Source organism: Octopus bimaculoides, chromosome 4, assembly GCF_046866305.1.
Source record: "Octopus bimaculoides isolate indiv1 chromosome 4, ASM4686630v1, whole genome shotgun sequence".
Classification (NCBI taxonomy): Eukaryota; Metazoa; Mollusca; class Cephalopoda; order Octopoda; family Octopodidae; genus Octopus; species Octopus bimaculoides.
The window spans coordinates 84,508,611-84,646,358 of NC_142931.1; the positions used below are offsets into that span (position 1 = coordinate 84,508,611).

Here is a 137,748-nt window from a genome sequence, read left to right on the forward strand (position 1 = left end):
CAAACACACACACACATATATATATATATTACTTCGTATTTTTTTGTTGTATACGTTTCATGACGTCCTGTACCCACATTTGCATGTATATATACATATAGACGTATGTACATATACGTATGTATATATGCACATATATATATATATATATATATATATATATATATATATATATATATATATATGGGTAAATTGTCGCCATTTCATAACTTTAATTTCATGCATGCACATTGTTTTTTGCTTTTTGTCGACTATACAATATAATAGGGTCAGTTGAGCACCGTCTGTGAGAAAAACAGCCCCATGATGCCATTCACTCTGCCAGAAATTTGGAAACGACATTCTGTACTGCTTGGCATTCGCGCCGGAAGCTCCAACACGAACATTTCAGAGTGTTTGGGTGTCAATCTGAAGACAGTGCAATCTGAGGACATGTACCGTGAGTGATAAAATTCAAACATCCAGTCAACATCATGGTGTTGGGAGTGATCACCAGTTATGCCAGCTCATACAAACCATGCCAGCTCATACTACGACCAAACGAAACCACCACATACGGAATCAGATCTAGGAGGTACTCACCCAGGATCAAGGAACTTGCGGTATTCGACACAGACCTGCTGGGCATCATTCTCAGGCTAAAATTCCTAAAGTCCACTTGCTCCTTTCAATGTAAGCTCCGTGCCGACATGTGACAACTAAAAAATTCTGACAGCCCCCTAATCTTCTCAAACAAGACAAAAAAATTTATATAAGATAGACACCCATACTTATAACAGACTATTAGAAGACAACACTACACAGACCTTTAAGCGCGCTTCTCACCATGCATATAACGACATCAACAATGAAGCCAAACAGTTAGCCAACGACTTAGATATAGCAGACATGGTAGAAATTTTAGCCAAAAGGAATGCCTTCATCACTATTAAAGACAATAAACCGAACTTTGCCGCTAACCCCAAGTGCCGTCTGATCAACCCGGCTAAACCTAAGATCGGTCTTTAATAATGTAAGATTTAGGGTCTGAGGAGATGCATGTAAATCCAAGCGCTTTATGGACGCGAAACCCTAGGTAACTAGGTAAACCTATGAATCGGCCGTAACTATCTTTATCTAATATATGTGTGTGTGTGTGTGTGTGTGTGTGTGTGTGTGTGTGTGTGTGTGTGTGTGTGTGTGTGTGTGTGTGTGTGTGCGTGCGCGCGCGTGCGTGCGTGCGTGTGTGTGTGTGTGTGTGTGTGTGTGTGTGTGTGTGTGTGTGTGTGTGTGTGTGTGTGTGTAAAGAAAGAAATAAATAACAATCGATGACAGTTCATTACAACTGTTTCTAACGCATTTTTTAATAGATGAATGAATACATTACATCATAGCAAAAAATGTTTTCATCAGATGATACATAGAGTTTCAAATAATACACAACGTCCCCGTAACTTAGCAGTTCGACAAAAGAGACCGATGGAATAAGTACTAGGCTTATAAAGAATAAGTCCTGGGATCAATTTGCTCGAGTAAAGGCGGTGCTCCAGCATGGCCGCAGTCAAATGACTGAAACAAGTAAAAGAGTAAAAGAGTAAAATGTGGTGTTTACAACTTAATGGGACCCAACCTGGTGCCCATCATTTAAGTACCTGATTCTCTCCCGAATCCTTAATATTGTGTGTGTATATATATATATATATATATATATATATATATATATATATATATATATATATATATATATATATATATAAACAAATAATAAATGAGTATATGCATATATACGTACAGGTATGTGCATACCTACGTTTACCTGTATATATAGGTGCATATCAGGGTACAGGACGTTGCAAACAAAACGTAGACAAGAAAATAATAATAAGCAGAGTACAGAAAACACACAAGCCACATAGAGAACATTTTCCTTCATCAGCTACCCCCGTTTTAACACCGGCGTTTCGAAGAGTTGATATATATATATATATATATATATATATATATATATCATACACACACATACGCACACACACGCACACATACACACGCACACATACACACACAGATAGATAGAGAGAGAGAAAGAGTGAGAGAGAGAGAGAGAGAGAGAGAGAGAGAGAGAGAGAGAGGTAGATACACATGCATAAAAATATATACATATACGAGCGACACATACATATTCATATATATATATATATATATATATATATACATATACAGTTATTATTATTTATCTCGTCTATGGTATCAAGTACTCTTTTCCTCGACAGTAAACACAAAATGAGTACACACACACACACACATCATACTTAATACATATAGGCATCCACAGGCAAGATACTGCGGTTGTCTTATAGACGTGCTGCGTTAAAAAGAATATATATAACGGAAGAAGACGAAAAAGCACTCCGTTGGCGACAAATAAGAACGCCAGATACCATTTGGCTCCTTGGGCTTTGTCAATGGCATTTACTCGTACCCGTATGCCTTAAGCAAATTTGCCGTCACTGATATATAGAAAATAGTGAAAAATACATTTATTGATATTGCGAATAGCCTTTCGGACTAAGTAGCTACTCATGTATTTTACTTAATGTATATACTCCTTAACAAGCAAGATACTGCGGTTTTCATCTGAGATAAAAATTACTTATAGCCGTCCTGTGCAAAAAAAAATAAACAATAGAAATCGAAAGAGGACGAAAAATCGTACCGTCAGTGGCTAACTAGAACGCCAGGTGCATTCCTTTATGTGTATACCTTTCTAGTTGGTCAGTGTGTTTGATAGTTCGTCGGGGAGTAGTCGTTTACAATCTTGCTGTCATCCCCCACAACTATGTTATCTTCGGATATTTATCCTGTTTGTAACTTTGACTAGCTATTCAATACGAATCTACTTTTAACGTCAACACTGAGTTCATATCCCCCAATGAATAGGGATTCTTTATTGTGGTGATATTGAATTTTTCTACGATGTATAGTCGACACATCTTGAAACTATATACGCAGATGATAGAACTGTTTTAGCGAAAACAGGGATATTGTTTTCAGTCGTATTTGTTTGTTTGTTAGTTTGTTTATCCGAGAACAAGATATCTCAAGAACCGCAGGATGGATTCGGATGAAACTTTCAGGGATGTTTGACCTCGTGACTGGCACAAACTGATTAGATTTTGGGGTCGGTCTGGTATCTGAGAAGGATTCTGGATTATTTGTTATATTTACTTTACATGATTACGATCTTATATTGACTTTCAAATCTTTCTCAATTATCTCCCTTTAGGCTGTTTTATTTTCGTTTCTCTTGTAGTACTCGCGTCTCTATCTTAGTAGAAACTGATGGATAAAGAAATCAAACTACATAGACAAACGGCAGCAAAACCGTTCAGAAATTAAATAATACTAACATATTTTTATAATATATATATTATATATTACAAATACATATTAACACTTTACAGTATACTTATATACATACATCTATACATCGATCTAAAACAACAGGAAAACAAAAAGAAGGCTGGAATTTAAGAGAAGAGAAAACCATGCTATTCATTTAAAAATTCCTGATTAGAATTTATTATTATTACTTCCACCTTTGAAATTAATTTGGATGGTGAATTTGTTAACTTTGGTTTGTATTAGATAAAGATAAACTATTTATTACTGTTACTAAATTTTCTATAGCCACCTTCACATTCCGTGACTACCATTGGGATCGATAAGGTACCGGACATGGATTCTGGATTATTTTTCCGATTTTTTTTTTTTTTTTACTTAATTTTTAAGAGCGGTCGGGTTCATTTTTAGTATTCTCGTTCGTGAGAGCAGTCGACTTTATTTCAAATATTCTCAAATTAAAATTCATCTCTGGCTAATCGTCGAGAGGTCGTTGGTGTTGCCTTGGCGGAGGTTTACGCTCTATTATTATTATTATTATTATTATTATTATTATTATTGTTCAGTATTTTTATTTTTATAACGTGCTTTCACTTCACTACCGAGCGCAGCTCTGTGCGCCTTGGGTATGTGCTGTGGTTTGCTGTGGTGCTCTTATGGTTACTGTATTGAAAGTGTTTTGCGTAGGATGTGTGCAGTGCCCAGTAGTGCAATTTTCTGTATGTTATATATATTTGTAAGTCCTGGTGTTTTTGTTATGTATTTGTCTGAATATTTTTTTATTATACCTAAGGCACCTACCATGATAGGAATTGTTTCTATTTTTAGATTCCACATTCGAGTTACCTCTATTTCCAGGTCTTTGTATTTTGAAAGTTTTTCCATTTCTTTTAGAGAAACGTTGTCATCTGCTGGTATTGATACATCAATTAGAAAGCATTTTTATTCTTCGTGATCTTTGACAACTATATCTGGTCTATTTGCCTTAATTTCTCTATCTGTGTGTATTGGCATATCCCAGAGTATGGTTGCTTTCTCGTTTTCTGTGACCTTTTCTGGCGTGTGTTTATACCATCTTTTTTCTGTTGTTATTCCATAGTGTTGGCATAGCTTCCAGTGTATATAGTTCCCAGCTCTGTCGTGTCTGTGAATATATTCCGTCTTAGCCAGGACTGGGCAGCCAGAGATAATATGATTTATTGTTTCTTGTCCATCTCCACATATTCTACAGTTACTTGTTATGTTTCTTTTCATTATATGTTTTTGGTAATTTCTGGTGGGGAGGCTTTGGTCTTGTGCAGCAATTAAAAATCCTTCAGTCTCTGCTTTGAGTCCTGAGCTTCTCAACCATTGCTGGGATTTTTCTGTCTATTTCTTTTGCATTTAGTTTAGCCCAGTATTTACCATGTAGGGGGCTTTTCTTGCCATCGTTTTATCATGGTCCGTTGCTGTTCTAGTTTTAGTTTGGATTTCATTTGTTTTATAGCTTTTGTTATTTCTTCTTCTTCTTCTTCTTCGTATTTGTTAGGTAGATTGATTTCTTGTTTGTATTTGTCAGCTTCCTTAAATACTGAAAACAGTTTTTTGTTTTGCTCGTGTTTTGTGGCTATTTGTATTAGTTTTCCTTGCTTCTGGAGTAGGTATTTTTGCAGTCCTATGGTGGTTATTTTATAATAGTTTTCTAGCTGTATAAGACCCCTGCCACCTTCTGTGCGTTGTATATACAGCCTTTCTATGTCAGATTTTGGGTGGTGCATCCTAGATCCTGTCATTATTGTTCTTGTTTTCCTGTCTATTTTAGATAGTTCGTTTAGTGTCCAGTTAAGGATGTTGTAGCTGTAGCTTATAACTGGGACAGCTAAAGTGTTGATACCCATTATCTTGTTTTTAGCATTGAGCTCTGTTTTTAGTATTGATCTAACTCGTCTATAGTACTCTTTCTTTATTTTTTCTTTCATTTGTATATGTTGTATCCTATCTAGTTCATTGACTCCTAAATACTTGTATGGTTGGCTTTCGTCTAGTTCTCTTATTTCATTGGCTTTATCTAGTGTTATATTGCTACTTTTAACTAATTTAGGGTTGCTTTGGCACATTTTTCTAATCCGAATTTCATATCTATTTCCTTGGTAAAGCCGTGTACTGTCTGTAGTAGTGTTTCTAGCTCTTTGTCATTTTTAGCATATAATTTAAGGTCATCCATATATAGAAGGTGGCTGACTGTTTTCCCGTAGCATTTGTAACCGCATCCAGTTCTATTTAGCAATTCAGTTAAAGGTGTGAGTGCCAGGCAGAACAGGAGTGGAGAGAGCGTGTCTCCCTGGAATATTCCTCTTCTAATGGGGATGGCTTTCGTTTTCACAAGTCCCTCTTTTGTTTGGAGCTGTAGCACTGTCTGCCATTTGTTCATTGAGTGCCTTATGTATTTTATAATAATTGGTGCCACCTTGTTTATGGCTAGTGTTTCCAGAATCCACGTGTGGGGAACACTGTCGAAAGCCTTTTGGTAGTCCACCCAGGCCATACTGAGGCCTTTCTTCTTTCTGCAGCTGTCTTCAGTTATGGCTTTATTGATCAATAATTGATCTTTACAGCCGTATGAGCCCTTGCAGCACTCCTTCTGCTCTTCTGGAAACAAGTTGTTATTTTCCAGATGCTTACTCAATCTCTGCGATATTATTGCAGTAAAGGCTTTGTAGATCGTAGGGAGACAGGTTATAGGTCTATAGTTTTGTGGTTTCTCCGTTTCCGTGGATTTGGGGATTAAGATGGTTTTCCCTTTCGTGAGCCATTCAGGCATTGTCTCTGGCTCTGCTAGTATGTTGTTAAAGTTTTCTGCCAGCTTTTTATGCGTTCCTGGCAGGTGTTTTAACCAGAAGTTGGGGATCTTGTCGTGTCCAGGTGCTTTCCAGTTACTTAGTCTTTGCAGTGTCTGGGTGACCTCTTCAGTTGTTATAGGGGCCCAGAGTTGCTCAGGTGCTAAGTTCGTTGTTTTAATGGTTCTTTTCTGGGGTTGTTGCTTCACCGACCATATTTGTTTCCAGAATTCTTCCAGTTATTCTGCTGTTGGTGCTGCAGTAATGTCTATTTTATTTTTACCCAGTTCTTGGTAGAGTTTTTTGGGGTTGGATTTGAACTGTCTGTTTTGTTCAAAGAAACGTTGGCGTTTCTCATACCAGCGGATCCTTTGTGCTTTGGCAAGGATGTCTTGCTTTAGTTTTTCTTTTGCCTCGGGTAAGTCTTTTTCTGTAATGCTGTATTTGTACAGTATTTTTGTTTTCTTCTTGTTACTTAGTTGTGTTGATTATTATTATTATATTATTATTGTTGTTATTATGATGATGATGATGATGATGATGATGATGATGATGATGATGATGATGATGATGATGATGATGGCGGCGAGCTGGTAGAATCGTTAGCAACGGGCGAAATGCTTAGCGTTAATTTGCCTATTGCTACGTTCTGAGTTCAAATTCCGCCAAGGTTGACTTTATCTTTCATCCTTCGGGAGTCGATAAAATAAGTGCCAGCTGACTCATCCCCTCCCCCAAAATTGCTGCCCTTGTAACAAAATTTGAAACCGTTATTATTATTACAAGGCGGCGAGCTGAAAGAATCGTTAGCACGCCGGTTGAAATGCTTAGCAGTATTTCGTCTGCCGTAACGTTCTGAGTTCAAATTCCGCCGAGGTCGACTTTGCCTTTCATCCTTTCGAGGTCGATAAATTAAGTACCAGTTACGCACTGGGGTCGATGTAATCGACTTAATCCCTTTGTCTGTCCTTGTTTGTCCCCTCTATGTGGGCAATAAAGAAATAAACGGAACATATGCATCTTCATCCAGACTTGCCAAGTAAAAAGAAAAAAAAACATCCTACTACACAATTTCTCTGCTTTAGTGTGATTCTTTCCACCATTTGTGTGTAAGTTAATTTGTAATATGTAGATGAGGTATGTGGATTACTTGGAGTAATTTTGTTTCGTGCTGAGGTGGAAGTTTTCTCGAGATTAAGGGCTTATGTTTGGCTGAGAGTGTTTGGATATGTGATAATTGTTTGATGACTGTGTAGATTCTCATTCCGAATAGTGTGTACAGTTTTACATTTATTTTGATATATTTATATATTTTAAGTGTCACACGTAAGCATATATATTCTTTGTATACTTTAGAGAATCTTTTTTAGTAAAAGTATTGACTGAACGTAGGTACTTCAGTATTATATACAACGATGTCTGTGCTGTTAGTTATGTAGCCAATGTGTGCTTGAATACTTGTGAATAATTTTGTTGAATGAGAGTGGATTTGAGTGACACACATGGACATGTACTCTTTTACTCTTTTGTTTCAGTCATTTGACTGTGGCCATGCTGGAGCACCGCCTTTAGTCGAGCAAATCGACCCCAGGACTTATTTTTTGTAAGCCTAGTACTTATTCTATCGGTTTCTTTTGCCGAACCGCTAAGTTACGGGGACGTAAACACACCAGCATCCGTTGTCAAGCGATGTTGTGGGAACAACCACAGACACACTAACATACACACACACACACACATATATATATATATATATACACATACAGGATCTTTAGGGTTTGACGGCCAACATTTTTTTATGTAGTGTTTTTGGTACCGAAACACTTTCAAACTTCGTATACTTGTATATTTTGTGGTATAGAACAGATAAAAATTTTTGTATCCGAAATTATTTCACGTTAAAAATTGGGATCTATTTCAAAACGGGGTTAGGGTTAGGGTTAGGGGATTAATACGATATACACCGTTACAGCGCTAACTGTTTTCAACTGGATAGACGTCAGTGCTTAGTAGAAATTATCGCGATAATTTCAACTAATCGCTGACGTCTATTCAGTTGAATACAGTTAGTGCTGTGACGGTGTATATGGTATTAATCCCCGTTAGTTCTGACATTTCCGATTAACTAGACTGTTCGTAAACAAAGGGGAAAAAGCCATCAAAATACTTGAATATTGCCTGCACTTGTTATTGGAGCTGGCAGAATTATTAATGCACCTCCACCAAGTGCTTCATTTCCTAGAAATAGCAACCAAATCTTCTTCGAATCAAACTCTAGTTTAGGGTTAGGGTTCGGATTTTAGAGTTAGGGTTAGGGTTTTGGTTATGGTTATGAGTTATAGGGTTATGGTTATGGTTATGAGTTATAGGGTTTTAGGGTTAGGGTTAGGGTTATAGGGTTTTAGGGTTAGGGTTATGAGTGAAGTTATGGCAACCCTAACCGTAACCCTAAAACTGACCCTAAAACTAACCCTAACTCTAGAACCCGAACTTATTATATAAACAATATATGCGTATAAATTACGATTACACCGGATGAAATATGTCACAGGGAATAACATTTTTATGACCGGGAAAAAATTATTGTTTCAGCTGAATAGACGTCAGTGATTGGTTGAAATTACAGAAATACGACAACTTTAACATGAAATAACTTGCGATGTACAATTTTTTGTTAACAAAGCTAAGAGAAAAAGTTGTTTTGTATGACACATTCTACCAGTGTCCCAAGTTTAAAAGTGTTTCGTTAAGAAAACAAGTGTTGGCCGTCAAATCATAAAGATCCCACATACATACGACGGGCTTCTTTCAGTTTCCGTCTACCAAATCCACTCACAGGGCTTTGGTCGGCCCGAGGCTATAGTAGAAGACACTTGCCCAAGCTGCCACGCAGTGGGACTTAACCCGGAACCATGCGGTTCGTAAACAAGCTACTTACCACACAGCCACTCCTACGCCTATTGTTATAAGTTTGTAAAAGATAAATACGTCTCTACAAGTTTCAATTTGATTTTATATTTTTTAATATTTTAGCATTAGCATCCTACACTTTTATTATTCATCTTACAGTTACTCTACAAATGTTTAACTTTCCATGAAGTTCCACAAATGCTTTTCAGTTCTCCTCTACTCAGAACTCTTTCTCTTCATTTTTCCCATGAAACACTACAGCATATCTAATGTCTACCTCTACGCTTAATACGTACAGCTCATCTATAAAGTTTCCCCGTCTTCCCTGAATCGTATACATATATATATATATATATATATATATATATATATATATATATATATATATAAGTTCAAAAAAGGAAAAAGGCAAAAAAACAACAACAAAAAACGTGAGGACGTGATACAGATTGTGTTACTAGACGCTCGGGAACGCTATTTACTTTCTAGAACCCTTTCTTAATACCTAAAGCGTCCAACCTCAATGTCGTTAGAACATTGGTTCGATAATAATTAAACAGTACACCACTTAATTTATCCTGCTTTAATAATATTTCTCTAACCCTCTGAACTTTAACATTCCATCGTCTATTGCAAGCGTCTATTCCAAATTTCGATTCTATCCCTTCCTTTTTCCAAGTTCTTACAAACTATAACGGAGAAAGAAGAAGCAAACGATAAGATTTGGATTAGATGAATAAGCGACGATTTATTCCTCTCGTTATAAAAATAAGATTGCCAAAAGAGAATGATGATTATATTACAGTCTGGAACAAGGATTTAAATGACTTCAGTTCTGCTGGGTCTGTTGATGTGGCTGTGGTTTGCTGTCTGTTGCAGTAATGATGAAGACCGGAGAAGACTGGTTGAAGAAAGCTGTGAGACAGGCTGGATTTCTGATTCATCGACGCTGGTCCAAAGAGATGTGGTGTGTGGCCAACGGCTGCTGCTAAAGACCAAGCGAAGCAGAATGCAAGGGTTTTTATAACCTTGGGTAGGCTCCAGAGACAAAGCTATCTTTCTCGCGTTGAAAACAAACTGTTGCAAACACGCGATTGGACAGTTAGTAACCGACCAACAGATGCAACTAATTTGGCAAGTAATACCATTTGAAAAAAAATTCACACGATCCGGGTGCTTTCCTGAACTCAAAAAGGGGAATATTTGGATACTACATTTGTGAGCGGAAATTCGTTTTGGCAACGTGGCTGTCTCCATTTTGGCAACACACAAGGTTCAACCGCGGCTAATATCAATCCATGGAAAGTAACTTTTCTTTCCTTCCATGGAAACTACCCACAACATTCTGATCAGTTATATGCCACAATCAGTAATTATTACAGCCCGACGATATGGTACCTTTTCTGAACCTAATCACATAAGTAAAATTTTACACTTTTTAAATTTTATGTACTCAAATGAAATTCATATATAAAAAAATAAGCTTAAAAAGAATTTATTATATCAAATAAATAAAAAATGAAACATAGATGTTTGAATAAAAAATATAAAGTAAATTTGTCTTTTAGAACTTTCCAAATGTATTATATCTCGCATCATTGCTGTCAATAAATAACTAATCTTTTTCAAAACATCTCTACGAATATGGCATATTAGAATATGATTCAACCTTTGCTGAGTCGTGGTCGATCACAATCAAGTTTTGAGTCTCCGCAGAGCGCTAAAAGATCTTTCAGCTTCACAAGAACTGGTTGGAAACACTAGAAGTAACCTGAGCAATAGCTCAACATTTGGAAACATGCGACGGACTTCTGATTGCATTTCACCGAATATTTTCGATGATCCTTGAGAGATTATCCACTATGATGATTTCTATAAAAAAGCATTTCATTCCTTAAAAAATATTCCTCAAACTCTGGATACTGCATGATCACTTCAGCACAAAAATTTCCATTGAGGAAAATATTGCTCAGTTTTTCATAATCTGCTAAATCCTATGAAAAAAAACAATCTTACAAATTTGCTATTGCAGTATCCACTACCTGCAAACACTGCACTCTGTAATGATACAAAACAGTGCAGTGTTGATATTTTAACGCATTTCCTTCCTGGTATCTTCTGGGAACTTTTCGTTGCCCTGGAAAAATATCGAGTTGATAAATCATTTTTTCTGCTGTATTAAAAAGCTCCTGAAATTTTTCTTCACTGCGTAGATTTCTTTTTAGCTCCTCCTGCACCAGTTTGACATTCTGCAAGATACCATCTAGATTGACGGTGGGACTTATTCTTTTAATTGGGAAAAAATACTGGAGACAAAAGATGGTTTGTCTCCCGTTCCTGAAAAAGTTGGTGGATACTTGTCCCCTGAAATAAGGCCCTTGTATATATATTATGTAGGGGAGAGGGTGAAACAAGAAGTTGCCTTCCTTAGGTTATTCACAGACACTCCAATGGACTCAGGGCAGATAAGGTCCTTCAGCTCTTTAGCTGCTCATCAAAGAGAAAATGCCTCCTTACACATCCAGCATCCTGATAACAACTGGGCTCATGGCCCTTGCTGAACCTGACCAATAGAAGTTTGAAAGATGAGAGAGTGGGACTGAATCTGTACAAACCAAGCCCACGATGATAATAATCATCGTGAAAAGTTTTCAGCAAGCCAAGGCACGAACACCACATTTTCTCCAAAACTAAGAACACTGTGCAACTGTGTTTTGCTGAAATCTCATTCATTGAATGATCGAAATGATCCACCATGCATGCATGCATGTATGTATGTATGTTTGTATGTATGTATCAGTTGAATAAAGTTAAAACATGGTCTAGTTTCCACGTTCTTTATTATGGTATTTTAGCATTAAAAAAATATTTTGTAATGTTCATAAAATTCAATTAGCGCTTTCATACGTTCGTAGTAATCAACAGATTTCAAAATGTATTTAACTGACAGAGAATGTTTCTAATTTTTCCTTTCCACAAACTACATGACATAAGTGAGGTTGGAAGAAAGATGAAAGAAAAACGGTTTATAAAAATGTTCAAACCTGTTCTGAACGGAAATAACAACAATAATATAACAACCAGTTAATGATGTGAATTAAAAAATATCTTTAACATATAAATATAAACAAATTACAGAAGACGCCCACCAATTGAAATAAAAACGATCGAAACCAACTGAGCTTGTTCACTCATGAAACCATTACATGTAAATCGTAAGCTAATTGGTTAAAATAAAGATGGGATGTATGCCAGTAATATCGGTACGCCCGGCAAACTGTGACGCTTAAACTGCAAGCGGATTGGTCAAAACCGTAAACCAAAAATTCAGATTGTTGGAGCGTTCTAAGAGGTACTACCAGTTGTCAAGAACTCAACTGTCAGTTAAATACATTTTGAAATCTGATGATTACTACGAAAGCTCTAATTGAAGTTTATAAACATTACAAATTCTTTTTTTCATGTTGAAATACCATAAAAAACGTGAAAACCAGTTGAACTTTATGAACATAAACTATTTTTAACGTTAAAATACCATAATAAAAACCGTGAAAACCAGACCATGTTTTAACTTTATTCAACTGATATATTTATTCAATACACATTCACACAAATTCGGGGAAAAAATTATATATATATATATATATATATATATATATATATATATACACACACACACACCTACATATACTAATGTAAACATATACACATATACCAAATAGACACAGGTGTACTTGTGTTGTTAGCTTTGCCACCAGGTTTCAGATTCAATCCCAGTCTCACTGCATGGCATCTTGGGCAAGAGTTGGCTACTATAGCCATGAATTAACCAATACCTTCTGAATGAATTTGGTACACGTGCACGTGAATACAGATACTGCACGGCTTGTCACTACTCAATCAAAATGATGTTAATATTTACATTCCTGGGTGACCGTTTGCTCAACGATTTCAACGACCTGTAAAATAAAATATGCTTTACATGCAAAGCAGGTATGGTTTTGTTTTTAAAAATGCATTCAGTCGTCAAATTTTGTCCCAAATAAGTCCCATGAAACCGAATTTACCTGTTTTTTTCTTCTTTTCTTTTCACAGTAAGCTTGCATTGGAAACAGACGTCGTATACTTTTATAATTTCTTTTTCTTACCTCTTTGAAGCATTAGATCCCGTTTTTTTCCTTGTATTCTCACTGTACAGTATTTCATTATTGTTGTTTCGCTTCGTATTTCCACCTTTCTTCAACCATGTTTTGTCTGCCTTCAGATATTTTCTCTTTACCTGAAAATCTTCCCACCTTTTGTGTGTGTATATATATATATATATATATATATATATATATATATATATATATATATAGTACTATTCCGTGATAGTAAGATCAACGAAAAAAGTACACCGTCTGATGAGATGTTATTTAATAAACACTATATTTTCTTATGTGCTACTATTAGTTTCATGTGCTGAGGGCATGTCTTTTAACACATCTGGTGTCCGAGCACAATCATCAGACTTTGTGGGCAGTGTCTGATGATTGCACATCAAACTAATAGTAGCACATAAAAACATGTGTTTATTAAATTAAATTAAATTATATATAAGCAGTGCTAATGTTGTAAACATTATCGACCGCACATAATATATGCAAACATACATATATATGTACATATACTCATATATGCACATAACTCACAGACATACATGTCCGGTTCCAACAATGATTATCCGGTCGATCAACTGAACGGTTTGCATTAACATGTAAAATGGCCGACGATTTCGCAGACGTATACTCTCAATGCAATTCTCGGGTCAAATCAGTTTAACAACCTCGACCTTTTGAATTCTAAGTATAGTCTCCTAGCGTATTTCTTTATCAAGTAAAGTTTTATTCATAAGGCTCAGACACTTGCCCAAAATGTCACACGGCAGGATTGAACGCAAGAACTCCTGAAAGCAACTACTTAACCACTCAGTTATGTCCATTTCCACCTTATGCATAGACATAACGAAAGCGCGTAGTTTAGTGGTTAGGGTAATCGGCTCACGATTGTAAGGTCGTGAGTTCGATTCCCGGTGGCGCGTTGTGTCCTTGAACAAGATACTTTCTTTCACATTGTTCCAGTCTATACAGTTGGCAAAAGGGAGCTGTACCTGCAATTCAAAGAGCCAGTCTTGTCACAGTGCATCATGTTGAATCTCCCTAAGAATTACGCTAAGGGTACACGTCTGTAGAATGCTCAACTATTTGCACGTTAACTTCACGAGTAGTCTGTTCATTGATCGGATCAACTGGGAACCTCGTCGTCGTAACCAACAGAGTACCAGTTGTGCACACACACAGATACGTGGGCGCGAGTACATCCCAGATTAATTGCAGAAGCATAATTTGCCAACAATAGCAGTAATTCTGTATAATCTCAGAATCCTCCTCACTTATACCATAATAAAAAAAAATTATCATCTGTATTACAGGCGTGGCTGTGGGATTAAGAATCTTGCTTTCTATCCACGTGGTCTATGGTTCAGTTGCACTATACAGCACTTTAGGTGTCTTGTACTAGACCCGACCGACCACAGCCTTGTGAGTGGATTTAGAAAAAAGAAACTGGAAGAAGCACATCGTGTATATACGTGTGCATGCTGACGGCTTTAAACGAGTATCACCATCACACAAGCAATGCTGTTTGTTTCCAGTCCTCTGTGAAAAATATCTGACTATGAGGAAATATGATCTTGCTTGGGAATAGGTGAAGATTGCCAACAGGAAGGGCATCTGGCCGTAGAAAATTTCCCTCGTCAAATTCCGCCCGACCTATGCACACATAGAAAAATGGATGTTGAATAATAATGATGACGATGATGGATGATGATGACTTTGAAAGAAAACTTGTGAAATGTAACTATTAGAAGATAATCTCATTTGAGATGATAATTTATATGATCGTGTTGATTAATTATACAATAGAAATCCTCAAATACAGGTTGATAAATATTATGTAAGTAAATTGAGGAAAGAGCACTTGAAAAGGTAGGCAGACACATCGCCACCACATTGATTCCATAGATGTTCCTGTTGCTACTGAAGTTTCATGTCTAGTGTGCCCACAATGTGAGAAATCTTGAGTCATTCAGTTGAGTCTTTAAAGTAAGCCATAGCCGGTGGTAAATTACCTTAAACATAAGCACATTCTACACACTCTCAATCACACAATCTCTCTCTCTCACACACACACTTCTGTGTTCCTTTTTTTAACAATTATCAAGGAGACAAGCAACATAATCACATACAAGTCTCTGTATCACATACAAGCATATACATGGGTGGGGAGGTGAATTAATGATAGCCAAAAAGAAGAGTAAGGGTGTGAATAATAGCAGTGGTAGGAGAGATGGAGGCATTAGTGGAAGGTGCTGTATCCCATATTAATGATAGCAGAGGTGGGAAAAAGTTATTTTGAAGAGGAAAGGGTATTCAAAAGTGGCTTGTTATGGATGGCAACTTAGAAAACAGTAACAGTATTAGCAGTAGTAATGTTTGCCTATAGAAGCAGCAAATAGCATAACAGACTTGTGTGTGTGTGTGTGTGTGTGTGTGTGTGTGTGTGTGTGTGTGTGTGTTTGTGTGTGTGTGTGTGTTTGTGGGTGTGTTGCTTCTGGATGTTGAACAAAAAAGAAAAGGAAAGCAGCTAGCCATGGCCAATCCACACAAAAAAAATTACATTAGCCAAAATGATCTGGTAAATACTTAGAAAATTTCTAGGCAGGTGACTAAAAATGATAGCATAATTATCATGGCCCTGAACATAAAGCAATTCAACTTTAACAGATGACAAATGTATTCATCTCCAATTTATGATATACTTGAAAAATAAAACAGATTGAACTAAGTAATAGATCTAGTCCTCTCTACCTCTCTATAAACAATGTAATTGCATAGAACATTTACTAACTGAATCTGAAATGAATAAAGAAAACTGGGAGGTCCTTGTCTATGTCAAAATTTGAACATCATTTCTAAATTTTAAAAAATGATTAGACAAGATTTTTTACAGACACACAACTCTACTGTTTATCTGATATATACTTGTTGAGAATTAAAAACAAAACACAACAGATCCATTGTGTGATTGGTTATAAAGAGCAGCCAAATTTCCCTCAAATTACACTCTAAGTTTTCAATAGAAAAAAAATTAATAAAAATACAATAACTTGCAGAGTTAGGACTGATCTGAAGGGCTAAACAGCAGCAACCACTCACATGACAAAGGTTTTCAAATATGACACCTGAATAAACATGTAACGAAATATTGAGGTACAAAAAACTAAAGTTGTACATGAGTTTATGTTAATTTCATTGACTAAAATTATAAAAAGTTTTAACAAAAAAAAAAAACCCTTAGAAGTGATTTTAAATCAATCAAAGAATCTATATGACAAAGATCTTTTGACCTTTGTACACAGGATGTTGAAGCAAAATAGCTTAGCTCATGCAACAATGTAAAAATAAGCAAATAAGTAGTACTATTCAAGTGATCTTTCCTAAAGCATGATACAGCATTATAAAGCAGAAAATGTTTGTGTAGAAGCAAGTAAATTCCATAATGAAATTTGGCCAATCTTCATAATCCATAAGTATGTGAAACCTAAATTTAACAAATCAAGTTAAGAAGGCCCAGACAGGCTGAATATCTCAAAGCAGATCAAATTTAGCAAACAGTAATGAAAGCTCTTGTCTTAGACATAAAAATTTTTGCAGCTTATAAAATACATTGCTATAGTATTCTATTTGCCATATTAAAACTAAATAGATACCCAAAGCCTCTTTGAAAACACATTTCTAAATCATTTCCTGGGAATAGTAAGGAATAGTTAATAAAATTAGCTTAAATGAAAGAAAGAAAAAATTCTATTAATAACAGAGATTCTTTAATTGGAAGGCAAGATGGGTACAAAGTTAAAGTACTGAACTACTGACTACATAGTTTCAAGTTCAAAACTTGATACTGTAGACAAAGCCTATATTTGTCTGCCTCAGTTAACCTGAATAACAATAGGTTCCTCAGTCTCTGTTCACAGTAACAAAAGTCATTGGCTGCAGAAATTACAACCATAAACACTCCATCAAAGTTATGTTAATACTAAAACCATGTAGAACAGCAGTAGAACTACAAGACTAGTGATTAGCTGTCAAAACTGGAAAAAATAGCATATTAGGAAGAAGGTCATAGTTGAGCAGTAGTTGAAGAATTAAGTAGAGGTGGTAGCTTTACTATTCCAGAACTACCACTTCAGTTCCTCAGTGACTGACAGTGGAAACAGTTAATAGGAAGAAAGCCACACCTTCATAATACAGAAGCAAAAAATCTTGAGTAGAGCTTACCCTTTTGTAAAGTGGCAATATTAGAAATACTTTTAAAATATCAACAAAAAACAATAATAATAATAATAATAATAATAATAGTAATAATAATAATAATGATAACAGTTGAAAAATGCAGTTAAAAGTTTTCAGAAGGCACATTTTGGGGTTTTTTGTTTTGTCAAGCACCAGCAAGTAACACAAAATACTTGAAAATGTGAGAAATTGTTAGGCCTTCAACATAAGTATGGCCTTTATCTCAAGGAAACACAACTTGTGGAATCTCTCAGGCAAAAGAAACAAGTTCAATAATTTTCATATTGTTTGCCATTCTCACTAATCAGTTCCACAGTGCCATGTGGATGAAAGTTCTTTTCAATCAAAACTCTCTGAAAGCATGAACAATTTAAAATTTGAGATTTTATTCACAAGTACTGAATATAAAAATAAAAAATATACAGACCTTGGACACCGAGCTTATGTAGTATCTACATAGAAACTAACAGCATCTGGGGCTAAGAGTTGAGCTCAATGTACAGACAAGTAGAGAGGGACTGGAGCAGAGGTAAGAACCCTCATAAGGTGACACCATTGCAGCCTGCCTACTAGCAAAGCAAACCACACTGGCACACAAACAACACCAATGTGCTGCAAAAATCTTTTAGAACCTCAATTTTTCAACTGAAAATAACCAAACCAGGAGATAAAAAAAAAGAGAGAAAAAAAAAAAAAAAGAGAAGCCCAAAACTTGATGTGCCTAATTCTTCAGATCCTAGCAAAATGCCTGCAATTTCCAACAGCAGACAAGGCCTTTTCTCTTCCTTTTTATTATTATCATTATTATTTTTTTTAAATTTATTTCATGTTTTTCTTTTTTTCCGAGATTTAAAAAATAAAAGCAATGAACACCACAGCAAATAATTTAAATTTTGTCATATAAAAAATTTTCCAATGAGAAGGATTCATTATCCCTTTTTACTTCCTTTTTCTTTTTGTTTTTGAAATGACAAATAGTTTGTAATGTAAGAGGTGAGGCAACAATGTGTCAAAATTATGGGTTGGTTGCTTGAATTGATGCATCTAAGATTAGGAAAGTTAAAAAAGAAGACAGATGGTGCCCAAATACTGATGAAGATACGAAATTATTTTTGTTGTTTGCTAATGACTGTTTGCAGAACAGAGAGCAACAAGGTACTGGCTTAGGAAAATACGAGAAATAGATGAAACAGATGTGGGTGGAAGAGATGAAATGTAATGGCTGGAAAAGAAGTGTAGAACTAAGAGCAGAAACGAAGGAAGTAGGGGGGGGGGCCTCAGAAAAATTTCAGAGAAGAGGGAAAAATCTAATCCACAGATCAGTTATAAATTAATTTTGTCACTTAACTCTTTAGCAGCTACATCACTGTTTTGTTAGTTGATTGGATCAATCACTACCAATCAAGTAGTCCCATTGGTTGACACAAACAAGATATCCTGTTAGTCAGATTCTTTTGGTCAATCTCTTAACCATAGGCCTTACTATAAACAATGAAACAAACAAAAACGGTTTAAAAAAAAAAAGATAGAAAAGAGGATTGAAGAAAGAAAGCAAAACAGCAAAAAGAATTGGAATAATCACTTCTAACAAAGGTAAGAAAAAGACAGTAACTTGGAGGAGAACAGTCCATCATAACAAACCCAGTACTTGACTGGCATTTTATTAGCTCTGGAAAGATGACCACAGCAGGATTAAAACTCAGAGCATAAAGAGTAAGAACAAATTCCACATATTTTAACCAACAAAGAGACAAGGCCAGAAATTTAACAATTAGTTAAATCTATCCTAGTACTTAATTGATACATCCTGCACCCCGCACAGGAAGAAAGAGTAAGTTGACCTTGATAGGATGTGTACTCAGAACATAAAACAAAGTTGTAATTAAATACTTTCTAACATAGATGCAAGACCCACAATTTTGGACAATGAGTATAGTCACTTAGATCAACCCTAGTATTTAATGGATACTTCTTTTATCAAACCCAGATGATTGAAAGGACATGTAACTAAATAACTACAAGGTACATAAATCTGTCACTTCATTTCTCATTAACTTCCCTATTTAATAATAATTGGTTCAAATTTTGGCACAAGGCCAGCAATTTCAGAGGTAATGGGTACCGACCCCAAAAGGATTAAAAGACAAAGTTGACCTTGGCATAGAAAGTAAAGAGTTGAAATAAATACTGTGAGGCATTTTGTCTGGTGCACTAATGATTCTGAGAATATGCTTCAAGATTTAAGATAAGGAGATACAAGAAATTGTGATAGTCATGCTGCTCAAAGAGTATAAAATCAACATCTTTTGAGTAGCTTGGAGGAGAAATGAAAATTGGGACACTGAAAAGAATTTTATAAATTTAACCTCATGGAACATCATAAATTGAAACAACCAATACCAATAGTTGATCCTAGTCAGAGATTTGAACTAAGAACAGTGTGTTGCCAATCTAGACAATGCAAAGCATTTTATAGTCAATTTTCTTCTATCTTTGACATTCATCCATCTTCTCTGCTTTAATAATACTGATACTTTAATAATATTAACCATTTCTAACATGATGATAATGATAATAATAATAATAATTAATAATAATAATTTAGCACAAGGCCAGACCTTTCTAAGGGGAAAAGAAATAGAAAAAGTGAAATGTTCATGCCATCATCACCCCATCTTGTAAAGAATATTAAATTCAGAATTTAGACCAAGTGGACTTAATTCATCAAAATTTAATTATATAATTGATAACCCCACCCACCAAAAAAAAAAAGGCAAATGAAAATAAATATGATTTCATTATAATAACAATAATAATTATTTCAAATTTTAGTACAAGGGCAACATTTTTAGAGGGAGGGGGTTAGTCAATTACATTAGACCAGTACTCAACTGGTACATATTTTATCAACCCTGAAGAGACAAAATCAACCTCAGTAGAATTTGAACTCATTAGTGTGGTTGGACAAAATACTTAGTGACATTTCTTGCAGTTCTGTATGATCTTAGTTCAAATCCCACTGAAATCAACTTTGGTTTCATCTTTCCATGGGTCAATAAAGTAAGGTACCAGTTAGGTGCTGGGGTCAGTGTAATCAACTAACATCCTCCCACTAAAATTACTAGCCAAAATTTGAAACAATATTACTAAAAGTGGCACAAAATTGCATCTGGGAAAAGATCTGGTTGATCAGAGAGAAAGGAACAGTTGATTAAACTGACCTAAGTACTTGATAAATGCTTATTTTATCAATTGCTGATGGATGAAAGCCAAACTTAACCAACTCTAACATAGGGACATGACCACAAATTCCAGGAGGAGGTAGTCAAATCGACCCCAGGACTTGGTTGGTACTGCATTTTATTGGTCAAATGCTCAGATTGATTTAAATGACTAATACCTCCTCATCTACTATGTAGACTGGTATCAATCATAGAAACTATTAAGTATGCCTTCCATCCATCAGTGGTCAATAAAATAAGATGTAAATAATAACTGTTTTGTCACACTTGGTGTGCAAATCTACAAATGGAGTGATGTAATAGTAGTTGTGGTAATGGTGGTAATAGTATTAAAATAGTTTTAGCGAGAGAGATTGTTATGTCTGTAGTGAGGAGAGAGAAAGAGAAAGGAAGATGTTGGAATAACTATAGCAACTGGCAGAGCTGACGAGGCCCAGAAAGGCAAACAGTCTTGTTTTGAGCTGAAAACTATCACAAAAGATCCTATTTAAATGCAGTCTGAGAGCTAAGTGTATGTATGTATATTATATATTATACATGTGTATTTATATATACACAAACACACAAATGTACATTCACACTCATGTATAAGTATATACATTCACACATCATATACAAATAAAAATGCATGTGTATAGATGTATACACACCAACACACTCATTCACAAACACACATACACATATTACACACCTTTTTTTCTTTCTTTTTTTTTCTTTGACGGTGTGCAGAGTTAAAAAATTAAAAAAACGGGCCCGAAAAAAAGCTGGGAGCAGAATCAAGGGTAAGGCTACTATAAATTGGTATGAGAGTCTTTATTGGTTTTTTTTTTTTTAAATTAGACAAGTTCTTTTTTTTTTGTGTTGGTTTTTTTATACACTGTCCAGACGAGAGCAACTTTTTTTTATACACAAGTCTGCTGCTGTTGCTGCACCACCATCACTATCATTATTATTATTATTATTATTATAATTATTATCATCATCATCAACATCACCATTACTAGCAGCTGTGCCAGTACTACCACTACCATCACCTACCACTTTCTGTAGTCATTGCTATTTCCCTTTGTTCAAGTTGCTGCCATCACCAAGACTTCAAACTTCAATGTGAAAAGGGGGAAGGGAGAGAGAAAGAGAGAGAGAGAGGAGAAAGCTGTGTTTCAGTTGGGAGGAAAAGGCCTTTTTTTTTTTTTTTAAATCTTTTATTACACCCTCAACTTTCATTCTATCCCCACCTCCTCAATAATAATAATAATAATAATAGTAATAATAATATAATAATAATAATAATAATAATTTTTAAAAATTTTTTAATCAAGCAACTTACATTCTCATTCCCACCCCGCTTCTTCACACACATCTTTTTAAGTTTGGTATCTGAAATTTTTTTTTTCAATTTTGTCTTTTTTTTTTAAATTTTTTTTTTTTTTTTACATTTCCACACTGGCCATCCAGGGTTTATCAATTGACACTTACATGCACACACAATCATACTAAAACACACCACATACACCATCCATACAAACATGCACACGCAAGCACACACATCACATCACATACGCACTAGCACATGCACACAGACGGGTTAATGTAATGGTTTCATTCCATTCCACAGACACTTTCAGAAGAAGTTAACTCGGCATTGCTTTAGTCCATAGTTTAAATACTCCGGTAGTGCTACATATTTACAGATAACTTGTTGCTATTTACATGTCAGAGAGATTTTTGTTTGTGTATGAAATACAATGGCATGATGCTGGGGAGAAATCCAAGGGAGTGTTGTTGAGGTGGTTGGTGGTGGTGGTGGTGGTGGTGGTGTTGGTAACTGTGACAGTTGTGGTGATGTTTGTGGTAGTAATGGTGATGCTGATGCTTAGTGGTAGTTGTGGTAGTGGAGGTGGAAGGGTAGTGGTGGTGGTTGTGAAGGCTTAATGAAGGTCAACGGCAGCTAGAACACAGGCCAGCAACAAGAGGAGGAGAGGAGTGGATAATGACGTGTAGCTATGTACAATGAACTGACAACAACAGCTGCAAACACACAAGCAGCACTGCACCACTACAGCCAACTCCAGTTTTCATCTGTGGTCACGAGATGAACGGCGCCGCTTGTGCCAGACTTGATCTGGTAAATCTGCAAAATAAGAAACAATCATTATATTTAAGCCATCTATATATACGATAACAGAAACAAAATATATAATAAATAAAAATTAGAATCCAAAGATGTTAGTGATGGTTTGAACTGGAAAAAAATCCTTTCAAATTTGCAAATGATAACATCATCATCATTTAGCGTCTGTTTTCCATCCTGACATGGGTTGGACAGTTTCACTGAAAATTGGTAAGCTGGGGAACTGCACCAGGTTCCAATCTGATTTGGCATGGTTTCTACAGGTGGATGCCATCCTAACGCCAACCACTCCAAGAGTGTAGTGAATGTTCTTTACCTTCTATAAAACACTACTTGAAATTTCAGTTCAGTCATCTTCCTACAACATGTAAGCTTATCTAAATTAACAAACTTTAAAAAAATATTAATTTCTCTTTCAACTGAAAAACTTTCAATAAGCTGCAAGTAGATTTTTGTTGTGTAACTCAAGTAAGCTCTGACGAAGCAGACCAAACTCTATAAAAATAGAATAATTAGGTGTAATCCACAGTCCCACTAGGTGACTATTACACTACACATTTGACTTTTAGTTGATAAAATGACACCAGTAATAGTGTCAATTTCAATCACTCTACCTAAAGAATGTGCAACTTTGTGCAGCATTACCTTCATTATTATTTGGCTGAATCTCTAAGAGTATGGATAGAAATGCCTTACAATATTTAGTCGAGATGTTGTGTGTTCAAATTCCATCAGTCAACTTTGCTTTTCATTTCCTCAGGGACTGATACAATAAAACTACCAGTAAAGTACAGGGGTCAGTGGTATCAACAAACCCCTTGCATCAAAACTGCTGGCCAATTATTATTATTAAGGCGGCAAGCTGGCAGAATTATTCTGAGTTCAAATTCCAACGAGGTCGACTTTGCCTTTCATCCTTTCAGAGTCGATAAATTGAGTGCCAGTTGCATACTGGGGTCAATTTAATCGACTGGCCCCTTCTCCCAAAATTTCAGGCCTTTATTGACAGGAAGGTGAAAGTTTGCAAAAATGGCAAGAGTGGATGGTACCTCTCTAAGTGTAGCCCAGTGGGCCAGAGAGAAGGAACTGGAGAGGGCACTTGCTTTTGTGATATCAGGGATAACTTGGATAGTGCGTCCCTTGATTATCCCTAGAGACCTTCCCGTATCAGGAGGGTCATATCTCTATCATCCTCCCCACCACTTTCTTTCTTTTTTTTAACCTTTGTATGCTATGCATATGTCCCTTCTTTTTCGATGTATACTGTGTATACTTAATTTCTTTCCTTTTTTTTTATCATTTCATTATGTGTAAACCCTCACACTTTGTCTTTGTATTGTCTCCCTCGTCCTTCACCCTTGTGGCAAATAAATGAAATCATCATCATCATCATTATTATTATTATTATTATTATTATTATTATTATTATTATTAATATAGAAAGGATTGAGGTAACTCCTCCTGAAGATATAGAGTCAAAATTAAAAGAAGAGTGCCATTTGCTATCTTGTGAACAATATTTCGACATCTCGCGTGTCTTCCACTGGTTCAAAAAATAAATTTGTCAATCTACTTCATTTTGGTTAATATAGAAAGGATTGGCACTCTTCTTTTAATTTTGACTCTATATCTTCAGGAGGAGTTACCTCAATCCTTTCTATATTAACCAAAATGAAGTAGATTGACAAATTTATTTTTTGAACCAGTGGAAGACACGCGAGATGTCAAAATATTGTTCACAAGATAGCAAATGGCACTCTTCTTTTAATTTTGACTCTATATCTTCAGGAGGAGTTACCTCAATCCTTTCTATATTAACCAAAATGAAGTAGATTGACAAATTTATTTTTTGAACCAGTGGAAGACACGCGAGATGTCAAAATATTGTTCACAAGATAGCAAATGGCACTCTTCTTTTAATTTTGACTCTATATCTTCAGGAGGAGTTACCTCAATCCTTTCTATATTAACCAAAATGAAGTAGATTGACAAATTTATTTTTTGAACCAGTGGAAGACACGCGAGATGTCAAAATATTGTTCACAAGATAGCAAATGGCACTCTTCTTTTAATTTTGACTCTATTATTATTATTATTATTATTATTATTATTATTATTATTATTATTATTATTATTATTATTATTATTATTATTATTAAGGTGGCAAGCTGGCAGAATTGTTAGCACACCAGGCAAAATGCTTGGCGATTTTTCACCTGTCACCACATACTGAGTTCAAATTCTGCCAAGGTCAACTTTGCCTTTCATTCTTTCAAGGTCAATAAATTAAGTACCAGTGAAACACTGGGGTCAATGTAATTGACTAGTCCCCTCCCCCAAAATTTCAGACCTTGTGCCTTCAGTAGAAAGGATTATTACTATTGAGTGAGTGAGTGAGTGAGTGAGAGCAATGCATGCCAAAGTGGCACTGGGATATAAATATACAAAGCCCAATATACCCATCTTGACTACTAATCTGATAAGGACACATCAAACATATGCATCACAACTGTGTGCATGGTATGGTGATCTCATATCAGGATAAACAGCATATGACCTTTTATACCAAGACAAACATGTACATTATAACACTTCCAATCAGTTAAGATCAGAAGCTATGAGAGCCAGTGCCTGGTATTGCATCAGGGCATATTATTATTATTATTATTTATGAGGGGTGGCAAGCTGGCAGAATCATTAGCACGCCAGGTGAAATGCTTAGCAGAATTTAGCCCATTGCTACATTCTGAGTTCAAATTCCACTAAGGTCGACTTTGCCTTTAATCCTTTCAGGGTCAATTAAGTACTAGTGAAACACTGAGATTGATGTAATCGACTCATCCCCACCCCCAAAATTTTAGGCCTTGTGTCAATATTAGAAAGGATTACTAGTTTTATTATTATTGAGGTAAAGGCAGTGATACAGCAGAACCATTAGCATGCTGGACAAAGAGCTTAGCTGCATTTCTTCTGGCTTCACATTCCGAGTTCAAATTCTGCCAAGGCCAACTTTACATTCCATCTTTTTGGTGTCGATAAAATACTAGCTGAGCACTGGGGTCAACGCCATCAGTTTGGACCCTCCAAAAAGATTCGAGCTTTGTGTCTATAGTGCAGTGGTTCCCAACCTTTTCACAGTGGCTCCCAATCCTTTTATTTAAATAAATTTTCCCACGGATCCCGTCTAATAGGCTTATCTTACCTTTGTGGACTACCAGGGGTTCGCAGACCCCAAGTTGGGAACCACTACTATAGTGGAAAGAATTATTATTTCCTTCCATGCATATGCAGGACTTATATGGCTGATAATTGGCTTCAGCTTACATAAGTATGAAGCTGAGTGAGGCAAATTTGTCTCTGGTCTTGATATCAGTCTCCTGCAGATATCTTTTCCTTTGAGAAGGACTGAATTTCACAGAAATTCATTTATTACTGCTCTCAGCAATAAATTATACAACACACTGAGATTAGCCCAGACAAACACAAAAAAATAGCAGTACCATAAATGCTCTATTTAACACTGCCATAGACAAGCGAGAGAAAAATAGTGCTGATATATTAATTGCAAATAACTTCTAAAGGATTTTCTTTTTAGTGAACAGCAAACATTTATCTGTAAACAATCATTTTCGATTCTTTGCTTCAATCCATGCAATCAAGATTTTAATAAAGCAAAACCTGACAGTAATCCCAAATGCAAAGCTTCTTACTTAATTAGAGTGCCAAAAGATTTGAAAATATCAAGTTGTTAGCCAAAGCAAAGCAAAGATGGCCATATGGTGGAGGTTAAAACAAAAATATTACCTTTTGGTCGAGTTGAACCACGCGTTGAACGTTTCACTGGTTCGGCAGGCAATTCCTCCTTGTGTTCAGCTGTGGATGAGGCAGCAGCATCAGACAGCTTATTGCGGACTTTCACAGGAGAACGATCACGAACACCTGCAGAAAACATCAACAATTTGATTAGGTCACCTAAGTTGTGGAGTCAGTCAGCTAGTGATACAGGTAATTTAAGAGATGATGATAGGAGATAGAGAAAATTATTCAACACTAAGAACATTTTTATTCCAACAAATAGCACACAAACAGTAAATTTTAGTACAAGAAAAAGTGAAACTTCCCAGTAAATTTTAATTTTTCTTATAATATGGTGACAGTGTACAATAGAAAAACGTATTTACACATAGGCACAAGCATGGCGGTATGCTTATGAGGTTGGCTTTGTAACCATGTGGTTTCAGAGTTGATCCCATTGGGTGGCATCTTCCACTATAACCTTGGGTTGATCAGTTTCTTGTGAGTAAATTTTGGAAGACAGAAACTACATGCAAACCCATTTTGCTTGGTTGTAGGGTTATATTTATCAGTCCTATAACTCTATGGCTTGACAAACCAAGAGTGTAACAAACTAAAATATAGTACTGAATTTGATATGATAAATTAAGCCATTAAATGTATTTTTTCAAACATGGCTCCAATTCAATGACTGATATATTTTGCCCTTCCATACAAATCGCCATCATTATTATTTGCGCTGTCAATTTACATGTGTTAATCAGTATTTCTTTTATCTTTCTTTTTATGTTTATATGTTTTGTTAAATGTATGTAAAACATAATACACCAATTAGAGTTATAGCTACATTGTAGGCCTTCAATAAAAACATTAGAAATTAGTCTTAAAAAAATACAATTCTTTAGAAGAAGGTAATATATTGGTTTCAAATTTTGGCACATGGCCAACGATTTTTTTTTTTTTAGGGGGGGGGGGGGCAATGTAATTGACCCCATCAAAGGGATGAAAGGCAAAATTGACCTTGACGGAATTTGAACCCAGAAAGTAAAGATTGAGCAAAAAGGTGCTAAGCATTTCACCCAGCACGCTAATGATTCTGCCAGTTCACCACCTTCAAGAAGGTAATATATTGACTGAATATATATTTTAGCAAGAAACACACAAGACGAGAATAATAATTTGTTCAATACAGACTAATAGCATGCAAATTAGAAGTATGCAGATGTAGCATGCTTACTTTTTAGTAGTAACCTACTCGGAAATGTAAACATGTGTGGAAATGAAGATTTGTGCTTGCCACAGATTTAAGTTAGATTTTCACATCAATACAATTCTCGTTTATTCATTCACAAAGTGAGGCCCAGTGAACCAGGTCCACAATTTTCAAGTGCAGCTGTTACACTTCACTAACACCATTGCTAGAGTCTTCAATGCCACAATGCCAAAAAAACTAAAAACATAGACACTGGAGTGTTTTCAACAAATCAACTTCATGACTCAGTGTTAATTTATGACTGGAACCGTTTCACATCAATTACATCACTAAAGATCTTAATGAGAAGCACTACAGCTACAACTTACTATTTCTTCTTTAAAAATTTTCAGCATCAAAACTACATTAGAAATACTTACTTATTCATAGAGCATAACTATACCATCAGAACCTTATCTTAGCAATAAGTATTTGGTGCCCTTCAACTGAAGGTCACATCCTTTTAGCTCAACTTGAACTCAATCAGGTCTTCCCATTTTAACATTTAGACAAGAGTTATCTATATTGCTTCTTCAATAGTTACAGCACTATGTTGTTGCTGTAACTACAGTAAATCCTGAGATCCAACTTTTGACAAGTCTAATAGGGTTGGCTAATAAATCATCATAAGGGATATAACTCTTTGTTGATAGCCAACCCTGAGACAGCAATGTTCAGGTGGTGATCCATAGAACGTTCATATTTCAGACACAGTTACCCAGAAACACTCCCCACTATTACATCAAATATACAAAGACCTCTAATGTGAACTTCCAGACTATTAGGTCAAACATACTAGTAGAATTTCAGCTGAAATTTACAATCTACAATCAAACCAAAGTAACAGCTATTTCCTCATTATCAGTGTTAACAAAACTACAAGAGATTCCATTGGAGAGTCTAGTTGTTGCTGTTCAAAAGTTCTCGAAAATAATCTGAGGAAAGACATGGTGGTCAGTAATGACAAAATTCATTTAATAATGTTTGAAAATTTAGATAGTTATACACTAAGGAGATTTTGTGAGTAGTGATGTTTCAAGCAAATCTCTTTAAACAGAGAAATTGAAATATCCCAAGATTTGCTTGAAATATCAGTAATCACATCTCTTGAGAGCTTTATATTTCATATTATTTCTCTTTGTGAGTGAGTATTCTATCATTACTCACAAAGAGGATTCAATGCTAATTTTGTTTTCCATATTGTTAATCTGTTCTTTATCTACTCTGATGTCTTCAAATTCAAGCCAACATCTACGCTAACACCATTATCATTAAGGTCATATAATCAAAAAGCATTTCAGCTGGTTAAGTAGGTAAAAAGCTAGACTACTAGCTGAAGGGTGAACAGATCCCACCCTTGTAAGGGTGCTACATTGTATCCTTAGTAAAAACAATTCTCCCTTTCCATGTCCAGCTAGTTATAAATATGTATCTAGATGAGATAGAGTTCAATGAAGTATGTTAAAATAATTAACAAATATTTAATTACATTGCAGTATTGATCAGTAAGATTCTCGTGGATAAAGAAAAAAATGTATTCACCTTTGAATTACTGCATAAAAATGAAATCATCAGTAGTATTCCTACAACCCTATAATAATGGAGCATTCACTTCGTTATCTACATCAGTAGACCTGCTAGTTATACTGTGATACAAAACCAACATCTTGTTATACATTTGTCTTAATATTCTTCTCTGAACTATCTATACAAACCATAGCTACACTACAGGAAGTTTTCTCTTACCCTGTATATTCCTATTTTTTACAAACTACTATCACTTTAGAATATCAAATTTTCTCCACTCTCAACCTCATCTTCAATGTGTTGGGTAATACTACCTCTTAAGTTCTCATTTCCTTTACCCTATCCAAGCTTTTTATTTAAAAATCCCATGTTTCTACATTATGCCACCTTATTACAATTCATGTTCTATTGCTACACTAAACACTTATTACTCTAACCACCTACAAAAAAAACAGCAGTAGAATGTGATTTCCCAGTCTAAGAGCTTATAGTCCTCTCAGTTCACCCACTCAACTATTTTACCTCAATAAATTTGAGCCAAGGAAACCGTTGCAAAATCAACCAGCTAGAAATAGTGAACAAAGCATTCCAGATACACCATCTAGAATGCTTTTGCCCATAGATCTGCTTGATGAGGGTTGACTAGGGCTAAACAATAACCTCAGCAATTTCACAAGCACACATATATATATATGATGGGCAACTATCTCTTTTGTTTGGAGATTTTAAAATAAATTAGAGCCATAAACATAGCATTATGTAAATAGCTGAGATGGAAAATGGAAGTTAAGGAAGAATACTGACAAAAAGAAAATCAAAACTGAGAATTAATTAGAGAAGCTGAAATGTCATAGATGCAACTGAGAATATTAATAAATAATCAATGATAATCAATGACTTACTGCTAGCAACTGACCGCTCCTGGGCACCAGGCCTTCCACGCCGGATAAGTGGAGGTTTGACATCAGACGATTCTTTACAATCACTTCCATCCACTTTCTCACCACCATCGCTCTGTTTTGTAACATTGCTTTCCATCACTTCCTTATTAGGAAGCCAGTCATGAGACTGGATACAGTTCTCCACCAATTCCACCTGTTTCTCTTTTTCTAGGTGTTGCCCATCAGTTATAGCTGAAGCAGCTGAATCCTGATGAGATTCAGAATTGTTGCTGGCTTCCTGTATAGCATCTTGTTCTGCAGATCTGCAGTCATTGACAGATTCATGAGACACTACAGTTGCACTCTGGCTGTCAATATTGTTGCACAAAACCGCATCAGCTTCTGAGGTTCGATGCGAGTCTTCTGTTGGCACAGCCAACGTGGACTGATCAGGACTGACCCCATGGGAGAGTTTACTGGGCAGCGTGTTACCAAGATTAGCACCTGAACTTTGAGAACTAGAACTGGTTCCTTCACTGAGCTGGTCAGCTGCAGTGCCAGAAGAATTACTAGAATCATGTTCCCTGAGAGAATGTTCCGATCGCTGGTGATGCTGCTCTCCATTGCCCATGTTAGCTAACTCAGCTTTATGACACACACGATTCACAGGAGACGATGTTGTATTGGCAGGCTCAAGGGGTTTAATAGCATCAGTGTGATTCTGTGTGTCACCCTCCACATTTCCGCCTGTTTCTTCAGCATGCAAACTACCTACAGATGTCTTCTGCTCTGATGTGACAGCTGGGACTTGAGCTGCTTCATCTGGGCATGTAATGGCACTATCTGAATCCTGTGGATTTGTAACAGTGGTCAAACAGTTCCCTTCTGCTGAACTAAGCGATGGTGTACTTTCATAATCTGTGCTCTGCAAATGCTTCTCACTTTTCTCAGCTAAGCTTCCTGCCGGCCTCTTGCTACCATTGTGCATGTTGAGATTAGAGCTCACAGCTTCAGTGAGGTGGGTTTGCAAGGCAGCCTGCTGACCAGCAACAGGCAGTGGAACAGAAACTGCTGCAGACACCCTTTGCATTGACAATTGTTCAGATGTTGCTTCTGCACTCAAACCTGGTAGGCTCTGCTGATTGGTGAAGCTAGTTAAGCTTTCACTTGAGGGCACAGCGGTAGTTGGCTGTGTCAACAGTTTACTACTAGACTCATAGTTCATAGCACCAGACTGAAGCTGAAACCGTTCCAATGCTAATTGGGACGCATTTTGGTTAACACTCCTAGGATTAGTTTGTTGCTGATGATGATGATTTTGCTGTTGCTGTTGTTGATGGTGTGAGTCAACCAACGTCACATTAGATGACGACTGACTTGCTTGGAGAGCAGATGCCAATGTCATCGGATTTGCATGGGTAGCAATGTTCAAAGATGAGAGGATATTAGGAGCCCCTAAACTGTCAACATAGGAGACAGAAGTCCCATGAGATATTTCAGCAGTGTGTGAAATGGATGTGGAGAAGGATGTGGAAAATGAAGAGCGTAAGGGAGAGGACGAAGCTGTGTTGGTGATGGGTAAAGTGGTGGAGGTGATCGTGTTAGTAGGGGTGCTGCCTTTTCTAGCAGTTGATGCCAGAAAATTAACCACATGCTCTTCAACTTGACAGTCTAGATTTCTATTTAAGTCCCGCTGTTTGGTTCCAGACAATGCTGCAGGCAGTGTAGTGATACTACTCGCTGTCGTCAAGAACTGCTGCTGTTGAGATGGTGGAATAACCGACGAGTGAAGACTTACAGGCACATCAAAAGAATTTAGAATCCGTTCAGAAGAATCTAAGGTTTTATCCTCTGGAGAATCTATCAGCATCTGCTGGTGTTCTAAATGTTGCAAGCCAAGTCTCTGGGATACATTACCCAGGGCAGAAGTAGAAGCAGTTGCATGAGTTGATAGGTTTTCTCCAGGATAAACCTGAGAGAAAGATTGGTGATCTAATGAGGCCACTTGAGCCAGAGTTGATGGAGTGTAACTAACCAGAGGAGCTGGTAGACTCTGGACCATATTATGCATAGTTGAAAGTTGAGGTGTGCTTGTGTGGCTTGAGAGAACCCAAGAGTTCTGACTAGAAGAAAGTGATGATGAGTTGAGAGGAGAAACTGGAGCTTGGGATGAAGTGTGTATGTGATCTACAAGAGTCTGTGCTCGTGGTGAGCCAATTGGGGGGTGTTTGCCATGGTGTGGACTAGAACGAGGAGATGTAGACGTACTAACTGCCTGCTGTCGGATGGAGCTACTGACAGGAGACTTACGAATGCGAGGTAGAGAGTGGTCACTTGATGGAAGGGGCTTTACTAGGCGCTGAACTGATTCAGTGAGTCTCTTTGGTAAGGGCAAGTCAGGGGCATATAAGTGCGGTAAGCAATTTACTGTGTTTACAGATGTTGAGCCTGACCGTTTCGTATAAATGCTCGTGATGTTGGACCCTTTGGCTGAATCTTGACAGCTAGCTGCTCCAAGTGACACTTTCAGGGAGTTTGCAGAACAAACATTCGTACTCCCTGTAGTTGTACTAGCAAGCCCAGCACTACTGCCACTATTACTGTGACTACTACTCATGGTAGATTCAGCAAGAGTGCTGTTAGAAGATAAAATCGCCGATAGGCCACTACCAAGGATGTTACTCAAGTCGGCCACTGTCACCTGCAGGGTAGTTTTCTCCATCATTGTACATTTGTCCAAAACACCTGATGAAGAGTCTTTTAGAGAACTGCACACTGATATCTCAATTTCTTTTGATTGGCCTGGTTGAGAAAGAAAAATGCCACCATTCAGTCCATTGTTGCAATCAACTTGTACCTTAGGTTGTTGGAATTCTTCTGTTGTAATAGACTTGTTAAAAAGTTCAACATCAGATGACATTAGATGTGATAATGATGCAAATGATCTACTAGAAGGACATAGTATTGCTGTGGTGACATCTGTGTTTATTAGAGTGTTCAGTTTGTCCTTTCCTAAACTTGAAATATCCGTGTTCTTACTTTCAGCTAATTTGGAGATTTCCTGAGTCAGTCCTTTGTCCAGCTCACTGGACAGTGTTGCAAGGGCCAGAGAAGACAGCATTTGGTGAGAAAGCTGCTGAGAGGCATCTGATTGTTCGGTGGTGCCTGATCCACGACTCGTGATGTTGGACAACGAGCAAGTACTGCTGACAGGGGCTCTACTGTGGGACACGGCCACCCCACTGCCACTAACAGCCGATGGATTATTTAGCTGTTCCTTGGTTGTACCAGTATCTCCACCAGATAGCATAGCTGCCATTTTGGCACTAGCTGGGAATATAGGGTTACACCATGTTGTAGATGCTGCCAAACTTCCTTGCTGACTTGCCATTGTTGTCAAGTGCTCAGGAGCTACTAGATAAGAAAAGAAAAGAAACATATTAAAATATATTAACAATTGGATAATAAAAAAAATCATTTTTAAAGCATAAAGTATAAAAATAAGTTATCTCCCTTATGTTCTAGTCTAAAATACATTTTTATTCACATTAAATCAAAAATCTAGTTGCTAAATTTAACAGAAGCCAGCTTCTATAAAAGAAGGATACCATATCTAAAACAAAGGAACCTTGGAATAACATTGTTTTTATTATGTAACAGGAGTTATATTTGATACTTCCTGACATGATGCAAGGAGAGGCAAGCAATGAATTAAAAGAGAAACAAGCCAGGAAAGATGAGAAAAAAAAGGTTCCTCAAATCCAGCTCAAATCAGCACTGACTGAAGTTAACCTGTTTCAAAAATATTTCTTTAAATAAAAACAAATCACAAAACATATTCTTTTGTGAGACTCAATTATTCACCAACATATAAAAACACATCAATCAATGAAAATATTATCAGAAGTGGGGTTTCTTTCATAAAATATTGCCAATGGTGGATTTCCACTATTGCCAATAGTGGATTTCTTCCAGTTGCAGAATAGAAGAGTGACATAAAAATAGAGTAGTAGTTTGATATTTTAGATAAATATAGCTCTACTGTGAAGACTGTTCAACATATTTTCAAGAAATATCTATTGTAGTATGTTAAATATATTGAAGAATTCAAAAATATTACAATCTACCAACACTGATGCTTATCATAGTCATCTGCTCTTAGATAATCCATTTACAGAGCAATCTTCTAAACTAGGCATATTAACCTGTAAATTTATTGGTATATGGGACTTATGAGAGAAACACAGTTGACGTGCTGAAGAAGCAAGAGTCTTGAGGTCTTGAAGGGGGAGAAAATTTGAAAATAATGGTAATATCGATCTTTTCTTCAAAGTGCTGATGATAGGAATCAAAACTGGTTCTTGGTATCAACTTCCAAGAATAATAACTAGCAGTGCCCATAGAGATTCCATGATAATTTTGATAACTGTGAGATAAATGGAAGTTTAAAGAGACCCTCATTATTTCTTCTGAAATTGTATTTTTGCTGAAACAAATGATTCTTGAGATAGTGTAAAAGTTCACATAGGTTGTACTGAAGTATAGTCATAAGAGAGAACATCTTTGAAAGCTATATTCTTTGTTATACAATTGTCACTCTTCCACCTTGAGAGTTTTTGCCTGACTAGACTTGAACCCATAATCCCAATGAACAACATATAGTTATTCCACAACTACAATTTCTACATATAAAAAAAAATAAATAAAACGTAATAGTAATATAGGCACAAGCATAACTGTATGGTTGAAATGTGTGCTTAGAAACCATGCAGTTCTGGGTTCAGTCCCACTACTTCCATAGCCTCAAGTTAATAATGCCTTGAGTAGAAGCCAGTCGTGTGTGCACATGCTTAAATTCAAGCTACTTAAAACCAACATTTATGCATAGCAATTCAACAAATGCACATCTGCAAAATTATCAGACTTTAAAATATGTAGTGGAGTCAATATGCTAGACTAAACCTTTGAAGGTAGTTCCCCAGCAGCATTGCAATCCAGTAAGTAAAATACGAAATGAATAAAAGAATGCATATACCATACTTATACTAATAACATTTATTTATTTAACAATCATCTTTAAATATTGTAATATAAATTGGTTACAGCTTCAATTTTCTTCGGTAAGTTATCAGTCTTATGAATAATGCAAACTTTATGCCAGTGATTTCATTTCATAATTAGAACATTACTATATATAGACAGGAGCAGAATAATATAATTGGTTAACAGATGTAAAAGGTTTGATTTAGCAGATGACAGATAATTGTATTAAAGTGAATGAACTCACCAAGATACTTTTTATAATTTACCATACCTCATTTTTTTTACACCCTCTCATATTTGCTACTATTATCAAATCACTCATATTTGCTGTCAATGGCCCTCTCTCACTTATGTACCTTTGACGTCCATCTTTGTCACTATACATATATCTCTCTCCTTATTTTCTGATCTATCTACAGGTTTTTATCATACTGCTGTTCTCCACTCTTCTTGTACTACCACTCATCTCCTCCTTTCTGAGTCACTCCTGCTTCTTTCACCTTCCTCTCCATATGGATATTTACCATTTCTACTTTTATTCATTATTCACTATATTCAAATTCTACCACTATCTCTAACTATCTGTCACTCTTCCCTCACACTCTTAGGAATTTATCTACCTACTCTGTATTCTTTCTTATACTCACCTTCTTCTATCTTAAGAACACACTCTTCTTTCCAGCTACTCACACCCACTCTTAATGCAGGGTAGCTATGTATCTACTCTATAACTAGACACTTGTTCTTCCCCTCTTTCATATCTTAGTCTCTCAATTCTTTGCATAGACACCTTCCTCTCTACTACAGTCCCAGTTAGTGGGGGGAGGTCTTTTTCTTTCGTCTTGCAAATTACTTGACAACCTCATTAGTGCCAGTGTCAAAAAGAAAAAAAAAACACCCCGTACATTCTCTTAATTAGTTGGTATTTGTAAGAGCACCCAGCCAAATCAGACATTGGAGCTTAATGCAGTCCTCTGGCTTGTTAGATCCTGTCAAACTATCCAACCTATTCCAGCATGGAAGATAGATGAAGATGAGTTCAATAATAAAAAAACTCTACTTTATGTCATTCCCATCTTCATAAACCAATATCTCTACCAATGGCACCACTACCAGCTTAACAGCATCCTTATTTTCATTATAACATGTATGATGTGCATGTAATATGCCAATAAGTCTTCCCTTTCCTCTATTTGCCTTCTGCTATGTTCCCTCTGGTAGTAATCCTAGACATGCAATCTCCAAACAAATGATAGGATAGAATGCCTGTGATTATACATTTGCTTAATTAGATCTAGAACTAATTTATTTGTATGCGTGCATGTGCATGCATGTGTGTGTGTGAGTCTACTCAATTTGAAATTATTTCAGTTGATATGTTTAATGCTGGACAATTTGAATGATCATGACTCTTTTAAACTATGATGGAATTTTCAATTCAGATCATTCAAGTCAGCGAAACAAAGTAATGTCAATTGTCATAAACATGCACAACACAATGACTAGCAAAAAGTTACTGAAAACGTTCCCCAAGTCTTTCATAAACAAATGATTTCTTTTTGACAAAAAATGGGAGAGGGACATTTATTTTTCTCCTTTTTCCAGGTGAGAGAAGAGATGTGGTTATAACATGTTAATAATTTGAAAAATTATAACCTGTTATTTCCTAAGATAAAAAAATGTTCAATATGCAATTCCACAATTTGCACAATCTGGTCTCCAATCAACATCATGTTTTACTGGATGTATTCAGACAATTTTAAATCTAGTCTAGTACTATTTTATCTTTTGCTTATTTCAGCCACAAGACTGCAACCATGCTAGGATATCGCTTGGGAGAATTTTAGCTAAACAAATTAACCCCAGCTGACAGGTGGGGGAGGGGGAAAAAAATCCACACACTTCTTTTAGTTTTGGTCTACCAAATCAACTCACAAGGCTTTGGTAGTCCCGAGTCTATTGAAGGTGCACCACAGTGGGACTGAACCCAGAACCATGTGGTTGTGAAGCAAACTTCTTACCACAAAGCTGTGCATATCTTACACATATAGACAGAGAGAGTATAATTTACATTTTTAATTGCGATTCCTATGAGATAGAGTTCATGCTGACAGGATTTCAATTTAAGCAAGGTGAATTTAAATACTGTAATGCTTTTCAACTTGTGTTCAACTCTAAGCAAATTCCACAACTTTTGAATAATAAAATAAAATAAGTGAAAATCACCAAAACTGATTGCATTTCTTAGTTAATCATGCTGCTGTAAAATAAAAGTTCTGGAAACTTATAATATGGTTTGCAGATTGGCAGAGTGAATACAGCAACAGAGAAAATGTTTTGCAGTATTTAGCTGCAACATTTTTATGTTCTGAATTCAAATTCTGCCAATGCTAATGTTGACTTAGCCTTTCACCCTTTGCTTTTGAAGAGATAAAATTAAATTCCTTGCTGTGAAAAATTTATGGCTTTGGATTTGCTAAATACTTTTAACGTTAATTTTCTGAAATATTCTGATTTGAGGAAAATAAATATGGGATACACATTTAATAACTAATTCAATAATTTACACATACATATTTCTCTTTATAATTTTATTTTGAAAGCTTTCCGATTCTGGAGGAAGGGGCAATGGATGCTGTCAATGTCTTGTTTTGACTGCACAGGTCAACATTTGCAAGAAAGACACAGAGAAAAAAATTGTAGACGGTTGATATTCTGGAAAGAACTGGCCATGGGGATTATTGCAGGCTGGTGGTAGATGCAATAAGAATGATGAGGTAGAGAAACTAGCAGATTGACAGTGCCTGAGTACAAGACCAGCCAACTCTGAGAAGCAGAAGCTATTATTGTAGCAAGAGAAAAAAATAAAGGAAACAGCACACTTGTGGACTAGAGAGTGGAATGTGTCCATGCCAATCATTCAGGTGTGACCTAACATGACTACGGAGGAAACAGCAGCACCTTCCAAGATAGCAGTACAGTACTCCACTGTAGGCTCTTTTGAGCCTTCCAAAAGTAAGAGCAACTGTTAAGGGTTGAAGTATCTTCTGGCCCCAAAGAGAAGTGCTAGTTTTTGGGATGTGATCCTAACCAAGCTAAAAATACATTTTCACCATAAGAGATCCTCAGCAAATATGACATCTAGCATCTGGAGCATCTGTGAAGGTTCTGAGTGCCACATATTTAAAGGGTGTGTAGTGTAGTGGTGCTTTCTTAACATGAGTAGTGCTTGAGGCTTTTACTTCTTTTTCTATCAAAAAAGACAAAGTTGACATGGCTCCACTGAGAAAACTCAGTAGAGGTTTGGTTTGTGGTGTGTAACTTGCATGTGGATGATGTATAGTCAGGGAAAATGTGAATGATGCATAGTCAAAAGGCAATGGTTATCCCAGAGTTATAGTAAGACATATTTGCTTACGGTATCACAGTGGACTGTAGCTGAAACTACAAGCAAGCTTATAATGCATACTACTTTACATTGAAAGAGCATGTATGTGAGTATGCAACAATTTTAGACTAAAAGAAAAAAAAACATATTAAACCATCCAGGGATATGTACATGGAAATACTTTCACTTGTTAAATGATGCATTATACGTGCCGAAGCATTCAGCAGGTTGACACTTTTCCAGTCTTACTGTCATAATGTTTAATATTATATATATACCAAAATAAAATTTATCGTTTCTATTTTTAAACATTCATTTATTCCATTTTCCCTAGCTAGCAAAAATTAAATGAATACATATACATCTTACTGAAACATTATTTTACAGCCAGATAACAATCATGTCACTAACCCTTGTCTACTTTTTGGGGGAAGTAATTTTTCATTCTACATGTCTTCAACAGCATGGAGCTAGCACATGATTAGTTGATAGGAAAATAATGACGAACTTCACCAATTGTAGTCCAGTGCAAAATGTAAACATTCACACATACATATCATCAATCTAACATTCACATTTTCCATTCTTGCATGGGTCAAATGGAAATTGTTGAGGTAGTTTTCCAGATACCCTTCTGGCCACCAACTCTCTCTTGCTTCCAAACAAAATATTTCGTCATGACCAGACATTTTTACGGATGATAGGAAATAAATGAAACCACATGTTTAGCAGTAACACTCATTTACGTTTATCATCTAACTTCAAGAGGAGGAAGCACAAACTTACACATATACACATGTATGTGTGTGCATACATGCACGCGCACACACACACACACACACGCATGCCATGAAACCTCAAGTGGAGTCATAGAAGCACCATCATAATAGATGGTAAGCCTTAGGCATTTTAAACTAGATTAATTGCACTCTATTTTTTCCATAAAGAGAAGTAATGATCTTAGTACAGGAAAGGTACTTTCTATATTGGCCCCAAAAGGAAAATATTTTAACCCTGAGTATAGAGAATTGGAATTAATACCAAAAATCTATCTGATGCTCTAATAGCTGGGCCAATTTGCCTTATATATACATTTTATTAGTGACAGAAGTAGTACTGGTTCAGGATAGCATTCTATGCCTTACTTAACATGGATATACCACAAAAAACCACTAAACTGCAGTGTCTTGAGAAAGCATCTGAAATAGATGTATAGTGCTGGTTTTCTATAGTATACCCACATTGAGTAAGATATACAGAATAATATCATCATCTTTAACACCCATTTTTCATGCCGGCTAAAGTTGGGCACACACATACACGGTGTGATGGGTAAATTGTCACAATTTTTTTTTTTTTCCCACATGCACATTGTTTGTTTTTGATTTTGTTGACTACACAGTATAGTAGGGTCAACTGAGCACCATCTGTGAGAAAAACAGCAGCATGACATAATTCACTCTGTCAAAAATTTGGAAACAACATCCTACACTGCTTGGTATTCATGCCAGAAGTTCCAATTTTGAGTGTCAACGTGAGGACAGTATATAGGATTTGGAAAGATTTGGATGAGTCTAATGGTAATTACGAAGGTGTTTGGAGTTATCATTAGTGATGGTGACGTTATGCTACCATTCATCTTCCCACACGGGCTCAGACTCAACACGGAGGCCTACCTCAAGTGCCTGGAGGAGGTAGTGCTGCCCTGGGTCAAGAGGGTGGCTGCTGGAAGACCCTATGTCTTGCAACAGGACTCAGCACCATGCCACACACAAGCAGGAGAACCCAGTCATGGCTGTCAGACAATTTCTGTAACCACATCGCCCTTAACATCTGGTCACCTAACTCCCCAGACTGCAACCCCCTTGATTATTATGTGTGGGGCACAGTTGAGCGAGAGACCAACAAAACTCCTTGTAATACCAAAGATGAACTGAAGGCAAGGATTATGGCAACATTCACCAACTTAAACAAGGAGACTGTCCAGAAGAGTTGCAGGAGATTCCAAAGTCGTATGGAGGCCATGGTTGATGCCAATGGCGACTTTATTGAATAAATTTACTCTTTAGCATTTCAAGATATTTTTATGTAATTTTGGTAAATATATCTGTTAAAATGAGATGTCAGTGTTATTTTCATTTTGTGTAATTTAGACAACAATTTATTCACTGCACCCTGTACACACACACATACACAGTGAGAGAGGGAAAGTTCATGCTGTAAAGTTGTTGGTCATATGAAGGGCACTTATTTATAATTGTCCATTCCCCACCAAAAAAAAAAATAATAATAATAATAATAATATACACAGTTGATTAAATCATGGAAAAACAACAGATGAAGATCTATGACATATGATGAGACACTGTGAAACTCATCCAATCCATTATCAGAGCGGGAAAAAAGAGGCAAATGTAAAATGACTGGAATTTTATATTTTTAATATACCCAGTTATAAACTCATTTCTTCACTGGGAATTTGTTTCTGCTCTATATAATTTCCTACTCTATAATTTACCTCTATATAGTACTTATTCCATACAAGGAAAATTAGTAACTTACTATGATGCATATTTTAGTTTTAATAAAGCGGTTACTGATTGAGTATTTCAGAAAGGCATTCAGTTGTGTGTTAATTCACGATGTGTCATGACATAACCTAAGATGTGAGTGAGCAACAAATTTTTAAGTTTGACAGAGTGCCCTAATGACTGACCAATTTAAAATGAAAAAGATTTATGGATAAGAGAAAAAATTTTTGATAAAGCAAATTTATCATATAAAAGAAGTAATCATTCATTGAAAATCATTCTTTCATTATCATCATCATTTTCCGTCTGCTTTCCACACTGGCATGGGTTGGATGGGTTGTCAGAGTCCAAGTCGGTTCCTATTCAGAGTTATCATCCTACTAGAAGAATTAGGAGACTATGTTTAACTTGGATGTTAAGTTTGGCATAGTTTCTACCTTCCTTATCACCAACTAGTTTAGAAAATGTACTGGATGCATTTTATCATGACACCAGCACTAAAAAGGTTATGTCCTTAACAAAGTATAGCAAGGATCCACTCAAGCCTACAATGTTTCCACTTGTTTCTCAATAACTTTATGGGTGTATTTTATCACGAAACCAGCACTAGTGTAGTTTCCTTGTACTCCACAATACTAAATTTTGAAATAATTGATTCATGACACTAGAAAATTATTTCCAATAATACCGGTAGGATAGGAACTATTAGCACTGTTGTGCTGCTATAAAAAACCTTTTTCTCAAAACTTCTAATAGCTCAATCCATCAGGAATTTTTTAAAGATATTTTGAATATTGGTTGTATCTTAAGGGAAAATTACACAGAAAGAAAGCAGTGAAAAAGCCACAAGGAAGAAATGTAAAAGAAACAAGAGTACAAAACAATAAGTTAGAAGAGAAAGCGAAAACAACAAAAGAATAAACAGGATAACAGTGAAGCATATGATAATGTTGACAGTGAAGAAAACGATAGATATTATGACAATAAAGCCAAATGTCATATTAAAAAGATGACAACAGATAATGACAGTGAAGGATTGGATATAACAACATAGGATATAATGGGATAAGAATAACGGAGAACATCATAATGAGGATAATAACATGTAGTAATTAGATGTTATGTGAAGATACTATGTGAGGGTTGTTCAGTGAAGACGCTAAGTAAAGGTTATTGAGTGGGGATACTAATGGAAGATTGTTGGGTAAAGATGCCAGATAAAAGTTGGTGGGTAAAGTTAATGAGTGAAGTCTGTTAAGGAAAACCTCAAGGTGAATGTTTTTAGAGAATGCTGCTAAAGGTTTTTAGGTGATAATACTCAGTAAAGTTGTAAGGTAGTCATGCTAAATAAAGGCTGTTAGGTGAAGTTGCTAGGTTAAGGCTGTTAAGTAAAGATTACTAAGTGAAAGTCATTAGGTGAAGGCTGTTGGGAAAATGCTGTGAGGTGAAGGTTGTTAGATGAAGTTTAGCCAATGAAAGTTGCAGAGTGAATGTTCTTGGATGAAGGTTGTTGGGTAGAGGATGCTAGGTGAAGGCCGTTGATGCTAAGGTTGTCATTACAGTATAACCATAGGTTAGCCTTCATCAAGCAGTTCAAAGACACACAAATCCTTCTCAGTCCTACTATACTTCTGTCAAATTGACGATCATGCTGCATACTATCAGATTCAGTGATGAATCATATTGTACTCTCAACACTGTCAAGTCTATTCTTACACTCACACATTCTGATGATGGTGACAGTGGAGACAGGGAAGATGGACTTGGCACAGTGTAACAGCTGTTCAGCATTTATTGTTGGTGATATGTATCTCAACAATGAGTTTGGGCTATAGAGGCTATTGATGTTGCAGCTATTTCTGTGTGTAAGTGTTCTTTATGCTTGTCCAGACCAAGTGAATGTGTTTTAGGATTTTCTGGGGTTAAGGTGCCGGGATGTGGCTTTTCATGTAGTGACAGGGGACTGAAACCTCCAGCAGTAACAAACTGTAGCTCTTGCATATTCAGATGGCCTTTCATTTATAGTACTTTAGTTGTAATATGCCAGTGGTCTACAGGTATGGTTTATGTACAAACTTATATTACACAGCAGTCTGTTTTGTGTTCTTTATAGCTATTGTGCTTTGTTGGAGAGACTGGCATAGCCCACGATGGATCTGATGTGTGTACATCATTGTGGTTTCTTTCTGTTAGTCATATACGGTACCTAAGTGTGTTCTAAGTATGTTTACATGTTATTTTGCTTTCTTTACTATCTGCTAATACAATATAGTGGAGTTGTTATGTAAACTCCAATGTTTTAGTCTTTTGTGAACCAGATATATTTATGTTGCTAGTATAAGTGTTGGTAGTATTTGATGTTTTCTGATGTCTTTAATAAGAAGGGAAACAAGGGATTTGGTAGGTGCTACTTCAAAGTAGTTATGAAACCAAATTCCTAGAGGATTTAAATAGAATAGTAGTTGTGCAGCAGTGTCTGGAGAATGGTGAGAGTATATGTATGTGTGACATCATATATCTACAAAGTTTGTATGTTTTATGGTGGTGTACTAAAGTTGTGTACATATAGGCTGAAAAGAGTCAGTAACATTGCAGTACTCCATTTGGGAAATTGCAAGTTCTGAAAGTGTTGTTTGGCCCCAAAATATTCAACATTTAAAATTTCCCTCTTGCACTTTGTGCACCTGAAAGAAAGGAGGGATAAAAATTGTGGAACAGACATATTTTTCATTTTGTATTCTTATAATTTAGTGTAGCTTTTGATGGCTGACATTTAAGAAATATCTGTTAGGTGTTATTTGAGGTTGTTATTGTAACACAGAGTGGGGCATGATGTAACTGTTGTTGTATTAATTATTCTTTTTTTTTTTTTTTTTTTTAGTTTTTTAAACCTTTTACTCACATATGTTTGCTAGTTTAATTGCTTATTTTTTGTTTTGTTTGTTTGTTTGTTTTGCTGGGGGGGGGGGGGGGGGGGGGCTCCTTTATTTATTTGGTGCTAAGTTTTATTTCAGTTGCGAATGAATTTGGTTCATTGTTTGAGGTTGTCTGTGGTTTTAATGACGCTGACTATTTCTGGTGTAAATGGGGTTATATTTTCTTTGCTCTTTGTTGAATATGGTTTTTAATGTGAATCGATAATTATTTTGTTGTGTGAGTGCCTATAATGTTAATTATGGTGTTGCTGAACTCTAAAAACTTTGAATATTTCTTGGCAGAACTTGTTCCACTGTGCTTTTTAGAAGTTTATAAAAGTCCTTTTTTTTTTTTCTTTCTTTCTTTCTTTATTGACAGGCAAGTGTGTTGTGATGATAACTTGTAGGTAGTTAGAGGAAATTTGGAGAACTGTTTGCTAATTAGTTGTGTAACTAACAGTGGGAGAAGACAGTAATGTCTGAGAAAGAGTTGTTGTAATTATAGTGATTTCAGGGGAATTTTACTGCTTTCTCTAAGCTCCCTGCTCTGGCAGTCCATCTGAATATGAGTTGCAGATTTTTTTTTCAGCCACCCTATCCAGATTAAACATCCTGATACTCAGACTATCCATTATGTTGCTGTTCCTGACATCATGCATATGGTCAATCCATTTTAAACAGACCTATAAACAAAGACATTCCTGTCACAATCATTCTATCTTCATTCTTTGTGCAAGGAACCCAGAACCACATTATCCTATATGCACTTTTATAAGATAAGGTGTGATTTGAGAGAGATTTCAGTGCTACCGCTAGGCTTCCTGCTTTGGCAATCCATCTGAACATTGATTGCTGACTATTGCAGCTACTCTGTCTGGATTAGTTCCTAATGTCATCATGCACACAATCAAACACACTCGTCTATATCAAAGGATTAAGTTATTACAAGATATGGCTTGTCACACTAGTGTAATTGTCGTAGTTGAGTTGGTAAATTGCACGTGTTGGTGTGAATTATTTAGGATATCAAGGGAGTCTAGTTGCAATGATATTATGCTAACTCTCATTACTTATACTTTCAAAATCATGAGTACATTAAAATCTTCCCTAATGATGGTATTTGTGAGAGTATTAACCCTTTAGCATTCAGATTACTGCCAAATGTAACACATATTTATTCATATTGCTTTGAACTAATCATGCATTATCTCTTAGCTTTGAGATTTCGATAATGTGAATGTTTATTTTTAGAATGACATAGTAGGGTAGGTGTGAAAGGCTAGATTTAGCTGGTTTGAATATAAAACAGGTAAAATATTTGGGCCAAATATTGCTGGTTTGAATACTAAAGAGTTAAAGTATTTAGCTAGGGTCTGAAACCTTGTGGGACAGCTGATAGTGGCACATATGCTTTGTTTTGAAAAACTGTATTTCTAAGTGTTGAGTTTTTCCCTATTAGTTTATGAATATCACTTATGATATCTATGTAACAAATGCAAGTTTCTATCTAATTTGATTATGGTACAATTTGAAATGGTGGACGTTCAGTGTTCATGCAGTGCTGCAAATCATAAAATTTTTTTTAGTTTCAGCAAGGTGTTTGCAATGTTGTATTGCACAATTTTAGATTGTCAGATGTTGATGCTTGGTGGAGGGTGTTTGGTGCAGACTACTGGATAAGATGAAGATTATTAAGTGCAAGCATTTCAGTAAAGGACGTTAGATGAAAGTGAAGGTTATTTGAAGAAAACTGGTTCTTTGAATTTATAACTCAGGAATTTATTTGGAAACTACCATATTACATATCTGAGTTGCTAATAACAATGTGGACCACTGAGTTAAAGACAATGTCAAGTAATCATCTAAGTGAAACATTTGCGGCTTTCCACTAACTCTCTCAATAGATAAAAATATTTCATAACAATCTACTAGGTATTACCCACAAGTAGATGAGCTAGACATAGAACTATGTACTCTTATCGGAAATACAATAAATTTGAACCTACAATACATGCTTACCAACATGCTAAAAATGTGGAGAGTTTTTTTTAATCTAAAATTATTAACAGTCAAACAAATGTCAGACTCACAAACTGCTACTTCCTTCATAAATAAAAAGATTGAGTAGGTGATGGTGCAACTAAGGAAAACGATTTAATAATGCATCAAAACTACTTAATGCTTTGACTGGCCTTAGGTTTCAACATACCTAGTAACAATTCAAAACTCTACTGAGAAAACATTTTTAAGCAAAGCAACTTTACATAAATAATGTTTAGAGAATGAATTTGTTTTTAAACAATTTCTCCAAGTCACAGTTTATATAATGCTCAATAACTTAAACTGAGTATCAGATAACTATGATGAAACAAATGTCTGGCCAAAGTCTAATGGATAAATTTTTTCAGTAAACAAATCTTAATATAAAAAATGCCACTGACATAACCTTTACAAAACAAACTGTCCAATGACTGGACATGTTATATCAGGAACAAAACAAATCACAAAGCAACCTTGCTTCAATTCTTTCCAAACATTACTTGTGCAATATAGATTAAAATGGCAGAAGTCAAAAAAAAAAAAATTATTTTTTTAAAAAACATTAAAAATATAAACAATTCAAAGGCAGACACTTATACATACCTTGAGATGTTGTCAGGTGGGCACAAAATGGTTTGGAATCAAAGACACTTGATGCAGTTGCTGAAGAGAGCACAGAATTTGAGGTGGTGAAGTAACTGTGCAGACTAGTAGGTAACAAGTGCGATAGAGAAGAGGAAGAAGAAGGAGAAGAAGAAGTGGTGGAGGAGGAAGAGGAAGAACAAGGGTTGTGTGTAGAGAGGACATTAGGAGCAAGAACTTTACTGCCAGGTGAGGCAAACTGGGACAGAGCTGTGCTGACAACTGCATTAGCAGCCGATACAGAACTACCACTACTGTCTATGCTTGTCGTCCAAGTGGGCAGCCCCAGATGGCTATTGGCCACTGCAGAAGTGCACAGCTCTGCAGCAGTTGTTGCAGTAGTCTGTAGCTGAGCAGCTGAAGACTGGTGTGTTTGTGGAACACTAATCAAACCTGTTGCTAGACTACTGCTGCTGCTACTGCTGTTCTTGACTGCATGTAATGTAGCAGCTAATTTGGAATTAACAGCTTGCTGATGCAAGACATTACTACTAGGAAAGCTATAGTTTGTAGGTATCTCTTGCATTACATACAGATTATTGTCAAAAAGCTTGCCACTTTCATCCTTACAGTTTGATTTCTGACTAATCTGATTTGACTTCAAAACTTCACTATCTCCTGATTCTGAAGGAGAATCAGATGGTTCTGATACACTTCCCAAACCAGAATCATTATTCAAAGACATCACATTTTTAACATTAGTGTCCTTATCCGAGAAAGGAGTAGAAGTGATGGCTACGGAACCTGTGAGGCTGCTCTGGTTAGAACTCTCAGATTCAGCATCCGAGAGAGAGGCTACTTTACTGCTGTCAGGACTCTCTTGAATTTGATTTAGCTCCACTGTGGTAGTATCACGCGTGGTCGTGGTGGTAGTAGTGGTGGCTGTAGTGGTGGTAGTGGTGGTGGTAGTGGTAGTGGTGGTGCTGAAGGTGGTATTACTGCTGCTGTCACTGGTAGAAGACCGATCCGTTTTCTCACTTGCTGGAATCTTAACCTGATGTGCTTTCAACGTGTTCTGATGCAACCCACTTGACAGTGATGAGACAGCTGAATTATTGCTGGCAACACTGCCACCCGACGTACTGCTTTTGTCAGAACAACTTTTATAGAATGGAACATTGTGCTTATCAGAAGCCCAGTGGATATTCACAGAGCCACAAGCTCGGTCAGCTTTACTAGTCCGTGGAGCATTGTTAGCACATTTTTTCTGTTTGCGTGCACTTCCAGTCTGCCCTGCTGAAGTTTTCCTGAGTGGAGAAAACAAACTTGGCTCTGTTTTGCTTTGCTCTGAAACATCAACACCACAGTGAGCAAACCTTTTATCAACATGCTCTGCTGAAGGATTGTGTAAAGTTGACTTGCTCCCGTCTTTGCTATGACTAGACTGAAAGGCCGCCACAGCTGAGTTTGATGCATTCTGGCTGTTTTTTGAATGACCTAGTAAATTTTGACCATTGAGTCCAACGCATTGATTGGTTTGTTCTTTAATGTTACCCAGCTGTATATGACCATGGCTTATGGGTTTTGATAGAGTTGTGTTTGTGTGATGTCCAAGACTATCACAGATATACGTATTCTTATTAGGGAGAGAGTTCGAACAGGTGTACGGTGTCTTGGGACTACCACTTTCAGATTCTTTACTATTTACAGGTAACTTAGACTTTAGACCAGCCATCAATTCTCCTCTAACTAATTGGGTATCCAATGCTGGGATTAGGTCTTGCAGGCTGTCAGATCTTGAAGGGCTATTTTCATTCACTGACTCTAAATGGCCAGTATGTGGATTGATTAGCTGACCCCCTGTAGTGGAGTCTTTTGACAAAAGATTTGAGATCTGCCCAGATTTTCCTGCAGAATAATGTTGGACATTTGCAGGCAGTGTATTAGCATCACTTCTCTTGTGATCAACAGAAAGTTTCTCATTTATTAACATATCTGAACTTTGAGATTTTGCAGAAACGGGACTATAGTCTTTTGGGTTGAATGTAGGGCTCGGGCAGGTAACATTGGGGGCAGATAATATGCCTTGGCTAGCCACAGCTGTTGACAATGTATTGGTGCTACTAGTTAGCGAAGAGGAAACATTATATGACATTAGAGGAGAATTAGATGTGATCTGAAGAGATCCATCCCCGGCAACAGAAACCTGGGTGTTTGGGTTCTTCGGCTCTTTTATTTTTCTCTGCCGACGTTTGCGCTTAGGTGGACTGGCATCTGGAGGGGGGAGCATTTTACTAGAGGCCAGATTATTAAAGGGACCTGATAGAGCGTCTGTCTGGAGCAAGTTAACCAGTAAGGGACTGGAGGAAGTGACTGGCTTCGACATGCGAGGCACATTGTTCACAGTTGTTGTAGTGTGTGGATAGGGAGGGGGTGGAGGCAAGCCTGTTGGTGTCATACTTGCCCTGGTTGTGGTGGATGCATGGGATAAACTCTGTGTGGAGGGGTATTTGATACCAGGCTGACCAATTGGACTGCGACTGGTGCTTGGAGAGGACAATAAACCTTGACTCTGCGAAGCAGGGTATCCAGTGGGGCTGCGACCTGGCGGTAAAGCTGAACTAGTTGTCGACGTCGAACAACGCGAGAATGACACGGTATTGATCACACTGTTTGGTCTAAAGGGTATTGGTTCACACGATGATGCCACCACATTGGGAGACCTAAAGACTTCACTAGCCGGAGATGAGCAGTTCAATATCGAGTCCACCAAAGAAGTTCCAGGGCTAATAAATTTATTAACATCTTTCTTGCTGCTTGGTAAGGTAGACAGACTACCAGTGTCCTGGTTTGGTGCAATCTGGTCATGTAAGGGATTAGCCATACTCGCAGCAGGAGATGAGCTCTTGAATACCAACTCTGTTCGTTCATTGTTGTGACCAGCAATAGTCAGTGATATCAACTGATCACCTTCAATTTGCACAGCCAGTACTCCAAGTTCCTTTAATGCAGCATGACCTTGTTGAGCCAACTGTTTCAAACGTACAGCTGCCTCACGAGGGATATTGAATGTAACTCGAACACTATTCCATGGTTCCACTTTCTTCAACACTAGCTTTCGCTTATCTGCAAGAAACAAAGAAATGGTACAGAGTTAATATTTCAGCTCACTAAGATTTAAATCTCTCTCTCTCTCTCTCTCTCTCTCTCTCTCTCTCACACACACACACACACACACACACACTTCACATTTGTTTTTAAAAATTTTGGTTACTGTAACTTACTTTATCAAAAAATACATCAACACATTCTTTGGAAACACATTTTCAATTAGTAATAAAGCAGAGAAATGATGACACAAGGAGATAATACAACTATCTGTCTCTCAATTATACTCTAATCTCTCATCTGGCTCACAGTCACTTCACTTGGTTCCACTCCCTCTCTCCAATGAGAAGTCTGTCTTCCAAGCTACTTGGTGACCCTGCTAGTGCCACATAAAAAGCACCCAGTACACTTTGTAAAGTGATTAGCATTAGGAAGGGCATCTAGTCATAGATGCAAATGAAGCCTGCTATAGCTCTCCAACTTGTCAGCTCCTATCAAAACATTCAACCCATGCCAGCATGGAAAACAAATGCATAATGATATATATATATATGTATATATATATATATATATAAAATCATCACCATCATCTTTTAACGTCTGCCTTCCATGCTGGCATATATATATATATATATATATATATATATATATATATACACATGAAAAATAGGATTGCTTTGACTTTGTTGTTCTTAGGAATATCCATTTACCAATTCACTTTCTCTATAAATTTGATTGTTCTTTTTTAAAATATCACTTGTTCAACATGATAGTTGGTCATCATCTGGTTTTACCTTGCCTATTTACATGTTTAAAATTTACCTGATGATAGTTATAAATTTTAAACCTCACTTGTGTTCTTTTAAATGTATGCCACACCTGGAACCACCCCTGGATTGGCTCTATGATTTATATAGAATTAGCTGCCTCTGTATGTGCGCACACACAAAGATGGAGGTGAATTTCCATTATATCCAAATAGAATTAATTTTTCAGTTCAGTGGGGTTTGTTTCAATAACTGGTCATAATTCTTACTGCAACAACTTTAAAACAGTTTTGTTTTAGGAGTTTGTATTTGTGTCAACTCCTAGTAACTAAAATTTCTCACTACAATGGGGGAAAAAAACCTTTTTTTTTTTTTTCTGAGACAGAAGACCTATACAGTCAGACATGCATATTATATAGAATATTGATTCAAGTATGGACAATGTGACATCAAGAAGTCTGGTTATATTAACCATTAGTGAGACACCGTATTGAGAACATGCAGCTGTATCAAAGAGACTAAATATAAAGTTGTCTGTGTTGCCATATGTTAGTATCCTTTATGTTACAGTCCAAGACAGTAATTCTGCAAAACCAAAACACAGATAGTCCAATTCACATTGTTCTTTAAATATATGTTGAAAGCATACTAATATGCTAATTTTGACAAGCAGTACTCATGGAAATTCTATATTTATTTAAAAAACTTTAACATGAGTAGATGCTACGAGAGAACCATGAAATATGTATTTACATATGCACACACATACTGACATTATATATACACACACACACACACACACAAAAAAGATATATGTATATGGAAGATATCTGTAATAGTTCACTACATGAACATAATGCTTCCATCTAATCATATCATTATTTTATATACTAAGTTACACTTAAAAAATATTTCAAATACATGTGAGAATAAGATGACTACAGACACAGTGATGTTACAATCTTAACAACATATTCATAGTCTTCCTTCTCTCTCTCAATTTCCATATCACTTTCACCATCCCAACTATCTACTTTCTGCTTTTCCTCCAGACATTTACTTCCACTCTTACTCAACTTCTCACTTTTAGAGTTTTCTGCTTCTGTCACAATCTATCATTCACTATTCACCATTATCTATACCAATGCCACAACTATAACCAACTATTTCTTACTCTTTCATTACACGACACAAAAAGTAGGTAGATAGGAACATACTGTTGTATCAATATACAATCCCTGCATTTTTGTGAATAATGATTTTTTTTTGTAGCAATAATGACCATTTCATCATCTTTTTATGGATTCAGATTAGTAAGTACAAAAATATACCATCCATGATTCTTTCCAAATTTTAATTTCAAATCCAAGAGACAATACCAGTTAAAATTAATAAAATCTAGTATAATTTATCATGAAACAATTTTAATGTTATTACAAAGTAATAATTCAAAATAATACAATTTTTGAAGGATTACAATAGATACTTCCATCCCTTGATGTATGAATGCAGAGAAGCATACAAATTTATGCACACTACATGAATAATAATCTCTAGAATGTATTTTGGGTAATGCACTCACAACTAGACACCCACCACACAAACACACTATACATATACATGTCAATGATGTTTATCCAAAAGAAAGAGCACCAACTTGGACCAGTATAGCTTCATCAACGTCATTGCAAGTGTTGGAATCAGCATGCAAAGAGTCGGAACAAAAGTTTCTACAGCTGGATGCCCTTCCTAACGCCAACCACTCAGAGAGTGTAGTGGGTGCTTTTACGTGTCACCCGCACGAAAACGGCCACGCTCGAAATGGTGTCTTTTATGTGCCACCCGCACAAGCCAGTCCAGGGGCACTGGCAACGATCTCACTCGAAAATCCTACGGGAGCCAGTCAGGCGGTACTGGCAACGGCCACGCTCAAAATGGTGCATCTCATGTGCCACCCGCACAAGAGCCAGTCCAGGGGCACTGGCAACGATCTTACTTGGCTTGCCGGGTCTTCTCACGCACAGCACATTTCCAAAGGTCTCGGTCAGTAGTCATCGCCTCGGTGAGACCCAATGTACGAAGGTCTTGCCTCACCACCTCAGCCCAGGTCTTCCTGGGCCTACCTCTTCCACGGGTTCCCTCAACTGTTAGGGTGTGGCACTTTTTCACGCAGCTATCCTCATCCATTCTCATCACATGTCCATACCAGCGCAATCGTCTCTCTTGCACACCACAACTGATGCTTCTAATGTTCAGCTTTTCTCTCAAGATACTTACACTCTGACGGGTATTCACATTGACATTACACATCCAACGGAGCATACTGGCTTCATTCCTTGCGAGCTTACGTATGTCCTCAGCAGTTACAGCCCATGTTTCACTGCCATGTAGCATGGCTGTTCGTACGCATGCGTCATACAGTCTGCCTTTTACTCTGAGTGAGAGTCCCTTTGTCGCCAGCAGGGGTAAGAGCTCTCTAAACTTTGCCCAGGCTATTCTTATTCTAGCAGCTACACTTTCAGCGCACCCACCCCCACTACTAACTTGGTCGCCCAGATAGCGGAAGCTATCGACTACCTCTAGTTTTTCACCCTGGAATGAGATAGAAGTTGTTTCCTGTTTGTTTACAGTCTTTATTGCACCTGAACATCTGCCACAAACAAAAACTAACTTGCTAGTTAACCTGCCTTTGATGTTGCTGCACCTCTTATGTGTCCATAGCTTGCACCGGGTACATCTTATAGAGTTACTACCTACTCCTTTTCTACATACTGAGCAGGGCCATCTACCTGAAGGGGTTTGTGTTTTATCTACCTTCCTACTTATTAGGATTTTGGTTTTAGCTAGGTTGACTCTAAGGCCCTTCAATTCTAGACCTTGCTTCCACACCTGAAACTTCTCCTCTAGTTCTGATATTGACTCCGCAATTAGGGCAAGGTCATCAGCATAGAGGAGCTCCCAGGGGCAACCTGTCTTGAACTCCTCTGTGATTGCCTGGAGGACTATGATAAATAAGAGGGGGCTGAGGACGGAACCTTAGTGGACCCCTACCTCTACCCGGAATTCATTGCTGTACTCATTTCCAACCCTCACCTTACTGGCAGCATCTCTGTACATAGCTCGCACAGCTCTCACTAACCATTCTTCTATCCCAAGTTTCCTCATTGACCACCAGATAAAGGATCGGGGGACCCTGTCAAAGGCTTTCTCCATGTCAACGAAAGCCAGGTACAGAGGTTTATCCTTAGCTAGGTATTTCTCCTGCAGCTGTCTCACTAGAAATAAGGCATCAGTAGTGCTTTTACCTGGCACGAACCCAAACTGCATCTCATCTAAATTGATTCGCTCCCTAATTAGTTGGGCTATGACCCTCTCTGTAACTTTCATAACCTGATCTAACAGCTTGATGCCTCTGTAATTATTTGTATCTAAAGCGTCACCTTTACCTTTGTAGCAGTTGACTATGATGTTGCTACACCAGTCATTGGGTATGACTCCTTCGTGTATCACCTGGTTCGTAATACGGGTGACTAGGCTATAGCCAACACTGCCAGATATTTTGAGCATCTCTGCAGTGATTCCTGATGGGCCGGGGGCTTTCCCGGTCTTCATACTCTTAATTGCTTTATCTACCCTGGTACTATCAACTCGGATAGCTGGTCCCTCTATTGGGTCGACATACGGCAGGCTCTCTTTTTCCCATTCATTCTCTTTATTAAGCAATCTATCGTAGTGGCATCTCCAGACCTCTTTCTTTGCATCCTCATTTAGTGCAAGCGTACCATCATCCATGCGAACACATTTCTCTCCTACAACATCACTATTCTCTCTCCTACACTGTCTTGCAACACGAAATACCTCGAGTCTTTGGTCCACATATATATTATATATACTACATATGTGGAAAATCGGTGTGTGTTTATTTGTGGTGTTAGATAACTCCTCTTACATCGTTTTGTTGATTTTGATGAAGCTTGACACATGAGTAGAACTTATGTCTGGAAACCTTGTGACATACTTAGATTGTTGAAAAACAATGATATTACAGCCCCAGGAAGGGACCTTTATATCTACCTCATATAACTTTTTTTTTTTTAAACCCAAGGGAAATAAGCCATATCACCTGCACAATATTCTTTTTAAAACACTCGAGGGAAATAGCCCATTTCATTGTTTGTGTTCGATTACTTTGAATATTGATTTTTTTTGTGTCCAATTTCTAATTTTTGCAAACAATATCACTTTTTTACTTTATTTGACACGTGAGTAGAACTCATGTCTGGAAACCTCATGACATACTTCAATTGTTGAAAAAAATTGATAATAGGGCCCATCCAATGGATCCTTCTATCTACTACATATTACTAATATTTTATTTAAATAACCCAAGGAAAATAACCCATACTACTTGCAGTTTTTAGCGATGCGATCAATATTTGATTCTCACAATCAGCCAAACTACTTACAGTTTTGAACTGCTAAACATTATTATTGCACTTCCTTAATTTGAATTTCTTCATTCATACATTTCTATACATACATACTCTTTTTGAATGCCCATTACTTTGATAATTCTGCATTTTTACAATTACACTTTTTCAATGACAGTAGATAATTTTTTTTTTCCACAACATATTTGTAGTGGCTTCATGCAGGCATAGCATGGATTCAATCCTCGATTGCCAAATTTCACTTAACACTTCAGCAGCACTTTTCTCACAGTAAAACAATAGTTTTCTCTCTTGCCAACCTCCAACAATCTCTGCCTCCTCCAGCTGACAGATTTTGTACTTTTTCATGACGGAAAATACACCTTTTGTGGCAGTTATAACAAAATTTCTTTCTTATATCAGAGTAATAAGGCGTTTCAATAGAACATCTTTACCCCCCAGGTATTACCAGGTACACCAGCTAGTATATATATATATATATATATATATATATATATATATATATATATATATATATATATATATATATATATATGGGAGAATATACAAATAATAACAACAGACGAGGACAGGTGGTGTAAATAACAAAAGTATATATTAGTATGACGCTCGGGAATACGGAAAGACTTTGACGTTTCGAGCTACGCTCTTCAACAGAAAGAATACGGAGACAAGGAGAAAAACACGGAGAAAAAAAATTGGATAGTGTTCAGTCAACGGTCAATCATAATATATATATATATATGAGGGTGCTGAAAAGTTCCTGACTTTGTGTAAAAGAAAATACAGGAAGATCAGTTAATCATGATTTTATTTAATATATTCCCCTCTCAGATTCACACACTAACTGTAGTGGTCCTTCAGTTTTCCTAAGCCCTTGTAACAGAACTTAGAAGGAACTTTTCTGCACCCACTCATATATGTACACATACCCCCCCCCCCCCCCCCCCCTCACTGTCTGTCTCCTTAGAGTTATTGCTAATTCATTCTTACTCTCTCCTAAATGTGAGTACCCATGTAGATTGTCTGCAAGAAACTGCTCTATCCTAACCTCTTCCTTCATACCTTAACCCCCATCTAACATAGATGCAGCATCCTCCCTCACTAGGTTTGTTCATTTGCAAGCTACATAGTGAGCTCAATAGGGTTGATAGCATGAAAAAAGCAACCAGTACACACTGTAAAGTGGTTGGTGTTAAGAAGAGCATCCATCTTTAGAAACCATGCCAAAACAGACAATGGAATACAATGCAGTCCTTTGACTCGTTGGATCCTTATCAAACCATCAAACCCATGCCAGCATGGAACATGGACATTAAATGATGATATACACACACACACACACACACAGAGTAAATTCTTAATATATTTCCCAAAGTACTTAAAACCTACTTCTACTAACATCAACAAAGTATAAAAATATTTCTATGCTTTACATATTATTTCTTCTCTATGTATAAATTCATATTTATTTACCTTTCAGCATGTGTAAACTATTCCAACTATATACAAAATTACATAAATGCAGTTTCATTCGAAAGTTTTCATTTTTTTTCATTGAAAAGTACTTACACACATGCTTCCTATTTGCCATCCTCCCTCCCCCTCTCTCTAACTGGCAGGAACTAGCCATCACTTTATCTGTCTGTCTATTTTTAAGTTTCTCTCTTTCTCATTCATTTGAAACTTCCTCCCATTACTTTGTCATGATATAGCTTCACTAAATTTAATGAATTTATTTCACAGTTTCATGCTACATAAATGGAGCTTTTCCACAATCCTTATAAGGGACTTTAATTGTTACCTATTTTAAACTAACTCAGTTCTAGTTTCATTTTACTATACCTTCTTTAACACTTATAGACCTACTATTGCTAAGGATCTTAAGTAAACTGGATAGACCAATTTACATGTATAATGCACTTTTGACAACTAGTTTAGTTACTAAATTACTGGTGCAGCAAATTTAATCATCTATGTGGAAAGGTTCTCAAAATGTGCAACGTTGAGTTTGACAAACAGGGCCAATAGGTGAGTTGTCATAATCCTTCAAAAGAACACCATGCGAATGTGAATCCAGATCACAAATTTGTTAGGACACAAATATTCAAAGCTGATACCAAGTAAAGGGCTAAATATTTCTGGAGTACCTAAATTTAAAACTTCAACAGACTGGTTTAGCCTTACCAGATAAAAAAAATATGAACCAAGAAAATCCAACATTAATCTTCTCTCTCTCTCTCTCTAATCATATATATCTCTATCTCCTTCCTTTTAAGCACTCTCTCTTTCTCTACCTGATTTAGAACAAAAACCATACAGCTTGAATATAACAATGAACTGACTAACTGTTACTACATACTAATAACACAAAGATGCAGAAACAGTGTATATGAATATAAAAGAATTAGGAAATAAATTTAATTGTGTCAATGTAATATTTTTAGTCTTTTATCTTTTACTTGTTTGAGTCATTTAACTGCAGCCATGCTGGGACACCACCTTGAAGAATTTTTAGTCAGTACTTTTTTTCTTTCTTTAAGCCTGGCAAATTTCATCGGTCTCTTTTGCTGAACTGCTAAGTTATGGGGACAAACACTCACACATATATATACAATGGGCTTCTTTCAGTCTCTGTCTACCAAATCAACTAACAAGACTTTGGTTGATCTAAGGTTATAGTAGCAGACATTTAACCAAAGTGCTGCGCAGTGAGTCTGAACCTAGAGCGATGTGGTTGGGAAGCAAACTTCTTACCACACAGTCACACCTCAAATATCATTTTTTTTTTCTACCCGTTTCCTTGTGTATTTACTTGGCTTCAAATTACAATTACTGCTGATTAAGCTCCCTAAGTAAGAAGGTTGTTCATTATATATGTGCCTGTGTCTATGTAAATATAATTATGGGTATGGTATGGATGCAAAGATCACTTTGTAGCCATATAGTTTCAAGTTTGATCCCATTATCCGATTGCATGACACCTTGAGCATGTATTTCTATGACAGCTTTGGCCTGATTAATACCTTTCAATCCAACTTGGTAAATGGAAACTGCTTGTTTTTTTTGTATATGTATATGTATGTCTGTGTGTGCGTGCGTGCATGTATGCATAAAGACAGGTACATGTATTTGTTGCCACAGGCCTTTCAGCAATGTTGCATTTGTTTATACCTCCCATAAACAATATGTCCTGTCGTGTGAAGACTGGTGAAATAAAAATACCTTACTTAATGGGTGACAACAGGAACAGTAGCAAACTGCAGAATAAGACTTGTTTAACTCAAACCAGCATGAAGAAAATCAGCCGTAAAATAGTGTATCTATGTGTGCACACACATGCATGAGTGCACCTCAGTACACTGGCTTTTTTCTTATTGGCTTAGGCATGTTTAGTTAGTTCACTACCCAAAAATTTCCAGTTTTGGCATCAATGCTGGTACTGATTTTACCTGTCACATACTGGAATTGAAATGAGTACAGTAAACTATTGAAACCTAACCAGCAAAAAGAAAGCTGTGTGCCTACAATTTTTGCAGGTCCTCTCAGATTGAGTAAACTACAATCAATCGATAACTTGTTCCAATTGGTTTTTACTTTGAGGGCCAAATTTCTGCCAAGTCTATTGTTTAGAATTCAGTTTTATACAAATAGAAAAACAATGTATAATGCCCCAAGAGTATACTTTTAGTCAGTAGTGTGTTATAATTTGCCATGTAGTCCTTAACTAGACAACATGGAACATTGAGTATTGTAATATCATGGTTGTACTAACACACTACCTCAACCAACTAAACATTGTGTTGTAGATCAGTCTAGTTGGTTAGCTTACTGGCTATAATAGGTCATCTACTGATCTATCAAGGCCAGCAATCAACTGTCATCTTTTATTACATATTTCCAAGCATTAACTGTGATGTAAAAAAAAACTACTGAGTCAATAAAATAGAGGATGACCAAGTCCTAATTCCTGAGTTTAAACCTGCTGCAAGTAATTCCTTGCATTTTTAGCAGATTTTTGTTTTAGTTCTTCTGGGTATTATGATCAAATGAGAGGGAATCATCTTACTCCAAATCAAATAGCTTTGCAAACACACACACACGTAAATGTGCTGTGCAACATGGTTGTCATAACAAGAGTAACATTTGTCATAACAAAATAAACAGTAGGTGACAATTCAAGATTCAAGAACGTCTTCCATAACTGTAAATTCATAACAGTGTTCTCTATATATGTGTAGAGGTAAAGTATCCCAACAAGTAGCATGATCATTAGTCTTTGTGTTTAAATACACAATGATAATTTTCTTACGTTTCTAAATTACCTCAGTTCAACTAAATAGAGAAAAAGTAGCAAGTCTGGGGCTCTATTCACAATAGGGCTCTCATTTGCTTAATGCCATTGGAAACAGAATTTAAGAACCAAAAGAAAGGCTAAATTTTTGACAGAATTAACATACATCCTATGTGTTGTTAGAAAGAAAATATGAAAAATGATTAACAGAGATAGAAGAGAAAGAAATATTCTACAAACAAAAATTTCTTAAATTGCAAAGATTTAGCTTTTTCATTATGACCAAAATACTTTTCTTAAATCCTAGTGTATACTTAGTTATGCTCGTTTTCTTTTTTATTTTGAGATTTCAGTTTTAAAACTTTCGTATTGTCAACATATAAAACCAGGATGATAATATCTCTAAAGTAAAGTGTGAGACAAATCTTCACTGGAAAGTAAATGATTCTGCTACTGAGATTTTACTAATTCCTCCTTAAGATCTTGTATTAAACCTTTCTCCTAAAACTTATCACTCCAGAACATCATCTCCATACTTACCATTGTTTTGACTAATAACTGTAGCAATTTGAATTAAATATATTAACCATATAACTTCCATCACCAAAACCTAATATTCTAGTTTAAGAGGATTTAAGATGGCTATAAAACCGGTATCCTCCAACAGAATCTTACAGAAATCTCTTTAAAATATTTCTAAAACAAAGATGTCGCAGTTATCCATTTCATAAGAATTTCAGCCTATCCGTGAAGATGTCAACTGTCAAAATCATGGCATAAAATCATTTTATAAAATAAGTTTGTGTACCATGAAGAGTTTTGAAAGGCTTCAATCAAAGCTTTGCAATGCATTTTGCATTGCTTTTCTTCTCACAGCATACAAGCATATCTCATTTTACAAATTTTATTAACAATATCTTGTCAATACAAACCATCACTAGTTACTTCAGAATCTAACCTCCCTACTAAAAAAATATTTCCACTAAGTTGCACAAATCTTTCCATGGCTAATCATCCATGAAAAGAGATGACATCAGATAGAGTAATGAGGCAATGATTTCTGATAATTACAGAAGAAATGAGACGTTAGCCTCATTTCTTCTATTTGTAAAATCTGCCAAAACTACATTTACTTAAAAAAAAGACTGTGAAAAAGTGTCTTGAGAGAAAAACACCAACCTGTTAAAAGTAAATCCTTAAGTCCCCGATGAAACTGTTCTAATCGCGCATGCAAATCTGGGTCAGAGAAATTCCCTTCACAGGTGAAGACAGTTTCAATGTACTCCTCCTGGGGACTCATGTTCACCTTTCAGACATCAGACCACCTGGAAAACAAATAAAGAAAATCAATACATGTTTCTAAATACAAAATTTACAATGTCACAAAGTTTTTAATAAACATAGTTATTTATATGGAATAACCTATTGAAGGTGATAGACCAAAGTTTCTACCAGACCAAGAGTAGCATGGTGATGGAACAGTGAGGTTGACAGGGGTATAAAAGAAACGGATTTGGAATGAGTGGGAAAGTGGAGGTAGCACAAAATTATATCAGGTAGCTAAAAAGGAAGCTAGGCAATAGGTCTACCTAGCAAGAGAAGAAGCAGAAAGAGGTTTGCCAATGTTTTACAGTATGAAGAACACAGACCTGAAGTGTTTTGGATTGTTAGACAGTGTGTCAGAAAGAATTGAATGTTGTGAGAAAGAAGTGTGTATGGATGGCTAATGGTATGCTTGCACTTAGTGACACTAAAAAAATAGGTGTGAAAGTGCAACTATGAAAAGCTACTTCAGGTAAATGGTCTTGCTCAATGTGTAAGAAAGGTGTAGGCAGAAATTTCATTTGGTGTAGCTTGTACAAGCTGTGGACACACAAGAGGCACAGTGGAATCACAGGAAGATTAACAGAAGAAGTAGTGCTTATGTCTGGAAGATGCAGAGAAGCCATCAAGTCTATAGATACAGGGAAATTGATTTTCTCAAATGCTTTGGAAGCTCTCTAAAGGTAGTAGATATCTTGTTTCTTAGGTGACCTCATTAGCAGTGGAAGAGGATGCTCCAAAAGTGCAATTGTTAGAATAAGTATAGGATGGAGAAAATTCAGCGAGTTTTTACCTCTGATGGCAACAAAAGATCTAAATGTAGAGGATACATGAAAACTAGAGAGGAATGAAGTTAGCATGATCCACTGGATGTATAATGTCAGTGCACATGTATGACAGAGTGCTCATGCTTTGAAAGAAAAATTAGGCATAAGGGGAATTAAATATAATGTGCAAGAGAGAAGACTGCACTGGTTTGGATATGTGATGCATGTGGATGCAGACAGTTGCATAAACAAGTACCGATCACTAAAAGTGGATGGAAGTTGTGGAAGAGGGAGACCAAGGAAGATATGGAATGAAGTATTGAAGGCCAATCACAAATCACCAAGCCTCATGGAGGAGATGACAAAGGATCAAGACGTCTGGCACATTGCTGCGCTCAAGAAGATCAGTCCACCACAGTAGAACTGATAAACTAAAACTACCAGAGCAGAATAGGCAGGTATTAAATCCTCACCTTTTGGTTTTCCTCATACCCACTCCTGAACCACTTCCATTTCTCATTATCTTCCCTGCCCGCTGTTTCCAATCACCTCTTTTCTGTGCCTTCAGGCATGTTCTCTCCTCTCTACTAAACTCAATCCTTATCTTTTATCTGCAATCACTCCCAATTTCCTTACATATACCCCACCATCACTTGCTGCAATCACCTCAATCTCATCTCTAACCATCTCTCCTCATATTCTTACAACCCCCTCCGTCTCCCAGTCCAATCCTCTATCACTTCACCTACATTCACAGCTTGCCCCACATCTAAGAATATATGGTGAAAACCTTGCAAACCTATCTCAACATACAACTGTGGAAAGATGGAGTGCAGTAACAGATTCTCGGATAATTGGAGGTATGTGTATATCTGGAAGAAAAGATCTTGTTGGTGAAACAATTACCTATATGTCATAGGTTATCTGATCCAAGCTAACCTGAAGCTACACAATGTCAGTATAACCGGTATGCAGTAAAGCTTAGAAAGCAGTAAAACGTAAGTGATTTTCTCAAATGAAATGCTGGATCCATAAACTATAATTAGTATTGACCACAAGACTAACAAATAAGAGAGGGTAAGATTAATGCAGTTTCCACCCAACTCCCAAAGCCATAGATGATAGACAAGCATACTAAATATTTTGAGGTTTTTCGAGCGAGATCGTTGCCGGTGCCCCTGGGCTGGCTCGTGTGCGGGCGACACATGGAATTTTTCAGGCGGGATCGTTGCCGGTGCCCCTGGGCTGGCTCTTGTGCGGGTGACACATGAAATGTTTTGAGCGGGACGGGATCGTTGCCAGTGCCCCTGGACTGGCTCATGTGCGGGCAACACATGAAGTCTTTCGAGCGGGATCATTGCTAGTGCCCCTGGATTGGCTCATATGCAGGCGACACATGAAATCTTCCAAGCGGGATCGTTGCCGGTGCCCCTGGGCTGGCTCTTGTGCGGGTGACACATGTGGTTTTTCGAGCGAGATCGTTGCCCTGGACTGGCTCTTGTGCTGGTGACACATGAAATTTCTTCGAGCGAGATCGTTGCCGGTGCCCCTGAACTGGCTCTTGTGTGGGGTTGTTGTGGGATTTTCGAGCTGGATCGTTGCTGGTGCCCCTGGGCTGGTTCTTGTGCGGGTGACACATGAGGTTTCTCGAGCGAGATGAGCATGGCCGTTGCCAGTACCGCCTGACTGGCCTTCGTGCGGGTGACACGTAAAAGCACCCACTACACTCTCTGAGTGGTTGGCGTTAGGAAGAGCATCCAGCTCATCCAGCTGTAGAAACACTGCCAAATTAGATTGGAGCCTGGTGTAGCCATCTGGTTTCACCAGTCCTCAGTCAAATCGTCCAACCCATGCTAGCATGGAAAGCGGACGTTAAATGACGACGACGATACGTACAGACATATATATATATATATACACACACACACATATATATACCACCTGACTGGCCTTTGTGGGATTTTCGAGCGAGATCGTTGCCCGTGCCCCTGGACTGGCTCTTGTGCAGGTGGCACATAAAAGACACCATTTCGAGCGTGGCTGTTTTCGTGCGGGTGACACGTAAAAGCACCCACTACACTCTCTGAGTGGTTGGCGTTAGGAAGGGCATCCAGCTGTAGAAACTCTGCCAAATTGGATTGGAGCCTGGTGATGCCATCCGGTTTCACCAGTCCTCAGTCAAATCGTCCAATCCATGCTAGCATGGAAAGCGGACGTTAAACGACGACGATGATGATGATGATGATGTTCAGATTTCAGTTAAACTTCCAAGTAAGTTGGCTATATTTAATACATTCTTAAGGTGGAGCCAATAAAATAAGTATCTATTTTTAACAAGAGTACAAGGTCACCAATTTGGAGGACAGTAACATTCAATTAAATCAATCTAGTACTTTGCTGGCACTTATTTAATGAATCTGAAAGAAAGACAAAATTGATTCCAGTGTCATTGGAACTCAGAATGTAAAGTGATGTAACTAAATACTATAAAGTTCTATTAACCTACCATATCCAATAAGTAAATGTTAATGTGATAACAGTGTTTGATTCAGTCAATCCTTTCTTGTATGTTGTTAAAATAATTCTTTTATCACTCAGGTTTCCAGGTTTCACACCCAATCATAAAATTGTTAGAAATGACAGACCACTAGGCTAAATGATTTTTAATATCTAGTTTCACACCACTATATTCAAAGGTAAACTTTCAGCTCACAACCCACAAAAGACAAGAAAATAAAAACTAGACATGTGCAAGTGAGAATTCAATTGACAATATTCTTTATTACATTTCTGTTACCTCAGGGCAACATAAAAAATCATAATTATTATATAACATAATACTAAGAATGTTGGGAAAAAAATTTGTATACTATTTAGTCACATCTCTTTATATTCCAAATTCAAATCCCACTGTTGTCAACTTCACCTTTCATTCTACTTGAGTTTGAAAAAATACTTAAGTGAAATACTAAGGTTAGCTACAGTAACTATATTCCTCCCTAAATCATCATTTTGTGGTTTCATAATGAAGAAAAAGACATTGATAGAAATCTTTAAAACAGTATGATTTTTTCTTTAACCCTTTCAATACTAACCCAGCCGTAGCTGGCCCAAAAACTTTTTGGTTCATAAGACCAACCCGGCTATAGCCAGCCAAGAGTACCCATTGTTATTTAAATGTGAATTTAAGCACAAATCTCATTAGTACATTTGTGAAAATACGTGATTTCACTTTGTAAATAGTTGAGTTATAGTATCCAACATTGCTTGACGTGATATCTGAACTCAGTGAATTTTGGGAGATTTCTTTTTACATTTTTTCGGTGTCGATTTCTTTTTCAATTTTGAAATTGGATAGGAGTTTCATGCTATCAAGCAGTGATTCTGAATTTAAAGGTTTTTCAACGGAAAATATGGAGATATCGAAAAAAAGAATGAATGAGGTACAAAAGCATGTGGTGTACAAGAATTAACAGGATATTTCTGTATCCAAAACCGAAAGCAACGATTCTGAAGAAACTGAAAGTGGCAATAGCAACAGCAAAGACAATTTTACATCGGAATGAAGTAAAAAATTTTAAATGTTTTTTTATTAGCAATTTTTCTGAGGAGATGTCTTTCTTAGGAAACAAAACCGTTAGACTTTTATTTTTTTCAGTATGCTTGTTTGAAGTGATCACTGCAGAAACAAACTGTTACGCAGAATGTAAACAAACAGTATATGCCAGAAAGCCCACGAAATGGGGGATCAAAGTTTGGAAAATTTGTGAAGCAAATACTGGGTACTGCTGTGGATTTAGTTTTTATACAGGGAAAATAATGTTAGTCAGCATGGCCTAGGGTACGATGTGGTCTGGAATTTATCACTTCCATACCATAACCAGGGCTGTATATTAATTTTTGACCGATTTTTTTAGTTCGGTCAAACTTGAAGTGGATTTAGGTGTATTCCAGTATTTCAGTTTATTTCACCTTTATGGTACACCTGTTCTGTTGTGCGTTAACCCTTTTGTTACTAACCCGGCCATAGCCAGCTGAAAATATTTTGGTTCATTAGACCAACCCGGCCATAGCCGGCCAAGAGTACCCATTGTTATTTAAATGTAAATTTGAACCTAAATCTCATTAGTACATTCGTTAAAACACGTGATTTCACTTTGCAAACAGTTGAGTTATTGTATCCAACATTGTTTGGCGTGATATTTGAACTCAGTGAGTTTTGGAAGATTTTTTTTCTACATTTTTTTCAGCATTAATTTCTTTCAACTTTGAAAATGGAGAGGAGTTTCATGTTATCAAGCAGTGATTCCAAATTTGAAGGCTTTTCAACAGACGGAAGATATGGAGATATTGAGGAAAAGAACGAATGAGGAGCAAAAGTATGTGGTGGACAAAAATGAATCGGATATTTCTGTATCCGAAACCGAAAGCAGCGATTCTGAAGAAACTGAAACCAGTGACATAAACAGTGAGGATGATTTTACACCAGAATGGAGTACAAAGTTTAAAAAGTTTTTATTAACAATTTTTCTGAGGAGACAGGGTCTTCCCATAGTCTTTCTCAGGAAGCGAAACCATTAGACTTTTTATTTTTTTATTTTTTCCAGCATGCTTGTTTGAAGCAATCACTGCGGAAACAAACCGTTACGCAGAATGTAAACAAGCTGGAAAAAAGGTAGATGAAATACGGACACTTTTTTGCCATAAATATTATTATGAGTATAAGACAGTTAACCAGAATTACAAATTACTGGAGCAATCAGGAACCCTTTGGCAATCAGTATGTTTCCAGTATAGGCGTAAGAGTGGCTGTGTGGTAAGTAGCTATAGGCGTAGGAGTGGCTGTGGTAAGTAGCTTGCTTACCAACCACATGGTTCCGAGTTCAGTCCCACTGTGAGGCACTTTGGGCAAGCGTCTTCTACTATAGCCTCGGGCTGACCAAAGCCTTGCGAGTGGATTTCGTAGACGGAAACTGAAAGAAGCCGGTCATCTATATATATGTGTGTGTGTGTGTGTGCATGCGTGCGTGCGTATGGTTGTGTGTCTATGTTTGTCTCCCCAACATCACTTTACGTCCCCATAACTTAGCAATTCGGCAAAGTGACCGACAGAATAAGTACTAAGCTTACAAAGAATAAGTCTTGGGGTCAATTTGCTCTACTAAAGGCAGTGCTCCAGCATGGCCACAGTCAAATGATTGAAACGAGTAAAAGAGTATTATGACCCAAATACGATTTGTGAAACTGAGCCAATATTTACATGTGAGAGATGTAAATACTGGGTACTGCTATGGGTTCAATTTTTTATATAGGGAAAAGGGGACAATGATGTAAGCCAGCATAGCCTAGGGATCAATGTGGTCTGAAATTTCTCACTCCCACACTATAACCAGGGCCATATAGTATTTCTTCAGATCGGTCAAACTTGCAGTGGATTTAGAAGCTATGGCAACATAAACATGTGCTACAGTAGTTGCATGTAGGGAAGGGATATCATTGGATATAAAAAAGCAAAATTTAAAAAAAAAAAGAGGCGAAATAATCCAACAGCAGAACGGAAATTTGCTAGCAACTACATAGTGATAAAAGGCACATCAATTTTCTATCTACCTGTATGCAACTAAGTGGATGAAAATGGCATCCCATTTGTGAACCTCGATTTAATAAGTACACGGGTGGTTTAGATCAGCAGAATCTACCACCTGGGTAATAAATGGTAGAGATATAGGGTTTGGTATATAGTAAATATGAGTATTGTTAATGCATTTATACTATATACCATATCGGGAGAGCTCGAAAGCAATGCAATTCCAAGCACATGTAGCAACACAGTTGAGGGCTGATTTTGCATCCAAAATAATAACTACTGAGAGAAAAACTAAAACCTACCAGAGGAATATCCCACCGAATTCAATCAATCTTCATAAATTACAGAAAAATCAAGGGTTACAAAAGGTAGAGCTGCAAATGTTTTCAATGAATGCTCCAAGTAGACCAGCAGTTAAAACAACTTTCCCATGTGCATTCTGCAAGGTTACATTATGTAGAGTGGGATGCTTTACAAGTTTCCATGATAAAAGTAGAGAGAGTGTGTGTGCACGTGTGTACTTGATTTTATAAATATTCTTTTTTAACTATTCATAATTTTAATTTACTTGCAAGGTGGGTGACAAATTTTGATCAATCTGTATTGTGAACATTATTATGTTTCTGTATATTTACATATGTGTGATTTTATTTCATTCAGTTACTGCTAAGTGTATTTTCTAGTTTGCTTTAAAGATAAATTCCAGTGTTTCATTCTATTTTTTCCCTTTATTACTACCCATGTCTTATATGTATTTAAGTTCAACTGACAATACAGTAATGTGCATAACTTTTCTATTTTAAAATTTTGTTGCATGCTCCACTGAACATTAGCTAATAACTCAATTGCTATGGTGATGTTTAAACAAAATGGAAATAATTTTATATTTAGTTAAATTTACTTGTAATCTGAGTCGCTTTGAGACAAAAATTATGCAACAGATTCAAGAACCTTTCGTTAAATTGTGTTCCAAAAATCACAATATGTTGATATGTAAAAAAAGGTTGAGTAGTTTACGAAACCAGTCTAAATTCACAATTATATTAATATTTAATTGAAATACATAATGTATATATTTTAGTTAGAAATATAATTACAAAATGGATTAAAATTTGCCATTTCAAGGAGATTCAAACCAAGTCATCAATCACCATCATCTATTAATTACAAATATCTCAAATATCCTCAGTGAATATATTATTGTGAGGCTAGATTCAAATTCGCAGATACCTAGAAAAGAATTCAATCTTCCAAAATATAACAATTAAATCTATATATGAGAATTAAAATCTATATAATACGATAATTCAAATACTGTTTATATGTGTGCCCCTTGTTTTAAGACTACATCATGCTACAGTAAAGTGTTTCAACCAATGTAGGCTTAAGAATAAGCTCTTGTGCATAAAAAAATTTCATGTGGATCTGGCCCCAAGTTTCAAAATTGAAGAATTTTATTCATCATTTTACCAACACATTACAAATTTCTAACAACATATCTGAATGACAAGAGAAAATAACACATTAGCAATACAAACACACACAAACATACATTCAGCACTAACACAAAGACATTATTCATAAAATGAGCACATAAATACAAACACAAGTGCACACATATTTGAACACACAAATGTCAATCCTAATCATGCAAGTGCATGCGCATGTACGTACACACACAAAACTTAGATAATAAGAACAGAGATGTACAAGTATAAACAAATATACATAGTAATGAATGGCGGCGAGCTGGCAGAACCGTTAGCACACCGGGCAAAATGCTTAGCGGTATTTCGTCTGCCTGCTACGTTCTGAGTTCAAATTCCGCCGAGGTCGACTTTGCCTTTCATCCTTTCGGGGTCGATTAAATAAGTACCAGTTACGCACTGGGGTCGATATAATTGATTTAATCCGTTTGTCTGTCCTTGTTTGTCCCCTCTGTGTGTAGCCCCTTGTGGGTAGTAAAGAAATAATATATAGTAATGAATGCTGTACACAGATTTACACATAAGTATATACAAAACAATTGTTTGTTTCAACAGGAAGGTTAATGACTTCATTTATGAATGAATTTTTTTTTTTTTAGATGAGTCTCTCTTTCTCTCCCTATACATATCATTATCATCGTTTAACGTCCGCTTTCGATGCTGACATGGGTTGAATGGTTTGACTGAGGGCTGGCAAGCCAGAAGGCTGCACGAGGCTCTAATCTGATCTGGCGAGGTTTCTACAGCTGAATGCCCTTCCTAATGCCAACCACTCCGAGAGTGTAGTGGGTGCTTTTTACATGCCACACGAGGTACAGTCAGACAGTACTGGCATCAACAATGCTTGAATGGTGCTTTTTACATGCCACCGGCACAGGAGCCAGTCAGGGGGCACCGGCAACAAACAAGCTCAAATGGTACTTTTTTTTACATGCTACTGACATGGGACCAGTCAGCTGACACTGGGATCAACCACGCTCGAATGGTGCTTTTTACATTCCACTGGCACGGGTGCAAATCAGGCAGTACTGTCATCGGCCACGACAATGACTTCACTTGACTCGACAGGTCTTTGCAAGTGCAGTTTATTAGTTGAAGAATACTCTTAAATGGGCTGGTTATGCTGCACTGGCATAGACCATGGTTATGGTTTCACTTGGCTTGCTGGGTCTTCTCAAGCATATCTCCAAAGGTCTCAGTCATTTGTCATCGCCTCCATGAGGTCCAACGTTCAAAGGTCATGCTTCACTACCTCATCCCAGGTCTTCTTGGGTCTATCTCTTCCACAGGTTCCCTTAACTGCTAGGGTGTGACACTTTTTCACACAGCTGTCCTCATCCATTCGCAACACATGACTATACCAGCGTAGTTGTCTCTCTTGCACACCACATCTGATGCTTCTTATATCCAACTTTTCTCTCAGGGTGCTTACACTCTGTCATGTATGCACACTGGCATTACACATCCAGCAGAGCATACTAACTTCTTTCCTTGCAAGCTTATGCATGTCCTCAGCAGTCACGGCCCATGTTTCACTGCCATGCAGCATGGCTGTTCGCACACGTGTCATATAGTCTACCTTTTACTCTGAGCAAGAGGCCCTTTGTCACCAGCAGAGGTAGGAGTTCTCTGAACTTTGCCCAGGCTATTCTTATTCTAGCAGCTACATACATCTTCCTGCACATATGTACATGTGAATGCACATATATACATATGCACACCACACACACATATGCATGTATACATACACTCACACATACATACATATAGTTTAAGTGTATACACAGACTTGTAATAATGAACATTAAACACAGACCTAAATACAAGTACATAGAGAAATAATCAACCGTGTTTCAGGAAGGTAAATAATTTCATGATTTATAAATAAAAATTTTTTAGGTGGATCGTTGTCTCTCTCTTCCTCTCTATATATACATGTACAAGTGCATGCTTATGTGTGTATACATATAAATGCATATATATATATAAATGCATATATATATATATATATATATATATATATATATATATATATAAAAGAACCTTTGCAAAAGGTATATAAGCACCTATGTATAAGCACCTTGGCAAAATCATTTTAACTGTATTCAACTTGCCTAGGCAGGTGAAAGTGACATGACAACAGGTAAAAATCAAGAAGTAAAAACCACATTCACAATGTACACCAATGAACAGTATATTGTATCGACAAATTTCCTCTAGATTCATGCAAATTCTAAACTAGACTAACTGCATTTCAACAAAATCTCTAATTTCTAACAGAACTAAGAGGTTTATAAAGAGAAAGCAGTAGAGGACTTCAAAAAATTAGACATGGTGACCAAACAAGATATGTTCCCAAAATTTCAACAAAAGAAACAAAAACTATTTAAACAGAAATAAAAGACGATTCTACAAGCAGATATTCCACAATAACTACAAATAACATTAACCAAAATTATAATAAAGTTAACAATTCTTTTACTATTATTAGTTTCAAATTTTGGCACAAGATCAAGAAGTTTGGGGAAGGAAGTATATAAGTTGATTACATCAACTCCAGTGCTCAACTGGTACTTATTTTATCAACTCTGAAAGAATGAATAGTGAAGTTGACCTTGGCAGAATTTGAACTCAGAATGTAAAGATGGACAAAATGCCACTAAGCATTTTGCTAGCAATTCTGACATCTGGTCACTTTAATTCTTTTACTAATATTACTAGACAAAGAGAAGCGCTAAATATTAGCCAGAAGATAAAACCTGTCAGCAGCTGGATGCTAAAGCAAGAATTCTTGACCAAGGAGATTTATCAAAAGACAGATCAGGACAAAGATAATTTATCTCTGCTTCAAAAATGAAGAAGGTTTTCAATTGGCCCTAAAATTGAAATATAGTTTCCATTAACTGGGTAAGCATGAGTGTATCTGATCTTCATGACCAAGGAGGTGGCATGATAACAAGCCAAGTTGGTGCATCCCCCCTTACACACACTCCTACCCACAAACATCTACCACAATAAATGGGAGGGACATTCAGTGATGTTCACCTTTGCCTCTCTACAGGTAAGTAATGAAATATGGTATCTGGTTGGGAGGAGTCTGTATGGAGACATAAGTCCTAATGACCAACAAGAGACACTTTCCCCAGCCACACTCATAGTCCCACCTTATCTTTTTGCAAAAATTAGGGCATAGAGAGTAAACACATGGTAAACTGTTGGAGACAACACACACAAAGGAAATAAACAAAAATAAGTAGAATATAGCAAAATCGTTCCCACCTCTAAATGACATAACCATCACAGTTGTATGAAACAATGATTAAAAACTAGTGGAAGGTTTTGAGAAAAACAAAAACAGGGTGTTAATTGGAGAAATGGAAATCAGCTGAAAGAGTTCAAAAGACGCTCGAATGATAGGCTATTAGTAAAAACCACACCAACAACTTATAACCTGAAAAATACCAGGTCAGATGGGATGCTACTTTGATTTATGAAAGCATTTCAGTCTTATCAACCTGAAAAATTTCAATACTAAGTTAAGAAGGACACAGATTTTTTTAACTAACAACCTTATTGACTATCTAGTACTTTTTAAACTCACACCTACTGACCATATTAAGATAGATAAAAAAAATATTCAGCATGCCAGTAGCTTGTAGCAGTCAGTCACACATCAGAAAAGGTTCTCCTGAATAATTTACTACAAGAAGGAAACTTAATATATAACATAGTAACAAATGTTTATTGTGGTTAAAAATCAACCTTGTTGGGATTTGAACTTGGACCATAGAGAAATAAAACAAAATAGTGTACAGCATATTTAGTCTGGTTATTCTACCTTGTCATGCCACCTAATAAGACTTTCTGATATTGGCACAAGGCTGCAAATTTGTAGAGAATGGATACAGCTGACTGAATTAATGCCCCAGCTATTGTGGTACTTATTTTATCAAGCCAGAAGGATGAAAGGCATCAACCATGGCAACATTTGAAGACAGCATGTAAAAGGATGTAACTAAAAAGTATAAAGTGTTTTTATGTAGCATTGTACCATTTCTGCTACTCCACAGCTCAACTACTTTTACTAATGATTTCTGACAAACACAAGGAAACATTTTGGAAAACAACACAGTAAATCACAGTTACTATTTTAGCAATCCCAGAAATATAAAGGACAAAGTCAGCCTTGGCAGAATTTGAACTCAGAACATAATATAAGCCAATTGTCCAGTACTTCGCTGACATTTTACAAATAATAACAAAAGAATTCTATCTCCTGATATATGTATAATGTTAAGTGTGGTTCTATATAACAGTAAAAGTAGAAGAATTTTGCTAATTAAAAAGAACATGCTGAGTAATCTATTAGATGCGTATCATGAGTATGATAGATGAGGTGGTATAGGTGAATGATTATGAGAAAGAGAGAGGAAAGAGAAACAGTAAAAGAAATAATAGTAGTGAGTGCTGTGTTGCACCCAATAAGCTTTGTTTAAATAGATATATATTGCAGAGGAATACAGTAGAAAATTCATTTCATCAGAACTAAATCTCACTTATATTATGAAGAAAACATGCTCTAAGTTTTAGGTCTTTTAAACTAAAACCCGTTGATACACTGAGGAACCACTTATAAGAAAATGAAGGTGAAGCAGGATGACCTGAGAGTCTAAATACTGAATAAGGAAATCTGAATTGCTAAAGGCCAAAGGTAGGCATCAGAGTAGAAATTATTAATAAACTGAAATACATGTGAAGTAAAATAGCAAAACAAACCTGGGGGAGGCAGACTAATACAATCAACTAAGGAGAGAAATAAGCTAGTTAAAAGCAATATTGCACACTTATTTAAAAATTGGAATGATTGCTTACATGCAATTTCATTATGATTTTCACATTGCCACAGTATTATCAAGTCACGATAGCTCGGAAACATTTATTCTACTCTGAAAAAAATAAAGAAAAATCAGTTATTTTACCAGATGACTCTCTTTATGACACATACAGCAATTCAATGTACACACAGATATATATAAAGTTTTATATTGAGTATCACCAATTAAGTTAAATTACAAATCAGCATGTAAATAACAATTTTCAAGGACAGAACATATCTTAAAGTAAGAATTACAATCTGGTTTCAATTTTGATATGTGATCACTTCATTTATGCTGCACTCCTGAAAAAGACATGACTATCACAACTCCCATTTCCCTCTCACATGAATAAGTAAGAAATAAATAGTGAAGAGCGTCTGAGTGTGTCATTTGTGTCTGATAAATTTAATTCTGAATCTTATAAAGGACTTTATTTCAGATAACTACCAATCAAGAAAAATTGAATATCTCCACCAGTGATGATGATAAATCTGATTCACCAATTCCACATACTTACTGAAACCTACATACTAACAAAATAACTTACTAACCTAAAAAAAATTCTTTTTGTTTTTTATCATTTCATGCCTTGCCATCCACAAAATTCAAACCATGAAACTCCCTTTGTGGTTTTATTTACTAAATTTTCTATTTAGACCAATTATAAATTTCTGGAGCTTTTAAGTAGTAGATAAGCTGTAGTTTATTCAGACAAATGAATGAAGTCTGTCTCGAGTCTACAGGCTAAAGCAGGTGCTTATCCAGATCTTCAAGGTATTTAGACTGAATGCACAAGGCTCCTCCCTGAATGGGATACCAATCTGTAATAGAGTTAACCCCCATGTGCCATTGACACTCATTTTCAGTTAAGTATAATGGAGCAACATGAAGTACCAATGAACCCAACACCCTAACCACTAAGTTACATACCTTCACAAACTATAAAGAAAATATTTAAAAAACCAAGAATACAAGGAAAATACTTTTGTCAGTAAAAACCAATTTGTAAAATTTGAATACTGTATGGAGAGTTTTGACATTCTTAAAGAAACAATCTACTTAAATTTTGCATATAGTGTGCAAGAAAGAACATTTTTAATTTCAAAATTATTTTAAACTGTGTATTTAAGGTCAAATAGTATTGCTGCAATTTTATTTTGAACAGAATATGAAAATAAATGTAAATTAAAAGCCACAACAGAGGGATGAAACTGGTGGACAAAGTTATGAAAGTGACAGAGTTCAAGCAGAAAAATTCAGATGCAGTTTGGTCTTATGAGAGGATGAGATAACACTGAGGCCCTTTCCTTAGTGAGAAAATTTCTTAGCTAAGAATAAGCCACTATATCTAGAAAAGGAGTAAGTAGGAATTAAATACTGTAAATCAAATATCAAATATATGAGCACACAAGAAGTGCACTGGGGTCAGGGAAGAAAATTAAGACTGTCTTTAGCAGATGCACATGAGCAGTAAGAGAACCCATGAAATAAATTAAAATAGTTGAAAAGCCTAATTAACAGTAAGTTGGTGTTTCAAAAGCATAGCATCAAGTGTGAGAATGAGTGCAAAAAGTTTGAGGAAATAGAACTTCTGCTAGCAATAAAATATCCTCTTTACAAGTGAAAGATAGATTGTATGACATTTGTGTTTGAAGTATAATGCATGGCAGCAAAATATAGGCAGCGAATGCAGAGGATATGTGAAAGTTTGAAAGAAATGAGGCAAACATTCTCCTTAGACATATAGTGTGCGAGAACAACAGAGTACTAATAATCTGAGAAAAAAATTAAATATATGAGGAATCAAAAGTAGTAAGCAAAATAGACTACATTGGTATGAGCATGTGATGTATATGAGGAAGACAGCTGGGTTAAAAAAAAACATGCTAAGAGATCTAAATAGAAACCACAGAAGAGGACCACCAACGAAAATATGAAAAAGAAATGATGAAGGTGACTCTGAAAAGACTAAACCTCATGTTGGAGATGATCATAACAAGTGACAAAATGTGCTGGAGAAGATCCATCCAACCCATGCAAATATAGAAAAACAAGCTTAAAAGTGATGAACATGTTAATTATTGATTTTAAATAAGCAAAATTTAATGACTTCGAAGATTATGAATTTATATATCTACATAAATATGAGGTACCCAAAAGTAACCAGAAACATTCTGTGGGACAAGCCTGTTGTAATTCAAGCCTCCACTGCTAGAAGCCACTTGTTGTGACCCTCAGGCACCAGCCTGCCAACTGGTGGCATCAAATGAGGTCATACTACCACATGGTGCATCTTTGTTTTGCACTGCTTCTCTCGTGTTCATCAATTTTTGCGACAGCTGAAACAAAGGAACAGCATGCTTTCGTGGAATTTGGTTTTCTACTGTAGAAAACAGTAGGTCATGCTTCAAACAGCTTACAAGGATGCTGCCATGAGCAAAAAACAAGTTTACAAGTGGTTTTCACACTTTAGGAATGGTCACTTGTCGCTTGAAAACCAATCAACCGTTGACCTCCCGAACGAAGGAAAACATCATGAAAATTCATGAACTGTGCTTGGAGCACTGTCAACAAACAATTGACAAACTTGTTGATAAGATTGGTGTGTCCTGGTTCAAAAATGCATGCCAGTTTCCATGGAAACAAATATATTATTTCTTGTATTTAATCATTAAAGAATCTTCAAATTTCATTCCAACCATGGCAGGTATGGTTGTGTATTTAAGTCCATTACATAGTAGTGGGTTCAATCTTACTGTGCTGTGTCTTGGACAAATGGGCTTTTTTTGACCAAAGTCTTGTGAGTGAAATTTGGTCAGCAAAAACTGTGTAGGAGTCATCAGACACTATTCCCATAATTTGGTAGTTGATTTAATCCATTGCTTGGTTAAACATCACCTAGCACTGCCTATTCTGCTGCAAACATGAGTCTTTAGTCTGAAGTCCCAGAAAAGGCTTTTTCTTCTAAATCATTAAATTTTAAAAAGAGAGAGAGAAAAACTATAGCTTATAATTCAATCTGATTTCTTGCATAAGCAGAAAGCCTTAAGTCCACAAATTGGTATGGAACAGAAAATGATGACAATCATGTCTTTTCTGAGAAATTCAGTTGTATATATCATCTTCATTACTGAAGAAATTTCAGCATGGAAAGATCTTTCTTAAATATTGAAAATGCAACACAAGTTTATTCCATAGCAACAAACAAAAATATTCATCCGTCAATCAATCTCAATCTGGCAGTCCATCAGCTACAACAATGAGTGTTCCAGTTGGTCCAATCAACAGAACAGCCTGATCATGAAATTAACATGCAAATGACTGAGCATGCTACAGGTACATGTACTCTTCACATAGTTCTCAGGGAGATTCAGCATGACAGAATGTGACAGGGCTAGCCTTTTGAATTACAGGTACAACTCATTTTTGCCACTGCTCATGGACACAATATACCACTGAATACTGAACTTATGACCTTACAACCAAGGGACAAATACCCTAACCACTAAGCCACACTTCCTTCATCCTTCATGATTTGAACAAGAATTATAACATTCAGTCAATATTAACTTTTCTGTGCATTATAACTAAATTAATGAAAAACAGAATTAAAGTTAAGATAAAAAGGAAGTACAATATCAATTAAAATATAGGTTATAGGAAATTATCACTTTCCTACAATTTAACCACTTTATTACCAACCTGGCAGAGAGTGCCCAAAATTTTATTTAAATTTGTATAATTCTGATAAATTCCAATATTTTGAGCTCATTTGTTTTTATAACACCTGTTTTATATGTACTCAAGTTCAATTGAAAATCTACATTCTTCTATATGACAACTCTGTTTATATTTGGCATCTGAACAAAATTTTAACATAATTTTACATTTCTCTGCACATACTTGTAATTTAGAGTAGTTTGGGGGCAAAAATTCCATGCAAGATTTACATAAGGAGCTTTTATTAATAAGTTGTGTTCCAAATACCATATTCATATATTGACAAACAAAAAGCTATAATTGTTTATGAAACCAATCTAAGTTCTTAATCATTTTATAATTTGACTGAAACACATAGGGTATGTATTTTAGAAATATGTTAATAGATGAAAGGATTAAAACAAATCTGTTCTCAATAACCAAATTCTAAAAAGAAAAACTGTTAGAAAACCATTTTTAGACAAGTTAAACTCAACCAAATTCAAAGCGTTTTTAATAAATTCTACAAAATCAAGAGTTAACACCAAATTACTCATGAATAACACATACTACATGAACAACCCTCTACTTAGTTGTCTGACTTCCTAAAAATAGCAATTGAATATCCATCAAAACACACTATACAATCTTAAAAAGGAACAAAATATTGGATAATGTAATCCTTGATACATGAATAAAAACAAGGTGGTCATATGGCTGCAACACTTTCATCATAGATGTGCTCAGTTAATGCTGACCTAGGGTTTAACAGCAACATATCTGATCTCCCAAAGAAATTTAGGTCTTGCACTCTAGCAACACCCTTCTTGTAGGCATTCTCTTGAGAGAAAGTGAAACTGAACATCAGTTCTCTAATCTCCAAGAGCTGGAAAAGGATATGGATACAAAGCATTCTTCAATTTTTTTAAAATAAAGCAGGAAAAAAAAGTCAAACAATCTATGGAACAAACATAAGAATATGTATTTCCAATAAGCTTTGGTTTTAAAAGATATTTCTTAAATATTATTTCTCTATATTTCAAAACAATGTTTCTGCATTTCTTCACTTACAAAAAGGTTTCTTTCCAAATACAGTTATATTTTGTCAAGTATGTTAATTTTTCAAGATGTTTATGGAATTTTATGAAATATATATTTTGAGAAAATTGTTTAGAATTCAATTTGATTTCTTTTATCAATTTCCATTTTATAAGGCACATATTACTTTTACTTGTTCAACACACAAGGGAATAAAAACGTGTTGGCAGACAATCTTGCAAAAAGAATTAAATGACTCTAAAATAAATTCATAACCAAACAAAGAATTTAACTTCAGATTAAATGACTGCTACGGATAGGAACAATTTTAAAGAATTCAATTGAATTTGTTGAGTATTAATTTATGATTGTATGAAGGCAACATCTATACGCATTTTTAAAATAAATTCAACACAGCCCACATGAAAAACCAAAAATAAACAGAAGAGACCAACATTCTAGATTAATGCTCAACAAATTTAATTGTTGACTTTATAAATCATGTTAAATAGATACATATAGATCATTTCAAAGTTGATAATACCCTTGAAGTCATGGAACAAAGAAACAGAATCAACTAAATGTGAGGGTTCATATCTGCAAAGTTTGATAAAGCTGAAAGTTATTTGTACTTATGTTTACACATCATCTCTCTATTTTTATCATTTTATTCATCCACATATACCACTATGATTGCACGCACATGCATGCAATTGCTATTCTTTCAAACATTTCATGCTGAAAAGATAAAAGACTAATTTTTCAAAATTCCATTTGTACCATTTAAAATGCATAACAGTTTGAAACAAATTAACATGGAATTCTGATGTAAAGTTTTAATTTAGATCACTTTAAAACTGGGAATTTATGTCAAAAAACAAAGTACCGTCTCAGACAGGTTGGTATCAAAAAAGGTTCAAGATGAGATGATCAAAGGTTTCGTCATTGATCTATTTAATCAGAGCTGATATGGGATTAAACAACACAATTTCAACTTAATTTAAATGAATGCACACACACACACACACACACATATATATATGCATACATAAATAGATTGCTTTGCGTTACTGAACTCACCAGCAAGTGGCACACAGAGTAAATTGCTTGGCTTGGAAATATCTAAGTACTGAGAATTTACTTCAAGAGAAAATTTACTCAGGCCTCATATTCTTACCAATGAAAATATGTTCGCTTCAAGTCAATGAAACAAATTGTTACATACATTGCCAGGATATGAACTGTTGATGCTTCCAACATTCTGACATTCTATTGGCTAAAATGAAGCAACAGAACAAAAGAAATTAAAAATGGAATTATCTAAATACTAAACCATGAACAACAGACTGAATAACTGAATGAAGAGAAAACAAAGAACAAACAAAAAGCAGGTGTCACAAAAAATTCATTAGGACATAACAGTGTAAATCAATTTTACTTTATTACAATTATATAGATATAATTGCAATTATATCATAGTGAATAGTGTTATTATTAAAAGAAAATAGCACAAAAAATTGTATTTTGCTAATTAATAATTATATTATATAGAAAGTTTTAATAGCTAAAAGTATATAGTTAAAATGCTGGATGACTGACAAAGATCAGTGTAAATTCTACTGCAACTTAGATACACACCTCATTCAACTTCATTGAAATATCTTGGTTGAAAGATTGGTGCCCAGAAAAACATGTAAATATACTCAAATACTGAAATTAGGAGAACACCCATGCTTTTATGATCAATATAGATAGAGAAGAGCAATTAAGAATTAGCTTCAACTGCCCTATAAAATGGCTCCAAATGGTGCAGCTGATTTCCTCTGTCAGATAACTTATCTCACGAGCATCCTCATAGATCAAATTTAACAATTTGTAAAACAATAATCATGATTGCATGCGCGCGTGTGCGTGCTAGTAAACTTCATTATATATCAATGCACCAACTCCTTAATGACCAACACCAGCAACAATAGTATGGACAAGAAAAGCAATACTATTTAAAATAATAGATGACAGCAGATAATGTGGTATTGTGGTGTAAAATAAAAAGTTGAATAAAATGTCTTTAATCTAAGGTCAATGAAAATCAGCTTAAACAGCAACAACAATAAATACAATATGATCACTCACCAATACCACCACCAACCTACGAACATTAGAATAACCAGTTGGCAGCAACAGCATCATCATGACAGTAATGTCTGTAGCTACATGTCATATGTAAACATATGTGCTTGTGAGTAGGGTGTGAGCAGGTGTTGATGATGACCTATAAGACAAAAGATAGAGTCCATCTTCCCAGTGATTTTCATTCTATTACCACCTAGTCATCTTATGTAGTAAAAACATACCCAATTGTGATATGATTTTCATTTATTCTAAAATTTCTTAGGAGATGTTTTTCGGTATATACATGTATTACTATCCTTGATTTAACATGCACTTTTCCATGCTTGCATGGATCAGATGAAACTTATTGAAGCTGATTTTCTATGGCCAGATGCCCTTCCGGCAAGGGCAATATTTCTTCATGATCAGACAAATTTCAGCAGAATACTGGAAATGAACGTCACTGCTTGTGTAATAGTGACATTCATTTACAACTATCATGTGACATCAAGACAAGAAGACACAAACATATATATGATGGGCTTCTTTCAGTTTCTAACTACCAAATCCATGGCCATATTGTTTGTTTTTTGTTGTTGGTTCACTGCCCACAAAAAAAATATCAGAACACATTTCACTTTATAACAAGAAAGTCAATGGGAAAATAAATTTTGTGTTATGGCATGGTTTTCAAGATTGCATTACAAAAGTAGTGCAAAGGATTCCAACAGTTTATTAGCATCAATACTTTTTGAAGTAAAGATTGTATACATCAATACCTCCAGTACATATCTTAAATATCTAACTCCCAAAAATCAAACACCTGTTTTTATCATGCTTATTTGATTCTTCAAAACAGTCTCAGATATTTGTGCAGCATTATTAATTGGGTTGCATTTCAGTTTTATAGAAGATTAGCATTTGATTAGGACTGAAATATTTTCTGACTCTGACAAAAAAGCCTAGTCTTTGTGATGTAGTTTTGGCAACTTAATGAAATACTGGATTCAGTTAAGAGCAAAGTTACCCAAATTGAATGAAATGAGAGGGACAATGACACAAATTCAAACATATTTGATTCATGGAAGAAGATTTTAAGATTATTTGTTCCTTCTTATTAGCTGTAGAATCTAAAACAATTTTAGAACAATGAATATTATTATATCATCTTTTGATAAAGACATTTCCCTAAATATATTAACAACAGGAAGGACATCTAGCTGTAGAAGATCTGCCTCCAACAAACTCAATCCAACTCATGCTAGATAGAAAAGTGGATGTTAAAATGAGGACGATGATAAAATAGTCAAAAACATGTAACACAAAAAAATTCACCAAGAAGGAAAAGAACCAGACTAAACAACTAGCTTAATAACTCCTTTGCTAAATTCATTCACGTTTTATCCCCCACCCACCTATTTTTGAGTTTTATCAAATATGTTCATTTACAATCATTAAATTATAGCAGGTGCTTCACATAGTGTTAAAGTTTTCAAGAAATGATGTCAGCAAACCTAATTTTGAATCAAAGGCAGGGCAGAATTTTCAACACAAGCATTGCTCTTGAAATAGCAATACTTGTCATGGCATTTATAATTCTTTCTCACAGTATACTTATTGTGTGATATTTGATTATTAACTTTCCAAAGAAATAGCTTCTTTTTATAAGTGTAAAAACTATAATGAACTGCAAGTTAGCACTGTGTTCACTTTCCAGACAATGGCCACAGCTTGAGAAACACACTATAATTCAAGACACCTTAAACACACTTTGGTTTTCAACCTGCTTTATTGCTTTTTAAAGGTTTACACATACCCCAAGAACCAATTATAAATAGTTATTATTCAAATTAAGTATCTACTCCAGCAACCAAAAGACGTCCATGACAAAGTATTCTTAATATACTGTATAATACAAACTCATAAGGCACCACATCTGTCTGCAAGTTTTATACTGCCTGAAACCACACAAACTGAACTAACCTTGTGGACCATTTTAAAGGCAGTTATTGGACTCCTCTAAGAGAGAAAACTTTAACCTTTCAGTAGTCATTTATCTTATATTCTGTAATATCTGTTATTAACATCAGAGTGTTACTGAATTTTTGCAATTTTTTTCCCCTTTTTTAAAAAAAATTGAAACTTTCTTTGAAAAATGGTCACTAATCATTCCTTAATTGACAATTTGCTTGATGATTTAATCAATGAAGTAATAATGGCAAATAAGGCTTGGCATTACAACTAGAGTAATACATCTATTTCTTCTGTTAACACTGACTTCAATTCGTCAGATTTTTCCATCAAGTGACTTGAACTAAATACTGCCTAAAGAGTGATTAGGTACTGAACTTACACAAGTATTGTTGATCCAAAACTTCTTTTAGGACTTGATGTAAAGCTTGTTGAGTATTTTTTTCAATTGTTTTCCACTGAGTTTTCATCAGTACAGCTGCCAAACTAATTTGAAAGCAGAACAAAAAGGGGTTGTCAACTTTGTTCCTACACGTTGAAATTTGTGCATTCTTGGGTATGTTGTTTATGATCAGTGTAACACTTTACCTGTAAATTTCATAATGAATAAGATGCAAAAAGGTCAGAGAATTTCTTTTTTCGTTGTGATATTAGTATGTCAATGACCAATTGCATTTATTACTAACATTCTTTCCATCACCTTTTTTTAGTGTATCTCGTTATTATCATGTAATTAATTAACCGCACATGCATAACATTATTTTTAGCACAAATGCCTACTTATATTTTTTTTTTAAAAACTAAGTTTTTTTCTGCAATACTGCCAATTTTTATACAATGATCTAACTGCAAGTAAAAATACTATACGCATTTGAATAAACAAACTTATTTTTACATATTTTCTGTTCATTCATTACAAAACTGAACAGGATGTTAAAAGTTAGCATAAAAAAGTTCTAAGTAATACATGTATAATTTTTCAGTATGATTAAGAGAGAAAGCAGAAAAAAACAATCTACCAATATATTTTAATCCAATGAGTACTGTAGGTATTAGAAATGGCATCTAAAGAGAGCTTACAATTTCATGAAGGTAATTAGACTTGTAATTTAATTTTTATAAATGCTTAGGAAAAATAGTAAGCACATTTAAGTTTTTCATAAGTCTCTTTTAATCTTTCTTATAATTGTCAATGAAAATGTTGGTAGAGTTAGCAGAAGAGGTACTGCTTAATATTACTTAAGTTTCATCTTTCTATGTCTGAAAAAATAGGCATGGTTGGGTGGCAACGAAGTATGCTTCATAACCACATGATTTCACGTTCCAGCCAAGTGTGTGGCACTTTTGATAAGTGTCTTTTATTAAAGCAGCATAATGAGGGAAATTAATAGACAGAAAATGTGCAGAAACTAGTTGTGTGTGTGTGTGTGTGTGTGTGTGTGAATATTTCTGTTTGTGCTTTTTCACATCAATTTTGTGGGCAACAGTAATAGTGTTACCTCTCCCGTAAATAACACATCCTGTAGCTCAGCAGTTTCAATGTATGAAGATCATACCTTACTTGAAAAAAGAAAACAAGTAAAGGATGACAACTGGAAGGGTATCAAGTAAAGAATATTGCATCAATAAGTCTTGTCCAATTCATACAAACATTGAAAAGACAATGATAATGATGAATACACTAGAGATGATTAAGTCAATTGTAACTTTCTCAACAAAAATTGGACACTTATTATTCATACAAGGAAGTCAATCATTATTATTGTCAACTCCACTAATGGAAGTTCAAAAGGTAAAATGCAAGGTTCACCAAAGTGCTTGAAATTCATAATCTATCATGAAGACTCGGCAAAATTTACTAAGATTTGATACACTATATACATAATACAATTAATGAAGCCAATAAACCACAATATTACTGGTTGTCTTGGCAAAAAGATTTAGTAACTTCAAAGAGATTTTCAAATTATAACAAATTAGATTAAGCTTGTTTTTACAAAATTTTCAAACAAATAATTTTTCATTTAAGCATAGATTCATATTGAGCCTCATGTATTCTCACAACATAATACTGAACGTTTTTGACCACCCAATTTTTGGTAGAAATTATTCCTGTCTCTGAGCAAAGTAAACTGAAGCAAGCAGATCAGTGTGATTAAAGACACATGCAAAAAAAAAAAAAATGCTTAATGAATTGAAATTTACCTCTAATTGGAGAAAAACAAAAATCTAATAGCAATTATTAGCAACTAGCAAACCTTGGGGAAAACCTAAGTGGCAGAATGAGACAGAAAGAGAACCATCAATCAGTACATGTTGCAATCAAGCTTCTGATCCAAGTGACAAGAGACAACAAATCCCAATATTTCATCTCCAGAGCATCAACACTTGGAATTCCCACCCTGCCCATGTTTATCCTACATTCAGAACACCAAATGTATCCAACTTTCTCAGAGGGCTTGCCAAATTGTATCATTAAAAAATACCAAACCCAAACACCACATACTTCTCAAAAAGGTTTCAGAAAGAAAGTGATGTTATATAAGTTGTGTCGGAGCACTGCTGAAGACTGTGTTCATGATATGATTCAAAAGGCGGCAAGCTGGCAGAATCATTAGCACACAGGACGACTTGGTTCGCAGTATTTCACCCATTGCTCCATTCTGAGTGCAAAATCTGCTGAGGTCAACTTTGCCTTTCACCCTTTCGGGGTCGATAAATTAAGTACCAGTTGCATACTAAGGTCGATCTAATCGACTGCCCCCCCCCCCCAAATTTCTGCCTTGTGCCTAGAGTAGAAAAGGATATGATTCAAAAGAAAATAACCTATAGCAGACCCCATTGTTTTTTAATTCTTCCACAGAATTTGTCAATCATGCAATGCTTCTGCAATTTACAATGGAGAACTGTAGTTTCATGACTTTAGTTTTACAAAATTATTATTAATAAACATTCAATTTCTAGTACTCTTAACTTTAGTAAAATAAAATTCCTGATTACTCCACTTGCCACAATCTTCATAAAAATCAATCTCATTTAGTGTTTAAGGGTCCTATACCATTTGAAATTACATGAAGACCACTCTTGCTTACATTTGCTTCAAAGTAGGTTATGGATTCTCTAATCTATGGGGAAAAAGTTTAGCCCCCTTCCTCTATCATCAACTTAAAATATGCAAATCCATATTACCCTAAGGGCAAGATGATTTACCCCAAAATATATCCCCAGTTGTCCAGATTCTTGTCCATACAAAATATCTATGAACATCACAGTATCATATAGTACCAACCCCACTTTCTATTACCATAAATTTATGGGCTTGTCAATGTCAAATATATTCTAGCTAACTGACATCAATATTAATATCCATATGTAAATTAATATATATGAAGAATAAATATTTGATGAACTCACAGTTAATATTGTCATTTTATACAAGTGTGTATTTGAGAAGACATACTTTTAGATATTCACTGCATATTGTGAAGAACCTGTGATTAATCCTTTGAAACTCTAATTTTTTTAACAAATACCAAAGATGCTATTGTTAAATGCAAGCAATTAAAAAAAAAACATTAAGGTACAGAGAAGAAAGCATACAACCTGGTCTTTCTTGTCCAGTCAGAACAGTTTCACTTAACTAATACTTTTGATAAAGGCATAAATATATTGCATCTGAATGCAAAAAATTTCAGGCTTCATTCCATCAAAATTATTTTAGTGAAAACTATTGATAATCTAGTAATAGTTAAAAACAATTACATTAATACATCATAGCACACACAATAGAGCAAGAGGAATGCTCATATCAAATAATATCATTTGATGAGAGTATTCTCATCAAATGCAAGTTTTTTTAAACTATTATTTCTGCTAATACTAGAGAAACACATGAACATCATATAGTTATAATTACCCTCTTTCATAAATTGGGCATCATGTTCAAAGGTAAGAAATCATTATCAATTCTTGTTCTCAATGGATTGTTATTGTGAATCCCAAAAGAAACATTATTAATTCAGATAGCCAAATCCAAGGTTAAAAGACAGTTACCAAGGTTATGGCTTGCTACTTCAAGGGCTGTGACAAAATATTATACTATTACAATTGATCTCCTACATCTTTCCTACTAATACAACTCACATGGACCCTCAAGAAAGTGAACTCATTATATGCAAATGTAATTCAAATATCCTTAGTTCCAAAGATTTTGTTTGGGAGAAGTTGATTTTTATTGGTTCCATAAGGTGCTTATTTTACTAAAATACCAATAGGTACTCAAACTTACTTCACAGATAGATACTTCAGTTTAATTATTGCTGTCCAATCTTCTAATCACACATTCAGATCTAGTTCTATATTTCTCTGGATGACTTAATATTACTTCAAGTGCAAATCTTTTGAAATCATTCATTCCCCCAAAATTCCACAGTAAACAGTAAATAGCCACAAAAAAGTTCAAAATCATTCATGTAAACTTCTGAAGTTCCAATTACCTGCATAGCAAAACATTATTTCTGTGCATGTTACTCTTGAATAAATAATTGGGTTATTTGAACCTCTATATAACTAAATACTTGTTGCAGTCAGCTTACATCTGAAAACAATAATTAAAAGTGGAGAGCTGAATTTGATAATGCTTCATTTAATGGCCCCTCAACTGTTATTACATCATATATGTACAAGTAAGCAGTGATGCAGCATTTCTACTAGTTCTCAAAAATAGTAATCCTTCACTAAGCTGCTATTTCAGTTTATCTTCCAATCATCCAAGACTCCAATTTGATTTCTCCTTGCACTAATATCTCTGTGAAAAGCAAAAAATGTTACAACTTTCATTTAACCTAAAAACTCTTTGACTTCTAAATTCTTCATTAACAATTGAATTCCTTCTCTTACTCAAATTAATTTAAATCAACACATCTCCATGTTTAAGGTACCACAACCAGTCTAGCAGGCAACCTCACCTCAATGAACTATTTTATTAGTTAGTTTACATAAATACACAAAAAAATCCAGAATTAATTCTAACCATGATTGCCTCACATTGAACATTATCATAGCCAAAACCTTAAACAAAATGATACAAACAGGACTATCACTACTAGTGAATCCCGAAAATTACTTGACAAGTTTGATGGGGAAAACTTAACACAAAAGTTAAGCAATGACTCAGTGACAGAACAACATGATTAGTATGCATTTTGTAGTTAACTCCTCTGATTTCTAATTCTACCAAACTTGATTTCACCATTTCAACTTTTGGGTATTTGAAAAGAAAAGTAAAATGAATCATCATCATCATCGTTTAACCTCCATCTTCCATGCATGCAAGAAATCTTTCATAAAGAGTTGTCTGAGTTTGAGTAAATAACTAAGAAAGAGCATTTAATAATCATAATAATCATACAAGTAAATAATTACACACCTATAACCTTATATCATCTGAATTGAATTGTAGTGATTCTCTCTTGAAAAAGGATGGACTACATTTCATAGTGTGCGCATGCAGTGTTCTTAATTTTCAATTAATCAGTAATTAATGTGCTACTATATTAATGTGCATACCTAATAAGTTACAACTCTCACAACCAAAATACAATGTTCCACACAGAACAGGGCTCATTGTACACACAATACTATTTGAAGAACATCTCTTTTTGCACATATTCTTATCAACAGAATATGTCTCTTCTACACATTAAGAACATTTCATTCAGCATGCATTACTACAAACAGAAATTCACTACTTTTCAATTGAAAGCATGTTAATATGCTGAATCATTATAGTACATTTGGTAGACTCACTTGTATAGACTTATAGTTTCTACAGGCTAATCGTAAAGACAAGTGCTTATACATGTACAACTAAACATCTGCAGTGTAATCAAACTGGAAATCAAATGGTTAAGAGAACTTCTGAAACATTAAGTCATACTGTATATATAAGTGCATTCCTGTGGATATATAAAAGTGTGATGTTTGTGATTTCTTTTCCGAAAATTATATAATTTCCAAACTAGTAGTATGCATAAAAATTTCACAATTGTGTAATGTCAATGTGCACACACAACAGAGAGTAAGTGCTGGACATAAGAAACATCGGATGTGGCATGCAAGAGAGATGTTTGCACTGGTATGGTCATGTACTACAGATGGATGAGGAGAGCTGTGTGAAGAAGTGCCACTCCAAAACAGTTGCAGGAATCCGGGGTAGAGGTAGACCCAGGAAGACATGGGATGAGGTGGTGAAGCATGACCTTCAAATGCTGAGCCTCACAGAGGCAATGACGAAAGACCGAGACCTCTGGAGAGATGCTGTGACTACGAAGACCTGGCAAATAAAGTGAGTTCACAGCTGTATCCTACACAGGTTTCACATAACCAGCTCCAGCCCATTCAAAAGTACCTTGGGTGACCTGCTGTGCTTGAGAAGACCTATTGAATCAAGTACATCAATATCAAAATGAAAATCAAATGGAAATTATAGTTGTGATACCTGTGCCGGTGGCACGTAAAAAGCACCATTCAAACGTGGCAGATGCCAGCACCGCCTTTACTGGCTTCCATGCCAGTGGCACATAAACCGATCATGGCCACTGCCAGCCCGTTCTGGCCCCTGTGCTGGTGGCACATAAAAAGCACCCACTATACTCAGAGTGGTTGGCGTTGGGAAGAGCATTCAGTTGTAGAAACACTGCCAGATCAGACTGGAGCCTGGTGCAGCCTCCTGGCTTCCAGACCCCAGTCAAACCATTCAACCCATGCTAGCATGGAAAACGGACATTAAACAATGATGATGATGATGACCTTCAGAGTTGTTACCTAGTATTCTTCACTTTACATCAGGTAAAACTATGGAAGAAAATCGAAGACATAATCTATTCATAATATTATTGTGGTACTACTATACAGCTACTTTGGTAAAATTTTAACAAATTTTGATATGCAGTATTCCATCCTTGCTATGTTCAGAACTTAGAACATAAAGAGTTAGAACAAATGCTGCAAACCTATTTTACTTTCAATGTTCTAATGGTTCTGCCATCTTGCCACCAAAAATATAAATAATGTTATTATCTTTAATAGATTATGTCTTTGACTTCCTTCCATAGTTCATCAGTCAATTGTCTTACAAATAATTTAAATTTTGTCTTCCATTTCATTCCACAGATAATTACAGAAGTAAAATATAAACAAATATGAAATGTTTGATTTAGCAGATGACAATCAATTGTACTAAAGTGCAAACGTTAAGTGATTGACATTTTTTTTCTTTTTAAATATATATCATCATCATCATCATCATCATCGTTTAACGTCCGCTTTCCATGCTAGCATGGGTTGGACGATTTGACTGAGGACTGGTGAAACCGGATGGCAACACCAGGCTCCAATCTAATTTGGCAGAGTTTCTACAGCTGGATGCCCTTCCTAATGCCAACCACTCAGAGAGTGTAGTGGGTGCTTTTACGTGTCACCCGCACGAAAACGGCCACGCTCGAAATGGTGTCTTTTATGTGCCACCCGCACAAGCCAGTCCAGGGTCACTGGCAACGATCTCACTCGAAAATCCTACGGGAGCCAGTCAGGCGGTACTGGCAACGGCCACGCTCAAAATGGTGCATCTCATGTGCCACCCGCACAAGAGCCAGTCCAGGGGCACTGGCAACGATCTTACTTGGCTTGCCGGGTCTTCTCACGCACAGCACATTTCCAAAGGTCTCGGTCAGTAGTCATCGCCTCGGTGAGACCCAATGTACGAAGGTCTTGCCTCACCACCTCAGCCCAGGTCTTCCTGGGCCTACCTCTTCCACGGGTTCCCTCAACTGTTAGGGTGTGGCACTTTTTCACGCAGCTATCCTCATCCATTCTCACCACATGTCCATACCAGCGCAATCGTCTCTCTTGCACACCACAACTGATGCTTCTAATGTTCAGCTTTTCTCTCAAGATACTTACACTCTGACGGGTATTCACATTGACATTACACATCCAACGGAGCATACTGGCTTCATTCCTTGCGAGCTTACGTATGTCCTCAGCAGTTACAGCCCATGTTTCACTGCCATGTAGCATGGCTGTTCGTATGCATGCGTCATACAGTCTGCCTTTTACTCTGAGTTAGAGTCCCTTTGTCGCCAGCAGGGGTAAGAGTTCTCTAAACTTTGCCCAGGCTATTCTTATTCTAGCAGCTACACTTTCAGCGCACCCACCCCCACTACTAACTTGGTCGCCCAGATAGCGGAAGCTATCGACTACCTCTAGTTTTTCACCCTGGAATGAGATAGAAGTTGTTACCTGTTTGTTTACAGTCTTTATTGCACCTGAACATCTGCCACAAACAAAAACTAACTTCCTAGTTAACCTGCCTTTGATGTTGCTGCACCTCTTATGTGTCCATAGCTTGTACCGGGTACATCTTATAGAGTTACTACCTACTCCTTTTCTACATACTGAGCAGGGCCATATATATATATATATATATATATATATATATATATATATATATATATATGAAAAAAAACTACACTCTTCGGTGTCCCCCATCTCCATTAACTAATATCCCTACCAAAAACACCATCACCATTTTAAGAGCTTCTGTAGTTCTCAGTATGGTGTGTGGGTGTGTAATTATATATTGGTAGTGTCTCTTCCATCTATTTTCACTTCTATCACATCACCCCCCCCTTTTCCCTTTGCCTTTCCCTATATTTTAACCACATAAGAGCATTCCTTTTCCTTAACTTCTCATCACTACTGCATTCTTCTCTACTAAAGACTCCTTTTTATCCTTGTCTCTCTCTTCAACTAACCACTTCACAGTGTAACATACATAAGTATATTAGCATATTTATATTATAGATGATTAAGTGGTCCCTTTTTCACCATTACTAAATCTAATTTCAGTAGACTTTTGAGCAGATATTTCAATCATAAATATACCTCATATATATATATACTTTATATATAAAAAAAAAAAAACAACATTCAAAGCCACAATGACAAAAGAAATATAATACACACACTCACACATGCAGACACAAATTGACCATAAGTAATGATAGCCCGTGTCAAAGTCACAAAAGGAAAGAAAAACCCTTGATGTCTATTAAAAAATCTACCAGTATATAATGTCAGTGACCAGCTTACAGAAGTGCGATGAAAATCCCGGTGCCTCAAGAAATAAACAAAAGTGAAAATAAGATTTTGTGTTTCTAAATGGCCAAAATGACTCTTCCAAATTGTAACTACAGAGAATAGAGCCGATACAAAATTGGTGTTTGTTGTTCAGTGCTAAGTCAACTCTAAAGCAGAACAAATTCCAGTCAAAACCATCGTTCTTTCAAAGGTAACTTGAAATATATTGTCCAGCATGTCCTTTCCTAAAACAGTAGTGTGTGTAATTTCAAGTAGATGTGACTGCCATTTCTAGTAAGTTGAATGACTACATAGAAGCTACACAAAACTTATTCATTCATTAGGAGTCGATTTTCATGGGTTTGCATTCTCTTTCATCTTGGATGTTTCTTGCATACTTTCAATGTAATCCAAATCTTTCAAATTTTTGATATTGTCCATTTACATATTTATAAGCATTTTCTTTTAAAGACCCAGAATGCACAACATTTATGGAAGAATTTGTCATGCTCAAATGCATTTACAATACAACAAATGAAAACTATATGTTTTGGTTCACTCAAAGGTGGGATGATTTTCTAGAGACATGGTTCAACCAACGACTTCTTAAGTCACCTACAACTAATGGGATGCCAAATAAGTCTGAGAAATAATTATACCAAATATTATGGTGAGTGACATGAAGTATTCATAAAGTATTCTTGAATCCAAAATTCTTTGAATTTTGGATTTAAGAATAAATCTCAAAATTCTCAATTCAAATTATTATGAACCTCACAATGATGCTAGCCAAGAAATGGAGAAGATAGTAATGAGTGAATAATAATGCTAGCCTCTTGGGTAAGACAAATTATTTTTAACTAGGTTTTCTCTAAAAATATTTTTGAGTTTTTATAAAAACATTTGATCAGGAAAATAATTATTTAAGTACTGTGCTGTTTAAAAGACTTTCAATATAAAAAAAAATTCAAGAAAGCATTACATTATATCCATATAAAGAAAATCTTAGAAAACCAGGTGTTGAACTATAATGAACAAAAATGATACTATTGATCAAACAAGTAATGCCAGTTCTCTAAAATCTCAACATGAAAACCTATAAAGACTTCTAGTAGGTACTTATTTCTCATACAAAAAGCATCCAACATTTGACAAAAAAAAGTGAAATCTAAAAAACACTAATACAAACCAAAATTAAATGTTTGCAATTTTTAAACGGTCTTTTTTTTTAGTTGATAAGCAAAGGCAGTGTAACGATGAATAAAAGGGAGTCCAGTGAAAAGTGAACTTATATATCCTCTGTTGATGCTTTGATGCAATTACTACCATAATGATTTACTTGCTGCAACATCCAACCACCACCACTCTTAAGCCAATGTCATGATTCTTCATTCCTCCTTAATCATACATCAGCAACACCCAATTTTAGACACCACATGCCAGACCTGCATTGACTCCATAAACGTAGGGAGCATATTCAAATGGGGCTATGTGAACCTTGTCACTTTTAGAAATGAAAATTGCTCAAGCACTATTCATATCAAGAAAACACCAATGCACTACACGTCCTCTAATTATATATGGTTCTCAGTACCTTCGCAGTTGCTCCAAATGCTAGTTCTCACTGGTGAAAGTACATTTGTATCACAAGTAGGGTCACATCCAAAAGACTAGAAAATATTTCAGCCTCCAACACTGATGACACTTTACAAGGTTCATGTCAGGCTCACAACTGAGTACAGTGCCCACATCTGAGTCAGTGCTATTACTACACAGACTGGACATTTTGGATTGTGTCCAAACAGATCACTCAGCTGATTGGAGCTCAATTAGTAATGGACACACTCCAGCCCTTGATCCACTGGTGCTGTTTCCTCTGTCTTTTCTATTGCTTCTACAATGGTCTCCTACCTCCAACACTTACGCAACCTTGACCCACTCATCTCTCTCTCATCGCCCATGGTGCATCCAACAAAATGTGTCATGGATGTAAATCTCTAATTATAATGGAGAAAGGAAATAAAGAAACATATTTGTATGTAACTTTCAATCCCTTGAAGTTTTTGCAAAAAAAAAAATTAATAAAATCTTAAATATTTCAGTTTAAAATACTTTTATAAATATGTAGCTTCTTCACTTCATTCTGATTTCAGTTCACACTTTCTAAAGTTAAACACAGCAGACTGAAGTTAATAATAATCTTACTTTTATATTATGTTATCAATAATAATAATAATAATAATAATAATAATAATAATGCTTTAGCTATAACAATTTCAATCAGCATGCAATTTAAATCAAAGTAAAACTTGAAATTGAAAACCGAAAACCTAAAGGGAAACAACAAAATATACATAATTTCTATATATATAATATGAATGTGTGAGATACTAGCTGTGTATAGATTATACAGGTAATGTACTTCTGAAAAAAACAAGTCCAGTTAAAAAAAACCCAGCAATAATGGGGAATAAGAAAAATAACCTCGCTCTTCTGAATTATTGAAACAAATATATATTCTTTCATTTTTCAACACCAACATTAAATAATATTTAACTTATTTAGCTAGAATTACTGAAAATAAGATGTTTCTTATATATTTAAAAAAAAAAAAAAAGCTAACTCATTAGGAAAAGAAATTTATGAAGAGAAATGTCTGTCCCGCAACAAAAGCTGAACAAGCATATAAGATGTAATACGAAAGTCAAGAGAAATTTCAAAAAGATGGAATTATGAGCCGTTGTTTAATTTCATCAAGCCACAAAATTTTTTAAAATGTAAGGATATTCATTCCGGTAATTAAGGAATGCTAAGTTTTATATTCCCTGTTATTGCTGGCTTCATTTTTAACTATGATAATTTCTTCAAAAATATGTATCTGCATGTGCATGTATATATAGAAATATATATGTATGTATATATAACTTTATACATGTGTGTGTATACACACAATAAAATGTTTCTATGACAATGTATGTAAATTAACTTGTACATCTATTTTACATGTGATGTGATTGTAAATAATATTATATAACCTTGCTTTATAACTAAAAGAAATTTTCATCTGCAAGAAAATTTTCCACATTCAGCATCATTTGCATTTCATTTTTTTTTTTGTTAGTTTTTTTCCTTCTTGTTTTGTTCTGTTTATCTTAAAATCCTATTTTAGTGTGTGATTGAACCAAAAATATAAGTTAGAAAATGAAAATATGAAACTAAAAAAGAGAATGTATTTAGTTCCTGTAAATGTGTAGTAGACTGAGTACAGATTATGTATGTAAATGTACACAATGTGTACTCAGCTAGTCTCCTTCACAATGTGTAACTGTACATTATAAATATACTTATTCCATATATATTAACAAAGATAAAATGTAATCTTTCTATGAGAGAATATCTATTCCCCAGTAAAGTTTAGAACAAATTGTAAAATTTTTGAAATTCCAATTTTAATATAGCAGAACACTGCTGAGATATTTCATTACAACCATTATTGAGCTGTAACTTTCCAGCAACTGCTGAGATTTCATTACAATCACCACTGAGTAGTTTCAATACAAACTTTACTGTATATAAAAATTGTGTCATTAAAATTGGCAAAGATTTGTCTCGTTTCAACCACCACTGAGTTATGTCATTACAATTACTTCTAAGCTATCATTACAACCAACACTGAGCTGTATCACTAGAGCTACCCACTTAGTTGTTTCCATACAACAGTGAGTTGAGCAGTAAAACTACTACTGTGCAATGCTTCTCCTGGAGTAAAGTTTTGCACAGTCATTCAACATGCTAGAAATAGAAATCAAATTTTCTTTGAATCACACCATAAGAAAGGACATTGGACAAAACAACAGTATGCATATGTATACAACTACATTCACACACACAATATGTGTGTGAATGCATGCGTAATGTCTTATTGAAAGTAAAAGAACTTAAACTGTTCCACAGTTTCACATAACCAATTATCAAACAGCTTACTGGTGTCTGATGACTAGTTATGTGAAACTCTCATGAACACTATATTTGCTCTAGCTTTGTTATTTGAGTGCTATATTTTTTATACCTTGTTTTGCACCTATGTGCTCATATATATGTGTATTACATAAGCTAGCAGAAAAGTGCTTGGAGACAAAGTATTTTGACATCTTTACTATTCTATAACTTAAATTTTTTTAAAGTTATTAACTGTCTAAAAGTTAGTTCACTATCTGTTTATTCGTTTTCATATTCCACTCTGTGTGTGCATGTATATGCAAAAAGATGCAGTATGTATTAATTAAACTAGCAGAAATCCACCTACAAGACTGTGTTTCTACTTATATTTTCATCATATAAAGAGATTAACAGTAATATTAGGTTGTTCCGAAAATAACGGCCACTCCAAGTGTTGTGTTTTGAAATGCAATTTTATCATAGTATTTTAATTATATTTTAGGTGAATTTCAACATACTTAATAACTGATGTATGCTCTTTAATAATATTCTACTTATTTCAGACAGAAAACATTCTTGAATCATAGGCGCCTTTAATTATGAACGTGACAAAAAAGGAACTTCGCTTACTTTTCTTCCATAAGTTCAAGCTTGGGCACAATGCCTCCCAAACTGCTGCCAATATCAACAAAGCATGGGGAGAGGGGTCCACAAGTGATCACACAGTATGAAGGTGGATTCAGAAATTCTGTAGTGGTGATGAAAGCCTTGAAGATGAAGAAAGAGGACAGTCATGCAGTCTTGACAATGAACAATTGAAAGCAATTGTTGAACAAAACCCATGTTAAAGTGTCAGAGAAATGTCTCAGGCACTTGGTGTCGGTATTGCAACAGTCTCACGCAATCTGCAGAAGATTGGTAAGGTGAAAAAGTTCGATAAATGGGTACTGCATGAGCTCAATGAAAATCAAAAAGTTCGGCGTTTTGAAGTGTACTCGATGCTCTTTCTGTGAAACACCAATGATCCTTTTCTTGACTGAATAGTTAATTGAGACGAAAAGTGGATTCTTTATGACAACCGTAAACGATCAGGTCACTGGCTCGATTGTGATAAGTCCCCCAAACATTTCCAAAAGCCAAAGTTGCATCATCAAAAGATAATGGTTACTGTCTGATGGTCTGCAATTGGTGTTGTCCTTTCCAGCTTTCTGGAAGCCAATCAGAGTATTACAGCAGAGGTTTACTGCAATCAACGTGCTGAAATGCATGCTCACTTGCAAAAAATGAGACCTGCATTGGCGAATCGGCATGGCCCAATTCTACTCCACAGTAATGCAAAGCCACATGTTGCAAGAATGACACTGCAGAAACTCACAGACTTGGGATACAAGACTTTACCACATCCTCCATATTCTCGTGATCTTTCACCCACTGACTACCATTTTTTAAAGCATTTAAACACATTTTAAGTGATGAAACTTTAAGGAGCCAATGTGTTAACCTCTTAGCATTTAAACTGGCCACATCTGACCTAAATATTTCATCTGTTTTATGTTCAAATTAGCTAGATCTAGCCTCTCACACTTAGCCTACAATGCAATTCTAAAAATAACAATCACACCATCAAAATATTGAAACTGCAATACAATGCATGTTTAATTCCCTCCAATGTGAATAAATAAGCATCACATTTGACAGAGTAATCTGAATGCTAAAGGGTTAAGTCACCATAACTTAATGATTCAGCAGAAAGATATTGGCAGAATAAATACCAGGCTAAGTATTGGGGGTTGATGTTTTTGATTAACAACATCAAAGCAGTGTCCCAGCATGGCTGCAGTCCAATGAGTAGAACAAGTCAAAGAATAAAATAAAAGAAAAATCAATGGATAACAGCGAGATAACCTTTAATATGCTAAAACACCTGATGAAAACATAGCAATCCCAAATTATAGTCATTAAGGGTAATGGTTGTGCTTTTTTTTTTACAGATCTGTATGCAAGCATGGCTGGGTGGTTAAGAAGTTCACATTCTACATTTGATCACAGTATGTAGTACTTAACCACACACTGTGGCCACAGTCTGAGAGTGTCAATGGCTTGCAAGTCAACTTTAGTACACAGTAACAGTGCAGAAATCCAATACATATGTGTGTGCACACATGTGAAACTTGCTAGTGTATATCAGTAAAAGATGCAAAATAAGATAAACAAAAACTTTTTTTAAATAAAAATTACCTTGTGCAGTATTTGTTCTGTACCATATTACACAGACATTCTCTTGTCATTCATCCTCTAAAGCACAGCGAATCAGATATTAGCACATTACATGGAGAATCTATAACCAATGCCGCTATTGTTCACTATAGAAATCTATAACCAATGGTAGTATTGTTGCAATATAAAATAAAAATAGAGTCATCTACAAAATATATAAATAATTAATAATCAACAATTTTGTGAGATTTGTGTTTCTTCAAAAATAAAATTTGTCAAAAGTGTCAGAATAAAGAGAAAAAAGTCTCTACAGTTGAATCTGCCAGAAGTGTACAGTTCAAGACTAACTATTCCCAGGGGGATCCGATACCAATCCCTGACACCAAGGAGGATTTTGAGGCAATTTAATATATATTTGAGAAAGTTTGTATATGTCTATGTCCATCTCCCCTTTTTCTACAGTATGTAGCTACTGCTAACTCTTCACTGCCACTACAGTGCTGAATCTTTATGTTTTACTATTCTACCATTTCTGCTCATCACTGAAAGTTTATTGCTAAGTCTTCTCTCTCACCACTTTACTACTAACAAAGCTTGTACCTTCTTCCTGCCTATTTTTCTCTTTGATTTATCTTCTTCTTTTTTTCCCCCTGTACTTTTTCTTTCCTTCTGTCACACTCTAAAACTACTCATACCTCTTTCACCTTACTGTTTCCCTTTCTCTTGCATCTTATTGAAAGTGATTCCAAGAAATCAAGTTGCAAGTCAGCAGTTTTAGTAGAAAATTAGATTAACAGTACTACTGCCCATCTTAGAGATTGTGCTAAATTAAAACCCATCAAAAAGAACTACGGACAGATTTTTATATACATTTACAATATGCAATCAATAATAATGTGTGAAAAAGAGCTTAGTTCATTTTACATTCTCCCTTCAAGTTTTAATACTAGCACTTGATAGATGCATCAACGAACATAGGATGCAAGAATTTACTTGCCATTTCAGCTGCCCAGAACTCTCCAATACTTTTAACTTGCAACTCCAAACAGAAATTTAACAATCACTGGCATGATATCCCAGTCAGAGTTATATACTGAAAATTGAGTGAGGTGATGAATTTGAGACCTAAATGACAAATGTTTGGACCAGTCGAATATAACATGTATATCACAGAATGTCAAAAAGTAGTGGGGGTCACAACATGTACACATTTTGACCTGGTTAACATAAGTGTCAGACCAATCAAATTGATTCCATATCAGCTGGGTTTGTGGTCTCCAGTCCTTAGCAAAGCAAAAGGATTTTCATTTTTGTTAAAACAGAAGATTCATAGTTGCTGAGGTATCTTTAGCAGGAATTTACTTCGTACAGTAGACAATAAATGCACCAAACAGTTTCCAACACCAATTGTCAAGGAAACCCAAACAGATGAAGATGGCTTTTCCCTCTTGCAAAAGAGGGGTGCAAGGGGATGGAAGTTGCCAAATCTCGGTTGGATAGTATGAAGGTGATACTCCCAACCAGGACATTTAATACACATATCAATGATGTGTTCTACAATTCAATTAAGTTCATTAAATATGTCAGCAAGGAACCTGATACTGTACTGTTTACTGTGATGTAGCAAAACAGCTACAAAGAAATCATACAAGAAGGGACAGTACAGCAGCAATTATGAAGCTTTCTAATGCCATTTTTCTTTCATATTTATGAAGACAGCACAGCATTCAACAACTTAGTGTCCACTTCAAAAATGACCAACAAATTTACTTCACTCAAGCAACCACTGTGCAACAAGAACATTCAAATGCTTACAGGCTTTTCCCAGCTGTGCCAGTATGATCATTTTGCAAAACCATTGCAGTACCAACAGGTTCCATCTTACTAGACATGGAAAACAAGTAAAGAAGAAAACTAACATAATGTTTGACTACGACTGAAAGACAATATACTATACACCTAGTCAAAATGTATGTTTTGTTCTGTGATATCCATGGAATGTGAGGTCAAAGTTCATCAAATTATCAATGGCAAAGTACCACCTACAGAGAGACATGATGTAGACATGGGTAGCTGAAGAATTATGCTCAGTGGAATGCAAGTGTTCGAAGCTTCTCTACCTCAAACAGTCAAGAGTTTTAGGATTCTTTTTTCTATGCTATTAAAATGCCTCAACTTTGGTTCTCACAATAAACCTTACTTTAGGTGTCAAGAATAAAGCTCAATACATGTACCCTGGCATGAAAATGCAGTACGCATAACAGAGCCCTCATCAGTAAGCTTAAAGATAAAAATGACCAAGAGCTTCAACACTACAGCTTCCTTTAACCTAACTACACTGAAGTCAAATAATCTAGTAAAAAAAAATCATACAATGCTGATACATTAATAGCATTTGTCAGTGACAACGAACTCAAACTTAATACAGATCAGAAAACAGTCTATTCTACTATTTTTGAGAGGATTCAATGACAAGACATTGAAATCTGTTTTGTTGATGCTCATAATGGAACTGAAAAGACACTCCCATCAATCAAAAGCTAAGTCATACCTCACATAAAAACACAGCTATTGTGGCTGCTTCCAAGTATTGCTGCCACACACCTGCACAGTACATTCTGTTTTCAAACTTCTCTTGGACTTAAGCACATGTGATGCACCTATTTAGATTGTTACCAAGAATTCAAGAAACAGATACACTTTTAAGAGATATCAGATGATTGTATGAAATATATGCACAATGGTACACAAGAGAGCTCTGGAGGCCTTGGGAAAGATATTGCAGGACTTGTGTTACATAAGATCCCAAGCAGCAACAGTGCTATTGTCAAATGGCTTCTATTAGATTCTGCCAGTGGTCCCAAAAGGAACAAAAGCTGATGAATATATGTTTAATAATCATCATTTTGGACCAAAGTTTATATCTTCAAACTGTCTATAAATTATGTCAATATTTTACAAGTTGGTGTGGGAGGATTTCTTTCTGACAGTAATGGCACTAAGGACCCGGTTGTTATAAGCACATTCATTAAAATAGCAAACAAATTAATACCAAAAGTATTCCTCAACTTGCAACATCATAACTAGTACATGAGGCTATGTGAAAGAGCTACACTCGCCCAAAAATGTCAGGCCAGCAACATCAAATGGCAGTTGTTATAGATCCTTGGCAGTTGTTATAGATCCTTCAAGAAAATAGTCATATCTACAAATCAATACACGCTTATCAATCAGAAAGAAAACAGTTCACCGCCATACAAAATTTTTTAATTCCCTGGAATCTTCAGCTAAAAGAAAGATCCCCAATAATGCTGATGAATAATTTAGATCAGGTATGGCTAAGCAATAGCAAAAGACTAATGCTTAAGAAGTGTAAGCCATATTTCAACTATGCTAAGAATTAGGTGCTCCAAAGGAAAGGATGCAATTATACTAAAAATTCTTTTCACACTAACTGATCTATCTTTTCAATGTGGAAAACTTCAGTGGGATTTAGGAAGCAGCCTAGGATTACAAACTACTGGAGTACAGATGAAACCTCCAGTATAATGACAAGAATGTGTTTTTGAAACTGTGTCAGTGCTTCAAGACACAAGACTCAAGCAAAATCCCAATACATAGAGAACATTATGATCCCTTATTTTAAATAAGACCTTCTAAGTTATTGTACAAAGGACATTTAAATCATATTACCAATCAGGAAAGAAAAAAAAATCTGTTGACAAAGGGATGTTGGGATATTTAGGCCAGATACACTTCCAGACAATCTAACAAAATGGAGTATGAAAGTATGGTGGGTTTATGAAGCAAACAGGGTACAACTGTACTTTTTAATTTTTATACAAGGAAAAAAAGTCAATTTGGTCTAAAATACAATGTGGTCTAGGAATTATCACTTCTACACTGTAACTAAAGTTATATATTGCTTTTTGACTGGTTTTTGGTTGTCAATTTACTGTAGATTTAGAAGCTATTGTGGCAATATATGTGTGTGTCACAGTGATTGCAAATAGAAGGATGCTGTCTGATATTTAAAAAAAAAATCAAAATCTTAAAAATGAAGGTGAAATAATTCGAAAACAGAAAGAAAATTAGCAACTGCATTCAGAGAAAAGAGACAAATTTTCTAGCCACTTGTTCTCATCCACATGTAATTGAAAATAGCTCACCATTTTGTAAATCTCAACTACAACAGCTACAAGGGTGGTGTAAATCAGATGAATCAAATGAGTTATTATGTGGTTTGTAGACCAAGTAATTTGTGGTGGAAACAGTTTGACATGCATCAAATACGAGTATTGTGAATGCCTTTTTCTATTATGTACCAAATGGGGAGGAGGCTCCAAAGCATAGCATCCATGTGCAATTCAAGTAGACGCTGCAATACAGTTGTGAGAATGGGATATTCATCTAAAACAAAAATAATTGAAGGACGAAAAAAGCAAAAACTTAATCCAGTTAATCTCTCTGAAAAAAGGAAGAAAACTGAAAGAGGCAAAAAAAAAAAAAAAAATGTGTAAAGAATGTGAACATCAGTAAAGGAAAGCACCCAGTAGATAGTCAACTGAAATGATTTTCCAATGTGCATTCTGCAAGACTGTATTATGCAGAGCCAGATGCTTTACAACTTTCCATGATAGAAATATTATCTAATAATATGTGTATAATACAAGTTTATAAAATACTTTTCCAAATTTTTGTTTTCAACTTTTTTTTTTTTACCTGTAATTTTAATCTACCAGTAAGGTGAGTGATAAATTTTCATTAATTATTTCAGTAAACTATTGCATGTATTTACTTATACATGTGTATGAATTTATTTCATTTTTTTTTTTTTTTTGTAAAAAATTTTTTTTTTAAAAAGGATTTCGGGCAATTTTACTTTTTTATGGCTTTAGTCTTATATGTGCCTAATTTCAATTGAAAATTCAATAAGGTACACAATTCGGTTATATTCCCAGCTTGATTTAGGCTAATAGTTCATTTTATATAGTGATATTTAAACAAAATATAAATAATTTAACATTTTACTGAATTTATCTGTATTTATCTATAATTAAAATAAATTTAAGGCAAATATTACATAATAAATTTTAAGAACCATTGTGGTAAAAATAACCCACATTTATAAATCAATCAATAGTTCTACGAAACTAGTCCAAATTCTTTATTTAAGAATTTAATTGAAACAGCATATTTTAGTAAGAAATAGAGAGAGTTTATTTGTTGCTTTAAAATTTTAATAAAAAACAAATGACATCAGTATCAACCACTTTATACTTACTACTATTGAAACAAGACTAAGACTGAGATAAAGATTATAACTATTTCATGTTATGATTAACATTTACTTGGAAACATTATGAAAGCTAATTTCTCTACAGTCTGTGTCACTGGTCATAATTTCATAGGAAGCAAATGAACATTAGGAACTAACCACAAGATTGGAGAAGACAACAGGAACATTTAAGCTAAAAAAAACGTCCTTCGTGGGCAACAAGGGAAACAATTAAAATGTTAAACCAGGGTTGAGCTTCTAAATGCAAAAATCAAAATAGAACTTGCAAATGCTCTCTCTCTCTAACTCCAACTTTTATTCCACAACTAAGTAATTTTCCTGCTATCTGCTGGTTTTGTTTAACCAACCAATCTTTGCAGTAACTACAAACATAATCTAGTAGCCACCTGTATTTCACCGATATCCACTTAGTGGATTTTTTTACCCAAATCTAGATAAATAAAATTATATTTGTAAAGTAAATGCAATGATTCTACCACAATATGTTACTGGTACTTATTTTCTTCTTTTATTCAGCTTCACAGTGACAGAAACTGAAATCATCTTCACCGACATTTGAATTCTGGAACAAGGCCTCACATTTTATACTGTAAAAAATTTAAGTCAGATCACTACTGCCAATGTCAAGTACATTGTTCACAGAATATTAGTTGGAAAAAAATTTTTTTTTTTTTTTTTCAAAACTTTCTAGTAAACCAGAACAAGTATCTCTTGCTTAATTAAAATCCTTTTGATATCAACCTGCTTGAAAGTGCTCGTGCCCATGTCTTTTTGATACAAAATTTTCTGCTTTTAAGTGTTCATATTGAAATTAAAAATTAAATTCTTTGACTGGTGCCAACATTAACCAAATGCCACAGACTGAATTTCTTTAGAACTATGGTTTAATAAGTTTTTTAAGTAAGAAAACATTGTAAGCATCAAAAATTCAGCTGAATGTTGTTATAACACTAAACCCAACCTTAATGCAAATTTTAGCAAACTAAAATCATTTCAACAGGACATTAACATCTTATGTTACTAGCTATACATTACAATTTACTATCACACTGCTGAAGAATATTTAATCACTTGAAATAGTGTCAACAGACCAAGAGAGAGAAATAATACAGAAAAATGGTATAATTAAAGTATCTCCTCAATTATCTAGTTCCACAGTCGATGCATTAACCAACAGTCATGCAAAAATTGGGTTTGACTGCGTTAACTCACGTCTACTTGTCAGACCAACATGAGTTATAAAACTAAGTGGTAGAGAATACATAAAGCATTACTTAGAACCTTACTTTCAATTATGTGTACATAGATGTTTGGAAAACACTAAATTTCTAAAATTTGGTGCACACTAGCTTTTGTTTACTAACAGTTTCAGGTGGTTACATTGGCAGCAATAAACCTTGATTGATGAATATCACTTCAAGGAATCTTTATTGTTATTATTACATAATAATATCTAAGATATTCTTTGCTGGCATTACTAAATGATTATGTTGTATCTTTTGTTCTCAACAGTTTAACTTCTGACTTGATTAATTTTCGTCATTAAAGCATCTGACAGACTCAGGCCTCTAGTTTTATTTATCCCGCTTTCTTTCATACAGTTGTAAGTACTAAGTCTTAGGAAGGGATCAGATAAATATAAAACACACTATAATATCTATATCAGTTTAAACTTTTAGTTATTAGTTTGCCCAAAGTCAGTTTCTTCTTTACGCTTTTATCATCAGTGATATATTCTTGTTAAACAATACCATTCAGAAATATCAATAGTAAAAAAAAAAAAAAATTTCATGTGCTTTTCATTAAGTTCACATCCAGCTTTTACAAACTCACAAATAACTTTTTAGAGACAAGATCTCAAAAATATTATAACTCAAATGAGACATTTGCAACAATAATGTCAGATCTAAGTTGGTAACAAAAGTATGTCAAAAATTAATATAAAGTAAGTTTCTACACATGTAATGGATGCTTCCATCTTCAGCACACAAGCAGAAACAACTGTGGTTCAAAATAAATCTTAATGAGACTTCTTAATATTATCCAAGACCAACTGTTTACTATGAAAGACAAATGTAATCAATAATCAGGCATTTTAGGTAGAGGGGGTGGGGATAAAGTTCATATACTAAAATATCTTAATTCATAAAGTCAATAGTTTAAGCAATGACAAAATAAAATTATCTATTAAAAGATCATCACCAGTAACTTTTGGAGGAAGAGAAGACTTATAATGAAACCTCATTCATTAAATATCAACACAGCAACAAATTTGATACAAACTATGTTGAATCTCTATTTAAAGATCAGTTTCCAATCAAATGTTCTTTCTAATATTATAATAAAATACTGTATAAAAAAAAAACATTCTAGTCATACATGAACAAACTTTGTATAAATTCTATTTGTAAAACAAACAACTGAAACCTTTCATTAAGAAGCTAATACATATCTGTTATATAAAAATGTCTTCTCAAGCCAAACAAAGGATCTCAGCTCTAGAAGTGCTGGTAATGGTATGAAGAAGGAAATCTTTCTCACAAGAGATGGGTATGTATATTTTCCAGCAGCTGTATGAATAGGAACATAAAAAATGACATACAGAGACAACAAAACAGCAGACATGAACTAACATCCCAGAAGTTGGTTGTCAAATACCTTTAAAACACATCTTCCTAGAAAAAACACCCACATCTTTTCTAAGTCACTTCATGATATCCTAGTTGGCTCATTACTTTAATTTCTCAAAAGAGATTTGCTTCATATATTTTAGCAATCAATCATATGCAACAATGTACTTGTAATTTACTGTGTCAATATAACAGTACCAAATATTCCTATTCTAGCCTTTGATCAACTTAACTACCACTGTTGTTTTACCTGATTTAATATCTCATCTTAGGAATAAGCTTTTTTCCCAGTGGTAAATTAACATTTTGCAACTTATATATCTTAGTGGGGAAAAAATAGATAAAATGAATCTACAATAGAATGTGTTTACCTCTATACCTAATCACATAACATATTATTCAAGTGAAAGCTTCAACAGAAAATCTTAACTTAAATATAGTACATAAATAAAATTATTTTCTAGTTTGTGTGAAAAAATGCTTTCTAACATAGGAACAAGGTTGCAAATTGAATGGTACTTATTCTATTGACCTCAAAAGGCTAAAAGGCAGAGTCAATCCCAACAGATTGGAACTCAATATAAAATAACATAACTAAATATCACAAGGCATTTTGTCCATTTTACCAATTCTGTTGTTTCTCAAGTCAGCATCAATTGACTAGACCTATAGTATATCATACTTTTTTATTTCAGCATAGTGCATATAAGACTACACTAACCTTCATCTGTCTAAGATTATAAGATGTGATTGGCAAGAAATTTGGCTGCTATTTGCAGAAGGTTGAATGACTATATATATTCATTTATACTAGTTTAATAAACATGAGGCCTGCTTTGTAAACCAATCAACAGTATTTATTCCAGAGAATTTCTAATAATATCAACTTGTAAACTAAAAGAGCAAATCAAAATATCAAAAAAAAGGCAAGCGTAAATTTTCCTCTAAAACATGTACAAATTCAAAGATAGTATTAAGTTACTAGCAAATGCAAACAGATATGTTCACAAATTCCAGTTGATTGGGCTTACACCTAATGATTAAAACTAAACAGTATTATAACTATTTACTACTTTATGCTTTACAATGGTTAAATTGTCACAAAATATTTATGAAGAGTGCTGAGTTTTGAACCTCATATTACTACTACAAGCCAATGAAGGAGCTTCTATGTGATCACTCAACCTGCCAGAAACAGCAATCAAATCCTCTTCATTACACCTCAATATCTTAAAAGGTACATATACATTGGATAAAATAACTCTAGATACACTATGCCTGAGAAAAATGAGATGGTCATAGCTGCATTGCCATTTGATCATAGATCTGATTTATCAGTGCCTAAGTTTTTGAGGGAACTTAGTTTTCTATCTTTCAGGAGTAAAGAAACTAGTAGTAATAATGTAGTGTAGTGAAGATAGGGACCTAATTAGAAATATGAATGATTCCTTACACAAGTATGAAGTCAATGTGAGAAGAGACATTGGAAAATATGACACTTATCTCAATCCAAAGAACTTTGAAGAAGCAGTTCTTTGACAGGGAATCAAATCTGTATTGTGAGAGCAATTCACTGATACCTTTTTATGGGCTTAATCATAGGAGGAAGGGCGGTGCTCATTACCTTTCTTATAGGGCCTCTGAGACAAAAGAGAAGCAAAGAAGTTATCATCTGACTCGAAACTTGGCTTGAATGTTTGCAACAAAATGGATTACACTAAAGGCAGATGGTGGTGTTTAAAGAGAGAATGGATTGGTCCTACTATCCTAGAACAGAAACAGTGCCTCTGACAGATTTCCACAACATTTGCATCTACCAAATTTTACATGGCTTTGGTCAACCTGAGGATAATTATGATGTTCTACACAGTTGGATCAAACTAGGAGCTGCAAAGTGAACTACCAACCACACACTTGTGCCTGTGTCCATGTTGTCCATAATAGAAATCAACATGTTTATTTCCAACAGCTAATGAGCACCTAAGATTAAAGTGCTTTGCCTAGAAACAGAATACTTGCAGTAGACTTGAAGTCATGATCCATGAACAGGTGGGTTAATATTTTATCCACTCATCTGCATTGCTTCTGCATTACATTAAGAACCAAAATTAATTTAGGGACAGCCTATTTGTTCACAAGAAGTCCTAAAAATTGTGAACAAAAATCATTAAAGAAGATTTACAAAGGATGGGATAACATGGGGTAAATAAATGGTTAAGAAAGGACAAGCTGATAAGTCCTAAAAGCAAAATAAAAGCTAAACAAACATTTATTATATTTTAGTATATATAGTATGTATTCATACAGTATATAGCATTTTCTGAAGGTTTGATGAAGAATTTGACAGAACCAGTATCTTCAAACAATTGAAAACAAATCTCTTATAACTTGCTAATACAAAGAAGTACCTAACATAGAACATATACAATTACACAAGCAAATGAAAGCTACAAGTTTAGGAACAAAAAGTACATGAAATTTGATGTTTTAAGGGTGGTTGTTTTTTTAACAATAGGTATGGAGTATGTGCAATAGTAAAATAGTTTCTGTATAATCCAGATTCACTTGTCTTCATGATATATCAAAAATGTGAAGGTTTCTTGTTACAGACTGTATACACTAAGATTCTGATAATTCCAAATTTTCCTACTGCTAACTTATAAACTAATATTCTTCACAGAAAACTAATATACCTAGATACTGACATAAAATGGAATGTTCAACAGATTTTCAACAGAAAACATTTTGTAAACAGGAATGAAACAAGTGTATCCAAATTAAAAGGAAGTTCAACCAAACAGCCTGTTTAGAATATGCTTTATAGAAAAGACAATCCACTGTATTTGATATCCTACTCTAAGTACTATTTTTCCATACATATTTGAATGTCTGCAATGAATTACTATTAATACAAATATAATTTGTAAGACTTTTAACTTCATCTTTAAAAATAAAACTTCCTTTTTTAATATCAGTACTTCATTTCAATTGAGTTGATCTCCCATCATCATCAAATATCTTATTCCTGGAAGTGTGTGTTCGCAACATAGTGGATAAGAGCATTATTACTCATAGTGTACATGAGGTGGTATGAAAAGGTTCCCAGACTAGTTATGTTTAACAAAAAATAATTTAGTTACCTAAGTTTTAACATCATCTTCATAATAGTCACCCTGCAGAGCAATACACTGGTCCCAGCGTTCCTACCACTTTTGAAATCCTGCCTCAAAGTCATTTTCCATAAATGAGTCACAAACCTTCTGTGATTCACTCTGGATCTCGACAAGTGTTAAAACAGCAACATCTGAGCTGCATTTTCATCTTGGGGAGGAGATGGAAGTCCACAGGTGCAAAATCTGGCAAACAGGGCAGGTGTAGAAGCAATACCATGTTGTTTTTGGTGAGAAATACATGAGTGAAAAGAGCTTGGTGAAGAACCCAATACTTCGCACTCCACAGATCCGGTCACTTACGCCAAATATCCTCCCTCAAACACTTCCAATATGTCACAGTAGAACTCTCGATTGATGGTCTGGCCCTGGTGGACAAATTCTCGATGACAATACTACATTTCAGGGGGATGACACTTTTGTCAGGTCTTCCAGACCGCTCATCGTCTTCTCGCTTTTGAAGGGCCTATGCCATTGAAACATTACATAAGACCCATTGCCTTGTCGCCATAAGCTTGCAAAAGCATGCTCAATGTCTCTGTAGAAGATTCCCCAAGTTTAACACACAATTTCATGTTGGCTCTTTGTTCCTGTCCATGACAAAATCACACACTACAACATACACAAAAACACAAATTTCACAACTTGCAAAGTAAACACAGCAATGTCACTCAGCACACTGTCTCATGAAGGTCACTGCTAGCTCTCACTGTGTTACAGAGCTAGTCTGGGAACTTTTTGGTACAACCTCATATTAGAAATAAAGATTCCTACTTCAAACCCGATTCAGAGAACGAACTGATTTAAACAGAGTAGATGTAAATGTGAATATGTGAATATTAAAAGAGATTACATGTTCAAAAAATTATAATCATACATAAACCAAGAGTTAAACCTCTTGGGACACCTGGGCTGATTGATCAGCCCAAGTGATATAAGCTGAAAGGACTTTGAAGTCAATCCATCAACCCAATGAAATAAATGGTTGGTTTTGAAATGTAATAGACAGTCAGAGATCATCTTTCAGTAGATGTATTTCCTGTTGTGCAATATTGACAAAGTTGCCATTTTTGCCCCAAAGCATTTAGTGAGTTTCTGTTCATTTTTACCTATAAGTACCCACTGCAAAGATGAGCAATTCTGATGAAAGTTATGAGGCAAGTAGTGAGTTTGATACAAATGATTCTGGTGAGTTTGAAAAAGGCACAGATGAGAATATTGAAGAATCTGTGAAAAGTGAAACAATGTGAAGAAGAGAGTTATTCTGGACCGATGCCGTGGTTCAGTATCCGTGATACTGAACTGGATTCATGATGATCCCTACTAGTTTGAGTCCACTGGACCAAAAAACATGCCACCAAAAGAAAGTGCTCCTGTTGCAGATTTCCTGCTGTTTTTGACAGACTCATTGACAAAACTTTTCTTGACAAAGACAAACTGTTATGCAAGACAGTTTCTGGCCAAAACCAGACTGAAACTTACATCAATCACCAGGAAATGGACCCCAACATCAGGTGCAGAGATAAAGGCACTCATTACTGCAATTCTCAATGTGGGGCTACTGAGAAAACCAACCATCAAACCCTATTGGTCTCATTTGACATCACAAACTACACCCTGATTCAACCAGCTGATGACCAGATGCAGGTTTGAACTTGTGTTGAAATTTTTTCACATGGTGGATAATAGGAATAAACCAGGTCCTCAAGACGTGAACTATGATCTTTGTACAGAGTTTTCTCCAATCATTGACCATGCAAATAGGATGTTTCGTCACCACTATTCACAACAGAGAAGTATGTGTTGAAGAAAATTTGACAGGGACAAAGAACAGAACTCAGCTGATGGAGTATTTGCCCAACAAGCATCACCACAAATGGGACATCAAGTTGTGAATGTTGAGTGACTGTTTCAGCTTATCTACTGGGCTTTGTCTACAGAGGTAAGCAAGACAGAAAATGAAACAGGTCTGTCCCATCATGTTGTTACGGAGCTGCTGAGGTTTGGGAACTATCTTGACAAAGGATATCCTGTTTTTGTGGACAGTTTTTTACCAGAATGCCCTTAGTCCATGAACTGACTGGAAACAGCAACCACATCACGAGAACAGTTCAGAAAAACAGAAAGGAGCTTTCAAAAGACCTAAAAGTACAGCTAAAACCAGGCGAGAGTCTTAACTTCAGAGTGGAACAAATCTTGGTCACAACATTCCACGAGAAGTCCCCCCCCCCCAAAAAAAAATGCTGTGCTGTTGCACTCTACCAAGGAGAAAGTTGAGAGTCAGCAGGTGGAAGTGAGAAGACGAGGCCAAACCTGTGGATTTGCAGTACATGCTGGCAACCTCTTTTCTGTGCTTGCATACAAGTACATGGGAGGGGTAGACCATGTCGACATGTTGCTGTATAGCTATCTAGACAAGAGAAGGACACTAAAATACTGGAAAAAAATAACTTTCAACATTCTCTCCAGAATACTGAACTCATATATACTTTACAAGGAACACACATCAGACTGACATGTCATACCTTGATACAGGTTTTGTGTTTTAGTTGTTATGGCCTTGATCAAGGATTACATGGACCCTCTGAGGAGACTAGAGGCATGGTCACCATCCCTCAAGACAAAGAAAAAGATTGTTGTGTCTGTAGTGACATGAGAATGCCTGGGGGATGAAAAAGGTCCAGGACCATGTGTCAGAAGTGTAAAAAAGGCCTTCGTGGACCATGTTTCTCCAAACACAAGTGCTAGCTGTCATACAGTTAAATATTTTTGCATAAAAACTTTGTGTGATTTAGTATAGCTTTAGTTTTACTTATGTGTGTGTGTGTGTGTTTGTTTTTTCACAAATATTTATGCTTATTATTTTATTTATAATAAAGCATTAAGCAAGGTTTATCAGTATATATCACCTATGTTCATAAGTCTATGAGAACTCCCAGGTAGATACTTGACCTGTTCATGTAACAGCAACATTTCCCTCTACAAATTACCATATGGTTTATGTTCTCTAAACCACAGAGCATCATACTTATGCTAAAAGTAGGGCTTCTACAGTCAATCAATTGACTACCTCTATAGTTCTGCTTCAACAAATTACTTTTCACAACATTAATTTAACTTATATAATTTCTTTCAGTTGACAATTATTGACAAATAATCAAATATGATAACTAAGAAAGGAACAAGACCACAAACTAAGGAGGGGGGATACAGTTGATTAGATCAAGCTCAGTACTTGGCTCTTACTCGTTTATAAACCCTAGAAAGACAATTAGTAAAATATAAATCATGAAAAGAGCCTTTTATTAATTTATAAAACTGATAAAAGATAAATATCAATATTATGATTAACAAAGGTCAGAACATGATTAAAAGTGCTCCAGCATTGACCATATCATCATTGTTTAACATCCATCTTTCATGCATGTATGGGTAGGATAGTTGACAGGAGTTGACCAAGTAGAAAAACTACCCTAGGCTACAGTGTCTGTTTTGGCAGGGATTTTACAGCTGGATGCCCTTCTTAACACCAACCACTCCACAGAGTGGACTTTGGTATATCAGGATCCATATGGTCTGAGGTGTTTTTTATTTAAGATAGGTGAGATTTGAAGGAGATTTGGTTATTTCTACTTGGTTGAGTATCCACGCAGAATCTCTATTGGCTTGCAATATTAGATTACTTTATTAAATACAGGGCTAGAAATTTATAGAAGGAAATGAAACTGATGTTTGTCTTTTGCACAAGCAGCAGCAGCTTAAGTAGCTTCAACTAGGAATAGAAAATGGTTTTTAGACCCTTTTCTAGAGGCTTGCTTCTTGCTCTAGATTGTTCTCCCATTGAATAACAGATAAAAAATATATATATATCACAGTTAATCACACAAATATAACAAAGAATCACACAAATAAGTAAAATTGGTTATATGTGCAAGAACAAGAAATTCAGTTATGAATGCGGACAATATATTGGACATTATAATTTTCTGGGTGATTAACTTCATCTATAGTGTGTATATTTGTAGCATCTACACTAGACTTTGATAAATCTGATCCATAATCATAAATAAGGTATGTTCTTGGATTTGAAGAATCCAAAGGCTACATTCAAACTAGAAACCTTTTTTAACTGAACTATGGATATGGATATATATATATATGTATATATATATATATATATATCAAACCAAATTCGACGACTGGCACCCATGCCAACCTTTCCTTCATTGGACACTAAACTCTGCTTGCGAAGACCTGTTGGGGCAAGTGAAATCGAAATTGTAATTGAACCAAATTCGATGACTGGCACCCATGCCTGTGGAGCGCTAACAGCACCGTGCAAGTGACACATAAATAGCACCATTTGAGCATGATCATTATCAGCGTCGCCTTACTGGCACGTGAAAAAACATTTGAGTGAGGTCATTGCCAGTGCCGTGGGACTAGCTCCTGTGCAGGTGGCACGTAAAAAACAGCATTTGAGCGTAGCCATTGCCAGTATCGCCTGATTTCCCCTCGTGCCGGTAGCATGTAAAAGCACCCACTACACTCACGGAGTGGTTGGCGTTAGGAAGGGCATCCAGCTGTAGAAACTCTGCTAGACGAGATTGGAGCCTGGTGCAGCCATCTGGTTCGCCAGTCCTCAGTCAAATCATCCAACCCATGCTAGCATGGAAAGCAGACATTAAACGATGATGATGATGATATTATATATATATATATATATATATATATATACACACACACACACACATAAGACCTTGCTTGGAAACAGGTAAAGGTTGGCGACAGGAAGGACATCCAACCATAAAAAATCTACCTCAACGAATTCTAACTACCACATACGCATATATATATATATATACACGCGCGCAAGTGTGTAAGCACGTGAGTGCATTTTGTTTTGACATCATACAATAGCTCTAAAAAAGCCAAGCCATTTATTTCTGATCTGTATAAACATGTTCACCATAAGGAAATATTACCTTGCTTGGAAATAGGTGAGCGTTGGCAAGAGGGAGGACATCAAGACATGCAATATCTGCCTCAATCAATTCTGTTTGACCCATGTAAGCAGGGAAAAGTGGATATTAAAACAAAATGAAAAATTTTGTTCTTTTCCTTTATCACACTGTCATTTGGAATATGTCTCATCCAAAAGTATACAATAAAAACAAAATTGCAAATACAGTAAATTTATTGTATCATTGATATTTTTTTTTTTTATCAGATGCCAGAGGGCCTTGTATGTCAATATCTAGGGAATTGAGACTTTTAGCAGTAACCTATAAAATAAAAGTATATTTCTTTAAAAAAAAATTAGCTAGCACTGCCAGAGAATGAGTTATATAATGTTGTATGCTATCAAGGAGAAAGGTGTTTAGTAATCATAATATTATACTGCAAACTGAAAATTATGAGAATCTTCAAAACTAATTTTAACCTTTCTTTAATATTGTTGGCTCTAGGACTACATTTTATTGAATCAACTAACTTTATAAGAAAACTACCAAGAAACAAGACAAATTAAATGTAAGAGAAACACTAGATATGCAACTCTGAGTTTGAAAACAAGTTGTTTATAAATTGTTGATGAAACTATAGAAATGAATAGATTTTCACACAAAACATTTTTCATACCAACTGCATAAAATTGGGTCTGAGAAAAATATGCAAGCTCTGGTTTAAAATCTCAGAAAACTGCAAATATGAACTTGGCACAAAGTTAACTCATTAAAAAAAAAGATGACATTGATATATCCTACCAAGTTATTTGGGGGTAAGGTAAATCAAAGGAATTGATTTCTTGCAAAACTGAACAAAAATTCAAGTATTAAGTTACAGCTAACATTGCTGTGTTCATAGAGAAAAACTTTTGGAAAATCAAGAGAATAGTTAAGGAAATTTGATAATATATAATTGCTACATTCGTGCCCTTCACAGTTGAAAAATATGCATAACTCTCTTTTACTGAACAGAAATATAGTTATGATACCTGCTTTTCAGCTACTATTGGAAGAAGTAACATGGTATGGTTTCAGGCCATGACCTAAATTGACAGCAGTTCCAACTTTAATATCACAACCATAGTACCTCATTACAGTAAAACAATCAGTCTCTCTTCATTCCTTAGCAACAATCAAAGTGCTAGTCAACACTACTTGTTCAGACTGAATAACATTTATTGAAGTTAAATGGATCTTAAGATTTACTGATCTCTTCTGACAAGACAAAAGTACCAAGAAGGCTTAAGCCTTACTTCAAATAGATCTGAAACATAAAGGAAGTGATACAATGTCAAAAAGAAACTGAAACTGGATTCTTATGTACCAGTTGCTTACCATTATTAATCAACAGTTCTGATCTAAGTTATCTTTTTCCTTTTACTAGGAACAAAGCAAAATTTGCAAGAGGGGAACATTGTTTATATAATCAATACATCTTTATACATTTTGAAAAGATGAGAAAGTAAAGTTGATCCAAGCAGAATCTAAATTCAGAACAGTTGAGTTCAGCACTGAATAGCATTAATATCTGCTATTTACTAACATGAATGCCACTATAGCCCTCCCTGTCAGTTCAGATTATAATATCAATCCTTGATTTAGTTTCACTCAATAAAAATAGGCTTTCTCAGGATGTGATATAGAAAGAAATATAAAAGATTTATGGGAATATGTTGAATAAAACTAAGATTATAGGTCTATGTGTGTATGTTATTGATAATCAATGAGAAAACTATTGAAGATGAGTTCAACCAAAATTCACAAAACCCAACAGAAATTACAAAATTTGAGTATGTTAGGTACAGAAACATTTGTCTGGAGCAAGTGCTGCTCTAAACATCAATGCAACTTATAGAACAGGACATAAATCCTATTATTTTCAAATGGCAATACATTGAAAAATGACAATCACAATAGAATAAACTGAATAATTTGAAGTAATAAAAATGTGAAACATTAAGTGATATCACCATATTTAGACAGATCTAGAACTTAGTGCTTTTACCATATATTAGCAGAGCAAAATGAACCTGCTTACTTTCAATCATTCTATTTATTTATTTATGTGTTTCAGCCAAGTGGCTGCGGTCATGTTCGTATTTTAATATCAATTTAAGAAGCAGGCAAAAATTATTTATTAAAACTCTAGAAAATGTTTAAACTTTCAACTTCAAATAAACTGAAACCTTTGAGTTATCTAAAGATTCATTCTCTGAGAAAACACATTAGTAACAAATTCTTTTATTCGTTTGTCATTTGACTGCGGCCATGCTGGAGCATTGCTTTTAGTCAAGCAAATCGACCCCAGGATTTATTCTTTGCAAGCCTAGTACTTGTTCTATCTGTCTCTTTTGCCGAACCGCTAAGTTACGGGGACATAAACAGACCAGCATCGGTTGTCAAGCGATGTTGGGTGGACAAACAGACACACAAACATATACATATATATATATATGTGTGTGTGTGTGTGTGTGTATATATATATATATATATATATACGACGGGCTTCTTTCAGCTTCCATCTACCAAATCCACTCACAAGGCTTTGGTCGGCCTGAGGCTGTAGTAGAAGGCACTTACCCACTGTGCCACACAGTGGGACTGAACCCAGAACCATGTGGTTGGTAGCAAGCTACTTACCACACAGCTACTCCTGCGTTGTGGGTTTTTTTTTTTTTTAACAGGACATATTGGATTAGGATAACTTCAACATGATTGACCAATCTATTATTTTATTGATATGAAACTATTCACTTAGTCAAAGTGTAGAATCAACTTTTAAGGCTTCACAGAACATTTGCCCCATTGATTATTATTTTCTTTCTTTATTATGGGACAAGCCTACATTAACCTAGTTTGTGCATGAAATCAATCACTGTTGAGTTATCAGAGAAAGTACATGTAGAGTTCTGCTGAAGGACTTTTTTTAAAATACATATTTCATTTCATCTCATTACTAGAAATATTTTCTTCATAGTTTTTAATCAATTAATGCTGCTTCCTTCTTTTTAAGTAAAAGAACAAGGAAAATTGATTGTTAATTGTTGTGAATCAAAAATTACCTTGAGATTTCATTTTATGATCAAGAATGATATTTTTTTTAAACATCAATAAGCTGTTATGAAATTTCCAAGTGTTTGTTTTATTTATTTATTACAATAAAGTATACATTTTGGAAAAGTAAAAAAAAAAAACAAATCGCTGATTTAATTAGCTCTGCATCATTGTCAAGAGGTTAAACTTGCAACACATTTAAATCACCAACTTAAATATTACCGCTCAAATCCAATGAATTTTAAATAGAAAACATGATACTTGGCCAAACTGATCACAAGACCTCGCTGACTCAAATCAACTGGTTATTCCAACTTATTTTTCCTATTAAATATAGATTTCTAACACAAAGCACAAGGTCATAAACTCTGTGGAAGGATATAGGTAATTCAGCTGACCTGGCACTTAAATGAAGCATCAGAATGACAGAAGCAAAATTAACCTTCACATGATTTGAATTCAGAATGTTCATGTATTACTGAATTTGATATAACATGATTTTTACCTATAGACCAGTACAGATGTTTCTGTTCTCTTGTACTGCTCAAATTATAACTCAGACATCCTTTACTCTCCACTAAGGCTCAAACTACCCATTCCCGAATAAGCTATATTACTGCAACTTTTTTTTCTAGCAAAAGATTTTTTTTTACTACTTCACATATACTTTCTCATATCAATAAAACACGGTTTTGCATTGAAACTGTGTCAGACATCCAGCTACAAATCGAAGAAATAGAATTTTATATTTTAATTCATTGAGGCATCACAAATTTCCTCATTTCTTAGGTGGTGATTGAAGGAGACTAGATTCAGTATGGTTTTATTGTTGCTTTCTTCAGAATCATAGAAGGATGTGCATTCAGCATTGCAATCTGAGACATTTGTCAATTATACAGTACTATCAAAATTACCACCAAAGTTCTATGCACAGCTTTGTTGAATGAGCCTTGAAGAATTAAATGCATCAAAGATGCTGCAAAACTTAGGACATCCTTACTGTCATACTCATTTTTACATCTGCCCCTTCATTTCATGTTGACATGGGTTGGGTAGAACTTCTTGAAGTAGTGATTTATATAGTGGATGCTTATCATGCCTCTAACATGCAGAGATACAATGTACCTATTCTAAAAACTAAAACACAATACATACAAGGAAAAGACCAACCTTTATGCAAGTAGCATGATACTTTATGAAATTAGTCAATTATAAATGACAGAAATACTATTTCATTAAAATATATAATGGAAGCTGCAGTTATAATTCAATTGCAAAAACAAAAAATGTTTTATGTCCTACATTTTCCCTCTTAGTTACCTGGTACATATGTGGGTCAAACCTGGGTGATGTTTGTGAAATGGAGTCTATACATGGACTTCTTGTTAAAGTGAACTTTCCAACAAAGCTGAAAGTCCCAAATTTAAAACAATTGTTCATTTAACAAATATAACGTGGCATCTTCAAATATTTGAGACATTACAGTACACAACAAAATGAACTGGCTCTTCAACTAAAATTGAATAAAATTATACAACACACATATTTAACTCTTCTGATACCAATCGATCCATTTTAAAGTGATATTTAAACTTTTTATATAAAACTTTAATCTTTCAAATATCAACTTCAAGTCAATGAAGTTAGTTGCTTTGATAATATCCCCTAACATTATTTTCAAAATTATAGAAGTTCATATGCTATATATAAATTTCATTAGCCATTTAGTCACGAAAATGGTTAAAGGTACCTCAAATAGACAATTCAAACGTATTGTTTTTAGATATTGACTTTTGCTCACTGATTAATTAAAAGAATTCTATCATAATTTAGCCTACAGGATGAACATATAGAAGGTCCAGCATTGGCTGCTCAGTATTTAGGCAATATATGATGACCTACATGAAATACATTTCTTTCATATTATTAATACCAAACAATCTGAACATTTTGCAACAGTACATATACTAACTGACCAGTTATAATAAATGAGAGTTTGTTTTGTTTTTTTGTCTTTCCAAGTCTTAATTTTATTTTAATGGGAGAAGGGGAAAACCTATTAACTACTTGTAGAAACTGAAACAAAATGAGAAAAAGTCGTCGATAGAAATAGTCTAGAATAGTGAAATATATCCAATAAAAATTAATATACAACGATATTTATATAAAATGTTTCAAAATGTTGAATTTATTACAATCTAAGACTAAATTTATTTTCACTTGTAATCAATATTGACGGTTGAACAACCGGGTAACATTGTCAACATAAATGTTACTGTCTGTTGTTAAGCACCGAGTCAACCGTGATCGAGAAGACATGACCAACCGCATTCTACCCGTGACCAACCTGTCTATTTTGGATGCTACTTCTAGCAGATCGAGTGATCACAGAGAGGCTCTTTCATAAGCTCGACCAGAATGAGTGATATGCAACTTAGTTCAATGATAAATTACTAGCTACAAATATTATTTAACTTGTTTGGACCTACAAAATTTCCATGAATGGTTGGATACAGAAAAAGATAATCAGTATTACTAATTAAGATACAAATTGAAAACAATTAATTCAAGATCTGTTTTGAGAATCGAGATATCAAAGCTTTTTATAGATACAAATACCTAAAATTTAATGTACTCTAGTTTGAAAAACAAAATTATCACGGTAATTTATAATATATTATAAGTTTTTGTTGTTTTTTTTTAATATCTGTAATCATTAACCGAACCAACTTTTGTTAATGACTTCCATTTTATTATAAATTCAGTGGATTCATGAAAAAAAAAACTGTCATAAATATTTGGCTGAGAGAGAAACAAAGCAACAATAATAACAGGTTTAAGAACGAATCTGAAATTCAGGCTTTCAGATTGATTTGGAAAACATTTCAAATTATAACGTAAAGTAAATTATCTATTTTCATTAGCGGAAGTTGACAACTCTCAGAATTCAGCATTTGAATAGAAAAAAAAAATTACTTAAGATTTCATCGACTACAAAAGCTGCCAACCTGTCAAAACTCCTTTAGGGTACACAAGAATAGTGATGTTAACAAAGCAGAATTAGAGACATATTCCCAAAATGGAGGGATTATTAAACAGCAAACACAATCCACACTACGAAATATCTGGATTACCAACAAACAAATAAGCATCGAATAGGAAGATATAAGCAATAATAAACATTATCAACTAAACAGGAAGTGGTTAAATAGCAAAACCTTCCTAACTTGATTTTTTTTTTCAGCAACAACCCCGGGAAAAATTAATTTTTTGATTTTATTGAAAAGTAATACAATTTTTTTTAAAGTAAAAATATAAATGGAGACAGAATGATTTCAACTCCATGGCAGGCTGACTATCATCCATTTTAAGTTCGATCATTAAAAATAGAGTCGCTGTTAACTTTTGCATATATACACCCCCACACACATACTGAAAACAACCACTGCCGCCACTGTCTTATTAAATTTTAATATCATTAAAAAAAAAAAGCACTTTTAAAAGTAGAATCAGATTGGCCTGAGACCTGCCCCACCTTGCTTCTACTTACCTGACATGAGGTGGGTTTTAACAGTGTTTTTATTGATAATAGTCAGGAGGAGACAACAAGAGCCAAAAATCATGTCACACATGGACGTATAAACAAATGACTGGAGCTTGTATATAGGCTGACATTCAAACATATTGTTATATAAAAGAATTTGAGAAGAAAAATGAGCAACAGCTTCGAATGACATATGGACAAAAAATAGCAAACATAAACTATACTAAAACTCATGCAACCACATAGACACAGCAAAGATATAGTTCTCTTCTATTCCTTTACTGGCCAGTTCAACAAACTAGAACGCCTTGACTGATCTCACTAAACAATATTCTCTGCTCAAGATTAATGAGTTAAGAGGTGGAAACTGGAAACCCAAAGAAGAAAGAAAAATAACCAAACAAGCATTTCTACAAAAGGAGATACAAAGAATAGAGCGAAACACTCTTCCAATGGGTTGTGAAGTCCGTTTGTATGAAATAAGGCCAACATCTTAAATCTGGAATATTGAAAGGAGGCCGAAATTTCGGCACAGTCCTAAAGCTAACACCCTGCCACGCTCAGTGAGATTATCAACCAGTGCTGGTCATTGCATTTTAAAGGTAAGTTTTCAAACGGGCGTGTGAAGGCAGGGTTCGAGATAAACTTGAACGATTAAATCATTTCATATTTTATACTACCGTAAATACGAACGCAAAACTCCTCGAGAGTGGAGCCCATAAGGTCGCGACCAGAAACGAGGCGGAACCGCACAACCTCCAGTGAGTTCCGACTACTGTCAGCTTTGAAGGACAACACAGTATAGAAAAATGAAACAGCAGACACGCAATACACTTCGAACAATATCAAATAAAACTCTGAAAATAATGGGTAAAAAGTAGAATGAACTATTACGTTTTTTCAATCAGTATAGAAATTTAATTTATCTTTTTAAAATGCTCTTAATCCGAGGTTACCCCCCGACGCTGTTGCGAAACATTCAAAATACTACCATGATAAACTGTACAAAACGCTTTCGCATTACTTGTTTTGAATTCAGTAATCCAAGGAGAAGACCTTGTCACGAATAAATTTTAAAATAAATACCTTTAAAGGTGTTAAACCTTCCTACGAAGTCACTTGTATCACATACGCCATCGAACAATAACAACCGCCGCCATTTGCAATACTGCTACTGGGCATGCGTTAATTAGGTCAGGAATTCTGGGAACGAGGCCTGTTAGTGGCGCGATCCCAGGGTTAAACTTCTACCTTACCATCTCGTGTTCGAACCTCACTAACATTTCGAATTGTATTTTTTTTTTAAATCTCAAATGATGGCTTTATTTTGGAAAGGGTAAAAATACTAAACATTGTGACAATTTAGAAGACAATATCAATGCGTCTTACTCGTAAGTTGGTTAGCTCTCGATCAGGTAACTTACTGTTGATCATCATCTTAGTGAGCTAACCGTGAAGAAAAACAGCCTGTTGGTTTCCTGAATTAAATATGAACCTACACTTCGAACATGCAGAAAGTAATGTTCATTTATCTTCATATTGAAAAATCCTCATATTACTCTTCCCTTATAAGTTGTGAAATCGTATTATTCACGCAGTTGCTTCATTTTCGATGGCCACACACCAGTGAATGTCAACCAAAATCCTATTTTAAAAAATCAACTTCAGACCATGACTGAGTTTTATTTCCCCCTTTCTGCTTTTTTGCGTGCTTAAAAACTATTGTGGATATGATTTATTCAATTCATCAATATGAATTTTGGAAATATTTTTGGCAAAATGGGTTGAAAATAAAATATTGAGATTAATAAGTACCTTTTATTGCATGAAGTTTTAGACTTAGACATTTTAACAAATGTCTAATTTAACCTAAAACTTCATATTTCTACCAGTTTAAAATCATAACAAATTATAAATCTAATGTGGGTGCGTGAAATATTTTTTCTTTTGATTGCTGGGGCTGTTTGAAACTGACAGTTTGTTTCAATTATAAATTAATACAGGAAAGAAACAAAATTAAACAACAATCTCTTAATTATATTTTGCATCTTTTTTTTTCAATAAATGAAAAAATTAGCCCGCTTCTAAAATAATAATAATAAATAAAAACAATGTAAGCTTCGCTGAAAATTATTGGGAAGAATAAAAATGAGTATATTCGAAACAGTAGAGTTCAGTACACGTGGATAACAAGTTAACCTTTCGACCCTTCCTCACCTCCCTGGTCATTAAGCAAAGTTTCTCATTCGGCCCAACATGGCGTACCGGTGGGATGAAAATCTGTTTTATTTCATGATAATAAATGAATAAAGAGCTTGCGTATAAGAAATTATTCTAGGAGAAAAGTATTTGTATAATGATTGACAGAATATTTTGAACATATTGATATAGTACTTAGGCAGTTCGGATGGTACATATTTTTGTCCTGGACGAGGTCTTTAATTTTCCTTCAAATATATATACATACGTTTCTATAGTTATATGGGTGGGTGTTTATCACAAAAAGTGAAATACTATCCGATTTAGATGCACACACTATACCAGTTTGCTAATATTGAGGCCAGGTTGTAAGTAATAACTGAGTAGAATTATATAGGTATAATATTTGCGTGTATGTATTAAGCTGCATTATTTCACCCGCCCTATCTATGCCTATATTTAATAGTTATATTCATGAAGAGCTTAAATTTACTAAGAATTTCCTCAGATGCAAGTATTATCGGCTGAAATTTACTTGAAAACTCAGCAGCTCAAAAATTAAATCCCGAAAGAAAGAAAAAGAGAAAGCATCAAAGTTTATTTAACCTGTTGTCCAGTATATGGGAAGTAATTATGACATTTAATGAAATTTTTATTTATTTTTTTTTTTTATTTACAACTCCATCAATTATTGTTTTCCTATATCAATACTTAGTACTTGTCTGACGCATTTCTTTTATACTCCTTCTGAGACGATTTATCTATTAGCGAATAATAATAACGGTTTAGAAAACTAATATGGGACAGTTTGACTGATATGGCTGGTTGGTTTAAAGGGCAGGGATTTTTTGTAGCCAGCTAGGCTATTTTGAATTCTAATGAATGCCAATGCAACAGTGTGCTGCCGCCGAATGGAAGCGGTTTTCTCCTGTCTCTTTATTATTCATTTATGGGTGGAGGGAGTGAAAAGCGAGATGCAGGGTTAAATGTCGAGTGGCAAGCCTTCACTTCAGTCGCTCCACCCTTATCGTCCACGTAGTGATTAACAACGTTTCTGGTCGTTACTCAAACTAATTCCACCCTTTGACTATGTATGACTTGCCACTCGTATTAGTGTTGTTTGTTTTTAATTCTTTTTATTAACTTTCTCTTCTTTTCGATGCTTTATAGCGGACACATTTTGACCATATAGTGAACAAATTTATGTGGACAGAATTTAATAGCTATATATTTTATCCAATATTCGTTTGGAGAAACTCTAGCCAGAGTTGTAGATATTTTACTTAAATCTTCCATTTATGGACTCTTTAATTGTGCACTGTTGTTTTAGGATATATTACGTATATAAAATAAATACGCCATACGTTCATTATATATATATATATATATATAATGGGTTTGTGTATGGCGTACCCTGTAGTTTCATGAGTGTGTCAGAGTTCTGAATGCAATAAAATCAGCGATCCGGCTGAGATTCTAATAAAGCTGGAAGCTTAAGTTTCTAAAGTCCTTGAAACGCATTAATGTCACATCTTCCTATTTTATTTACTAAATATGCAAACAAAAATAATATACATCTATATCCATTTTGAGTATGTGTATGTAGCCAATTGACGTGCGCACGTAATGGGATGAAATTAAATACTTTTCTACTTTTTCCATAGATGAATTACAGTTAACGAAATTTTCTTGGTAATAGAAACCAGGCGAATTACATTTCTAGAGGAGAGTCTAAGTTCCGTTCTGTTTTTTTTAGTTTGCAAACAATTTCTCCATTTTTTTTTTTCTTTGTGTGTGTGTGTGTGTGTAACCAAGCCACTTCCTATCCTGTCCACTACCAACCACCACAAAGATCGATACCAGAATAACGTATGGACGATAGCTAACATTAGTAAGATTTCATAACATAATTTACAAAAGCTTTCCTGCTCTGGAATCGACAGTTATTATGATGGAAGGTGGAAATGTTTATAAAAAATATAGTATATGGATGAACTAATAAAGATAGTTATGATAGTAAGCTGTTGCTGCTCTACATAACGCCCCACAAAGAAATGGCTCTCATCTGAAGTCGGTAATCTGTGACATTTACCCATGTTTACTGCTTATAAACAATAATACAAATATACACTGAAGATTATATATGTAACCATATCCTTTATCCGATGTTTGCAGCGGTCTTCGGTGTGGCCACGAGACAAGCCGAGTTCTTTCTCCCAAGGGTTTCTTGCAAGCGACACCAATGTCGCAGATAGTAGCAACGCCGTACCCGAGTTATTACTCTAAATCTATTGGTAGTTTAGTTAGGATTGACGGTTGTACAGTTTATATGGTTGTGTGTGTATGTATATATATTACACACAGAGCCATAGTTGGCGCTGTTTCTTCTATTTAGTGCTACTTTAAGAAACTAAGACAACCACAATAATCTTGATTTCTGAGTGTGTGTTTATAGAAAGATAGATAGAAAGGTAGATAGATGAACTAAAAAGTGACTTTTTTTATCTTCTCTGTCATATTTACGTGGCCCATTCAACACAGCTTGCTGCCATCAATATCATCGACATACTAATAAACTTGTCTTTTTATTCTTCTATGCCAGTCCTTTCTGTCTTTCACTATTTCGTCACACTTTAGTCATTCTGTCTCTCTTCAAGCTGAGTATCTTTACTTATTTTTTACTCTTCTTCGACGTCTCAAGAGACAATTGCTCTCTTACTTTTTTTATTTAAAAACTCACTCACTCTTCTCTCTATCTGCTTTTCTTCTTCGTTTTATTAAATTTCTCTCTTCGTTTTTCTCCGACCACTGCTAAGCATCTCGCTCCCATTTTATCACTCTTCTCTTATTCGCTCTGCCCCTATGCATCTCTCAATCTTATTTCCCTTGTTTCTATCTATATCTGCCTTTCTCTCTCTCCGCATCTCTACAAGTGACTTCTTTCGCATATATCGAACGTTATATAATATATATATATATATACACACACATACACTCACAGTCAACCATTAACATCGACCACCCGTGTGTATATATATATATATATATATATATGTGTGTGTGTGTGTGTATATTATATATATAAACGGGTGGTCGGGTCAGTTGGTGTTAATGTCTTCATTATATATATATATATATATATATATATAGATGTATATATAAGACGTTATTTATGCATGCGTCTGTTTATTTTCAACTCCTTCCAATTTTTTTTTTCTTTTCGTCCATCAAAATGAAAATAAATGTATACAGTAGGAGGGTGTAGAAATTCATCAAGAAAAATTTCATGCCTGACGGACATAATGGGGAGGGAGAACATTCAGTTATTACAACTGCAGCTCTAACACCCGCCGTAATGAAAAGTGCTCCGGTTGGCTTCAGAAAATCTTACCTAGAATTTTTTTTTTTTTTTATCTTGTTTATTTTTTTCACTTCTTCGGCAGTTGGGTGTGTCTATCGTTGATTTTCAACTTGCAGACAAGCTACTGCCCACCCTAAAACCTATCGATTTCTACTTCATTTTCCATAATATATCAAATTTTTTTTTTAAGTTTAAGCATCCAAGACAATGATTTTTCTTATATAAAATTTCGAATTTTCTGTTATTAGATTTTTACCTGTTTAGTGTTTAATCGATGATTTGCTTTCTAATTACCATGGGAGGGAGGGAGTATAATGAAATTATGTGCGAAAAAAAATTAGATGATTGGAAAACAATTGGGGGTTTTTCTTACATAATGATCTAATTCCTAACCAGAAAATATTGCCCCTTTTTAAAAACTGAAGAATTATTCTTTTTAGACGTGATTTTGCGTTGAGACACGTGGCGTTTTATATTAGATTCCCCAAAGAGAATTGAGTAGCTGTCTTCCATGAAAAAGGAAATATTTTCTCTTATTACCTGATTGATTCTTTTTTCTTTTCTTTTTAATATTTAATATCTTCCCATGAATAATAATACTATGGCATGCAGCAATATAGATTTTTAATTTACTTCGGTAAAAGTCTAATAAAGGTTGAAATGGAGTGAAGCGTATACTAACTTCACAACTTGCGCCATGACAGTTTGCCATGCTGTCTCTCAGCTCTACAAGTTTCCGTTTCCATCACATCCCTCCCCTTCTTTACCATAATTGCTACCACTTCTTTATTTATATACTCTTTCCTTCACTGATCTGTTAAACCCTCCTCTGTATGATTTTACTAGTCTTCTTTTCTTAGTACTTAAGCTTTTCCACTCTTTCTTTCACTCATTCACCTGCTACTGTTTTGAGCGAGTAATGTTTACCTCCTTCTTCAATTCGTTCTTCTACTCTCTTCCTTTCTCTCGCTCTTTCGTCTTACTCTAATTGCATCCACACTCAACGTCACACTTGATGTCACTAAATATCCCCTATACTTCACTCAGTAATTTCTCCTCCTCCTCCTCTTCTCCTTCCGACCTTGTCAATCACTATCTCTCTTTTTCTATCTGTCTCTATCTCTAAATCCTACTCAAATTGCATCCACGTTCAACGTCACTAAATTCCCCTCTCTGTTTTACCTCATACTTTTTTTCCCTTCTGCTCCCAATACTCTTTATTCGTCCTTTCCCACCCTCTTCTTTCTGACGTTCGTATTTCTGCTATATTTCAATGTATTTATTAGTTTCTTCGATCTGTAAACTCTTCAACATTTTCCTTCCTAACTTTCAGTTTCTTTACCATATTTGATTCTTTCAATAACTATCTCAGTAATAATACCTTTCATATAATGTTATTTTCTTCTTTGTGTTCATTTCCTTCAGCTAGCTTTAGCTTTTTTGTCAACACGTCTCTTTTTTTTATGTGTGTACTTTCACAAGATTCTTGTTTCGATTTCTATCATTTTTAATAATTTACTTCAGAATTATTACTATTTGTCACTATTTTATTAACTTCGCTTCTATAGCTCGGCCTTTCCTATTTGACTTTCAAGCTTTCTTTCTTTTCCACCCTCTAGCTCCGTCGCACTTCCTTCTTATATTTCTCACTGGAGTTCGCAACTTCTTCATAGCCATTTCCTCTGCCTTTCACTCGTTCACTCCGATCCTTACTCTTCTTCCTTTCACTCTTCCCCTATCCTCCACCCTCTCTCCGGCTTACCTCATCCCTCCTCTCTTTACAACTATTTTGTCCTCGTTTATTTCACTCTCTTTAGATTTTTCTCTATTTCACCTCTCTCCTTTTAGCTTCCTTTATTCTCCCCTTCGTTCCTTTTCCCTTCATACATTACATATCCCTCATTTTCTTCACTATATTCTCAGACTTCTGTCTTCTCTTATTTCTTTGATCCACTCTTCACTCATTCCTTCGTCGTTTCCTGTGTCATTTCTATATTTTCTCTGCATCTACCACCCATTTTTTAAAAATTCTCACCCCTCACTGTGTTCGTTTCACTTTATATTCGTGTTTTTCTTTCTTGACTCGACTTCTCGTCATTCTACCCCTTCAGTTTTCAGTCTTATTTCCTTTCTTTTTAAACATCATCTTACTTTATTCTATTATTCTCTTTCTCTCCATCGAACCTCTCCTTACAGCCTGCTGTTCCGTATTCTTTATTTCTCCGATTCAACCTTCTTCCCCGCCTTATTTTTCTTTTCGCCTTTTACTCTTACTGTAACTCTCCCTCTTACATCTCCATCTTTCTTGGCCACACCCTCTCTATCTCTACTCCTTTCCTCCACCTCATTCTGACTTTAAATTTTCTCCTACCTCCGCCTTTCTTTCACTTCTTATTACTCCTTCATCTTTCTCGTTTCTCCATCTCTCTCCCCCTCTCTCGTTGCAGTCTTCTCCTCCTCTTCCCTTCCCCAGTTTCTTTATAGTTCTGCCGCCATTGTTTGCAAAAAATTTTTTTTCTTTTGTTCGTTGTCCCAGTGACAACCTGATGCGCTTTCTTCACATGTTGAAAGCTCTTCTAAATATTCGCCGCTTTATCCACAAACAACCACACAGGTGTGTATACACACACACATCTATATTTATATCTGTCTCTATATATGTATGTGTGTGTGTGTATAGATGGTTGAATGAGTTGTCAATATCTCTAATATATTTACGTAAATTAAAATTGATATTGCGTGTAAACAAATACTGAAAGAAGAAAGTAGTACAGTCACATCTCAATGCACGCTCTTCTGATATGGTAAGAGTTGCCGAGCTCGAATTCTAGTCAAGAACTATTGTTATTACACACACACAACCATGAACGCTTTGCGCGTAACTCCGAGTAGTTAGGGTGTGAATCATCGACTTTAATAAATAAATTCTGCTTCATGAATTTTACTCTTTTTTTTTTTTCTTCGTTCCTAAAACTAAACTTTAAAGGAAAAGAATGTAAGCTCTAGTCGAAACAAGTACGCGATCCAGTTTCGATTCCCGCTTGCAGTTATTTTGCCGCCAATGCCCTTGAAATATGTCTGAATGTCAAAGCAATCTACACTCACTTTTCCCTTAAGTCTATTAAACTTGGCACCCTGTTGTAGTTGCACCACGTGTGAAAGATATCCGAATTAGTAGTTTCAAAAATCATGTATTTAAATTATAGAATCTCTCTATATATATGTATAATTTTATATATAAGTATTATATGAATATATGTATGTTGTACATACGAGGGGGTGTTGAAAAGTTATTGGCTTTAAGGGTGTCGCGAAAGGCCTGGCTGGAGGCCCAGCCTTCCGAGTTCTTTTACATGGCTTAGAAAAACTGAAGGACCCCTGCAATAAGTATGTGAATCTGAGAGGGGAATATGTTGAATGAAATTATAATTAACTGATATTCTTGTATTTTCTTTTACCCAAAACCAAAAACTTTTCAGTACCCACTCGTATATATGTATATGTATATTGTGCATATAGATATAATATTTAACAATATATATATATATATATATACACACACACACACACACACACACACACACACACACACACACACACACACACACATATATATACATATATATTTATTATCATCATCATCATGATTTAAGGTGGTTTCGGGAGGAAGTAAAAGATGACTGCACCAAGCTCTGCTGTCTACTTTGGCATGATTTCTACAGCTGGATGCTCTTCCAAACGCCAACCATTTTACAGTGTATACTGGGTGCTTTTTACATAGCACCAGCAGCACTGAGGTCACCAAGTAATTTGCAAGACAAGAAGACCCCTCAACTGATTGGTGGAGAGTAGTTTGGAGGGACAAAAGAAAAGAGTCTTAAATTGCAGGGGAAACAAAGCTATCTCGGGTGAGGAGAGAGAGATGTGACAAATTAGGGAGAGTGGACTGAGACATGGAGCGGCTAACTGGATGAGTACATTCACAAGATTGCAAAAAGATAATGGTAGATGGAGAAGAGGGGAATGTAATGCACAAGTTGAGGGAATGGATATTAGAAGGATATGTTTTGGGGAAGAGATTCAATGGAGCCATACTGTATGCAGGTAGTTATGTGAGGGAGGGTGGAGGGGAATGCAGCTTGTGATGAGCATGGGTAGCGGAGGATTGTGTGAAGGGGAGGGGCATGGGCATAGATGACATGCCTTTATGGCCTCAGTTTTACTAAACTGGCCTGGTCTTCTCAAGCACAGCAAATTGTCTTTATCCTTTGTCAACTCTGTGAGGCTCAACATCTGAAGATCATTTCTCACCACTTCATTCCACATCTTCCTGGGTCTTCCTCTTCTAAAGGTTCCCTCCACATTTAGAGATCAGCACTTCATATGCAGCTGTCCTCATCCATATGCATCACATGACCATACAAGTGCAGCCTTCTCTCTTGTACACTACACCTGATGCCTCTTATATCCAATTTTTCTCTTAAAACAGTTACATTTTGTTGTACATGCACACTTGCATTGCACATCCAGTGTAGTATACTAGCTTCATTTCTTCCAAGTTTTCGCATGTCATCTGTAGTCACAGCCCCTGTTTCATTGCCATGTAGCATAGCTGTTCATACATATGCATCATACCATCTGCCTTCCACTTTGAGGGAGAAGCCCTTTGTTACTAACAAAGGTAATAGCTCTCTGAACTTTGCCCAGCTGGTTTTTATTCTAGTAGCTACATTTTCAGAACAACTTCCTCCATTGCTAATTTGGTCACTTAGGTAAATATCTACTGCCTCTAAAAAATTTGTGGAAGTTTATGCCCGGTACATTTTTAGTGTTTATTGCACCTGCACATCTGCCACACACAATGACAATTTTCTCTGTTAATGTTCCTGTGATTCCACTGCACATTTTATGTGCCCATAGCTTGCATGGGTACACCATATGGAATTTTTATTTACACCTTTTCTAAATATTGAACAGAGTCATTTCTTTGAAGGCACTAGTAATTTCTCTGCTTTTCTTCTTAATAATACTTTAATCTTTGCCAATTTAACCTTAAGGCCCTATGATTCTGGTCCTTCCTTCCACACCTGAAATTTCTTCTCTAATTCAAGTAGAGATTCAGCTATAAGAACAAGGTCATCAGCATAGAAGAGCTCCCAAAGTCAACTAGTCCTAAATTCCTCTCTTATGGCCTGGTGGCCTAGAGGACTATAATGAACACGAGGGAGCTGAGAACTGATCCTTAGTGAACTCCTTGCACACTAAATTTGTTGCTATACTCATTGCCAGCTTTCGCTTTTCTAACAATATCCTTGTATGTGGCTTGGACAGCTTTCTCAGACACTCATCTACTATTAGGTTCTGCATTGACCATCAGATGAGAGAACAAGGGCTTTCTCCATATCAACAAATGCCCCATACAGCAGTTTATTTTTTGCTAAATGCTTTTCCTGTAGTTGTCTTACTTGAAAGGTAGCATCAGTAGTGCTTCTCCTTGGCACAAAACCAAATTGCATGTAATGTAAGTTAAGTTTCTTCCAAGCTAGTTGAGCTATGACCATTTCTGTAACTTTCATGACCTGGTCCAGTAATTTGATATCTCAGTAATTACTTCTGTCTATAGCATTACCTTTACCTTTGTAGCAGTTGCTACACCAGTCATAGGTTATAACCTCTTCCTGGACAACCTGATTAACTATATAGATGTCTAGGTCATGTCCCACTCCTCCAGATATTATATAGATATATATATATCATCATTATCATCATCATCATCATCTATTCTACATCTGTCCATGGGTTGAATGAGTAATGGGGTACCTCATCTTGCTCGTGTTTCATTTATATTTGGTTTCTATTGCTAGATACCCATACATCAACAACTTTACAGTGTGAACTGGGTAGCTTTTTCATGTCACCAGAACTAGAAAAATATGTCCTCACAATTTTACAGAGTATACTGGATGTATTTTCCTTGACACTAGCATTAGAAAGTTAGCCATGTCCTGGTTGCAATTAAAGTTGACCTCACTACACTATGTCTGCTCATTTAGCTGCCTCTTTACAGAGTGAAAGGGGCATAAATGATATGATGAGAGAGAGAGAGAGATATGATGGTGTAATGAATTAGAGGAGCACTCATTTTTCTGAGATAGGTACAAATATTCAAGGCTGTATGACTGAGATGACAAGGAGGTGATGAAAGTCTGTGAACCAGGATGTGTGAGAGAAAAAGGAATAAGAGTACACTAGCAGACAGAGTAACACGGAGTGATGATAAGCAATACAGGAGGAGAGGATGCCGATAGAGTGAACTGGGCACAAGTGGCTCAGTGTAACCACCTATCCATACACAGTGAGATGAGCTGAAGAATTTGAGTGAGGTGGGTGGTGGCATGATGAATGGAATGTTGGTAGGTCCTGTGCCAGTGAGTAATACAAAGGAGTAATGGGGAGAGGATAGGAAGAGATGCAGTTGCATCCTGGCTGAAAGCAATGTACACTAAACAGAAGAGATCTACTGCTATCTTCAGTTGCACTAGAGCATCATAGTACAGTGAAAACTGAGTAAAGGAGGGAGTGATTGAATGATGAGCAATGGGTATGGGTGAAAAAATACACTGATGAGAAACAGTAGATGAGCAATAAAGATCTGGGTAAAAGAATGCAATGTATAACAAACGGGAAATGAGCAATGAAGAGTGTGATACATGTCAAACAGAAGAGACAACCACTGCTATATTTAGTTTAACCAACTGCATAGATCAGTGTGATTGACAAGATGAAGTGAGAGATGAGAATAGATGCTTGGGTACATGATGCAAAGCCAGAGAGATAAAGGCATGGGTAAAAGGGACATGGTTGACAGTCATGTGGGCAATTGATAGGTGAGTGTTAGAAATGTGTAGTGCAAGGGACAAGAAATAGAGGGGCAAGTGATATGAGTGTTAAAGGGGTAAGAGGTTATCAGAGAGATCAATGATGTAGACTAGGCAGTACATAGATATGCATACATACATGCACACAGGTACAAGGATACACATGCCTAGTGATACATATCCACACACACGCTCATACAAAAGTTTGGTTTCAATGCTTCATGAGTGAATTTGGTAGACAGAAGTCATGTGGAAGCCTGTTGTATATATGAGCACATGTGAGAGTGTGTGTCCCCCACCACTGCTTGACAATCAATGTTGGTGTGTTTACATCCATGTAACTTAGCAGTTTGGCAAATAAGACTGATAGAATAAATAAAAATTAAGTACTAGGGTAAGTTTATTTGACTACAGTCCTTCAAGGCAGTGGCCTAGCATGGCCAGTCCCATGAGTGAAACAAGTAGAAGATGAAGAAAATATAAATAAAAAAGTAAACACTTTGCTAAAGTGAGACCATGAAGAACAGTATCTAAAACTTAGCTTACTTGAAACTGCTGCCATTCCTTGACACTTACATGCAGTAATGTTCATGCAGATGACATTATTGTTCCATCATTGTCAAATGTGATAGTTTAGCTAAGCAGAAATTTAAGCTCATCTCTGAGCCATTTAGTCTCTAAATATGTATAACTGAGCTTGATCTGGACTCAAATAACAATAGCAATAACCACAACATTATCATTATCAACAACAACACCACCACCACCCTCAACAACACTTCCACTGACCACTATCATCAACCATCACCACTACAATCAAAATCACTACCACCATTAACCATCACAATCACCACCAATGACATTATTACTATTAGAAACACTACCACCATCACTGTCATCATCATCAACAACACCAACACTGTTACCAACAACAAGCAAAGTACTAACAAAAGAGCCTCTGCATGATCGATTAACCTGCTAGAAATAACTGCCAAACATCTATCAAATCACACCACACAGTCTTAATTAAAAAAAACCCTATTGGACAAAAAGACTCTGGGTTCCCTGTACACAGGGAGAAGAACACAAAAATAAAATTGTGGTTAGAATGCCTTTGATTATTGATCTGTCTGATCAGGGTTGACATGGGCCAAACAACATCAATGACACAACTACCACTACCAACAACAACAACAACAACAGCAACAACAAGACACAGCTGCTTGCCCTCAAAAATATTAGCCAAATTTCCCTCAGATGACACATTACTATCTTATATAATGTAGTGCTTAATATACAAAAAGTCAGGATGGTCATGGCTGGTAATCTTTGATCATAACTATACTCAATCTGAGCAGACTTGAGGTTAAACAACAACAACTTTGTTCACACCCCTTTACATGGTGCATAATTCAGAAGAAATAACTGCCAAACCTTCTTCAAATCACAGCCTACCAAGGGTATACATATTGGATAATATGATCCTAAATACACTATATTTGAAAAGAAATGAGATGGTCAAAGCTGGATTGCTTTTTGACAACGACAGTAGATCTACTTGATCAGAGCTAATCTGAACCTCCGCATCTCATTCTTCAGCCATGATACTTCAAAAGATCTAATTGAACATTATTATTTACCGTTAATTTCGTATGTGTAACATTCATGCCTTTCTCAAGGATTTTAACTGGTATTAACAAAGTTTTATAAGTTCAACTCTGTACCAAATAATATGAATGGCTGCTGTTGTTTAATTCAAGGCAGCAGCCCCCAACCTTTCATTGCACCATGGACTGGTTTAATACAAGACAATTTTGTCTAGGGATCTGGAGATCATGCAGGTAACAAATCACAATAAAGTCCATAATATATAATTTAATTACTACAACTGATATTGATGCTGGTGTCACATAAAAAAGCACTGGTACTAGTGCCACATAAAAAGCACTGCTGCTGGTGCCATATGAAAGGCACTGGTGCTGGTGCCTCATAAAAAACAACCAGTACACTCAGTGAAGTGGTTGGCTTTTGAAGGGCATCCAGATGTGGAAACCATGCAAGAACAGATAGTGGAGCCTGGTGTAGCCCCTGGGCTTACCATCTCTGGTCAAACCGTCCAACCCATGCTAGTACAGAAAATGGACATTAAATGCTACTGATGATGATGATGATATATAATACATACATAATGCAAAAATACCCTGCTATCTGCAATAGTCAATGATATAGAAATAAAAATTTTTTAATTTATTCTTTCTGTGTGGCCTGGAACCAAATGATCCATGGCCCAATGTTTGGAAAATCCTCATCTGAGGTATCTGTGATCACATGTTCCACTCTTGACTATCCTGTCTCTTTATATTCTAGAACTACATTATGTAATGTTTCCTTCCTTTTATAAAAAAAAAAAGTAGCATGTGATATGACTGGTATATCTACCAGGTCAAAAGATGACATTGAGGACTCCTCAAATACTATGAATGTATTGGAGACATACTTCTATATTGACAGTTACAGCCACTATTATTTGTGAATTAAGCAAAGCTATATTTCGTGTAGTGCTAAGGAAAAAAATTGTTTGGTGTACAAGGGTTTAAACAAAATATGGGTCAAACACTGTATGCTATCACACAACAGAAATATATGGATAAAAACATTAGTCTGTATAAAATGAAAATGTATACTATTTTTTTAGAGATTAGTTTCTTTATTAGTATTTTCAGGTTTTATTTACTTAGATTTAATTTTTTTTTAATTCTACTGCAAAAAAGATTATGATATGGAATTCAAGAATATAATTTGGTAACTTAAGAAAACTAAACAAAAAGGAAAAGAAAATGAGAAAAATAAAGCTGAAAGAGAAAAAAAGAAAATGTTTAAAAAAAAATTTGAAAAAAGAAAATAATAAAAAGGGAAAGAAAATAAGAAAAACAAAACAAAGAGAACAGAAAGAAAAAAAACAAAATGCAAAAGTAAAAATGATTTTATCAACTTTTTACAGCTTTTGAGTGATTTTACTTTTCAAAACAAGCTTAATATGATTTATCACTTGAATTAGTATATTTATATTTACACATGCTCTCTCTCTCCCCTTCTCTCTCTTCCTCTCTCACTTCTCTCTCTCTCTCTCTCTCTCTCTCTCACACACACACACACACGCTCTCTCTCCCCTTCCTCTCTCTCCTTCCTTCTTTCTCCCTAACTTCCTCTCACTGTGTTTCTTTCTCTCCCTCTCACTCTCTCTCTCTCTCTCCCCTTCCTCTCTCTCCCCTTCCTCTCTCTCCCCTTCCTTCTTTCTCTTTCTCCCGCTTCCTTTTTCTTTCTCCCTAACTTCCTCTCACTGTATTTCTTTCTCTCTCTCTCTCTTTCTCTCATGCTTTCTCTCCTTCCTCTCTCTTTCTCCCTCTCTTTCTTTCTCCCTCACTTCTTCTCTCTCTTTCTCTATGCCTCTCCACCCTAATCTATTGCTCCTTTCCTGCCCTCTTTTCACTCACAATCCATACTCATTCCTTGTCATTAATTTTTTCCCTGTCCCTGTTCCCTGCCATACTCCGCTAGCCTCCCTTCTTACCATTCCTTTATCCCACCTGCTCTCTCTCCTTTAGGGTCTTAGCCTTACAGGTTACAAAATGATCATCACTGGTGTTGTTGCCATAAAAAAAAAGCACCCAGTAAAGTTGTTAGCATTTAGGAAGGTCATCTTCCCATAGAAACCCAGCCAAAGAAGGCATTGGTGCATAATGCAATCTTCATGGCTTGTCGGACCCTGTCAAACTATCTAACCCGTGCTAACATGGAATCTGTATGCTGAGTGATGATGATGATATATGTGTATATATATATATATATATATATATTGTCCTTGCACAGCAGCCATCCAGACTCCCGTTTGCACTGTGGGCAGGGATTAATCTTCTCTCTTCACTCCTTTGCACCATATGGGCTCAACTCTCCTCCCCTTGCCTCTCTCACCTCTCTCCCCTCCACCTCTACCCCCACCCCAGCCTAACCCCCACCCCATCTGTGCTTTACCCCACTCTCGCCTCCCCCACCTCCCAACACCATCACACCACACCACGCTACATCATACCACACAACACACCACTACGCACACACCAGCACTGACCAATTCCTATCCCCACATTTTCACACCTTCACACCTACATACACACACGCATACGTTAAGATCACCAGCATTCTCTCACACACACACGCACCTTCGTTTTGGGATCACTACTACTTTGTTATCTCCCCTTCTTCTTAACTCACCCGTGTGACCCTTCTGTCTGGCATTCGCCATGATAGATTGCTGACCACTACACACATTTCTTTCTTTCCTTGTTTCTTTCCGTGTTCCTTTCTGTAGAAGAGTGTAGGCTCGAAACGTTAAAGACTTTCTCAATTCCTGAGCGTTATACTTAAACATCTATTTGTTTTCAACACCACCTGTCTTCGTCTGTTGTTCTTTTGTGAATTCTCCCTATATATATATATATATATAATTTATGTATATATTAATATTATCTCGGTTTAAAAAAACCCTTGACAATGTAAATATGTTAATAGTTACCATGGGTAGCAAAAATCACAAAAAAAAACAGGATATCACACCCGTTTTATAGGTAGAGATACTAAGTTAAAGTGATGCATTTTGAGTGGATATGTATATATATGTATATATATATGTATATATATCATCATCATCATCATTTAACGTCCGCTTTCCATGCTAGCATGAGTTGGACGATTTGACTGAGGACTGGTGAACCAGATGGCTGCACCGGGCTCCAATCTGATTTGGCAAAGTTTCTACAGCTGGATGTCCTTCCTAACGCCAACCACTCTGAGAGTGTAGTGGGTGCTTTTACGTGCCACCCACACGAAGGCCAGTCAGGAGGTACTGGCAACAGCTACGCTCAAATGGTGCTATTTACATTCCACCGGCACGGAAGCCAGACAGCTGGTGCTCTGACAATGATCACGCTCGGACAGTGCTCTTAGTGAT

General features: G+C 35.5%; 1 protein-coding gene across 8 annotated transcripts; it reads right to left on the reverse strand.

Annotated features, from left to right (window-relative positions):
* Positions 1-22,032: 22,032 nt before the first annotated feature.
* On the reverse strand, positions 22,033-121,472 carry LOC106875131 (uncharacterized). Of its 8 annotated transcripts, none has more exons than XM_089350891.1 (8): positions 121,392-121,472; positions 79,400-79,498; positions 73,481-73,554; positions 60,624-60,769; positions 46,846-49,950; positions 30,347-33,736; positions 26,675-26,809; positions 22,033-22,870 (listed from the first exon to the last, which is right to left on the reverse strand). In XM_089350891.1, the coding sequence occupies exons 4-8, from the start codon at positions 60,742-60,744 to the stop codon at positions 22,815-22,817; spliced, it is 6,807 nt and encodes a 2,268-aa protein (XP_089207017.1). In that variant the 5' UTR covers positions 60,745-60,769; positions 73,481-73,554; positions 79,400-79,498; positions 121,392-121,472; the 3' UTR covers positions 22,033-22,814. The 8 variants fall into 8 exon arrangements, with proteins under 8 accessions (XP_089207017.1, XP_089207016.1, XP_089207014.1 ...); XM_089350890.1 differs by having other exon boundaries at positions 30,347-33,739; XM_089350888.1 differs by lacking the exon at positions 79,400-79,498 and adding an exon at positions 82,688-82,791 and having other exon boundaries at positions 30,347-33,739.
* Positions 121,473-137,748: the final 16,276 nt, after the last annotated feature.

Bases quoted from the DNA above. Each gene is read 5' to 3' on its own strand.
- LOC106875131 (XM_014923118.3), bottom strand. From the start codon at position 60,744: ATGAGTCCCCAGGAGGAGTACATTGAAACTGTCTTCACCTGTGAAGGG. The intron at 26,810-30,346 runs GTAAGTCATTGA...TGTTTTCTGCAG, and splicing joins GGAGCGGTCAGTTGCTAGCA to GTGTTCGTGATCGTTCTCCT. The intron at 22,871-26,674 runs GTAATATTTTTG...CTTATTTTGCAG, and splicing joins TGGTTCAACTCGACCAAAAG to ATTTACCAGATCAAGTCTGG.